General features: G+C 42.3%; 3 protein-coding genes across 3 annotated transcripts in view; 1 reads left to right on the top strand and 2 right to left on the bottom strand.

Annotated features, from left to right (window-relative positions):
- ano5a (anoctamin 5a) overlaps positions 1-1,009 on the bottom strand; it is an 80,617-nt gene extending 79,608 nt beyond the window's left edge. Inside the window, exon 1 of the mRNA XM_055922013.1 lies at positions 733-1,009. Coding sequence (XP_055777988.1) covers positions 733-811 — 79 coding nt within the window. The 5' untranslated portion in view covers positions 812-1,009. The remainder of the gene's footprint in view (positions 1-732) is intronic.
- A 16,850-nt stretch (positions 1,010-17,859) lies between these two features.
- LOC129854881 (anoctamin-9) lies at positions 17,860-51,787 on the top strand. The gene is made up of 24 exons (XM_055922011.1): positions 17,860-18,518; positions 22,388-22,480; positions 24,367-24,489; positions 25,177-25,313; positions 25,468-25,517; positions 26,109-26,167; positions 31,974-32,053; positions 34,171-34,305; positions 34,397-34,490; positions 39,113-39,173; positions 41,045-41,127; positions 41,293-41,397; positions 41,921-42,085; positions 42,328-42,364; positions 43,583-43,694; positions 45,839-45,896; positions 46,032-46,129; positions 46,401-46,597; positions 47,166-47,318; positions 47,620-47,767; positions 49,621-49,743; positions 50,055-50,148; positions 50,455-50,567; positions 51,574-51,787. The coding sequence occupies exons 1-24, from the start codon at positions 18,498-18,500 to the stop codon at positions 51,587-51,589; spliced, it is 2,355 nt and encodes a 784-aa protein (XP_055777986.1). The 5' UTR covers positions 17,860-18,497; the 3' UTR covers positions 51,590-51,787.
- Positions 51,788-75,837: 24,050 nt separating this feature from the next.
- LOC129854880 (plakophilin-3-like) lies at positions 75,838-143,239 on the bottom strand. Its single transcript, XM_055922010.1, has 17 exons — positions 142,723-143,239; positions 125,866-125,957; positions 121,712-121,894; positions 121,436-121,561; positions 120,643-120,837; positions 120,109-120,366; positions 119,370-119,530; positions 104,687-104,810; positions 101,598-101,802; positions 101,149-101,323; positions 95,111-95,228; positions 93,732-93,896; positions 93,391-93,573; positions 91,608-91,761; positions 91,142-91,337; positions 85,343-85,430; positions 75,838-77,900 (listed from the first exon to the last, which is right to left on the bottom strand). The coding sequence occupies exons 1-17, from the start codon at positions 142,949-142,951 to the stop codon at positions 77,859-77,861; spliced, it is 2,694 nt and encodes an 897-aa protein (XP_055777985.1). The 5' UTR covers positions 142,952-143,239; the 3' UTR covers positions 75,838-77,858.
- Positions 143,240-144,179: the final 940 nt, after the last annotated feature.

The following is a 144,179-nucleotide window of genomic DNA, read 5'->3' as shown; positions in this document are numbered from 1 at the left end:
GAGACTATTTCTTCCAGATCAGAGAGAGAGAGGGGGGTTCCCCATTAACAACATGACCAAGTTAAGCTTAAAAAGGAATGCTCGACAAATCCGGGTGCCGACCATGAGGCAGGCTCCGTAGTGTGTTAAAGGGGAGGTCAGAAATCCAACACTTTACTCTCCGGACAAAAACTGATTTAACAATGACTATGCTGATAATACACAGTAAAACGGCGACCAGTGGTAAAACATAAAGTCTTGGATAGATTGAATAGCACCATTATTATAATACTTTATCGATGTCCATGTTCCTGCATGGTAATGTAATTACTGTATTTTAAGAAATCTTTAAGAGGTTGCTGATATTTTAAACCGTATCAATCTGAGTAGTCTACAGATCTACTGTAAATCAACTTCTAAAATAATGGCTTTATTCAATAAAACGGTAAATTGTTGGGGTCTGGGACATTAATTTTGTACATGACAAAGTGTGTATTAGGCCTAGCTCATGTTTACGGTCCCTTCGGTTGAGTTGGTCTGCATAGAATACAATTAAATGCGTAACTGTTAGGCCTATAAGCAACAATATGATTGTATAAACTACAGATCAATCTACATCTCATACCTAAAGACAAATAACGTACTCATTTGATTATCAAAAAGCTGTAAACAAGCAAGAGCATGGAACATCAACCCGTTCAATGCGGCGCTGTCTGCCTAACTAGTCTGACACAAGTAAACCGAACAATTTACCATCACATAGGGAGTTCCGGCTCATCTCAATCAAAGTTTCATCTGCAATCTTTCCCGTTAGTCGACTCCTGTCACTCATCTTGCCAAGCCCTTGCGAAACGACCGTCGGCCCGGTAAAAACACAGAGGATCGGGTATCTTTTGAGTCAGGGCTCCAACGCCCACGCCTTACGCTCCGGACGCACTTTGAGCGGTAAATGTACTGCTGCTACCTTCTCAAGATGAATCTTGAAACAGCGCTCAAGAGACACTACCAAGCCCCAAAGTCCCCTGACAAAAAATATTGTCATTAAAGGGGAGGGGCCTGCCTCCAAAACTCTGTCGGCAATGAGCTGGTTACGTTCAACCGTTACAGACTGTGTAACACAAGATTGGCCTACTTTATAAAATCATCGTACAAAGTGATTCAAAGGACAAGATCATAAAATAATTCTTACTGCTTTAATGTGGCCAAAAAAAAGTGGCTTTATAGGACAGCTTTGTCATTTAATCTTAGTAGGAACTGAATTGGCGTTTAGTTATTCTATTCTAATCCCGTTGCACGGTATTCTGCAACAGGGTAAACAACTGAAATAGCGGAGCAACGATGGTGACAAAAAGGGCAAAAAGGCCGTTAAGTGCCTAACGGTTTATTAGGTGCCAGAGGGCAGGATGTCCAGAATGTAGGCATCAGTGAATACAAGGCAAAAACACAACAAATACATGGGAAAACCCCAACTAAATACATGCACACTAACCGAAAAGGATCAGTGATGTAAAGTACTTAAGTAAAAATACTTTAAAGTAGTATTTAAGTCGTTTATTTGGGTATCTGTACTTAACTTTACTACTTCTATATTTTTTACAACTTTTACTTTTACTTCACTACATTCCTAAATAAAATATATATATTTTTACTCCATATATTTTCCATGATACCCAAAAGTACTGAGTACAAAATGTCTCGTTACATTTTGAATAGTCAGCAGGACAGGAAAATGGTTCAATTCACGCACTTATCAAGAGAACATCCCTGGTCATCCCTACTGCCTCTGATCTGGCAGACTCACTAAACACACAAGCTTTGTTTGTAAATGATGTCTGAGTGTTGGAGTGTGCCCCTGGCAAACTCCAACAAGAAAATGGTGCTTAATGTAAGGATGTTTTGAAATGATTTATACTTTTACTTTTGATACTTAAGTATATTTTACAAATAACATTTACTTTTGATACTTAAGTGTATTTAAACCCAAATACTTTTAGACTTTTACTCAGGTAGTATTTTACTGGGTGACTTTTACTCACTTTTACTTGAGTAATTTTCTATTAAGGTATCTTTACTTTTACTAAAGAATGACAATTGAGTACTTTTTCCACCACTGAAAAGGCTTGACATATATATTTTTACCTTTATTTAACTAGGCAAGTCAGTTAAGAACAAATTATTATTTACAATGACAACCTACCCCAGCCAAACCTGGTCAACACTGGGACAACTGTGCCCACTATCACAGCTGGATGTGATACAGCCTGGATTCAAACCAGGGACTGTAGTGATACCTCTTGCACTGAGATGCAGTGCCTTAGACCACTGCGCCACTCGGGAGCCCAACAACTTTTAGCTGGATAAACTTTTACAACAAATGCCTAAATGCCTATGGAACAGCTCACAGCAATGTGTGCACAGAGCTCGCCAGCTTGTAGTCCAAAACCCCCAAAATGAGTTACCTCTGGTTCGTTCAGCCATGGGAACAAATGAATGGGGAAAGAATAGGGTTTTGGGATAAACGCCCAAAATAAGGTCTGAGTTTAACACAGGTTTAGGAGATCTTTTATGTTTGGGGCGGCAGGTAGCCTGGTGGTTAGAGCGTTGGACTAGTAAACAAAAGGTTGCAAGATCAAATCCCCGAGCTGACAAGGTAAACATCTGCTGTTCTGTCCCTGAACAAGGCAGTTAACCCACTGTTCCTAGACCATCATTGTAAATAAGAATTTGTTCCTAACTGACTTGCCTAGTTTAAATAAAGGTGAACATAATAAATTCTATGAGATAATATCAGTCAGTTAACATGACCTTTATGGATTATCAAACCTTTAATGTGCTTTTTTTAAAATTACATAATTTTTTTTAATCACTAAAAGTGACGTTAGCTGATGAAGATTATCTCATAGATTAAAACGTATTATATCTCCTTAACCTGTGTGGACCATGGACCTTATTTTCAGGCGTTTGTTTAAAAAAAACTTTAAAAACGCCATTCATTTCCCCATAGGCTTTGTCTAACAAAACCATGGCGCAGTTAGTGCCTACAACAAGAGACCATTACTATTTATATTTATTAGGTCTGTGTTCTCTGTTACAGAACAATTATGGGCACAGATAGAACAACGAGACAGATATTTCACCAGATGTATAAATGTGAAGCGTCTGCTTGGCGTTTCCGCTCACTACCAAATATGGTAATGAGAGGAAGCCCAGTGGCCGGCAGTGGGAGAAGATGGAAGGAGAGGAATTTTGTCTCACTGTTCTGCACATTTTCTCATTGATAAAACATTTGATCTCAATACAGTTTTCTTTTCTCAAAACTACAATCCGTTATGAACAGAGTTGACTAAGTTTTGTAGACTTTGCCATTTAAATAGAAAGTCGCGTAGTTTAGGAGCGCAAAGTCGAATTGAGTTATTGTACACGTGCACTTCAGAGTAGGCGTTCCCTAACTGCAATATGCAAATATATGCTAGAACACGCCAATAGGATCTCGCTAGCTTGTGCTTGTTCTGCCCACTATGATTCATTTTCACCCATTGGAAAGACAGGCTGTGGTCTATCTTGGGTTAGTTATAAAAAATCTTCAGTATGTGTAGCTGCAGCCCGTTATGAAGACCAGAATATGGGCGAGTGGTTGTCGAAAGACGTGGGTGTATGGAAAGCGAATCAGCTAATTGGGCAGATTTGTTGTCACTCAATACCGTTTTGCGTGGCTGATTGGGATGCACTACGAGTCGATACTACGCCACCAGTGCTCTGGTGAAGTGCTTTCTACCGTGAGGGTATCATGGTTGTGTCGCCGGAGGTAGCTACGTGGTCATGTTTTAAATGTACCATCGCTGGAGTGACTCTGTTAATAGGCGTGTCGAGACAAGTGGGAGGATAAGGAGCACATGGGAATTGAAGGAGCACTGATTGAAGATCAGGCGTTGTTGGATGGTTGCTCTGTGATTCGTTACGGTTTTGATTGAGCGGTGTTGCGGACCGTGTGTCAATTCCGGCCAGCCTGGGGACGAGTGTTATCGTGTGAAACAAGACTGGGATAGTCTAATCTTGATAGAATTATACTGTGTCAGTTGAATGTTAACGAAACACAAATAACAAACACCTATCTTATAAACTAAAATAAAATTTTATGTCACTTTTTTACCAATACATATTAACTCATTATGACGTCTGTTTGGCTATCATATAATTACAATAAAATAGTTTTTTTTGTTAAAAAGGCTTTTTATAATTACTGTTGTAGGTTATTATTAGGCACTAAACAGACTATACAGATTTTTCATTTACCAGTAAATCTATATTTCCTTATTACCATCATAGGATGACAATAAAATAGTTTTTTAGCTCAATAATCTACTCTTGTAGAAGTACTGGACAACTTCTCTGTATTGTATTGTAATGACCTGACTAGATCATAAAGGAACAATTGTCCAGACAGAGAGTAGAGTTTACGAATTGACGGTTTATTAACCCAACTTTACACTGGCTACTGTTTGGCCGTAGCCCACGCCAAATAAACGAAAGATAATCCACAAGCCAACCGTGACCTTCTCTTGTGAAGGCCAGACGTAAGAGAGAGAACAAAAGCTAAACCTGGTCTTAACTTCCAATGCTCCACCCCCCTGCCCAACCCCCCTCCACGCCACTCCACCAACCGCCAGGATGCCCGGGCATCAGAACATTCCAGGCATTCCCGTGATTGGCAGATAGCAGGTTGATTGGCATGTCGGACCCCGCGAACACTGGGTACTGGTAAGTACAACACAACCACCTCCTAGCCTAACACATAACACACAGCTGTCTGTGCGGGTCGCTACAGTATTGTCACTCTATTCAATGACCAGGTCAACAATAAAAATCCATCAATATTACTCCTACCAGAAATCCATTGTAAATCCACTGTAGGCAGCATAACATAATATAAAAAGACTAACCTAATGACTTCTGCGTTAAAGTGTGACTGAAACTGTGTTAACATGCTCAAAATCAAACTCTCAGTCGTCTCTGACAGTTTGACCATCTGGGAGAATAATTGGTCTTAATTGGCCATGTGTACTCTTAAATCTCAACCTGGCAGAGACAGAAGAGGAATGGCCACTCCTCTCTAGGTTTGATAAGGACATGTGCAGTATATTTCTATATGTATTATATAAAATCATGATTTGGTGGGCTATATATGTTAAGGACATATCTGGTGCAAAGCGTCACTTCTCAGTCTGATTTATTTTTTTCGATTGTCACTGTCAAATACACGAAATATCGCCTAACTAGTCAAGCTAAATAAAGTTAAACAATCTTGAACCACAGATTTTCCATAGGGTATAAGTCATGATAGAGGGAGTCAAAAATCACACATCAATGTTTAGCTTGGTCGTGTGCCTAATGGTTAGAGCTTTGGGCCAGTAATCAAAAGGTTGCTGGATCGAATCCCCGTAGCTGACAACGGGGGAAAAAATATATATCTGTTGTTCTGCCCCTGGACAAGACAGTTAACCCACTGTTCCCTGGTAGGCTGTCATTGTAAATAAGACTTTGTTCTTAACTGACTTGCCTAGTTAAATAAAGGTTAAATAAAAATGAATGTGGTGTACAGTATAACCAAGAGTCTCGAAGCAGTCGAAAATAGTCAGGTTTTATTCCCCATTCTTTACAATTCTAAACTTTGGTGAAGGGTGAAGTGGAACAACAATAAAAAATAAAAAACAATTTGCCTTTAGGTAAATCTGTGGCTAAGACTTAGCTGCTAACATTTCTAGCTAGCTTCTTTAACAGACTAACGTTAGGTTAGCTAGCTTCTTTAACAGACTAACGTTAGGTTAGCTAGCTTCTTTAACAGACTAACGTTAGGTTAGCTAGCTTCTTTAACAGACTAACGTTAGATTAGCTAGCTTGATATACAGTTAACACATTTATGTTACACATCATTAAAAACCAAGTAGCTAGCTACATCTATGAAGAACATAGATACTGGTAGCTAGCTAACGTTACACCAAATACAGAGCTCTAACTGAGTAGCAAAATGTTACGTTAGCTGAAATATCTACCGCCATCTCTACCGAACACGCACTGAAAGTTTGAAACACAACGGCCAAAGCAGCCCCCCAAAACGGTCTTCTTCTTCTATGAGGTTTAATGGCAGTTGGCATCCAATTTGTTGCATTACCGCCACCTACTAGTATGGATTACAACTCCCTTATACATGCCCTGAAAAATTTACTAAATAAATGCCCTACCATCTAACACTACACTCACTCATTTCAAAATTATATAAAATAAAATTAACACCACCCTACTCCACTAATTAAATGTATTTATTCCTACCTCATGCCATCATCCTGAAAGGATGGGACATCACCACTTAACACATCCTGTTACTCTTCTGATATCAAGTCTCACACACCCAAATACCTCTCTGCAGCTGCCACCACAACCTCAATTTTCTGCGACTTCCGTTCCATCCCTGCAGTTCAGTTGATAACCATTGTTATAAATGCTAAAAATCCAATCTTACTGAAACTTATTTCACTTTTTGTCCTATCCCTCTGTACTGGTATATCTCTACTACTCTCACCACTCTTCCCCCTTGAACCATCTTCCTCTACTTTCTTCACTGCCTCAGCATATGACAACTTCTGCTCTACTCTAACCCTGGAAACCTCAACCTGCATCTCTCGCACGGGACATGTCTGATCCCCAGCCCCATGGGCACCCCTACAATTAACACATTCCACTACTTTCCCCAATACTACACATTCCTTTGTCTCATGCCTTTCTGCACACTTCCACACACCTTGGACCCTCCCTCCTACACACTGCTGCCACATGCCCATAAGCTTGACACCTGTAACATCGTAATGTATTCGGCACGTACGCTCGTACAGGATAACTTATATATCCTAACTTCACTTTGTCGAGCAAAGACTCAACTTCAAAACTCAAAAGAACAGACAATGACTCTTCTGTTTACCCACTCTCGTCACCCTGTCTGCGTCGTATCAAATGACGAGCATCACATACACCGGGAATCTTTCCCCTTAACTGGTCAACTTTTATATTTACTGCTACCCTAGTTATCACTCCTTTCATTGGCGCTCTTTTCTTGAGAGTGAAACAATTCACTTTCCTTGCCCCCGTTCGTTTTACTCCGAGCACATTCTCCCTCTGACCAACAGAAACACAAACAATTATCACTAGACCACTTCTGGTTACCCCCACCGATTCCACAGTACTGTGAGGATTGAAAATATGTTTGGCCTATAATGGGGGTCTGTGTGTGTGCTGGAAGTAACATTTTGCCCCAGATAGTGTGCTGAGAAGCTGTGGTTAACCTTGAGCGGGAACAGTATGTTTTCTATGCAGGTGCAAATAGCTCAACAATGTTGCAGAACTGTCTGACCTCAGTTTCTAGGGTGTGGGAGCGTAATCTACACAGCAACAGCGCTGGACATCTGGAGCGCTTTGGGGCTGGGACCAGCCTGGGCGCCACCAATAGGCTAGTGAGTCTAGACCACGCTCAGCCTCTACTTTGACAGACCAACTCTGGAGTTGGAACTATTTCTGTCCTAGTATAAAAAAGAACTCTGTTGAATTCAAGTCAGTTCTCTGCTTTACCCTGCGTGGTGATACAGTGAACCCGTATATACGAAAATTGCATTTACCATTTATCGCTTGAGTTTAATAAAAATACTTAAAGTATATTCGGTGACTCTGAATCACATTTTATCCTGATACCAGATTTGATTGACGCAACCCTTGACGTTACCCAGCTATTTTTTCACCCACCTTGAAACCACAAATGGATCAGCCAAAAGGTGCACTTTTTCCATAAACTTCACTCCTACTGTCACAGACTCATCTTTTTCCTGATCCTCGGTGCATTACCTCGGTATCCAATAACTTCACCTCACCTACCACCTCTGATACTTCACCCTCATTCCCTTCCATTTCTCCTCCTGTCTTCAGCCCCCTCTGCTGACACTTTCTACCATTCTTCTTTAACAAACCATCTCCCTTTTTTCCACCATTTTTATCCGACTCAAGCTCACCCTCTTCTTCCCTCCCTCTCTCTCTTAGACCTCCTCCCCCTCTCTTTTTCCCTCCATTCCTCCTCCCCAAAACAGTCTTGAGTGACAACAAATCAGCCCAATTGGCACTGCTCTCCTACTTTTCTCGACACGCCCATTATAAGAGTCACTCAAGGGATGCAGCTACCTACGACTACCCCTTTCTCTAAAAGCCAACTTATGCTTGAACCGAAATTGTGGTCGGAGGCGCCGTATGGATAGTGTGACATAATTGCAGAGTCTCCGGAACAACGCAGAGGCCAAATTGAGCTCCGTACCACATCGCTGTGCGCCTCTCAAATAATTTTGTAACAATGCGGAGGGCTCGGTATAGCTCCTCATTGACATGATTGGTTGACGGCGGTTGAGGGCGGGAAGTCCTGTATAAACACAAACTCACTTCCTTGACAACTTCCTTCACGACAGCTCGAAGCTGCTCTGTGAAGCGCCAGAAGTATGAATGCTCTGACTTCTGCAGAGGCCGTATCTCCGTATCTCCGTATCTCCGTATCTCCGTATCTCCGTATCTCCGTATCTCCGTATCTCCGTATCTCCGTATCTCCGTATCACCGTATCTCCGTATCTCCGTATCTCCGTATCTCCGTATCACCGTATCACCGTATCTCCGTATCTCCGTATCTCCGTATCTCCGTATCTCCGTATCTCCGTATCACCGTATCACCGTATCTCCGTATCTCCGTATCACCGTATCTCCGTATCTCCGTATCTCCGTATCACCGTATCTCCGTATCTCCGTATCTCCGTATCACCGTATCTCCGTATCTCCGTATCACCGTATCTCCGTATCTCCGTATCTCCGTATCTCCGTATCTCCGTATCTCCGTATCACCGTATCACCGTATCACCGTATCTCCGTATCTCCGTATCTCCGTATCACCGTATCTCCGTATCACCGTATCTCCGTATCTCCGTATCTCCGTATCTCCGTATCACCGTATCTCCGTATCTCCGTATCACCGTATCTCCGTATCTCCGTATCTCCGTATCTCCGTATCTCCGTATCACCGTATCACCGTATCACCGTATCTCCGTATCACCGTATCACCGTATCACCGTATCACCGTATCACCGTATCTCCGTATCTCCGTATCACCGTATCTCCGTATCTCCGTATCTCCGTATCTCCGTATCTCCGTATCTCCGTATCTCCGTATCTCCGTATCTCCGTATCACCGTATCTCCGTATCTCCGTATCTCCGTATCTCCGTATCTCCGTATCTCCGTATCTCCGTATCACCGTATCTCCGTATCTCCGTATCTCCGTATCACCGTATCACCGTATCTCCGTATCTCCGTATCTCCGTATCTCCGTATCTCCGTATCACCGTATCTCCGTATCTCCGTATCTCCGTATCACCGTATCACCGTATCTCCGTAAATGCTGCACGGCCAATGCAGACGTCAGATTGACCATGCAGCGCCTTTTACAGAACCTATATCAGACTGTGCTATCCTTGGGACGTCCCAATTATGCACCTGTGACGTCACTCAATTTAAGATAAAAATGTTAAGCTGGGGGGGCAACCTTAACCAAATTCACATAGAAATACGAGTTTGTTTTAAAAACGAAAATGTACAATTATTTGTGTAAAATGTACAGTAAAATACGACTCAGACCCATCCTCTGGGTTTAAAACAGAGGGATAGACTACGACTGATTAGCACTTAGGTTAAAAGTATATTTTCTATTTGGAAACTGTTGTTGATGTTGACACACGCTAAACAATAAACGGACCATGGATTATCTATGCATAGAACTTGTTTTAACCTAAGCCTAAATACCGATGTTACACAGTATCAAGAACACGGACAGAATATAGCTGCAAGCAGCAATGTCGGGGTTCAGTTATGGGCCCATTGTGCCACTATCAGAACCAATTGGACACATTGCCCTGGTATGAGTAACTTTGCTACTGTTTCCTATGCATGTCATATATCAGAACACAAAATCAAACTGATCATGCAATATATTATGCTTTTGATGTATTTTGGACCATTTTCAATGATACTTTCAAACATAGTTTTCTGCAGAACCTCTGGACCGATCGGCACCAAATTTGGTACATAGCATCTAAATCAAATGTATTTATATAGCCCTTCTTACATCAGCTGATATATCAAAGTGCTGTACAGAAACCCAGCCTAAAACCCCAAACAGCAAGCAATGCAGGTGTAGAAGCACGGTGGCTAGGAAAAACTCCCTAGAAAGGCCAAAACCTAGGAAGAAACCTAGAGAGGAACCAGGCTATGAGGGGTGGCCAGTCCTCTTCTGGCTGTGCCGGGTGGAGATTATAACAGAACATGGCCAGGATGTTCAAATGTTCACCTATAGACGCACATCTTTTATTTTCCAAGACTTTTGCTCAAACAATATGGATGCTATGAGCCAATGAGCTTGCATGAATGTTTATTTCCCGTCCAATAGCTCCACCATGTGGCCAAACTGACGCATACTTCACAGCTTTGCTAAAACCCATATCCCTGAGCATGTGTGTCAAATCCCATCATTCTGAGTCAAACCAATCAAGAGATATGAACATGTGCCTGTTATAGCGCCACCGTGTGGTCGATCTGAATTGTTCTCGCATATGTTGAGTCTTGACAGTATTTTGAATATGTGTTAGCAGTTTTGTTACAATACGAATATCTGATATAAATGAATGACTGATTTATAGGCATTTATGTGCGAGACCGCGTCCATGTGAACGGTTATATACTGTTAGAATGTCAGGCTAAGGCCTAGTTCTCTGTGACATTTTAATGGCCGAAAGCATGGATAGGAAGACCCCCCCCCCCCCCCCCCCCCCCACACACACACACACACACACACACACACACACACACACACACACACACACACACACACACACACACACACACACACACACACACACACACACACACACAAGAATAAGTTACCCGTACACTCCTACATGGAGCACAAAGGAGAATGAACATTGAGAGAAAAACTGATATTGACTTTAGAAAATAAGAAAAATAAGAAAAAATGATTTGGAATTTATTAAAATAATAATTAAATGTTCAATGTTAAAGGTTGGAAACATTGGGGAATGTTAAAGGGTGACTTAAGTAATATAGAAAATAGTGAAGGATGAGATGTTTGTTTGCTTCAAGGTACAGTACATTTGGACTTTGTCTATCAGGTGTGGAGCATAAGGCTTTAGGGCCTGTAGGAGGTTGATAGTGAAATTTTACAATGTTGAAATAATACGACGATGATGGGATGTTGAAGGTGTTACTGTTGAAGAGGTAACTGTTGAAGAGGTAACTGTTGAAGAGGTAACTGTTGAAGAGATAACTGTTGAAGAGGTAACTGTTGAAGGTGTAACTGTTGAAGGTGTTACTGTTGAAGGTGGAACTGTTGAAGAGGTAACTGTTGAAGAGGTAACTGTTGAAGAGGTAACTGTTGAAGAGGTAACTGTTGAAGGTGTAACTGTTGAAGGTGTTACTGTTGAAGGTGTAACTGTTGAAGAGGTAACTGTTGAAGAGGTAACTGTTGAAGAGGTAACTGTTGAAGAGGTAACTGTTGAAGAGGTAACTGTTGAAATGTAACTGTTGAAGAGGAAACTGTTGAAGAGGTAACTGTTGAAGAGGTAACTGTTGAAGAGGTAACTGTTGAAGAGGAAACTGTTGAAGAGGTAACTGTTGAAGAGGTAACTGTTGAAGAGGTAACTGTTGAAATGTAACTGTTGAAGAGGAAACTGTTGAAGAGGTAACTGTTGAAGAGGTAACTGTTGAAGAGGAAACTGTTGAAGGTGTTACTGTTGAAGGTGTAACTGTTGAAGAGGTAACTGTTGAAATGTAACTGTTGAAGAGGTAACTTGAAGAGGTAACTGTTGAAGGTGTAACTGTTGAAGAGGTACCTGTTGAAGAGGAAACTGTTGAAGGTGTAACTGTTGAAGAGGTAACTGTTGAAGAGGAAACTGTTGAAGGTGTAACTGTTGAAGGTGTTACTGTTGAAGAGGTAACTGTTGAAATGTTACTGTTGAAGAGGTACCTGTTGAAATGTAACTGTTGAAGAGGTACCTGTTGAAATGTAACTGTTGAAGAGGAAACTGTTGAAGAGGAAACTGTTGAAGAGGTAACTGTTGAAGAGGTAACTGTTGAAGAGGTAACTGTTGAAATGTAACTGTTGAAGAGGAAACTGTTGAAGAGGTAACTGTTGAAGAGGTAACTGTTGAAGAGGAAACTGTTGAAGGTGTTACTGTTGAAGGTGTAACTGTTGAAGAGGAAACTGTTGAAATGTAACTGTTGAAGAGGTAACTTGAAGAGGTAACTGTTGAAGGTGTAACTGTTGAAGAGGTACCTGTTGAAGAGGAAACTGTTGAAGGTGTAACTGTTGAAGAGGTAACTGTTGAAGAGGAAACTGTTGAAGGTGTAACTGTTGAAGGTGTTACTGTTGAAGAGGTAACTGTTGAAATGTTACTGTTGAAGAGGTACCTGTTGAAATGTAACTGTTGAAGAGGTACCTGTTGAAATGTAACTGTTGAAGAGGAAACTGTTGAAATGTAACTTCCCATAGGATGGCACACAATTGGCCCAGCGTCGTCTGGGTTTGGTCCGGGGTAGGCCGTCATTGTAAATAAGAATTTGTTCTTAACTAACTTGCCTTAGTTAAATAAAGGTTAAATAAATCAAAATAAAAACCTAGTAGTGATGATGAGGATGTTTAGCTGGAGGTATATTAAGGGTGTTAGCTTGACCCTGAATAACCCCAGGTCAGACTAGTTAGGAGAGACCTAAAAGGAGGAGTCAGGTAACCATAGTGATACGTGGCTCGGATCCTTTTGAGATGAGGCTCGTATCATTTGGTATCGGAGCCCGCATCATTCATGGAGGGGTTAGGGGTTAGAGCCCGGGTGGGGCCTGTGGTTTTAGAAAGTCTAGGGTAAGGAAAAATGTGTGGTTCGTGGTTGGCTGGAAAAGCCCCTTTAATAGTCAGGAGAGGGTTTGCAGATCCAGGTGAAAGATTTTTGTAGAGGCGTCAGCAAAATCGCAAAACCGCAAGTGTTGGTACACGAGGAGTAGTGACCACAGGGGCAGTGCTGGGACCACAGATAGGTCATTTGGGCAGCAGGTGTTATTAGGACAAGAATTAGGATATAAAAAAGCCAGGAATTTTTGTGTGAAGAAGAGTGTCTTTGGACTTGTTAGAAGAGTCTGTTGAAGAAAAATGTGGCTGTAGCTTTTTAGCTCGGATTTGGATTATACTTGGTTTTGTTCTTAAAATGTTAAAGTAAAGTTCTAGAAGGAATCCTTAAGGTTACCTTGTTGATATACATTTTAAGTAGCTGTTAGTTTTGAAACACCAACTGAAGGACTGATCATCCTGAGGGGGGCGACAAAAGACTGTTTATAGTTGTAGAAGGTAAGAGACCGTTTGTCTCGTTTTTAAATGCTGTGCTTCTCATAGAATTGTAATAGGTCAAAAAAAGAAGAAGACTGCATTGGCTTTAGATAAGGGTGTTGAATGTATCTAATCCTTGTGTGATTATTGATTTGTGTTATTGATTGATTTATTGATTGATTGATTGAGCTGGGACTTTCTATGCATGTTTCTGGAATTTTGAATAAACTTGTTTTATTGTTCTGAAACCCTGTGTCATCAAAAAGTCATGCAAGTGCATGTCGTTTTACTCCAGGTTTCTGAAATAGATGGATTGAGGATTTTTTTAGCATCTGGTTAATGAGTGTATTGGAAACCTGAGTTGCTGGTATAAAATAACCTGAGACGGAACTATAGGTACTGAGTGCATTGGTCTGAGTCGTAAGAAGGGTGATTCTGAGCTAAGCCAACCCAGGAAATAGGGGCCTCTCATAGTGGGGCTATCGTGGAAACTCTGGCCTGGATGATCCTGAGAAGACACCAGGTGGAACGAGAGTAAGACAGTATAGACGCTAGGCTCTGAGGATAACCCACTTTACTGTAAAGGCCCTTTACTGTTGAGTTTGAGGAACAGTTCGTAGCTGTAAACTAGCTCAGTGGTCAAGCAAGGCGGCATCGATCAGATCTAGCGGATCAATGACAAGGAATAACTGATTGCTGTTGGGTAGGCAGGTTCGAGTTGAGTTGTTCATCTTGCAGAGGAGGTATTTTTACTTTGACAACACTGAACAAAAATATAAATGCAACATGTAAAGTGTTGGTCCCATGTTTCATGAGCTGAAATAAAAGATCCCAGAAATGTACAAAAAGCTTATTTCTGAAGAAAAAAAAGACATCCCTGTTAGTGAGTATTTCTCCTTTGTCAAAATAATCCATCCACCTGACAGGTGTGGCAAATCAAGTAGCTGATTAAACAGCATGATCTTTACACACGTGCACCTTGTGCTGGGGACAATAAAAGGCCACTGTAAAATGTGCATTTTTGTCACACAACACAATGCCACAGATGTCTCAAGTTTTGAGGGAGCGTGCAATTGGCATGCTGACTGCAGGAATGTCCACCAGAGCTGTTGCCAGAGAACTTAATGTTAATTTCTCAACCATAAGCCGCCTCCAACATCGTTTTAGAGAATTTGGTAGTATGTCCAACCGGCCTCACAACCGCAGATCACATGTAAGCACGCCTGCCCAGGACCCCCACATCTGGCTTCTTTACCTGAGGGATTGTCTGAGACCAGCCACCAGGACAGCTGATGAAACTGAGGAGTATTTCTGTCTGTAATAAAGCCCTTTTGTGTGGAAAAACTCAGTCTGATTGGCCTGTCTCCCCAGTGGGTGGGCCTGGCTCCCCAGTGTGTGGGTGTTTCTCCCAAGTGGGTGGGCCCAGGCCCACCCATGGCTGCGCCCCTGTCCAGTCATGTGAAATCCATAGATTAGAGCCTAATGAATTTATTTCAATTCACTGACTTCCTTATATATAACTGTAACTCAGTAAAATCGTAGAAATTGTTGTATGTTGCGTTTATATTTTTGTTCAGTATAGGTCCAAGTCTGGAAAATATTGTTGTAACGTCCTGACCAGAGTTATTATGTGTTTTGCTTGTTTAGTGTTGGTCAGGACGTGAGCTGGGTGGGAATTCTATGTTGTGTGTCTAGTTTGTCTGTTTCTATGTCCAGCCTAATATGGTTCTCAATCAGAGGCAGATGGTAGTCGTTGTCCCTGATTGAGAATCATATATAGGAGGCTTGTTTTGTGTTGGGATTTTGTGGGTGTTTGTTTCCTGTCTCTGTGTTTGTGTTCTGCACCAGATAGGACTGTCTCGGCTTTCACGTTTGTTATTTTGTTATTTTGTTAATGTTCATTGTTTATTGTTTAATTAAACATGTTGAACACTAACTGCTCTGCATTTTGGTCCTCTCCTTCATCCCAGGAAATAAGCCGTTACAATTGTTTTGAGAGATCTTGGTTGATAGATGCCATATATCAAGTTTTCGTGCAAATCGGTCAAAATTCAAAATGGTGGAAAGTCCATCATGACGGACCTTATGGTTCCCTGAGGTAAATGTTTTCCTTGACAGGAAAGGGACCTACAGAATGTACCGAATTTCATGGCTATAGGTCACATGGGGGTGAGGGGCTTGACCTTTTAAAGTTTGCATTTTCAATTGCCAGCCATGTGGGAAATTGGCATGGCATGGCATGAGAGGGTGTGGCATGGCATGAGAGGGTGTGGCATGGCATGAGAAGGTGTGGCCCACATGGCCCTTAACCATCATTTACTTTACATCCTCCTAAACCTTATTATTTATTTATTATTATTATTTTGTGGGAATTTGTAATTTCCCCCCCCCAAATTCACAGCATTGGTAGAGTAATAATAATGACTGAGAAGAAATATAATTTTCCTCCGAACGCCATAAAGAACGGCAGCAAATACAATAGAGTTTCACTAGCTGTTGAACGCCATAATGAAAAAGAAACAGACGGGTTTAAATTGAAAGCAGGGATGTTTTGGTCCCGTAAAGGGTTGGAATAAATGGAGGACAATGAGCCCATTTGGAAGCTAGATGTGTTGTCCTTGGCAACAGGGATAGGGCCTAGGCTATGCACTTATTGTATGGTACTATGTTGCTTAGCAACATGAAAGTAAGGACAAATTATACAGGTCATTTCAACAAATCTAAAATAGCCTGCTGTTGTTTTGCATGTGAAGTTACAGCAGTGTCTATATACAACTACAACAAGTCATCTCTGCTGATCTAGTGAGGTATTTAATATCCCCATTATAAACCATCCTTCTCTGCCTTGAGAGAGAGCTCCCCCTCATTCCAAACCCAACACACACACACACACACACACACACACACACACACACACACACACACACACACACACACACACACACACACACACACACACACACACACACACACACACACACACACACACTGGGTGACTGTGGGTGTGGGTGTGGCTGTGTGTGTTTGGACATGGGTGTGTGTGTGTGTGTGTGTGTGTGTGTGTGTGTGGGGGGGGGGGGGGGTCTTGGTTTGGCTGTGTATTGCTGTTACCTCTACCTCTACAGATACTGTATTTGGGAGGGCTTGGGAAGTCCAAATGAATGGTGAGGACTGTAGACAGGCGTCTTGTCCTCTGTAATAACAGGACATTGGTTGGTCCCACTCAGACCCAGTTTGGGATTAAAGAGGGTCAAAGAGAAGAGGACATACCACTTCATAGTGTATATATATATACATGTATGCCTTCTGATTAGGTAAACGTCTAGGTTCAAAGAAAATCTAATTGGGTCAATGTCTGAATTGTAACATACAGTGTATGTAGAAATCTAAATAGCTCCTGTAGTTTGGCATGATATTCAGATCTCTTAATATAACAGTATTGGGGCCGACAGTCACAGGGACCCTGGTTTGAGTCGTTTCCCCTAATACACCACATCGGTGTCAGGGCCAACGAAAGCGGCCCTAATTCGCCATGAGAAATTTGTCTTAGATCATTTTTTTTGGGGGGGGGGGTAAATATTTAAAGCAGTAATTATTGAATGAAATAATTGACCCAAATCATTGCTACGAAGTGCTGCAAAAAATATTTATACTGAATAAAAATTTGAACTCAATATGCAACAATTCCAAAAATTTTACTGAGTTCCAGTTCATATAAGGAAATCAGTCAATTGAAATTAATTAATTATGCCCTAATCTATGGATTTCACATGTGTACAGGGGTGCAGCAATGGGTGGGCCTTGGAGGGCACAGACCCACCCACTTGGGAGGAAGGCCCAGCCAATCAGAATGCGTTTTCCCCCACAAAATGGCTTTATTACAGACAGAAATAGTCCTCAACACCCCTCCCACCCCCCTCAGACAATTCCACAGGTGAAGAAGACGGATGTGGAGGTCCTGGGTTGGCGTGGTTACACGTGGTCTGCGGTTGTGAGGCCGGTTGGACGTACTGCCAAATTCTCTAAAATGACGTTGGAGGCAGCTTATGGTAGAGAAATTCACATTAAATTCTCTGGCAACAGCTCTGGTAGACATTCCTGCAGTCAGCATGCCAATTACACGCTCTGTCAAATTTGAGACATCTGTGGCATTGTGTTGTGTGACAAAACCGCACATTTTAGAGTGGCCTTTTATTGTCCCCAGCACAAGTTGGGTCTGGGTAATGATCATGCTGTTTAATCAGCTTATTGATATGCCACAGCTGTCAGGTGGATGGATTATCTTGGCAAATGAGAAATGCTCACTAACAGGGATGTTTTTTATTTTATTATTTATTTATTTCACTTTTATTTAACCAGGTAGGCTAGTTGAGAACAAGTTCTCATTTACAACTGCGACCTGGCCAAGATAAAGTAAAGCAGTGTGTAAACAAATTTGAGCACAACATTCAAGAGAATAGCTTTTTTTATTGAGATCATGAAACATGAGACCAACATTTTATATGTCGCGTTTATATTTTAGTTCCGTGTATTTCAGCGTCTTCTCTCCTGGCAATTGCGCTGCCTATATGCGGTCCATTAAAATGTGTACTCTGCCGCCACCTGTCAGATGTCAGTAGGTACTGTACACAATCATTCTGAGATTTCCAATTTCTTGATGCCCAGATTTAATAACTATTAAATTAATTATTTCCACATAATAACGCAAACTCCGCTTAACCAACCAAGTAGTATGCTAGCATATATTTCTGCTGTTATTCCCAACCACAACACATCCCGATTCCAAAGGTCGTCAGCAGAGAGAGTAGTAAAAAGCACCTAGTGACATCACTGTGCAACAGGTAAAGTCGCTTTTACATTCCTGAGCCTGAGAAACGAACGCGGTGTTTGATTTTCTTGGGAAAGTACGGAAGAAGTGGGTTGACAGGCGCACCGAATGCTATTTTTGTTACGTGCAAATGTTGAATTTAATAAAAAGAATCGTCCTTTGAGCGCGTGGTTTGGTCGTCGGACACCTAAAGAGGAGAGCTCTCTCTGTATTGAACACCTATTCAGCTGTCATGTCGCGGCACAGGAGACAGGTAGATGAAACTATTGTTATTATAATAGACGGCTGATTACACGGGGATCCACATGCATGTCAACAAGCTTTTTGAGTGTCCGTTTAGCCAACATACTCTAACTAACTAACTATACATTAACAAATTATCGTCATAGGCCTACGTTTTAATTCCTTACTGTTGAGTATATATTTGTGGTGGTCTTTCACATAGTGGGTAAATTGATTCATTTCATGGATAGGAAGAAATAGATGAATGGGCAGTGGAATATGATCATGTGATTGACCTTGATTGCATAGGCTACATGACCAAATATTGCATAATTCCACTTGTTTTATTTGCGTAGCATAGCTAGGTTTAGGCTACACATTGACATAAGTGGGCCCATGCGCTTTCTCTCAACATGTGCTACAATACACTGGTCATATACCCGTATTCTATGATAACTTGCGGCCCGATGAGCTGCTCTCTGCGGACTGTAGGAAATGTCTATTATAATTCTGTTCTATTCTAATGACAGAAACGTATCTGTTCTCCCCCGAACTTGAAGGCTGACAGACATAGTGAATCGTCGCTTTTTAAATTAGGTCACAAAAAGGTGTGCCTGGAATTTGTTGTTTTTTCAACATACAATTCACATCTTCTGGCGTCTTCAGGGGCTCAAGAGAAGTTGTGGTTCTATGGGTGTGTCTCAGGTTTATGAGGCAACGTGTAATATCTTTAATTAGATCAAACTATGAACTACAGTACCAGTCAAAAGTTTGGACACACCAACTCATTCAATGGTTTTTCTTGATTTTTTAAAACTATTTTCTACATTGTAGAATAATAGTGAAGACATCAAAAACTATGAAAACTTCACTAACTCTAATGAACTTATCCTCTGCAGCAGAGGTAACTCTGGGTCTTCCTTTCCTGTGGCGGTCCTCATGAGAGCCAGTTTCATCATAGCTCTTGATGGTTTGTGCGACTGCACTTGAAGACACTTTCAAAGTTCTTTACATTCTCCGTATTGACTGACCTTCATGTCTTAAAGTAATGATGGACTGTCGTTTCTCTTTGCTTATTTGAGCTGTTCTTGCCATAATATGGACGTGGTCTTTTACCAAGTAGGGCTATCTTCTGTATACCACCTCTAACTTGTCACAACACAACTGATTGGCACAAACGCATTATTAAAAAGGAAAAAAACTTTTAACAAGGCACCCATGTTAATTGAAATACATTCCAGGTGACAACCTCATGAAGCTGGTTGAGAGAATGCCAAGAGTGTGCAATGCTGCCATCAAGGCAAAGGGAGGCAACTTTAAAGAATCTCAAATATTAAATATATTTGGATTTGTTTAACACTGTTTTGGTTACTACATGATTCCATATGTGTTATTTCATAGTTTCAATGTCTTCACTATTATTCTATAATGTCGAAAATAGTTTAAAATAAAGAAAAACCTTGAATGAGTAGGTGTGTCCAATCTTTTGACTGGTACTGTATATATTTTTCTACAAACACATGATAAATAAAACACTGCGTTTAGGTTACTAGGTTACTCTCAACATCAACTAAGTACTAGGAAGACTGACTGGATCGTATCGTTGCACCACTGTTGCCGTAGAAACACTCTTCACCCCGGACATGTATAGCAAACAGAAGTCAATGCATGGGGCATCGCGGCCCTCACAGCTAACGTCCATTTGGAAAGCATAAACTGGGGGAGTTTTTGAGTCGTTCAGTCGGGGCAGTAAATTCTTCGTTTAATAACAGTGTTATCTGATAAAGGTATTGATGTGAGTTTCTGTTCCTCTGCCTCTCCACACATTATTTTAGGCACATCAATTTCCGCCGGTAATATAAAAGTCTCTGCAATAGCGTGCGGTTTCATAGCGTAACAGGCCTAGCTGTTCAACGTGTGAATGATTCAGGTGAAACGATCAAGCGGCCATTTTCCAGGATCTAAGGATGAATTTTATCTTTTAGATTTGAATAATTTTCAGTTAGATTTTTAAGGTGAAACACATCACAATGATTTTGAGATATAAAGACGACATTATAATATACAGTATATATGTATTTGTTATTATACAGACAGTTGAAATCGAACGTTTACGTACACCTTAGCCAAATACATTTAAACTCTGTTTTTTCACAAATTTTGACCTTTAATCCCAGTAAAAATTCCCTGTCTTAGGTCAGTTAGGATCACCACTTTATTTTAAGAATGTGAAATGTCAGAATAATAGTAGAAGGAATGATTTATTTCAGCTTTTATTTCTTTCATCACATTCCCAGTGGGTCAGAAGTTTACACACACTCAATTAGTATTTGGTGGCATTGCCTTTAAATTGTTTAACTTGGGTCAAATGTTTCGGGTAGCCTTCCACAAGCTTCCCACAATAAATTGGGTGAATTTTGGCCCATTCCTCCAGACAGAGCTGGTGTATCTGAGTCAGGTTTGTAGGCCTCCTTGCTCGCACACACTTTTTCAGTTCTGCCCACAAATTTTCTATAGGATTGAGGTCAGGGCTTTGTGATGGCCACTCCATTATCTTGACTTTCTTGTCCTTAAGACATTTTGCCACATTTTGCCAGAACTTTGGAAGTATGCTTTGGGTCATTGTCCATTTGGAAGACCCATTTGGGAGCAAGCTTTACCTTCCTGACTGATGTCTTGAGATGTTGCCTCAATATATTCAATATATCCACATAATTGTCCTCCCTCATGATGCCATCTATTTTGTGAAATGCACCAGTCCCTCCTGCAGCAAAGCACCCCCACAACATGATGATGCCACCCCCATGCTTCACGGTTGGGATGGTGTTCTTCGGCTTGCAAGCCTCCCCCTTTATCCTCCAAACATAACGATGGTCATTATGGCCAAACAGTTCTATTTTTGTTTCATCAGACCAGGGGACATTTCTCCAAAAAGTACGATCTTTGTCCCCATGTGCAGTTGCAAACCGTAGTCTGTCTTTTTTATGGCGGTTTTGGAGCAGTGTCTTCTTCCTTGCTGAGCGGCCTTTCAGGTTATGTCGATATTGGACTCGTTTTACTGTGGATATAGATACTTTTGTACCTGTTTCCTCTAGCATCTTCACATGGTCCTTTGCTGTTCTGGGATTGATTTGCACTTTTTTCCCCAAAGTACGTTCACCTCTAGGAGACAGAACGTGTCTCCTTCCTGAGCGGTATGACGGCTGGGTGGTCCCATGGTGTTTATACTTGCGTACTATTGTTTGTACAGATGAATGTGGTACCTTCAGGCGTTTGGAAATTGCTCCCAAGGATGAGCCAGACTTGTGGAGGTCTACAATTTTTTTTCTGAGGTCTTGGCTGATTTCTTTTGATTTTCCGATGATGTCAAGCAAAGAGGCACTGAGTTTGAAGGTAGGCCTTGAAATACATCTACAGGTACACTTCCAATTGACTCAAAGGATGTCAATTAGCCTATCAAGAAGTTTCTAAAGCCATGACATCCTTTTCTGGAATTTTCCAAGCTGTTTAAAGGCACCGTCAACTTAGTGTATGTAAACTTCTGACCCACTGGAATTGTAATACAGTGAATTATAAGTGAAATAATCTGTCTGTAAACAATTGTTGGAAAAATTACCTGTGTCACGCACAAAGTAGATGTCCTAACCGACTTGCCAAAACTATAGTTTGTTAACAAGAAATTTGTGAAGTGGTTGAAAAACGTGTTTTAATGTCTCCAACCTAAGTGTATGTAAACTTCCGACTTCTTCTGCGACCTCATTTTCAAATCAGGTTCGACCCCACAAGGGGCCGCGACCCCTAGTTTGAGAAACGCTCATCTGATTGCTGTCTCGGAGCCATCTGATTAAAGAAGATGTGAATACTCACCTTGCTGTGTCCTGCGTTCTTATCATGTTTTAGGCCAGCATCGAACTCCTGGAGATGATTGGCATGGTGAAGGAGAACGGGTACCATTTTGATAGTCCTGAGACATCACCACTACTTCCCTCAGTGGTAAGAGATGACTGATGAAACACAGGCCTGTTTCACTGTATTACTGTATGGAAAACAGCTTTACAGTGCATTGTTGGTTGTTGTTAATAGTCTATGGACAGTCATACAGTGCATTCGTAAAGTATTCAGACCACTTAACTTTTTTCACATTTTGTTACGTTACAGACTTATTCTAAAATGGATATAAAAAAAAAGATTCCTCATCAATCTACACACAATACCCCATAATGACATCACAATACCCCATAATGACATCACAATACCCCATAATGACAAAGCAAAAACTAGTTTTTCTGGAATTTTAGCAAATTTCTTAAGAATATTTTTTTTTTGAAATATTACATTTACATAAGTATTCAGACCCTTTACTCAGTACTTTGTTGAAGCACCTTTGTCAGTGATTATAGCCTCGAGACTTTTGGGTATGACTCCACAAGCTTGGCACACCTGTATTTGGTGAGTTACTCCCATTCTTCTCTGCAGATCCTCTCAATCTCTGTCAGTTTGGATGGAGAGCGTCACTGCACAGCTATTTTCAGGTCTCTCCATGTTCAATCGGGTTCAAGTCCGAGCTCTGGCTGCGCCACTCAAGGACATTCAGAGACTTGTCCCGAAGCCATCCCTACGTTGTCTTGGCTGTGTGCTTAGGGTCATTGTCCTGTTGGAAGGTGAACCGTCGCCTCAGTCTGAGGTCCTGAGTGCTCTGGAGCAGGTTTTTATCAAGGATCTCTCTGTACTTTGCTCCGTTCATCTTTCCCTCCATCCTGATTGGTCTCCCAGTCCCTGCCGCTGAAAAACATCCCCACAGCATGATGCTGCCACCGCCATGCTTCACTGTAGGGATGGTGCCAGGTTTCCTCCAGACGTGACACTTGGCATTCAGGCCAAAGAGTTCAATCTTGGTTTCATCAGATCAGAGAATATTGTTTCTCATGGTCTGAGAGTCCTTTAGGTGCCTTTTGGCAAACTCCAAGCGGGCTGTCATGCCTTTTACTGAGGAGTGGCTTCCGTCTTGCCACTCTATCATAAAGGCCTGATTGGTGGAGTGCTGCAGAGAAGGTTCTCCTTTTGTTAGGTTCTCCCATCTCCATCGAAGAACTCTGGAGCTCTATCAGAGTGACCATTTGGTCCTTGGTCACCCCCCTGTTCAATGCCCTTCTCCACCGATTGCTCAGTTTGGCCGGGCGGCCAGCTCTAGGAGGATTCTTGGTGGTTCCAAACTTCTTCCATTTAAGAATGATGGAGTCTACTGTGTTCTTGGGGACCTTCAATGATGCAGACATTTTTTGGTACCCTTCCCCAGATGTTTGCCTCGACACAATCATGTCTCGGAGCTCAACGGACAATTCCTTCAACTTCGTGGCTTGGGTTTTGCTCTAAAGTGCACTGTCAACTGTGGGACCTTATATACACAGGTGGGTGCCTTTCCAAGTCATGTCCAATCAATTGAATTTACCACAGGTGGAGTCCAATCAAGTTGTAGAAACATCTCAAGGACAATCAATGGAAACAGGATGCACCTGAGCTAAATTTCGAGTCTCATAGCAAAGGGTCTGAATACTTATGTAAATAAGATATTTCTGTTTTTAATTTATTTTTAATAGATTTGCTGGAAAAACTGTTTTTGCTTTGTCATCATTGGATATTGCGTGTAGATTGATGAGGGTTATTATTTTTTTTAAATCAATTTTTGAACAAGGCTGTAACGTAATAAAATTTGGAAAAAGGGGTCTGAATACTTTCCGAATGCTCTGGGATACATCAGTTACTCTATATAATCATCATGTCATAGATTCAGTTATTGCTTGATTTTCATCTTTATGTTCAGGATTGGATCCATCAAATCACTCAAGTCTACACTATCTTGTTCATTTTTCCACTTCAAGCATACTCCAGTGTCATACGACTATGTCCTGGTCGCTAAGACAGTGGATGATCCGGAGAAAGATACCTTCAAGATGCAAGAGGCCTTTATCGAGAAACTAAAGATGAAGAACTTGAAGATAACAGTGAGTTATATTACCAGTTTAACAAGCTGTAGAGTTATATTGTTATTAAGCCAAGGCTAGTTTACCGTCCTTTTGTTGTTCTTGTCAAATACATATTAGCTTTATAAGAGTTTTTAAAACCAAATGTAATTATAATCATGTCTGTGTGGCCTTACACTAAGATCAGTTTATCTGCTCATTATTTCCTAGTCAATTATCTTAGCTTTGTTATAAGACATTATAAAGGCTCAGGCCTCTTTTTTAACAAACCTAACACAATGATAATCTAAGACTCAGGCCTCTATTTTACCAAACCTAACACAATGATAATCTAAGACTCAGGCCTCTATTTTAACAAACCTAACACAATGATAATCTAAGCACAGGCGGTAGCACTATAGGTTCAGGGGTGTGTCAGAAAATGTTTCGCTATTTTCACTATCACAATTATCGGAGCACTTGCTGGCGTTCGAATTCCAAGAGTGTTCAAAGCTGTCATCAAGGCAAAGGGTGGCTACTTTGAAGAATCTCAAATATACATTTTGTTTAACCCTTTTTTGGTTACTACATGATTCCATGTGTGTTATTTCATAGTTTTGATGTCTTCGCTATTATTCTACAATGTAGAAAAATAGTCAAAATAAAGAAAAACCCTTGAATGAGTTGGTGTGTCCAAATCTTTTGACTGGTACTGTATTTCTGTGTTAGAAAATTATAGACGACACTGTTGTCTTCTACGGTATCCAAGCTCCAAATGAAGTGTTTGAGAAGTACAGGTATCTACTGAAGGTGTCTGATGCCTGCAACTGGAGTGAACAGCAGGGAAGTGTCCCTCTTTCCACCAGGTAAGTTATGCACACACGCATGCAGAGAGACACACATGCTCGCACGGTCTGATGACTCAACGTATTAGCATGACAAACATGTTAACTTCTTAAAATGAATCATAAACAGATACTCAGTCCTGTCAGCCATGTTAAAATGTCTTCTTTATTTCAGGATCCGCATTGTTCACTTTATCCTGAGTCATGTCTTCCTTAATACAGGAGGTGAGTAGTGCTGTGCCCTCAACCACGCCAGTCCTCCATCTCTGTCTCTCTCTGTCTCTCTCTCTTTCTCTTTCTCGCTCTCTCTCCCTCTCTCTCTCTCCCTCTCTCTCTCTCTCTCTCTCTCTCTCTCTCTCTCTCTCTCTCTCTCTCTCTCTCTCTCTCTCTCTCTCTCTCTCTCTCTCTCTCTCTCTCTCTCTCTCTCTCTCTCTCTCTCTCTCTCTCTCTCTCTCTCTCTCTCTCTCTCTCTCTCTCTCTCTCTCTCTCTCTCTCTCTCTCTCTCTCTCTCTCTCTCCCTGTCTCTCCCTCTCTCTCAATTCAATTCAATTCAATTCAAGGGGCTTTATTGGCATGGGAAACATGTGTTAACATTGCCAAAGTCTCTCTCTCCCTCTCTCTCCCTCTCTCTCTCTCTTTCTCTCTTCTTTCTTTCTCTCTCTCTGTCTCTCTTTCTCTGTCTCTCTCGCTGTCTCTCTGTCTCTCTGTCTCTCTCTCTCTCTCTCTCTGTCTTTATTTATCTTTCTCTCTCTTTCTCTCACACACACACACTGGACCTTTCCTAATGTTCCCTTCCTCATCTGTCCAATCTTACAGAGAACCTGTTTGAACTCTTGAAGAAGAAAGTGTTTGAAGCAAAGTTCTGCCTGCATGAGGTAAAGACAGTAGTCTGCTGCTACCCCCTAGACACCTAGACACCTACACACCTACACACCTACCACCTAGACACCTACCTAGACACCTACACACCTACACACCTACCACCTAGCACACCTAGACACCTACACACCTACCGCCTACACACCTACCACCTAGACACCTAGACACCTACACACCTACACACCTACCACCTAGACACCTAGACACCTACACACCTACACACCTACACCTAGACACCTACACACCTACACACCTACCACCTAGACACCTAGACACCTACACCTACACACCTACCACCTAGACACCTACCACCTACACACCTAGACACCTACACACCTACACACCTACCACCTAGACACCTACCACCTACAACTACCACTAGACACCTACACACTACACACCTACCACCTAGACACCTACACACCTACTACACCTAGACACCTACCACCTACACACCTACCACCCACACACCTACACACTACACACTACCACCTAGACACCTACACACTACACACCTACCACCTAGACACCTACACACTACACACCTACCACCTAGACACTACCCCTACACACCTACCACCTACACACTTACCACCTACACACCTACCACCCACACACCTACACACTACCACCTAGACACCTACACACTACACACCTACCACCTAGACACCTACCACCTAGACACTACCCCTACACACCTACCACCTAGACACACCCTACACACCTACCACCTACACACCTACCACCCACACACCTACACACCTACCACCCACACACCTACCACCTAGACACCTACCACCCACACACCTACACACCTACCACCTACCACCCACACACCTACACACCTACCACCCACACACCTACCACCCACACACCTACCACCCACACACACACCTACCACCTACACACCTACCACCCACACACCTACACACCTACACACCTACCACCCACACACCTACCACCTACACACCTAGACACCTACCACCTACACACTACCACCTAGACACCTACCACTAGACACCTACCACTACCACCTAGACACCTACCCACTACACACTACCACCTACCCACTAGACACCTACACACTACCACACTAGACACTACCCACTACACACTACCCACTAGACACTACCACCTACACACCTACCACTACCCACTAGACACCTACACACCTACCACCTAGACACCTACACACCTACACACTACACTACCCACTACACACCTACCCACTACACACTACCCCTAGACACTACCACTAGACACCTACCCACTACCACTACACACTACCCACTACACACTACCACTACACACCCCACTAGACACCTACCACCTAGACACCTACACACTACCACTAGACACCTACACACCTACCACCTAGACACCTACCCACTAGACACCTACCACCTAGACACCTACACACCTACACACTACCCACTACACACTACCACCTAGACACCTACACACTACACACCTAGACACCTACCACCTACACACCTACCCACTACACACTACCCCTAGACACCTACCACCTAGACACCTACCACTACACACCTACCCACTACACACTACCCACTACACACTACCACACTACACACCTACCACCTAGACACCTACCACCCACACACCTACCCACTACACACCTACCCACTAGACACCTACCCACTACACACTACCACCTAGACACCTACCACCTACACACTAGACACCTACCCACTACACACCTACCACCCACACACCTACCACCTACACACCTACCACCCACACACCTACCACCTACACACCTACCACCTACCCACTACACACTACACACCTACCCACTAGACACCTACCCACTACACACTACCACCTAGACACCTACCACTACACACTACCACTACCCACTAGACACCTACACACTACCACCTAGACACCTACACACCTACACACTAGACACTACCCACTACACTACTACCCACTACACACTACCACCTAGACACTACCACTAGACACTACCACTACCCACTACACACTACCCACTACACACTACCCACTACACACTCCACTAGACACCTACCACCTAGACACCTACACACTACCCACTACACACCTACACACCTACCACCTACACACCTACCACTACACACCTACCACCCACACACCTACACACCTACCACCTACACACCTACCACCCACACACCTACACACCTACACACTAGACACTACCCACACATACTACCCACACACACTACCACCTAGACACCTACCCACTACACACCTACCCACTACACACTACCACACTACACACCTACCACACTACACACTACCACACTACACACTACCACTACACACTACCCACTAGACACTACACACTACTCACTACCCACTACATACTACCCACTAGACACTACCCACTACCCACTAGACACTACCCACTAGACACTACCCACTACCCACTACATACTACCCACTAGACACTACCCACTACATACTACCCACTAGATAGTACCCACTACACACTACCCACTACACACTACCCACTACATACTACCCACTAGACACTACCCACTAGACACTACCCACTACATACTACCCACTACACACTACCCACTACACACTACCCACTACACACTGCCCACTAGACACTACCCACTAGACACTACACACTACTCACTACCCACTACATACTACCCACTAGACACTACCCACTACCCACTACATACTACCCACTAGACACTACCCACTACCCACTACATACTACCCACTAGACACTACCCACTAGATACTACCCACTAGACAGTACCCACTACACACTACCCACTAGACACTACCCACTACACTACTACCCACAGACACTACCCACTACACACTACCACTACACTACTACCCACTAGACACCTACCCACTACACACCTACCACACTAGACACTACCCACTAGACACTACCCACTACACACTACCCACTAGACACTGCCCACTAGACACTACCCACTACATACTACCCACTACACACTACCCACGCATACTACCCACTACACACTACCACACTACATACTACCCACTAGACACTACCCACTACATACTACCCACTAGACACTACCACTACCCACTACACTACTACCCACTAGACACTACCCACTACATACTACCCACTAGACACTACCCACTACACTACTACCCACTAGACACTACCCACTACCCACTAGACACTACCCACTAGACACTACCCACTACATACTACCCACTAGACACTACCCACTACCCACTAGACACTACCCACTACCCACTACATACTACCCACTAGACACTACCCACTAGACACTACCCACTACCCACTACATACTACCCACTAGACACTACCCACTAGACACTACCCACTACATACTACCCACTAGACACTACCCACTACCCACTACATACTACCCACTAGACACTACCCACTACACACTACCCACTAGACACTACCCACTACCCACTAGACACTACCCACTAGACACTACCCACTAGACACTACCCACTAGACACTACCCACTAGACACTACCCACTACCCACTAGACACTACCCACTAGACACTACCCACTAGACACTACCCACTAGACACTACCCACTACCCACTACACACTACCCACTAGACACTACCCACTACCCACTAGACACTACCCACTAGACACTACCCCCTACACACTACCCACTAGACACTACCCACTACCCACTACATACTACCTACTAGACACTACCCACTACATACTACCCACTAGACACTACCCACTACATACAACCCACTAGACACTACCCACTTCCCACTACATACTACCCACTAGACACTACCCACTACATACTACCCACTAGACACTACCCACTACATACTACCCACTAGACACTACCCACTACATACTACCCACTAGACACTTGCCACTAGACACTACCCACTACATACTACCCACTAGACACTACCCACTACATACTACCCACTAGACACTACCCACTACATACTACCCACTAGACACTACCCACTACCCACTACATACTACCCACTAGACACTACCCACTACATACTACCCACTAGACACTACCCACTACCCACTACCCACTACACACTACCCACTACCCACTAGACACTACCCACTACCCACTACCCACTACACACTACACACTACCCACTAGACACTACCCACTACATACTACCCACTAGACACTACCCACTACCCACTACACACTACCCACTACCCACTAGACACTACTCACTAGACACTACCCACTAGACACTACCACTAGACACTACCCACTACCCACTACACACTACCCACTACCCACTAGACACTACTCACTAGACACTACCCACTAGACACTACCACTAGACACTGCCCACTAGACACTACCCACTAGACACTACCCACTAGACACTACCCACTAGACACTGCCCACTAGACACTACCCACTAGACACTACCCACTAGACAGTACCCACTAGACACTGCCCACTACCCACTACCCACTAGACACTACCCACTAGACACTACCCACTAGACACTACCCACTAGACACTGCCCACTACCCACTACCCACTAGACACTACCCACTAGACACTACCCACTAGACACTACCCACTAGACACTACCCACTAGACACTACCCACTACATACTACCCACTAGACACTACCCACTACCCACTAGACACTACCCACTAGACACTACCCACTACCCACTACCCACTAGACACTACCCACTAGACACTACCCACTAGACACTGCCCACTACCCACTACCCACTACACACTACCCACTAGACACTACCCACTAGACACTACCCACTAGACACTACCCACTACATACTACCCACTACCCACTAGACACTACCCACTAGACACTACCCACTAGACACTAACCACTAGACACTAGACAATACCCACTACACACTACCCACTAGACAGTACCCACTACACACTACCCACTACACACTACCCACTACACACTACCCACTAGACACTACCCACTAGACACTACCCACTACACACTACCCACTAGACACTACCCACTACACACTACCCACTAGACACTACCCACTACATACTACCCACTAGACACTACACACTACCCACTAGACAGTACCCACTAGACACTACCCACTACACACTACCCACTAGACACTACCCACTACACACTACCCACTAGACACTACCCACTAGACACTACCCACTACATACTACCCACTAGACACTACACACTACCCACTACATACTACCCACTAGACACTACACACTACCCACTACATACTACCCACTAGACAGTACCCACTACACACTACCCACTACACACTACCCACTAGACACTTGCCACTAGACACTACCCACTAGACACTACCCACTAGACACTACCCACTACATACTACCCACTAGACACTACCCACTAGACACTACCCACTAGACACTACCCAAGTGTCTGGGTTTATCTGATGGAAAAGGAGCTTCTGTGTCAAAGGTATGAATGGCTGCCATAAAGACTCTAAAGGTCGAAGCGATATCGTTGTTTTCCTCTGTTTCTCTGCGTACTGAGAGACGACTGAGCCACTCTCAGAGTTAAACATAGTATTTATTTACTGTCTGAGGAGGACACCTCTGTTCTTGTTAACTGACATTTACACACACACGCACGCACGCACGCACGCACACACACACACACACACACACACACACACACTGAGTATCTGTTGGTCCATGTGATGATTCATTTTTGAAAATGTTAAAACATTTGTCGAGCTAATACATTGAGTCGTGTATGTGTGTGTGTGTGTGTGTGTATTTGAATGCTCCTGACTTTGTGCTTTCAGAGGAAAACTCAGAAGGAACTGAGGAAAAGTTGGGCCAGATGGACTGCCTGTCTCCGGGGACAACCAATCAATGATGTCAGGTTAGTTAGGCCTGTTTCCGGGGACAACCAATCAATGATGTCAGGTTAGTTAGGCTTGTCTCCGGGGACAACCAATCAATGATGTCAGGTTAGTTAGGCCTGTTTCCAGGCACAACCAATCAATGATGTCAGGTTAGTTAGGCCTGTCTCCGGGGACAACCAATCAATGATGTCAGGTTAGTTAGGCCTGTTTCCAGGCACAACCAATCAATGATGTCAGATTAGTTAGGCCTGTCTCCGGGGACAACCAATCAATGATGTTAGATTAGTTAGGTCTGTCTCCAGGGCCAACCCATCAGTGATGTTAGAGTAGTTAGGTCTGTCTCCAGGGCCAACCCATCAGTGATGTTAGATTAGTTAGGTCTGCCTCCAGGGCCAACCCATCAGTGATGTTAGATTAGTTAGGTCTGCCTCCAGGGCCAACCCATCAGTGATGTTAGATTAGTTAGGTCTGTCTCCAAGGCCAACCCATCAGTGATGTTAGATTAGTTAGGTCTGTCTCCAGGGCCAACCCATCAGTGATGTTAGATTAGTTAGGTTCTATTCAAGGCTCTATGACTTCAATCGTGTCACATGTGTCTCTCAGGAACAACAACTGTCTGTCTTTATCTTGTCACCTGTCTGTCTTCATCTCGACACCTGTCTGTCTTTATCTCGTCACCTGTCTGTCTTTATCTTGTCACCTGTCTGTCTTCATCTCGACACCTGTCTGTCTTTATCTCGTCACCTGTCTGTCTTTATCTCGACACCTGTCTGTCTTTATCTCGTCACCTGTCTGTCTTTATCTCGACACCTGTCTGTCTTTATCTCGTCACCTGTCTGTCTTTATCTCGTCACCTGTCTGTCTTTATCTCAACACCTGTCTGTCTTTATCTCGACACCTGTCTGTCTTTATCTCGTCACCTGTCTGTCTTTATCTCGTCACCTGTCTGTCTTTATCTCGTCACCTGTCTGTCTTTATCTCGTCACCTGTATGTCTTTATCTCAACACCTGTCTGTCTTTATCTCGTCACCTGTCTGTCTTTATCTCGACACCTGTCTGTCTTTATCTCGTCACCTGTCTGTCTTTATCTCGTCACCTGTCTGTCTTTATCTCGTCACCTGTCTGTCTTTATCTCGTCACCTGTCTGTCTTCATCTCGTCACCTGTCTGTCTTCATCTTGACACCTGTCTGTCTTTATCTCGACACCTGTCTGTCTTTATCTCGACACCTGTGTGTCTTTATCTTGTCCCTGTCTGTCTTTATCTCGTCACCTGTCTGTCTTTATCTCGACACCTGTCTGTCTTTATCTCGTCACCTGTCTGTCTTTATCTCGACACCTGTCTGTCTTTATCTCGACACCTGTCTGTCTTTATCTCGACACCTGTCTGTCTTTATCTCAACACCTGTCTGTCTTTATCTTGTCACCTGTCTGTCTTTATCTCGACACCTGTCTGTCTTTATCTCGACACCTGTCTGTCTTTATCTCGTCACCTGTCTGTCTTTATCTCGACACCTGTCTGCCTTTATCTCGACACCTGTCTGTCTTTATCTCGACACCTGTCTGTCTTTATCTCGACACCTTTCTGTCTTTATCTCGACACCTGTCTGTCTTTATCTCGTCACCTGTCTGTCTTTATCTCGACACCTGTCTGTCTTTATCTCGACACCTGTCTGTCTTTATCTCGACACCTGTCTGTCTTTATCTCGACACCTGTCTGTCTTTATCTCGTCACCTGTCTGTCTTTATCTCGACACCTGTCTGTCTTTATCTCGACACCTGTCTGTCTTTATCTCGACACCTGTCTGTCTTTATCTCGACACCTTTCTGTCTTTATCTCGACACCTGTCTGTCTTTATCTCGTCACCTGTCTGTCTTTATCTCGACACCTGTCTGTCTTTATCTCGACACCTGTCTGTCTTTATCTCGTCACCTGTCTGTCTTTATCTCGACACCTGTCTGTCTTTATCTCGACACCTGTCTGTCTTTATCTCGACACCTGTCTGTCTTTATCTCGTCACCTGTCTGTCTTTATTTCAACACCTGTCTGTCTTTATCTCAATGCCTGTGTGTCTTTATCTTGTCCCTGTCTGTCTTTATCTCAACACCTGTGTGTCTTTATCTTGTCCCTGTCAGGAACTACTTTGGAGAGAAGGTGGCTCTGTACTACCTGTGGCTGGGCTGGTACACCCTTCTGTTGCTCCCTGCAGCTCTGTTAGGGGTCGTTGTCTTCCTCTACGCGCTGGCTTTCTACAACACCTCGCCACTTATGTGAGTGTGTGTATGTGTTCTCTGTGTGTAATATTACCATGTAATAACCTATATGTAGGCATCCACCTGGTTAATAATGTTTTTCTTGTAGAAAGGAGGTGTGTGAGTCTAACACGATCATGTGTCCGCTGTGTGACAAGAGATGCAAAGTGTGGCTACTCAGCGATACCTGCCTCTACGCCAAGGTACTCGCTCACTCACTCTCTCACTCACTCGCGCACTCACTCGCTCAGTCACTCACGTACTCACTCACTCATTAGTAAAAAATATATATATTTTTTCTTTGAAAAACAATAAAACTCGACAAGTATCAATACAAAAGCATTTGCCTCCAGAACAGTCTGAATTGTTCAGCGCATGGATTATTTAATTTTTTGAGGGGTGGGGAGGGGTGCAATTTTGGGGTGGGGGGGTGGAATTCTTCCCGAATTTAGTGATATTCAATTGGTAGTTATGATCTTGTCTCAACGCTGCGAAGGTTGCGTCCTCCGAAACATGACCCGCCAGGCCGTGCTGCTTCTTAACACACTACTCTCTTAACGCCGAAGCCAGCAGCACCAATGTGTCGGAGGAAACACCATTCGACTGACAACAGATGTCAGCTTACAGGCGCCCAGCCCGCCACAAGGAGTCGCTAGAGCCAAGGAAGGCCCCCCGGCCAAACCCTCCCCTAATACGCTGGGCCAATTGTGCCCTGCCTCTGGGGCTCCCGGTCACATCCGTCTGTGACACAGCCTGGAATCAAACCCCAGGCTGTAGTGGATCCTCAGCACTGTAATGCAGTGCCTTAGACTGCTGAGCCACTCGGGAGCCTTTACAGCATGGATTCTACAAGGTTTCGGAAAACGTTCCACAGGGATGTTGGTTCATGCTGACGCGATGGCATCACACATTTGCTGCAGATTGGACGGTGGTAATTTCACGCTGGTGGAGCTGTTGACGTGGTCCTCCAGGGTCTTGAGAAGGTACTGTCATGGAGCTGGTGACGTGATCTTAAAGGGTCTTGAGAAGGTTCTGTCATGGAGCTGGTGACGTGATCTTAAAGGGTCTTGAGAAGGTACTGTCATGGAGCTGGTGACGTGATCTTAAAGGGTCTTGAGAAGGTTCTGTCATGGAGCTGGTGACGTGATCTTAAAGGGTCTTGAGAAGGTTCTGTCATGGAGCTGGTTCCTCATTGGGGTTCCAAATGAAGGACAGTGTTGAAGGCCACTTCTTCCACATGGAAGATGCCACTGAAGACCTTTTTGTAGGCGGTGATGTCAATGACCCTTTGCGTAACAGTCGGCTGCCGTGCTTGCCAGTAATTCCAGCACCTCAGCTGGATCTCTTAACTCTTGTCGTTCTCAAACACCGCCATGACCATTGTCTTGACTTGGTTTGAGGACAGGCATGCAGAGCTTGCCAGCCCCTGGAGGGAAATGGAGGAGAACTGGCCATTTCTTGAGGTAAAACATGAGCAGCTCAGATGACTTGTGCTGGGTGGCTTCAGGGGCTCCCAGATTTAACTGGTAATCATTCCTTTATTTCTCTGGAGGGGAGTTTGTGTAGGAGTAAAAGTACACTAGGCTGGGCTCCTCGACACAGGGATCGCTTTAGGGTAGAGTCTGCTCAGTGGTAGAGCCTCAGAAAGCCTGTCTCTGTGGAGCCGAAGATGTTGTTTTTTAGTATATATATTCTTTCAAATCTATTCTTTCAAATCTGGAAAGAAATTGAAGCAAGAATTCACAATTCTCAAAGTGCAATACATCTTTAAATATTTAATATGAAATATGTTTTATGTTATTGTATTTCTTTCAAATCAAATTTTATTTGTCACATGCTCCGAATACAACAAGTGTAGACCTTACAGTGAAATGCTTACTTACAAGCCCTTAACCAATAATTCTTTAAGAAGTTTATTTTAAAAAGTGTTAAGAAAGAAATTGAAAATAAAAGTAACAAATAATTTAACAGCAGCAGTAAAATAACAATAGCAAGGCTATATACAGGGGGTACCGCTATTTTATTTAACCTTTATTTAACTAGGCAAGTCAGTTAAGAACAAATTCTTATTTTCAATGACGGCCTAGGAACAGTGGGTTAACTGCCTTGTTCAGGGGCAGAATGACAGATTTTGTACCCTGTCAGCTCGGGGATTCAATCTTCCAACCTTTCGGTTATTAGTCCAACGCTCTAACCACTAGGGTAAGGCTTAAAACAAACAAAATAATTAAATACAATCTCACCATCAAATATCATTGAGTATTCTCATGGTTTGCTACTGCATTATAAACTGTGGTGGTGCAGTGCTCTAAGCAATGTTCTCCTGCTTCGAGCTTCATGAATTCACACCCAGTGCTGGCCAAACATTTAATTAATCTGATTCATTGAATTAATTTGATTCATTTTTACCTTGGCAGCACAGGGATTTGAACTTGCAACCTTTCGGTTACTAGCTCAACGCTCTAACCACTAAGCTACCCTGCCGTTATTGAGTCAATGTGTGGGGGCACCGGTTAGTCAAGGTAATTGAGGTAATATGTACATGTAAGTAGAGTTAAAGTGACTCTGCATAGATAATAAACAGAGAGTAGCAGCAGCGTAAAAGAGGTGTCTGGGTAGCCCTTTGATTAGCTGTTCTGGAGTCTTATGGCTTGGGGGTAGAAGCTGTTAAGAAGCCTTTTGGACCTAGATTTGGCGCTCTGGTACCGCTTGCTGTGTGGTAGCAGAGAGAACAGTCGATGACTTGTGTTGCCTTCCTCTGACACCGCCTGGTATATAGGTCCTGGATGGCAGGACGCTTGGCCCCCGTGATGTACTGGGCCGTACGCACTACCCTCTGTAGTGCCTTGCTGTCGGAGGCTGAACAGTTTCCATACCAGGCAGTGATGCAACCAGTCAGGATGCTCTCGATGGTGCAGCTGTAGAACCTTTTGAGGATCTGAGGACCCATGCCAAATCTTTTCAGTCTCCTGAGGGGGAATAGGCTTTGTCGTGCCCTCTTCATGACTGTCTTAGTGTGTTTGGACCATGATAGTTTGTTGGTGATGTGGACACCAAGGAACTTGAAACTGTCAACCTGCTCCACTGCAGTCCAGTCGATCAGAATGGGGGCGTGCTCGGTCCTCCTTTTCCTGTAGTCCACAATCATCTCCTTTGTCTTAATCACATTGAGAGGTTGTTATCCTGGCACCACACGGCCAGGTCTCTGACCTCCTCCCTATAGGCTGTCTTGTCGTTGTCAGTGATCAGGCCTACCACTGTTGTGTTGTCTGCAAACTTGATGATGGTGTTGGAGTCGTGCCTGGCCATGCAGTCATGAGTGAACAGGGAGTACAGGAGGGGACTGAGCACGCACCCCTGAGGGGCCCCCGTGTTGAGGATCAGCGTGGCAGATGTGTTGTTACCTACCCTTACCACCTGGGGGCGGCCCGTCAGGAAGTCCAGGATCCAGTTGCAGAGGGAGGTGTTTAGTCCCAGGGTCCTTAGCTTAGTGATGAGCATTGAGGGTACTATGGCGTTGAACACTGAGCTGTAGTCAATGAATAGCATTCTCACATAGGTGTTCCTTTTGTCCAGGTGGGAAAGGGCAGTGTTGAGTGCAATAGAGATTGCATCATCTGTGGATCTGTTGAAGCGGTATGCAAATTGGAGTGGGTCTATTTTCTTCTAAGCTTATGTGATTACAGAGGAAACTAAAGGATTAGCCCATTCAGCTGAAACCACAATATTTAAATACAGTAACCACCAAAGTTATTGGCACCCTTGCCAAAGATGAGCAAAAATGACTGTGTAAAATAAATACTACAAGTACTGAGCTATATTGTATGCTCCCAAAAATTTGAAGAGTATACTTTTTTGTGCTATATTGTATGCTCCAAAAATGTTCAAGATTATACTCTTTTGTACTAATACAATTGCTCAGGAAAATATATTTTGTTAAACAAGTAATAATAACATTTCTCAAAGGGATAGGTTTAACAAGTTATTGATACTCCTGTTTTCAATACCTGCAAGGATAACAACACTGAGCTTTTTTTGTAGAATTGTTTTTGAGATTGGAGACGTGACGACCCTCCCTCTCTGTCTGACGTATTTTTATGAGATTGGAGACGTGACGACCCTCCCTCTCTGTCTGACGTATTTTTATGAGATTGGAGACGTGACGACCCTCCCTCTCTGTCTGACGTATTTTTATGAGATTGGAGACGTGACGACCCTCCCTCTGTCTGATGTATTTTTATGAGATTGGAGACGTGACGACCCTCCCTCTGTCTGATGTATTTTTATGAGATTGGAGACGTGACGACCCTCCCTCTCTGTCTGATGTATTTTTTTGTTTCACATTGTGAGGGATCTTAGACATACATAATCTTTCCAGAGGCTGGATACCCTTCGGTTTGTGCTTATGGACTGACTGCCCTTTTCAATTCAAACCCCCATGTTTTCAATGGGGTTCAAGTCTGAAGACTGAGATGCCCATTGCTAAAAATGTTCTTTATAGATTTTGATGTGTGCTTGGGGGCTATTGTCTTGCTGGAAGATCCACTTGCAGCCAAAAGCTTCAGCCTACTGGAAGAGGAAAGCGGGTTTTTGGCTACAATGTCCTTGTGCTTGGTAGAGTTCATGATGACATTGACCAGTGGAAGCAACAACAAAAAAAGACCCATTAAATCAAATATCCACCACTATATTTTGACAGTAGGTATTATTTTCTGTCTATGCATCCTTCTTTCGACACCAAACCCACAACTGGTGCGCGTGTGAACACTACAAAAATATGTGTTGTGGAACTGGTTTCTAACAAGTGTCGTCTCTTTCTCTACAGGTCAGCATCCTATTTGACAACGAGGGGACGGTTATGTTTGCCATGTTCATGGCAGTATGGAGTGAGTCTATACATATGATATTACCTTAAATATATGTCTACTATGTTCATGGCAGTATGGGGTGAGTCCTATATACTCCAGTAGTTCCCTAAAGATATGTTATGTTTTCAGTGCTGAGAAAGCTACAGATGTAGGATCTCAATTTGACCTGTATTGTTGCAACTAAATAATCTTGCAGCAAAAGGATTTTAACGTTCAGTCGATAATGTTGCTTGATCTGTGGTTTGGTCAAAATGAAGTTACATTAAAAGTGGGATACTGTTAATTTAACCATGTGTTAGTGTGGGTTTTCATTGAATTTATGTCAATCACGAAGCTCATCTGCATTTCCCAGCAACAAATTAAGATCCTACACCTGTACTAATAAGAATCATTGGTTACCAGTTTGTTTCTGCTCTCTTGCTAACTCCTGGAATTGTCTTGACGTTTGGTGTGACAATGAGTGACAAGGTGTTGGCCAGATAGCAGACACAAATCTGGAACTTATGTTGTTGTTTTTATGTTATTATCAGGTAGTCTTAAAGATATGTTATTATGGGATAGTCTTAAAGATATGTTATTATGGGGTAGTAACTTAAAGATATGTTATTATGGGATAGTCTTGCATACTCTCCTTCCAGACTCACATCAAACATCTCCAATCCAAAGTTAAATCTAGAATTGGCTTCCTATTCCGCAACAAAGCATCCTTCACTCATGCTGCCAAACATACCCTCGTCAAACTGACCATCCTACCAATCCTCGACTTCGGTGATGTCATTTACAAAATAGCCTCCAAAACCCTACTCAATAAATTGGATGCAGTCTATCACAGTGCCATCCGTTTTGTCACCAAAGCCCCATATACTACCCACCACTGCGACCTGTACACTCTCGTTGGCTGGCCCTCGCTTCATACTCGTCGTCAAACCCACTGGCTCCAGGTCATCTACAAGACCCTGCTAGGTAAAGTCCCCCCTTATCTCAGCTCACTGGTCACCATAGCAGCACCTACCCGTAGCACGCGCTCCAGCAGGTATATCTCTCTGGTCACCCCCAAAACCAATTCTTCCTTTGGCCGCCTCTCCTTCCAGTTCTCTGCTGCCAATGACTGGAACGAACTACAAAAATCTCTGAAACTGGAAACACTTATCTCCCTCACTAGCTTTAAGCAACAGCTGTCAGAGCAGCTCATAGATTACTGCACCTGTACATAGCCCATCTATAATTTAGCCCAAACAACTACCTCTTTACCTACTGTATTTTTTTATTTTTTTATTTTGCTCCTCTGCACCCCATTATTTCTATCTCTACTTTTTTCTATCTCTACTTTTTTTTATTTATTATTATTATTATTTTTTTTTTTACTTGCTATATTGTATTTACTTCGCCACCATGGCCTTTTTATATTTTTATTTATTTATATATATATTTTGTTTGCCTTCACCTCCCTTATCTCACCTCACTTGCTCATATTGTATATAGACTTATCTTTCACTGTATTATTGACTGTATGCTTGTTTTACTCCATGTGTAACTATGTGTTGTTGTATGTGTCGAACTGCTTTGCTTTATCTTGGCCAGGTCGCAATTGTAAATGAGAACGTGTTCTCAATTTGCCTACCTGGTTAAATAAAGGTGAAATAAATAAAATAAATAAAATATGGTAGTAACTTAAAGATATGTTATTATGGGATAGTCTTAAAGATATGTTATTATGGGGTAGACTTGCATATGGTAGTAACTTAAAGATATGTTATTATGGGGAAGTCTTGCATATGGTAGTAACTTAAAGATATGTTATTATGGGGAAGTCTTGCATACGGCAGTACCTTACAGATATGTTGTGGTTTTAGCGCTGAGATACAGTACTGCTGTCGTTGTTTCTCCAGCCACCTTGTTCCTGGAGTTCTGGAAACGACACAGAGCCTCCTATACATGTGAATGGAAGGTGTTCGACTGGTGTGAGGAGGAGGTATGGTCTCGCTAAACACATTCTCTTTTTGGTCAATTTTTGTTTTCTGATTCTGATCTGTATATGTACATGTCCCGACTGAACCCCTTGGAATAGGGCCCTGTGAAAGTGGTGGGATTGTTGTCGACCGAGTGTTATAATAGCCCTATGTTCCTCTATCTGTAGGAGGAGCTGATCCTGGAAATAGTGAACAATGCAGAATGTGCGCCTAAGGAACACAAGCACTCCTACCTACGCAGCACCCTGGTCCTCATCCTGGTCACTCTTATAGTGAGTGCCTATTTTACAAACGGCTTGTTTGAAACCAGTTTGAAAGGCACATCTGGACCACAACTTATGGTCTAAAGATGAATCTGGCTTCATCTCAAGACAGCTCCATATAAGGACAGTTCTGAGCAGTATCAAGACAGCTCCATATAGGGATAGTTCTGAGCAGTATCAAGACAGCTCCATATAGGGACAGTTCTGAGCAGTATCAAGACAGCTCCATATAGGGACAGCTCCATATAGGGACAGCTCCATATAGGGACAGCTCCATATAGGGACAGCTCCATATAGGGACAGCTCCATATAGGGACAGCTCCATATAGGGACAGCTCCATATAGGGACAGCTCCATATAGGGACAGCTCCATATAGGGACAGCTCCATATAGGGACAGCTCCATATAGGGACAGCTCCATATAGGGACAGCTCCATATAGGGACAGCTCCATATAGGGACAGCTCCATATAGGGACAGCTCCATATAGGGACAGTTCTGAGCAGTATTTCCTAAAGAGAATGTTTTTATAGCTGCTGCTGATCATCGGCCTGGCCCATGCCCTGGTGGTGTTCCGGGTGGTTGCCACGGTGATGTTGGCTGAAGGATCATGGGAGTTCCTGAGTGACCACTCCAACACGGCCGCTGTGATACTAGGAGCAGTGCTACACTACTTCACCATCACCATCATGACACGGGTACACACTGTGTGTGTGTGTGTGTGTGTGTGTGTGTGTGTGTGTGTGTGTGTGTGTGTGTGTGTGTGTGTGTGTGTGTGTGTGTGTGTGTGTGTGTGTGTGTGTGTGTGTGTGTGTGTGTGTGTGTGTACAGATTGATGAGTTGGGTGTGGCCCATGGCTATTTCCCTGTCTGTAATCCTGCTAGTAATTGAACCATTTACCCTTTATCCTTTATCTGATTGTGTTCTTCTATTTTTGTAGGTCAACAGGATTGTGTCGCTGAAACTCTGTGATATAGGTTGGTGACATTTTACATGATTCAAAGTACTTTTCAGTTCGCGGGGAGTTTTTGTGATATTTGCGTGCAAAAAATGCTTGATTTGCTGCGGCAATTTGGATATTTTGCATGGCAATATGCAAGGCTTTGGTCCAATTCGGATATTTTGCATGGCAATATGCAAGGATTTGGTCCAATTTGGATATTTTGCATGGCAATATGCAAGGATTTGGTCCAATTTGGATATTTTGCATGGCAATATGCAAGGATTTGGTCCAATTTGGATATTTTGCATGGCAATATGCAAGGATTTGGTCCAATTCGGATATTTTGCATGGCAATATGCAAGGATTTGGTCCAATTTGGATATTTTGCATGGCAATATGCAAGGCTTTTGTACAATTTGGATATTTTGCATGGCAATATGCAAGGATTTGGTCCAATTCGGATATTTTGCATGGCAATATGCAAGGATTTGGTCCAATTTGGATATTTTGCATGGCAATATGCAAGGCTTTTGTACAATTTGGATATTTTGCATGGCAATATGCAAGGATTTGGTCCAATTCGGATATTTTGCATGGCAATATGCAAGGATTTGGTCCAATTTGGATATTTTGCATGGCAATATGCAAGGCTTTTGTACAATTTGGATATTTTGCATGGCAATATGCAAGGATTTGGTCCAATTCGGATATTTTGCATGGCAATATGCAAGGATTTGGTCCAATTTGGATATTTTGCATGGCAATATGCAAGGCTTTTGTACAATTTGGATATTTTGCATGGCAATATGCAAGGATTTGGTCCAATTCGGATATTTTGCATGGCAATATGCAAGGATTTGGTCCAATTTGGATATTTTGCATGGCAATATGCAAGGATTTGGTCCAATTCGGATATTTTGCATGGCAATATGCAAGGATTTGGTCCAATTTGGATATTTTGCATGGCAATATGCAAGGATTTTGTACAATTTGTTGCGAAAATGCGCTGACGGAGGGAAAAGGTTTGTTGACGTGTGGCTTGATTGAACCGCATTATGCAGAAATAGTTCCGTGATTTGTCAAATTTGCAAGCCTCCCATAATATGCGGGGAATTGTTGGTTTTGCAAAACATTTTGCGATCACAGAATCGCAAGAATCCTGGAGGGACTACATTTTGAAAGTTACTCTGTAGACTGTCATTTTGTGGTGTGGTTGCGATTTACAAGTGTTCACATTTGGTTTGTCTTTCAGAGGAGAATCAGTCGTTTGCTGCCTCTGAGAGAAGCTTCACCGTCAAGATGTTCACCTTCCAGTTCTTCACCCTCTTCTCCTCTCTCTTCTACGTTGCCTTCTTCCTGGGCAGGTGAGATCTCCTCAGTCTAATCATCTGGTATGATGAAGAGTGTTTGTGAACGTAGAGAAGAGAAAGAAACAGCCTGAGAGGTTTGAGTTCCGTTACATTGTTTGTGGAGCATCCTGTGCTGGAGTTTCTTCCTTTTTGTTGATGAGATTTCACTCCCGGAGCAGCTGAATAAACCATAGGTGTGCATATAACACTTTGTCAATGCAATTAAGAGTAGTGACATGCTGGATGAATTACAGTAGTGACATGTTGGATGAAGTTAAGAGTAGTGACATGTTGGATGAAGTTAAGAGTAGTGACATGTTGGGTGAATTACAGTAGTGACATGTTGGATGAAGTTAAGAATAGTGACATGTTGGATGAAGTTAAGAGTAGTGACATGTTGGGTGAATTACAGTAGTGACATGTTGTTTGAATTACAGTAGTGACATGATGGATGAAGTTAAGAGTAGTGACATGTTGGTTGAATTACAGTAGTGACATGTTGTTTGAATTACAGTAGTGACATGTTGGATGAAGTTAAGAGTAGTGACATGTTGGTTGAATTACAGTAGTGACATGTTGGTTGAATTACAGTAGTGACATGTTGGATGAAGTTAAGAGTAGTGACATGTTGGATGAATTACAGTAGTGACATGTTGGATGAAGTTAAGAGTAATGACATGTTGGATGAAGTTAAGAGTAGTGACATGATGGATGAAGTTAAGAGTAGTGACATGTTGGATGAAGTTAAGAGTAGTGACATGTTGGATGAAGTTAAGAGTAGTGACATGATGGATGAAGTTAAGAGTAGTGACATGTTGGTTAAATTACAGTAGTGACATGTTGGATGAAGTTAAGAGTAGTGACATGATGGATGAAGTTAAGAGTAGTGACATGTTGGATGAAGTTAAGAGTAGTGACATGTTGGATGAAGTTAAGAGTAGTGACATGTTGGATGAAGTTAAGAGTAGTGACATGTTGGATGAATTTCAGTAGTGACATGTTGGATGAATTACAGTAGTGACATGTTGGATGGAGTTAAGAGTAGTGACATGATGGATGAAGTTAAGAGTAGTGACATGTTGGATGAAGTTAAGAGTACTGACATGTTGGATGAATTACAGTAGTGACATGATGGATGAAGTTAAGAGTAGTGACATGTTTGATGAATTACAGTAATTACATGATGGATGAAGTTAAGAGTAGTGACATGTTGGATGAAGTTAAGAGTAGTAACATGTTGGATGAATTACAGTAGTGACATGTTGGATGAAGTTAAGAGTAGGGACATGTTGGATGAAGTTAAGAGTAGTGACATGATGGATGAAGTTAAGAGTAGTGACATGATGGATGAAGTTAAGAGTAGTGACATGTTGGTTAAATTACAGTAGTGACATGTTGGATGAAGTTAAGAGTAGTGACATGTTGGATGAAGTTAAGAGTAGTGACATGATGGATGAAGTTAAGAGTAGTGACATGTTGGATGAATTACAGTAGTGACATGTTGGATGAAGTTAAGAGTAGTGACATGTTGGATGAAGTTAAGAATAGTGACATGTTGGTTGAAGTTAAGAGTAGTGACATGTTGGATGAATTACAGTAGTGACATGTTGGATGAAGTTAAGAGTAGTGACATGATGGATGAAGTTAAGAGTAGTGACATGTTGGATGAAGTTAAGAGTAGTGACATGTTGGGTGAATTACAGTAGTGACATGTTGGATGGAGTTAAGAGTAGTGACATGATGGATGAAGTTAAGAGTAGTAACATGTTGGATGAATTACAGTAGTGACATGTTGGTTGAATTACAGTAGCAAAATGTTGGTTGAATTACAGTAGTAAAATGTTGGTTGAATTACAATAGTGACATGTTGGATGAATTACAGTAGTAAAATGTTGGTTGAATTACAATAGTGACATGTTGGATGAATTACAGTAGTGACATGTTGGTTGAATTACAGTAGTAAAATGTTGGTTGAATTACAGTAGTGACATGTTGGATGAATTACAGTAGTGACATGTTGGATGAATTACAGTAGTAAAATGTTGGTTGAATTACAATAGTGACATGTTGGATGAATTACAGTAGTGACATGTTGGATGAATTACAGTAGTGACATGTTGGATAAATTACAGTAGTGACATGTTGGCTGCTCTTCTCAGGATAAATGGACACCCCGGTGGCTACGTGCGGATAGCAGGGAAGTGGAGGCTGGAGGAGGTGAGGGATCCTGAAGGGATCCAGGAACATTTTTAACAATTTGATTATCCTTCACAAATACTGTTGAAATGGGAGTGGAAATTTACCTGATGCTAGCTAAATGCTGTATGTCGTCCCCGTGTCGTCCCCGTGCAGTGCCACCCCAGTGGCTGCCTCACAGACCTGTTCATCCAGATGGCCATCATTATGGTTCTGAAACAAACGATCAGCAACGTCTTTGAGTTCGGAGGCCCGTAAGTCTACAACAACACAAGTACATTGCTGCGGTGTATGTTGATGAGGGAAAGTTGATTTTACATATCTTATTGTTATGGACAGATTTGGGTTAGACATGAATGAAACAGGTGATACTTAAAGTTAGTGCTAGGACTGCCTCCGAGAGAAATGTGTGGTCAGGGGTTGGCAGAGCTCCCACTAAACCAGACCATGACCCTATATTGAATGGTCTGTCCATTTGAGTGCCCAGGTCCATCATTCAGAGCCGTTTCCTGTCTGTGTGTACAGCTGGTTCAACAGGTGGCTAAAGAGGCGGAGGACTAAGAAGCTACAGAGGAAGTGTTCCCACTGTTACAAGAAGGCAGACCAACAGACCAATCGGTGGGAAGAGCTGTGTGAGATCTGCAAGCTCAGTGATTGGCTAAGAAACTACCGTCTCAACGACGTGAACTCTTTCAGTCTCTTCAATGAGTTCCTGGAGATGGGTACGTCACAGATGACCAGGGCAAGGGGTCAGGGGTCAGCCTATTCAGAGGTTATGTTCTAATATCCACACTAGTATAACGTATTTAATATACCATTTAGCAGACCCTTTTTATCCAAAGAGTCTTACAGTCATACATTGTTCGTATGGGTGGTCCCTGGAATCGAACCCACCAACTTTGGCGTTGCCATGCTCTCTACCAAATGACCTTAACAGGACCGCTCAGAACGCAAACCGGTCAACACAACACACTCAAGTAGCACCATCAATACCACTGACGCAAAAAACCAAGCTATTTCACAGGAAACTGTGCTCCTCCTTGGTCTCAGGAAGTCAGTAGTGATGCCTTCTGCTACACATGCACAATACATGGCTTCATTGTAAGTGGTGCGTTAGTGTGAATATTGGACCAGAGGCCGTATGCTTTGTGGGTACAAGTCATTGTAAGTGGTGCGTTAGTGTGAATATTGGACCAGAGGCCATATGCTTTGTGGGTACAAGTCATTGTACAAGTCATTGAAGTCATAGTTAGTTTGAGACTAAATGTTATTGTTTTGTTCCCTGCCCAGTTCTCCAGTTCAGTTTCACCACCATCTTTGTGGCGGCGTTCCCCTTGGCTCCCCTGCTGGCCTTAATCAACAACATCATAGAGATACGCCTCGACGCCATCAAGATGGTCAGTTTGGAGCGCAGGATGGTACCCAAGAAGACCAACGACATCGGTGAGAAACAGGACGTTAATGAAAGAGGTCTTCGTCAGTGTACATCTGATAATCTGGTTAAATATAAACGAGGTCTTCACAGTGTAGAGTACATCTGACAATCTGGTTTAAAAAAATGTTTTTATGAGCATGTTATCAATTTCCTTGTTAGCTTGGAAATGGCATATTTTTCTGTAATATGGAACTATAGGTTATAGCTATATAATGTATAGGTATACTATATAATACCATGACATGTATAGGTATACTATATCATTTCACTTTGCAATGTATGTGTTGTCTTCTGTTTCTTACCCTTTAGGTGTATGGACAGATGTGTTGGAGGCCATCGGTGTGTTGGCAGTCATCGCCAACGGCCTGGTTATTGGGATATCTTCAGATTTCATCCCCCGCCTTGTATACCGCTACAATTATGGACCATGTGCCAATGGAACAGTCACGGATATGGAGTACGTCTGTCCATTCTGACTCGATGGTTGCAGCAGGTATCAGCAGGGTTAGGGCTCAATTCCATTTCAATTCAGGAAGTCATCTGAAATTCCAATTGACTGAATTCAAATGGAATTGATCCTAACCCTGGTGTGTAGATAATTTCCATTATTACCACATATGTCGTTAACCATTCCCTAGTGGCGCAACAGTCTAAGGCACTGCATCTCGGTGCTAGAGGTGTCACTACAGACACCCTGGTTCAAATCCAGGCAGAATCACAACCGGACGCGATTGGGAGTCCCATAAGGCGGCCCACAATTGGCCCAGCGTCGTCCGGTGTAGGCCGTCGTTGGAAATAAGAATTTGTTCTTAACTGAATTGCCTTATTTAAATTTAAATTGTAAATAAATGAATGTATAACGCTACATGTTCTAACCTACTGAGCTGTTGGTGGTTCCTGTTATGAATGGGAACGGGTTTGTGTCACTGGCTATGTATGTCCCAATTGGCACCCTATTCAATATATATATATAGTGCACTACTTTTGACCAGGGCCTGTAGGGCCCCATTTGGAACACAAGCATTCATTCAAACACTCAAACTGGACAGTTTTATCTCCATCTCTTCATTCAAAGACTCAATCATGGACACTCTTACTGACAGATGTGGCTGCTTTGTATGATGTATTGTTGTATCTACCTTCTTGCTCTTTGTGCTGTTGTCTGCCCAATAATGTTTGTACCATGTTGTGCTGCTACCATGTTGTGTTTCTACCATGTTGTTGTTATGTGGTGTTTCCACCATGTTGTTGTTATGTGGTGTTCCTACCATGTTGTTGTCATGTGGTGTTGCTACCATGTTGTTGTTATGTGGTGTTGCTACCATGTTGTTGTCATGTGGTGTTGCTACCATGTTGTTGTCATGTGGTGTTGCTACCATGTTGTTGTTATGTGGTGTTGGTTCCATGTTGTTGTTATGTGGTGTTTCCACCATGTTGTTGTTATGTGGTGTTGGTTCCATGTTGTTGTTATGTGGTGTTGCTACCCTTGTTGTTGTTATGTGGTGTTGCCACCATGTTGTTGTTATGTGGTGTTGCTACCATGTTGTTGTTATGTGGTGTTTCCACCATGTTGTTGTTATGTGGTGTTGGTTCCATGTTGTTGTTATGTTGTGTTGCTACCATGTTGTTGTTATGTGGTGTTGGTTCCATGTTGTTGTTATGTGGTGTTGCTTCCATGTTGTTATGTGGTGTTGCTACCATGTTGTTGTTATGTGGTGTTGCTACCATGTTGTTATGTGGTGTTGCTACCATGTTGTTGTTATGTGGTGTTGCTACCATGTTGTTATGTGGTGTTGCTACCATGTTGTTGTTATGTGGTGTTGCTACCATGTTGTTGTTATGTGGTGTTGCTACCATGTTGTTGTTATGTGGTGTTGCTTCCATGTTGCTTCCATGTTGTGTTGCTACCATGTTGTTGTTATGTGGTGTTGCTACCATGTTGTTGTTATGTGGTGTTGCTACCCTTGTTGTTGTTATGTGGTGTTGCTACCATGTTGTTGTTATGTGGTGTTGCTACCATGTTGTTGTTATGTGGTGTTGCCACCATGTTGTTGTTATGTGGTGTTGCTACCATGTTGTTGTTATGTGTGGGGTTTTTAATCCCATCCCACGTCCCCGCAGGAGGCCTTTTGCCTTTTGCCTTTTGGTAGGCCTTTTGGTAGGCCGTAATTTAAATAAGAATTTGTTCTTAACTGACTTGCCTAGTTAAATAAAAAATACGGTAAATGTTGCCAGTTGTGTGAGCCCTTCAGGCTACATGTTTGCTAATAGTGACAATATTTCTTCCTGTATGTTCTCTTTGTCCTATAGTTGCATGGCCGGCTACATCAACAACAGCCTGTCCACAGTGTACATGAACGACCAGAGAATCTATAATGAGTTCTCACCAGACCAGATGGTGACGCCTAGCGGACAGAACGTCTCCTACTGCAGGTTCACACCCCTCACCAGCCCTTAATCAGCCCGGAATGATGTCCATGTTGTCCATTTTTAAACAGGGATCGTCCAGAGGATGTATCAGTATTATTTATAGAATTGATTGAAACAAGGAAAGAAAAGAAACATGCATAAGTTGTGCCTTTACACTAGGAAATTAATGATAATTTAAAAAATTTTTTTTATTTTTATTCGTTTGCATATGTTTAGTACTTGTCCTTGGTTCATTCCATTGATCCCTCCAAGGATTCTCCGCTTCGTCATCGATTTGGTATTTGAATGTCTGTGTTTTCTCTCTCTGTCGCCAGTTATAAAGATTATAGAAGTAATGAAGACTACAGCTTGACTCCTCAGTTCTGGCTCATTTTAGCAGTGCGCTTTGCTTTTGTCATCCTATTTGAGGTAAGATAGAAATATTTAGCTCAACTAATTTGTAGACTATTTCTTGTCTTGACTCACAGTAAAAAATTGAGCGAAGTAACTTTGCCATTTATTTGATAGTTGATATGTAGACATTTGTAAAATGGCCACCGTGTAGTCTTGCTTTGTATGATTTTGTTTTGGCTTTCTCATTTACCTTTTCATCAAGGTCTATGTAATTAATTAAAAGGTAGACTAACTAAATGGATTCCAATTTCCAATTGCGTATTATTAACTGAATATGAATGTTTTCTTCCGACCCTGTCCTCATCATCTCTCTGTTCACAGCATGTGGTGGTCATATGTAAGTTCATCACAGCCTGGTTTGTTCCCAGCGTTCCCTTGGATGTCAAGAATCAAAGGCTCTTTGATAAACTCAACAGGTTGAAGCAAGAGCTCAGGTAAGGTTTCAAAGGGAGGGGGAATATTACAGGAAATGTTCAAAGTTTACCAGGAAACTACCATAATTATGGTATCGTTCCAAGGATTTTATGTAATCTATCACAAGACATTCTTTTAGAAGTACTTCAGATTAACACAGGTGTCTGTAATTGTCTCTGGCCCTCTGTGTGGCCTTATCACATGTACAATATATAAAATAATTTAATAAGATGATTTTAAAATAAAAAATAGAATGACAAAGCTGTAAAACATTAACCTAAATATAATACCATTTGGCGTTTTAATATTTTAATATCCTTTATATATTTTTTACACATTTATTTAACTGTCAATATGTATTTGTTGTCAATGCTTTGGCTTCAAAATGGTTGTGAAAAAAGTGAATAGTTGGAAGAGTTTCAGAGTTAGTTGAAAATAATGCCATTGTTGATTATATGTATATATTTTAAAAAATCATTAAATAGGCTATTTTCTCTTGAACCATATGGTCTATCTACTAGAAACTCATTGACAATATAAAAAATGAATAATATATGTTAATACATTTTCTAAAAGTGATTTAAATTACCAAAGTTACGATAGATTGACATATATTTTCTGTTAATTATCAAAATGACAGAAGATTCCGGTAACTTTGGTAAATTACCTGTAGCTTTGGAGCCCTAAACTCAGGTAATCTGATACTGTAGACATATAGCCATATGTGGAAACAAAAAATGACCTGCAAGGTACGTAAATAGAAGTTTTAATGTATTTAGAGTGTTAAATTGTTATACTAAGGAATTATATATCTATTAGTGCCTATATAGAGCATTTTAATACACTATGTATACCTTATGAGGCCTTATAAATGTGTTTATAATGCATTCTGAAGAGGATATATATATATATATAGGAAGTCTTACCCTATATAACCTTTTGTCAAATTCAGCATTTGCTATTGCTAAATGTCTCTTTCCCTCCTATGTTGTTCAGAATTAAAGAATGTACTTGTGGTCCTTACAGCTCATCGGAGGTATGACAACATCGCCACAGTGTTTGGAGCATTCTAATGTTGACATTGTGATGTCTGGAAAACACATGGACACAGTATCCGCTCAGATGTGATTACCAGCACTATGGAGGACATGTTTGTGTGTGGAGAGAGGGAGAGGGAGAGAGAGGGAGAGAGAGGGAGAGAGAGAGAGAGAGAGAGAGAGAGAGAGAGAGAGAGAGAGAGAGAGAGAGAGAGAGGAGAGAGAGAGAGAGAGAGAGAGAGAGAGAGAGAGAGAGAGAGAGAGAGAGAGAGAGAGAGAGAGAGAGAGAGAGAGAGAGAGAGAGGAGAGAGAGAGAGAGAGAGAGAGAGAGAGAGAGAGAGAGAGAGGAGAGAGAGAGAGAGAGAGAGAGAGAGAGGAGAGAGAGAGAGAGAGAGAGAGAGAGAGAGAGAGAGAGAGAGAGAGGGAGAGAGGAGAGGAGAGAGAGAGAGAGAGAGAGAGAGAGAGAGCTTATCGCCTGGGTTTTATTGGTTTGTATTTGTTGTTTTTGTGTCAGATGATGTCAGAGTGCTGGCCATGTGACTTCTGACCCTAGATGTAGTTATTGTTTCTTATAAGAGAGAAAAATATATATAAAATATTGTCTTAATGTAAACAGACAACACCTCTAGATGTTATTATTTTTTTATATATTTCATGAAGTTGCACAATGTTTTTGTTTGTTTTGTTGTTGCTGTTAAATCATCTTGTTTATCGTTCAGTACAGGCATGTTGTGGCATGGTATGCAACATAGTGGTATGTTATGTTATAGTGAGATACTTATGCTAATCAACTGTGGACAGGAAATGTAATATATTATTTTAAGCACTGAGATATGATTCATGTTATGAGACATAACACATTCACTTTAACTTAACGAAAGAGACACCGTTGTTTATTTATGTACTACCAATGACCTACAGGGTAGCCTAGTGGTTAGAGCGTTGGGCCTCTAACTGAAAGGTTACTAGATCAAATCGCTGAGCTGAAAAGTTAAAAAAAATCTGTAATTCTGCCTCTGAACAAGGCAGTTAACCCACTGTTCCTAGGCTGTCATTGTAAATATGAATTTGTTCTTAACTGACTTGCCTAGTTAAATAATGGATAAAATAAGTATGTTAAATAAAACATAGCTTTGTACCTGGATGGATGGGGGGCCGAGTCATGTTAAGGACTGTGAACTCAGTCACATTACTTATTTTTTTTATACAGTATATTCAATGTAACTTGATAATTGTTCTAATTAAAAACCCTGTTCAGACTCAGCGTTCATTACGAGGACTGCTGTAAAAGGTAAGCAGATAGCCTACAGTACTTCTGATAGTTTACTGTTGGCTATAGGCCGATCCTAAAAAATAAGGAGAAAATGTTGTTGCTTTTTGGTCTTAATTTAAGGTTAGGGCTAGTAATTAGGGTTAACATTGTGGTAAATGTTAGAGTTAAAGTTAGGTTTAAAATCAGCTTTTATGACTTTGTGGCTGTGCTAGCTAGTGACCACTCTGCAGAGCTGCCTCCAGAACAACATGCATGACAATAAATGCCAACATGCTGAAAGGTGAGACATCAGTGTGACAACACGTACAGGATACGCACGTAATTCTAGCAGCTGGACCGAAAGTCAAACGTTAGAGTTATTTGATTAAAATGTAATTATTAGTCCACTAGAGCTGGATGATATATGATTTCATCCTAGCGCGTGCCTTGTTATTGAAAGCACGGAATGAGAAGAAACGAGAATGCTGACTAAGTCAAGATCATTACAGTACCCAGACAGTACACATACAGTACACATACAGTACCCAGACAGCACATACAGACCATACAGACAGCACACATACAGTACATACAGTACCCAGACAGCACATACAGTACCCAGACAGTACACATACAGTACCCAGACAGTACACATACAGTACCCAGACAGCACACATACAGTACCCAGACAGCACATACAGTACCCAGACAGCACATACAGTACCCAGACAGTACACATACAGTACCCAGACAGTACACATACAGTACACATACAGCACATACAGTACCCAGACAGCACACATACAGTACCCAGACAGCACATACAGTACCCAGACAGCACACATACAGTACCCAGACAGTACACATACAGTACCCAGACAGCACATACAGTACCCAGACAGCACATACAGACCATACAGACAGCACACATACAGTACATACAGACAGCACACACAGTACCCAGACATAAGTTTGGCTGGTTGAGAGAATGCCAAGAGTGTCATCAAGGCAAAGGGTGGCTACTTTGAAGAATCTCGAATGTAAAATATATTTTGATTTGTTTAACACTTTTTTGGTTACTACATGATTCCATATGTGTTATTTCATAGTTGTGATGTCTTCACTATTATTCTACAATGTAGAAAATTGTAAAAATAAAGAAAAACCCTTGAATGAGTAGGTGTCCGAACTTTTGACTGGTACTGTAATCTCGCCGATGTAGTATGGAGAGCGTTTGTATATTGGCAGTGGTGGACAAAGTACCCAATTCTCTTACTTAAAGTATCAAAAGTAAATGTAATTTTCTTTAATATTCTTTGTCAAAAGTAAAAGTACAAATAATTTCTAATTTCTTATATTTAAGCAAATCAGATGGTGCAATTTTCATTTTTTTAAATTTACAGATAGCCAGGGGCATGCTCCAACACTCAGACATCATTTACAGACAGCCAGGGGCATGCTCCAACACTCAGACATCATTTACAGACAGCCAGGGGCATGCTCCAACACTCAGACATCATTTACAGATAGCCAGGGGCATGCTCCAACACTCAGACATCATTTACAGACAGCCAGGGGCATGCTCCAACACTCAGACATCATTTACAGACAGCCAGGGGCATGCTCCAACACTCAGACATCATTTACAGATAGCCAGGGGCATGCTCCAACACTCAGACATCATTTACAGATAGCCAGGGGCATGCTCCAACACTCAGACATCATTTACAGACAGCCAGGGGCATGCTCAAACACTCAGACATCATTTACAGATAGCCAGGGGCATGCTCCAACACTCAGACATCATTTACAGATAGCCAGGGGCATGCTCCAACACTCAGACATCATTTACAGATAGCCAGGGGCATGCTCCAACACTCAGACATCATTTACAGATAGCCAGGGGCATGCTCCAACACTCAGACATCATTTACAGATAGCCAGGGGCATGCTCCAACACTCAGACATCATTTACAGACAGCCAGGGGCATGCTCCAACACTCAGACATCATTTACAAACAGCCAGGGGCATGCTCCAACACTCAGACATCATTTACAGACAGCCAGGGGCATGCTCCAACACTCAGACATCATTTACAGATAGCCAGGGGCATGCTCCAACACTCAGACATCATTTACAAATGAAGCATGTGTGTTTAGTGAGTCCATCTGATCAGAGGTAGTAGGGATGACTAGGGATGTTCTCTTGATAAGTGTGTGAATTAGACAATGTTCCTGTCCTGCTAAACATTCAAAATGTAACGAGTACTTTTGGGGTGTCATGGAAAATGTACGGATTAAAAAGTACATTATTTTCTTTAGGAATGTAGTGAAGCAGAAGTAAAAGTTGTCAAAAATATAAATAGTAAAGTACAGATACCCCAAAAAACGACTTTCAAGTATTTTTACTTAAGTACTTTACACCACCGCACCTTGGCAAGATGTCTCCTAACGTCGGCATTAGATCACATTTGCCCTTCCGCCGCTGTTTGGAAGATGCATGTCAAAGCTGCTAAATACTGAAAATAATTTTTAAAACTACGTGGTTTCCATGTTAGTCATTTAGCAGACACAACTTACAGTAGTGAGTGCATACATTTTCATATATATATTTTTCATACTTGAGCCCCGTGTGAATTGACCTCACCACCCATGCATTCTAAGGGCCATGCTCTAGCAATTAAACTACACGGGATTATTCTAGACTACTAGTTATTTTGTTTGTGGTTAAAATGAAGAAATAAGATTCAAGTTAATGTCACGTTTATTCGGCTATTACGATAACATCAAGTGGTTATGGATTGACACTAGTCCCCGGTCACCACGCTCACTTTTGGTCAACGTATCAAACTGCGTAGGGAATATGTCGTTTGGAGAGCTTTTGTACATCGGCAAGACGACACCGAGACATCAGATTAGGATGTTGTTGCCTGGCCGACGTATAAACGATGTAGAAATGTAGAATGTAGACCCTCTCCATTCTTCTGCAAGATGTCTTGCCAATGTGCTTAACTCTCTCCATACTACATCTCCCAGATGTATCATGTATACATCGTGTGTACATCCTTCCAGCCAGGATCTCCTCCCATGTGTAGGAACCCTTGCTGTCCAGGATGTCCTCCCGTGTCCAGTCCTCTCTTCCACGCTGCTTGGTCCTTTGGTGGTGGGTAGTTCTGTCACGCTCATCGAATGGAACAAGGCGCAGCGTCGTGAGCGTACATTTTAGTTTATTAAATGTCGGCAAAAAAAAACAAGAAAATAACAAAGGAACGTAAAGCTACGTAGTGATCGTAGGCCACTACACATAGACAACTACCCACCAATACAGGTGGGAAAAGGCAACCTAAGTATGGTTCTCAATCAGAGACAACGATAGACAGCTTCCTCTGATTGAGAACCACACCCGGCCAAACACACAGAAATGCAAATCATAGAAAAAAGAACATAGAATGCCCACCAAAATCACACCCTGACCAAACCAAAATAGAGATATAAAAAGCTCTCTACGGTCAGGGCGTGACAATTAGCCAATCTTTATCTGCCATTTTCTCAAAATGACATGTTCCCAGTGCGCCAATTCATTTTTCTCAGTCTTCAAAGGATGTACATTCACATTATTCCACACACAGGTTCTTAGGTCTTACAGTCAGACTAATACAGAGGCTTTTTATGATGTCTTGTGTCGTTTCGATTTTTAAGTGTAATCTTATCTGTAAATATATGCAAAATGACAATATTTTGATAAACTGTTCTGTTAAAGTATGACCATTATCACAATAAAATACAACAAACAGTCTGCCTTGAAGCAATGTCTCGTTGTAAGGGTTGCGGAACTGGTGGCAGTGAAGTCAGACGCAGGAGAGCAGAAATAGGTAATAAACGGAGCAGTTTAATTCAAACCCACGGCAATACAAAAGAACCTACATGGGTACAAAACCCGACGCGCACCAGTAACATACAGTACAAGCACTTACAAACAAACAATTCCACACAAGGACATGGGGGGGAGCAGAGGGTTAAATACACAACAATTAATGAGGGAAATGGAAACCAGGTGTGTGTGTAAGAAAACAAGACAAAACAAATGGAAAATGAAAAGTGGATCGACGATGGCTAGAATACCGGTGACGCCGACCGCCGAACACCGCCCGAACAAGGAGAGGAAACGACTTCGGTGGAAGTCGTGACAGTTGTAAAAACGGATTCTCGTAAAATGCAAATTAGCGCATATTTAAAGAGAGTGTGCCTCATTTGCATATTTTAATTTGAAAATAAATACAACTTGTAAGACAAAAAATATTGTATTTATGTATACTTTTCAGGTGTTCAGTGTTACGCCAGAATAGTCTCTAGCAAAATTATAAATTTTTATTAAAAGGTCTATGCATTCAGAATGATAGTTTAGCCTACAGTGATCTGCACAGGTTGTTGATGACAAATATGAAACGAAAGTGTTTGGTTACTCAGCGATCAGAGGTTTAATTACTTGCCTCAGGGCATGTTTCACTATGAAAGGTTTATCTAGTTTCCCCAGGGCAGGTTTCACCCCAGCCTACTCATTACCAATAGTTAATATGTTGACAAACTGGTCATTAAAGAGAGAGAGAGAGATCTCTTAGAGCTCTGGGTGTGTTTGTACTGTATTTGTCCTGCTGTGTTTCCCATTAAAATCAAATTTTATTTGTACAAGTGCTGAATACAACAGCTGTAGACCTTACACTGAAATCCTTACTTAAATCCTTACCTTACTTCCTTACTCCCTTAACCTTAACCAACAATGCCGTTTTAAGACAAAAATAAGTGTTAAGTAAAAAAATGTAAGTAACAAATAATTAAAGATCAGCAGTAAAATAACAATAGCGAGACTATATACAGGGGGTACCGTTACAGAGTCAATGTGCGGGGGCACCGGTTAGTCGAGGTAATTGAGGTAATATGTACATATAGGTAGAGTTAAAGTGACTATGCATAGATAATAAACAGAGAGGATAGATTGATGCTGATACTAAATGGATCTGTTGTTGCCCTTTATGGCATGATATGCAGGACCAGTTAATATTAGCACTTTTAACAGGCTAGTTAACAATAAAATGTTATAGACCAACTCTTATGTTTTTATCGGTTAAACTTTTAGAATTGTTCAAAACAGGCAATAGAAAGACAAATCTTTCAGTGGAAAGACAAGGAACTTTACAGACCAAAATGTTCTGGTTTTCCCAGCCGTATGCAAATGACTGAACGGTTGACCACAGGAAATGCCCCCCCCCCCCCCCATTAAAAAAAACAAAAAACACTTTCTGTAATGGAACTCTTGAAAATTGTAATAGTAGAATGCACAGGGTACAATTTCTAAATTGGGTAGTGCATCATCAGTTTTCCTCGTCTTGTCATTGTAGACCTTAGACTCTTAGAAAGCTATAACTTATCAGAAATGTCCATATCAATTAGCCCATGTGAGCTAACGTGTTTTAGCTGGGTTTTCTTAGCCCATAGATTTTGTTGTAATGTTTGAGTCAATGGTTTTTATGATCTAAGCAATTTAATACATAATCTAGAACAGGGATGGGCAACTTTGATTGGGGTGGGGGCCACAAAAAGTCTGATCTCATCAGCGGCCACGTACCCACACATAGTCAGAGCCGGCCCTAGCCTTTTTGGGGGCCCTAAGCAACATTTTGTTTCTCCCACAAGGTGAGCAAAACATTTTAGAGGCCCCGTCTTAAGAGCGGAGAGAAAAATGTTAAGTTTTTGACTTAATATCCTGCAAATCTACACATTTTGCAATGGGGCGGAGAGAAGATTTAGCAATTTTACAACAAAATTTACTGCAATTCTACACATTTTGCCATAGAATGGAGAGAAATATTTGAAGTTTTTAATATGATATCTGAGTGAAAGTGACTAAGAAAATCTAAGGATATACACTGAGAGTCGGGAAGCAAGTTCAGGAAGTGAATACATTTAATAAATACACGAACACAAAAAGAAACACCAACACCGACATGACCGGTCGCCTCCACTGAGGCGCAGAAACCTGACGAACCGGTTGAGGAGTGAGAGCCTGACGAGCCGGCTGAGACCTCCCTGGTGCTTCCCTTTGTTGAGTCGTCATTCTCTAAGGATGTACGCTGAGAGTCGGGAAGCAAGTTCAGGGAGTGAATACATTTAATAAATAAACGAACACAACAAGAAACACCAGCGGCACATCGACATGACACAGATGCAGAAACAATGACGACTGGGGAAGAAACCAAAGGGAGTTACATATTAAAGGCAGGTAATCAAGGAGGTGATGGAGTCCAGGTAAGTGTCATTATGCGCAGATGCACGTAACGATGGTGACAGGTGTGCGCCGTAACGAGCAGCCTGGTGACCTAGAGGCTGGAGAGGGAATGCACGTGACAAAAAATCAACGGGGGCGACACGTTCGGTAATTCGACCAGGATTACTACAAGTTTAGATAGCTGGCCGCTTGACTAATTTATCAATCTAAAAAATGTTAGCTGACGTGCTAATTGCGTGACTGCCAGTGACTGAAATAACAAGAGAAAAACTGCTGATGCAAACTAATTTTGAAATTGCACCTTGTGTATTCTACTATTCTATTCTACAAAAGGGGGCCGCCAATTGCCCATCCCTAATCTAGAACAAACCAAATCACATTTTATTTCAAATAACATTTTATTTGTCACATGTGCTGAATACAACAGGTGTATGTAGACCTTGCCGTGAAATGCTTACAATAAGCCTTTAACCTCTCTAGGGGGTGTGGGACGCTACCGTCCCACCTGGCCAACATCCAGTGAAATTGCAGAGCGCCAAATTCAAAAACAGAAATACTCATTATAGAAATTCATAAAACATACAAGTGTTATACATCGATTTAAAGATTAACTTCTTGTTAATCCAACCACAGTGTCAGATTTCAAAAAGGCTTTACGGCAAAAGCATACCATGCGATTATCTGAGAACAGCGCCCAGCAGACAAATCATTACAAACAGTTACCAGCAAAGTAGAGGAGTTACACAAGTCAGAAATAGTGATAAAATTAATCACTTACCTTTGATGGACTTCATATGGTTGCACTCACAAGACTCCCATTTCCTCAATAAATGTTTGTTTTGTTCAATAAAGTCCCTCTTTATATCCAAAAACCTCTGTTATGTTCGCGCGTTTTGTTCAGTAATCCACAGGCTCAAAGGCAGTCACAACAGACAGACGAAAAATTCGAAAAGTATCAGTAAAGTTCGTAGAAACATGTCAAACGATGTTTATAATCAATCCTCAGGTTGGTTTTAGTCATAATAACCAATAACATTTCAACCGGACAAAAGCTTCATCAATATAAAAGGAAAACAAGAAAGGCGTATTCTCGGTATCGTGCATGAAAAACCTCTGGGACACTGCAGTGTCCACTCATTCAGACTGGTCTTACTATCTCATTTTTCAGAATACAAGCCTGAAACAAGTTCTAAAGACTGTTGACATCGAGTGGAAGCCATAGGAAGTGCAATTTGAGTCCTAAGTCAATGGATACTGTAATGGCATTCAATAGAAAATTACAAAAATAATAAAATCCCACTTCCTGGATGGATTTTTCTCTGGTTTTCGCCTGCCATATCAGTTCTGTTATACTCACAGACATTATTTTAACAGTTTTGGAAACTTTAGAGTGTCTTCTATCCATATACACCAATTATATGCATATCCTAGCTTCTGGGCCTGAGTAGCATGTAGTTTACTTTGGGCACGCTTTTCATCCGGAGGTGAAAATAGTGCCCCCTACCCTAATGAAGTTTCACCAACAATGCAGAGTTTTTAAAAAGTAAGTAAGAAAAGTGTGCTAAATAAACTAAAGGAAAAATAGTAACACAATAAAATTAAAATAACGAGACTATATACAGGGGGTACCGGTACCAAGTCAATGTTCGGGGGTACAGGTTAGTTGAGGTAATTGAGGTAATATGTACATGTAGGTAGGGGTAAAGTGACTATGCATAAATAATAAACAGAGGTTACCAGTAGTGTATATGAAGAGCGTGAAGGAATGTGAAGGTATGTACAGTTGGAAGTTGGAAGTTTACATACACTTAGTTTAGAGTCATTAAAACCCGTCTTTCAACCACTCCACAAATTTCTTGTTAACAAACTATAGTTTTGGCAAGTCGGTTAGGACATCTACTTTGTGCATGACACAAGTCATTTTCCCAACAATTGTTTACAGACAGATTATTTCACTTATAATTCACTGTATCACAATTCCAGTGGGTCAGAAGTTTACTTACACTAAGTTGACTGTAACTTTAAACAGCTTAGAAAATTCCAGAAAAGGATGTCATGGCTTTCGAAGCTTCTGATAGGCTAATTGATATAATTTGAGTCAATTGGAGATGTACCTGTATTTCAAGGCCTACCTTCAAACTCGGTGCCTCTTTGCTTGATATCATGGGAATATCAAAAGAAATCAGCCAAGACTTCAGAAAATAAATTGTAGACCTCCACAAGTCTGGTTCATCCTTGGGAGCAATTTCCAAACGCCTGAAGGTACCACGTTCATCTGTACAAACAATAGTACGGAAGTATAAACACCATGGGACCACGCAGCCATCATATCGCTCAGGAAGGAGACGCGTTCTGTCTCCTAGAGATGAACGTACTTTGGTGAGATGAACGTACTTTGGTGCGAAAAGTGCAAATCAATCCCAGAACAACAGCAAAGGACCTTGTGAAGATACTGGAGGAAACAGGTACAAAAGTATCTATATCCACAGTAAAACGAGTCCTATATCGACATAACCTGAAAGGCCGCCCAGCCACGAAGAAGCCACTGCTCCAAAACCGCCATAAAAAAGCCAGACTACGGTTTGCAACTGCACATGGGGACAAAGATCGTACTTTCTGGAGAAATGTCCTCTGGTCTGATGAAACAAAAATAGAACTGTTTGGCCATAATTACCATTGTTATGTTTGGAGGAGAAAGGAGGAGGCTTGCAAGCCGAAGAACACCATCCCAACCATGAAGCACGGGGGTGGCAGCATTATGTTGTGGGGGTGCTTTGCTGCAGGAGGGACTGGTGCACTTCACAAAATAGATGGCATCATGAGGGAGGAAAATTATGTGGATATATTGAAGCAACATCTCAAGACATCAGTCAGGAAGTTAAAGCTTGGTCGCATATGGGTCTTCCAAATGGACAATGACCTCAAGCATACTTCCAAAGTTGTGGCAAAATGGCTTAAGGACAACAAAGTCAAGGTATTGGAATGGCCATCACAAAGCCCTGACCTCAATCCTGTAGAAAATGTGTGGGCAGAACTGAAAAAACATGTGCGAGCAAGGAGGCCTACAAACCTGACTCAGTTACACCAGCTCTATCAGGAGGGATGGGCAAATATTCACCCAAATTATTGTGGGAAGCTTGTGGAAGGCTACCCAAAACATTTAACCCAAGTTAAACAATTTAAAGGCAATGCCACCAAATACTAATTGAGTGTATGTAAACTTCTGACCCACTGGGAATGTGATGAAAGAAATAAAAGCTTAAATAAATAATTATCTTTATGATTATTCTGACATTTCACATTCTTAAAATAAAGTGGTGATCCTAACTGACCTGAGACAGGGAATTTGTACTGGGATTAAATGTCAGGAATGGTGAAAAACTGAGTTTAAATGTATTTGGCTAAAGTGTATGTAAACGTCTGACTTCAACTGTATGTGTGTGTCGTCAATATGCCTGGGTGTGTGTGTGTCTGTGTGTTGGAGTGTCAGTGTAGTATGTGTGAGTGTGTGGTTAGAGTCCAGTGAGTTTACATTGAGCCTGTGCAAGAGAGGCAGTGCAAAACAATCACAATAAAATAAAAAAGGGATCAATGCAAACAAGTGTAGCTGCTTCTGTCCGGGTCTAAAAGCAGACTGGTGCACATTATTAACAATAGAATGAGAAGTTAGAAAAGTTCTTCGCTGAGAGTTGGCCAGAGATTCTAAAACTTTGGAAAGGCAAGATAACTTGGACGTTCAATCAATCAAATCAAATGTTTTGATAGAGCCCTTTTTTTTATACAGAAACCCCCTGAGAGCAAGCAATGCAGATGTAGAGACATGGTGGCTTGGGAAAAAATTCCCTAGAAAAAGCAGGAACCTAGGAAGAAACCTAGAGAGGAAGCAGGCTCTGAGGGGGGTGGCCAGTCCTCTTCTGGCTGTGCCGGGTGGAGATAAGAGTACAGATAAGAGTGTTCTTCAAGAGACAGTACATTGGACGGTAGTTATCTAAGTAAAAAGGATCTCTGTCGGGGGAGGACATGTGCCACTTTCCCAGACTTAGAGATAACACCAGAAACAAATGTCAAGGGAAAAAATCTAGGTTAATGATTCTGCGATAAGTCGGGCAGAGAGCTGCAGTAAGAAGAGATCAGGAGGATCAGGCCCTGTGTTTTTTTTAACATAGATTTTTAGCAAGGCACTTAGTACATCATATAAATATAAAATGGTTGAAATTAAAATAGAGAATGTGTATCTGGTAGTGCGTCGTTCCCTACAGTCTGTTTGGAGGTGAATAAAGCACTCCCTCTACTGGTATAACCAGAGATAGACATCTTAATTTCTCAAATGTCTGAAGGACTGCCAGTCAGACTAGTATCAGTCAATCTTAGCCCAAGCTAAATTTATTTTCTGTAATTTTCCAGTGTTTCATCTATCCTTTACTCTTAGTTTTTTATATGGAGCATGATTATCTGCAACAGTGTTAAATAGAGAAGTGAAACAAGTTAGAGCCTGATCCGAGTCAGCGATAGAGGACACACCCTCCAAGTCACACAACCCGCAGATCAGACATGAAAATGTTGCTCATTCAAATTCCTAAAATGTTTCTTTGTAATAATATGTGGGCGGGGTTTAGGTAGTTCAGCATTTCTTACGCAGGAAATGAGACAAGGTTCACTGAGCACAATAGCAAAGATTCCAGTGGCAGTATATTTAGATTGTTAAGCGTGTTTGAAGATTCAGATTTAGCATAGTAACTCAGATTTAGCATAGTAACTCAGATGTAATAATTCAGATTTAGCATAGTAACTCAGATTTAATCATTCAGATTTAGCATAGTAACTCAGATTTAATCATTCAGATTTAGCATAGTAACTCAGATTTAGCATAGTAACTCAGATTTAATCATTCAGATTTAGCATAGTAACTCAGATTTAGCATAGTAACTCAGATTTAATCCTTCAGATTTAGCATAGTAACTCAGATTTATTAATTCAGATTTAGGGCACAAGGTAGAGCCGAGGGAGGGCGATACATTTCCACTAGTGCCAGATCTATAACCATTATAACCAGTCAGATACACATCAGAAATCGGCATAGACTTCTTTAACCAAAATTCCATAATAATCAGAATGTCCGCGTTGGTTTGAGAAGACAGAGTTGCAATAAAATACATTTTTTCTAAATCAAACTTCTAGCATTTACATCAATCAGCTCAAAGTCGCAGTTGCAGGATTTCAGATCAGACGGAGTCTCTAAAATAACCATGCTATGTAATCAGGTAATCCTCTATTTCAAGATACCATAGGGCTGGCTTGAATTGGTAATGATACAAGATTTCCCAGGACTGTACCTTAAGCCCTGTGCCTCAAACGAGGACATGACTTAAAACAAGAGTCAATGAGGGTTACCTGTTGAGGGCCAGGACTGAAATCCCGGTACTAATTACTTTGTTACCATGTAGACTACGTAGTAGTTACTATGTAGACTATGTAGTAGTTATTATGTATACTATGTAGTAGTTATTATGTAGACTATGTAGTAGTTATTATGTAGACTATGTAGTAGTTACTATGTAGTAGTTACTATGTAGTAGTTACTATGTAGACTATGTAGTAGTTACTATGTAGACTATGTATAGTTATTATGTAGACTATGTAGTAGTTATTATGTAGACTATGTAGTAGTTATTATGTAGACTATGTAGTAGTTACTATGTAGTAGTTACTATGTAGTAGTTACTATGTAGTAGTTACTATGTAGACTATGTAGTAGTTACTATGTAGACTATGTAGTAGTTACTATGTAGACTATGTAGTAGTTATTATGTAGACTATGTAGTAGTTACTATGTAGTAGTTACTATGTAGACTATGTAGTAGTTATTATGTAGACTATGTAGTAGTTATTATGTAGACTATGTAGTAGTTATTATGTAGACTATGTAGTAGTTACTATGTAGTAGTTACTATGTAGACTATGTAGTAGTTATTATGTAGACTATGTAGTAGTTACTATGTAGTAGTTACTATGTAGTAGTTACTATGTAGACTATGTAGTAGTTACTATGTAGACTATGTAGTAGTTACTATGTAGTAGTTACTATGTAGTAGTTACTATGTAGTAGTTACTATGTAGACTATGTAATAGTTACTATGTAGTAGTTACTATGTAGTAGTTACTATGTAGTAGTTACTATGTAGACTATGTAGTAGTTACTATGTAGACTATGTAGTAGTTACTATGTAGTAGTTATTATGTAGACTATGTAGTAGTTACTATGTAGTAGTTACTATGTAGTAGTTACTATGTAGACTATGTAGTAGTTATTATGTAGACTATGTAGTAGTTATTATGTAGACTATGTAGTAGTTACTATGTAGTAGTTACTATGTAGGCTATGTAGTAGTTACTATGTAGACTATGTAGTAGTTACTATGTAGACTATGTAGTAGTTACTATGTAGACTATGTAGTAGTTACTATGTAGACTATGTAGTAGTTATTATGTAGACTATGTAGTAGTTATTATGTAGACTATGTAGTAGTTACTATGTAGTAGTTACTATGTAGTAGTTACTATGTAGTAGTTACTATGTAGACTATGTAGTAGTTACTATGTAGACTATGTAGTAGTTATTATGTAGACTATGTAGTAGTTACTATGTAGTAGTTACTATGTAGTAGTTACTATGTAGACTATGTAGTAGTTACTATGTAGTAGTTACTATGTAGACTATGTAGTAGTTATTATGTAGACTATGTAGTAGTTACTATGTAGTAGTTACTATGTAGACTATGTAGTAGTTATTATGTAGACTATGTAGTAGTTACTATGTAGTAGTTATTATGTAGACTATGTAGTAGTTATTATGTAGACTATGTAGTAGTTACTATGTAGTAGTTACTATGTAGACTATGTAGTAGTTATTATGTAGACTATGTAGTAGTTACTATGTAGTAGTTATTATGTAGACTATGTAGTAGTTACTATGTAGTAGTTACTATGTAGACTATGTAGTAGTTATTATGTAGACTATGTAGTAGTTACTATGTAGACTATGTAGTAGTTATTATGTAGGCTATGTAGTAGTTACTATGTAGTAGTTACTATGTAGACTATGTAGTAGTTACTATGTAGTAGTTACTATGTAGTAGTTACTATGTAGTAGTTACTATGTAGTAGTTACTATGTAGACTATGTAGTAGTTACTATGTAGACTATGTAGTAGTTACTATGTAGACTATGTAGTAGTTATTATGTAGACTATGTAGTAGTTACTATGTAGTAGTTACTATGTAGTAGTTATTATGTAGACTATGTAGTAGTTACTATGTAGACTATGTAGTAGTTACTATGTAGACTATGTAGTAGTTATTATGTAGACTATGTAGTAGTTACTATGTAGTAGTTACTATGTAGTAGTTACTATGTAGACTATGTAGTAACTATGTAGACTATGTAGTAGTTATTATGTAGACTATGTAGTAGTTACTATGTAGTAGTTATTATGTAGGCTATGTAGTAGTTACTATGTAGACTATGTAATAGTTATTATGTAGACTATGTAGTAGTTACTATGTAGGAGTTATTATGTAGGCTATGTAGTAGTTACTATGTAGACTATGTAGTAGTTATTATGTAGGCTATGTAGTAGTTACTATGTAGACTATGTAGTAGTTACTATGTAGTAGTTACTATGTAGACTATGTAGTAGTTATTATGTAGACTATGTAGTAGTTACTATGTAGTAGTTACTATGTAGGCTATGTAGTAGTTACTATGTAGACTATGTAGTAGTTATTATGTAGACTATGTAGTAGTTACTATGTAGTAGTTACTATGTAGTAGTTATTATGTAGGCTATGTAGTAGTTACTATGTAGACTATGTCGTAGTTACTATGTAGACTATGTAGTAGTTATTATGTAGACTATGTAGTAGTTATTATGTAGGCTATGTAGTAGTTATTATGTAGATTATGTAGTAGTTACTATGTAGTAGTTACTATGTAGACTATGTCGTAGTTACTATGTAGACTATGTAGTAGTTACAGTGTAGACTATGTAGCAGTTATTATGTAGATTATGTAGTAGTGCCTCTGTAGTAGTTAGTATATCGTAGTTAGTATGTAGTAGTTAGTATATAGTAGTTAGTAAATAGTAGTTACTATGTAGACTATGTAGTAGTTATTATGTAGACTATGTAGTAGTTACTATGTAGACTATGTAGTAGTGACTCTGTGGTAGTTCGTATATAGTAGTTAGTATGTAGTAGTTAATAAATAGTAGTTAAAATGTAGTAGTTAGTATGTAGTAGTTAGTATATAGTAGTTACTATGTAGTAGTTAGTATATAGTAGTTAGTATGTAGTAGTTAGTATATAGTAGTTACTATGTAGTAGTTAGTATATAGTAGTTAGTATGTAGTAGTTAGTATATAGTAGTTAGTATGTAGTAGTTAGTATGTAGTAGTTAGTATATAGTAGTTAGTATGTAGTAGTTAGTATATAGTAGTTAGTATGTAGTAGTTAGTATGTAGTAGTTAGTATATAGTAGTTAGTATGTAGTAGTTAGTATATAGTGGTTAGTATGTAGTAGTACTGTAGTATGAAGTAGTTAACATATAATAGTTAGTATATAGTAGTACTGTAATATGTAGTAGTTAGTATATAGTAGAACTGTAGTATGTAGTAGTTAGTATATAGTAGAACTCTAGTATGTAGTAGTTAGTATATAGTAGAACTGTAGTATGTAGTAGTTAGTATATAGTAGAACTGTAGTATGTAGTAGTTAGTTTGTAGCAGAACTGTAGTTTGTAGTAGTTAGTTTGTAGCAGAACTGTAGTATGTAGTAGTACTGTAGTATATAGTAGAACTGTAGTATGTAGTAGAACTGTAGTATATAGTAGAACTGTAGTATGTAATAGTGCTGTAATATATAGTAGAACTGTGGTATGTAGTAGTTTGTATGTAGTAGAGAACTGTAGTATGTAGTAGTACTGTAGTATATAGTAGAACTGTAGTATGTAGTAGTTTGTATATAGTAGAAATGTGGTATGTAGTAGTTAGTATGTAGTAGAACTGTAGTATGTAGTAGTTAGTATGCAGTAGAATTGTAGTATGTAGTAGTTAGTATGTAGTAGAACTGTAGTATGTAGTAGTTAGTATGTAGTAGAACTGTAGTATGTAGTAGTTAGTATGTAGTAGAACTGTAGTATGTAGTAGTTAGTATGCCGTAGAATTGTAGTATGTAGTAGTTAGTATATAGTAGAACTGTAGTATGTAATAGTACTGTAGTATATAGTATAACTGTAGTATGTAGTTGTTAGCATGTACTAGTTCGTATATAGTAGTTTGTATGTAGTAGTTAGTATATAGTAGTTACTACATAGTACTGTAGTATGTAGTAGTTAACATGTAATAGTTACTATGTTGTAGTACTGTAATATGTAGTGAAACTGTAGTATGTAGTAGTTAGTATATAGTAGAACTGTAGTATGTAGTAATTGGTATATAGTATAACTGTAGTATGTAGTAGTACTGTAGTATATAGTAGAAATGTAGTATGTAATAGTACTGTGGTATATAGTAGAGCTGTAGTATGTAGTAGTTAGTATGTAGTAGAACTGTAGTATGCAGTAGTTAGTATGTGGTAGAACTGTAGTATGTAGTAGCCCTGTAGTATGTAGTAGTTAGTATGTAGTAGAACTGTAGTATGTAGTAGTACTGTAGTATACATTTGAACTGTAATATGTAGTAGTTAGTTTATAGTAGAACTGTAGTATGTAGTAGTTAGTAGATCGCAGTACTGTAGTATGTAGTAATTAGTATATAATAGTTAATATATAATAGATAGTATGTAGTAGTACTGTAGTATGTAGTAGTTAGTATTTAGTAGTTAGTATGTAGTATGTAGTTAGTATATACTACCCCATGACTAGCCCTAACTGAGCCCTAACCCTTACCACCCAGAGCCTGTTCCAGGACGATAAGGACCCCATGCTCACCCTAAACCCAGACTACCTGGACTGTCGCCCTGACCCAGACCCTGCAGGAGACATGGGGTTTCCTGGCATTGTGTCCTTGGACCTAAAGCATATTGGATTGGGATAGATAGTGTAATGTAGTGGACAACAAAATTACAAAGTGAATAGTTCGTATTCATGCACAGTATCCACATGAATGATATTGGTAAGTGCTTGTCTAGCTAGAATAATCAGCTGTGACAGCGCGGTTGGTAAGATTGAGGGTTCATTTGGACTTTAACCTTCTCCCTTCTTCTCGCCTGCGGTCCAGAGCTGCCTCTCCCTGTCTACAAGGCCTTGACGTCCAGAGCTGCTGTGGTCCAGGGCTGCCTCTCCCTGTCTACAAGGCCTTGACGTCCAGAGCTGCTGTGGCCCAGGGCTGCCTCTCCCTGTCTACAAGGCCTTGACGTCCAGACCTGCTGTGGTCCAGGGCTGCCTCTCCCTGTCAACAAGGCCTTGACGTCCAGACCTGCTGTGGTCCAGGGCTTCCTCTCCCTGTCTACAAGGCCTTGACGTCCAGGGCTGCCTCTCCCTGTCAACAAGGCCTTGACGTCCAGAGCTGCTGTGGTCCAGGGCTGCCTCTCCCTGTCTACAAGGCCTTGACGTCCAGAGCTGCTGTGGTCCAGATCTGCCTCTCCCTGTCAACAAGGCCTTGACGTCCAGAGCTGCTGTGGTCCAGGGCTGCCTCTCCCTGTCTACAAGGCCTTGACGTCCAGAGCTGCTGTGGTCCAGGGCTGCCTCTCCCTGTCTACAAGGCCTTGACGTCCAGGGCTGCCTCTCCCTGTCTACAAGGCCTTGACGTCCAGAGATGCTGTGGTCCAGGGCTGCCTCTCCCTGTCTACAAGGCTTTGACATCCAGAGCTGCTGTGGCCCAGGGCTGCCTCTCCCTGTCTACAAGGCCTTGATGTCCAGACCTGCTGTGGCCCAGGGCTGCCTCTCCCTGTCTACAAGGCCTTGATGTCCAGAGCTGCTGTGGCCCAGGGCTGCCTCTCCCTGTCAACAAGGCCTTGACGTCCAGACCTGCTGTGGTCCAGGGCTGCCTCTCCCTGTCTACAAGGCCTTGACGTCCAGAGCTGCTGTGGTCCAGATCTGCCTCTCCCTGTCTACAAGGCCTTGACGTCCAGAGCTGCTGTGGTCCAGGGCTGCCTCTCCCTGTCTACAAGGCCTTGACGTCCAGGGCTGCTGTGGTCCAGGGCTGCTGTGGTCCAGAGCTGCTGTGGTCCAGGGCTGCCTCTCCCTGTCAACAAGGCCTTGACCTTCAGACCTGCTGTGGTCCAGGGCTGCCTCTCCCTGTCAACAAGGCCTTGACGTCCAGACCTGCTGTGGTCCAGGGCTGCCTCTCCCTGTCTACAAGGCCTTGACGTCCAGAGCTGCTGTGGTCCAGGGCTGCCTCTCCCTGTCAACAAGGCCTTGATGTCCAGACCTGCTGTGGCCCAGGGCTGCCTCTCCCTGTCTACAAGGCCTTGATGTCCAGACCTGCTGTGGCCCAGGGCTGCCTCTCCCTGTCAACAAGGCCTTGACGTCCAGAGCTGCTGTGGTCCAGGGCTGCCTCTCCCTGTCTACAAGGCCCTGACGTCCAGAGCTCCTGTGTTACCTATCTTCAACCTCTACCCCTGCACCCCATGACTGAGCCAAACACCGTCAGATATAGATGTCTCGGACCTGGGATTACGCAACTATGGGGCTCGCGATGACTTCTACTGCCTGGCCACAGAGGACGACATCTGAAGAAGAAGAAGAAGCGCTACTCTTCAGAAGGAAACACTTTAATTCATCATGTTGTTTTTTATTCAGTCTATGAAATGCAGTTATATTCTCTCTCCAACAGTATCTGTTACTTCATAGTGTATATTTCCACATTTAAGGAAGTGTTACATTTGTAAAATAAGAGTAATCTTGTTCTTTGGATAATTACATTTTTTTATTCAATTTGTGCATATTTTTAATTTTATATTTGCATATTATTTATAGATTTACTTTTCTATCTAAAGTTTGATTTAAATTATTATTTCAGCTAAAAACATTAAAGACAGTATTGTCCGATCTGACATCAGCCAAAGCGCAAACAAGACCACAGTAGCCTATTATTTCAGCTGAAAACATTAAAGACAGTATTGTCCGATCTGACATCAGCCAAAGCACAAACAAGACCACAGTAGCCTGCTCCCCCCCCCCCCCAACACTCCTACATTCCTTTCACATTTCCACAATCTTCAAAACTTTCAAATGGTATCAAGAATATGCATATCCTTGCTTCAGGTCCTGAGCTACACGCAGTTAGATTTGGGTATGTCATTTTAGGTGAAAATTGGAAAAAGAAGTGGCGGATCCTTAAGAGGTTTTAATCTAGAGAAGAGATGCTTTTGTGAAGGGCCTCATCCCTTTGTTGGTTCAGTGACCACACCCCTATTTGCACTTCGTGTTTACACATGGAGGGAGATTACTAGGCCATTGTAAATAAGAATTTGTTCTTAACTGAAGTGCCTAGTTTAAATAAAGTTTTCATCAAGCTCACTAAGTCTTTGTCCAAACCAGTTGTTAGACCTCTTTGCCTAAGCTTTTAATGTTTTTTGTTGTTATCCCTAGTTTTGCTTAGACCTGTTGTATATTTTTCAAAACCTAACATATTTAACATGTATTACATACTGTTTTAGTAGTTGTATATCAATCCCACGTACGGCAGTTGAAAAAAGCTTTGTCAAGTTGTCCAATTGTTGTTTATTGGATTCGGTCCTGTATTTCAACACCAGGTGGAGACATTGATCACACCACACCCTGAGCACCAACCTGTATAGGCTACCATTACTGTCTCTCGTTAGCACCACCAGCTAAAGAGAGTTTGGTCCCTAATTGTCTTCCCAATGACCTATATGAACTTGTCCATTCTCTGTGCGATTATTTTAATAAAAAAGGCCATTGAAGGCCCGAAACGTCAATCTTTTAAACTTGTCTAATAAAACAATGTATGTTTAACGGTGAGTGAGCGTTGTGCCATTTTTCTTGTCCAATTATCATTTAAATTAAATGTTTTGAAGGACCTTATGTATACAACTGCACATGCTATTATATGCCATTTCTAAGATCACTATACAGTACTGTATGTGTATAGTACTGTATGTGAAACAGATGTTTGAAGATTTTGAGAAATTCACTTAGTGTATTCTGTGATTTATGGTTTAAATTCGATGTGTAAATACTTTCAATGTGATTTCATATTTGTGTTAAAAACTATTTAAAAAATCGATTGAAATATTAAAGTCAAAACCTAATCCATCCTGTAGGGGTATTTATTTACTGGTGTTTACATTACATACAACATATTCTCCAGCCCACTTTATATTTTGCTATTGATAATCCTCTGATCTTCTTTCTCCAGAAATTACTTTTCTCTCACCTGCAGAGGGCAGGTGAACTGCAGACCTGAATCGATGTCTCAATGTCCTCTTCTCTCCTAGTGTTCTATAATCTCAATGTCCTCTTCTCTCCTAGTGTTCTATAATCTCAATGTCCTCTTCTCTCCTAGTGTTCTATAATCTCAATGTCCTCTTCTCTCCCAGTGTTCTATAATCTCAATGTCCTCTTCTCTCCTAGTGTTCTATAATCTCAATGTCCTCTTCTCTCCTAGTGTTCTATAATCTCAATGTCCTCTTCTCTCCTAGTGTTCTATAATCTCAATGTCCTCTTCTCTCCTAGTGTTCTATAATCTCAATGTCCTCTTCTCTCCCAGTGTTCTATAATCTCAATGTCCTCTTCTCTCCTAGTGTTCTATAATCTCAATGTCCTCTTCTCTCCTAGTGTTCTATAATCTCAACGTCCTCTTCTCTCCTAGTGTTCTATAATCTCAATGTCCTCTTCTCTCCTAGTGTTCTATAATCTCAATGTCCTCTTCTCTCCCAGTGTTCTATAATCTCAATGTCCTCTTCTCTCCTAGTGTTCTATAATCTCAATGTCCTCTTCTCTCCTAGTGTTCTATAATCTCAACGTCCTCTTCTCTCCTAGTGTTCTATAATCTCAATGTCCTCTTCTCTCCTAGTGTTCTATAATGATCCTTAAAAAGGAAGGAGGGCCAGATATACATTTCTGCATAGGAAGGTAGGTTGGGCCTGTATTGGTGGGTGGAGGAAGTGATAGGAGTGATAATGGGGTTGTGGTACTGTAGGTAGTGCCAGATATAAGGAGGTAGGGTACAAGGGAGAGGGTGTAAGGAGGTAGCGTACAAGGGAGAGGCTGTAGGGAGGGAGGGTACAGGTGAGAAGGTGTGGTTGGGCCAGATATAAGGGTTAGTCCAGTAGGTTGGGCCAGATATAAGGGTTGGCAGTAGGTTGGGCCATATAAGGGTTAGTCTAGTAGGTTGGGCCAGTTATAAGGGTTAGTCCAGTGGGTTGGGCCAGATATAAGGGTTAGTCCAGTAGGTTGGGCCAGATATAAGGGTTGGCAGTAGGTTGGGCCAGATATAAGGGTTAGTCCAGTAGGTTGGGCCAGATATAAGGGTTAGTCCAGTAGGTTGGGCCAGATATAAGGGTTAGTCCAGTAGGTTGGGCCAGATATAAGGGTTAGTCCAGTAGGTAGGGACATATATAAGGGTTAGTCTAGTAGGTTGGGCCAGTTATAAGGGTTAGTCCAGTAGGTTGGGCCAGATATAAGGATTAGTCCAGTAGGTTGGTTCAGATATAAGGGTTAGGAGTTAGTCCAGTTGGTTGGGCCAGATATAAGGATTAGTCCAGTAGGTTGGTTCAGATATAAGGGTTAGGAGTTAGTCCAGTTGGTTGGGCCAGATATAAGGGTAAGTCCGGTAGGTTGGGCCAGATTTAAGGGTTAGCCCAGTAGATTGAATGAAATATGAAACATGAAATATTGAAAGGTAAGGAAAGTGTACGATAGGAGTTGAACAGTAGTCTATATAGTAGTCTGTACATTTACCAGTGGCGTCCGGTGACGTTTAAGATGGAGTACTACTATTTTTTTAATGAGCATGGCCTTATTTCTATTACAGCACATTGGATGACTGTCATTCATATTCCATTCACCCAGTTCAATGTAACAGCGATAGGTTTAGACTACTACATGATACTCTAATGTTCCCTATACTCATCATGAGGTTGCTACAACCTAGACTACGAATGAAAGTTTACAACGTAGGTGCACAGGTCGAAATAAATTTTAGTAATCAAGGTGGCAGACAGTGACACATTCAATATCGCCTTGCACACTCCTCTTGCCTGCATCTAGCTGATCTAGGGTGTAATCATTAGTTCAACAGTTGCAAACAAGAGTTTCTATTGGACAAATCCAGGTATGTTTATTCTCGTTTCGTTCCATTTGCTTCCATTTAAGAAATGTTTTTCAACAGAATCAGCGGAATGAATAAACCCCTGATCACACGCAAACACAGTTCACTTTTATAGTGTACAGTCAGTAGGCAGTTTAGCAGTTACACCGACAGGCCCCTTGGCAATAAATTAATAAAACCAAAAGCTTACCTTGACTTGGAAGAGTTCCGGTGTTGGATAGCCATAGCCAGCTAGGTAACATTGCATCCCTCTCTGTTTGAGTAGGCTAAACTAGCTAGCTGAATTCGCTAACTAAATCATATTATTTGTAGCTAGGTCTCACTCTCTCTTGCTTCGCCTTCATTAAAAAAAAATGTATTTGTTCAAAACTGTTTATCTATTGTCTTTCTCTCTCTTTGAGACAACTACTCACCACATTTTATACTGCAGTGCTAGCTAGCTGTAGCTTATGCTTTCAGTACTAGAATCGTTCTCTGATCCTTTGATTGGGTAGACAACATGTCAGTTCATCCTGCAAGAGCTCTGATAGGTTGAAGGACGTCCTCCGGAAGTTTTCATAATTACAGTGTAAGTCTATGGAAGGGGGTGAGAACCATGAGCCTCCAAGGTTTTCTATTGAAGTCAGAGGAGGACGGCAGCTAGCTGACCTCCGGCTACACCATGGTGTTACCCTACAGAGTGCTGCTGAGGCTACTGTAGACCTTCATTGCAAAACAGTGTGTTTTAATCAATTATTTGGTGACGTGAATACATTTAGTATAGTTTTATCTAAAAATATAATTTGTTTTGTTTCACAAAAAAAAACACATCTGCAAATCACTGATGAGGATGGACCTATTCTGATGAGCCTCCACTGAAATCTACCCTAATACTCCTCACTAATCATAACTACAGAAGCCTCTAGTTTGGGTCTCCACATTTCATATCTGCAAGTTATAAATACCAGCATTTCATAAACTTCACTGTGGAAAAGGTGATATGTTGATATGTTTCAGTTAGCTGCCATGTGACTAGTTTCACATTTGTCTCCAGCGATCAGAAGGTAAACTAGAACAACTAAAACAATTGTATTTTATATTTACAATCCACTTTTCCAAACAGCTTACTCATTTACCTCTTATCAATTGCTCTTATCCATAGAGCAGTTATTTAGGAAGCAAGTTGATTTGTAGATCAGTCAGTCTGTCAGAATTGATGCTCTCAAAACACGGTCTTCTGCATGGAGCACAAATGCTGTTACGAAAGAGCAGAAGTTTTTCCTGAACACATGACCTGACCAGGTAAAGCTAAGGCCCAGAGTTTTTCATATAGTATTTAATGCATGTCCAATGTATTGTTTGTTCACTAAAACATTCTGACCCTGGTTGATGTGAAACCTCAAAACAACATCTATTTTCTATTCTCATACTCAATAACAAAACTCCTTCATTGACGTCAGCTTTATTAGTTACAAACGATGCAGATTTTATTCGACCTGCAGTTAACAGTTAAAAAGCACATTGTAAAAATAGTTGATTATTTTTTCATATCGTAAATGGAAATGAGAAGGGTCTCATAGTCTAATGATGGACACAAAGCAGTTCTCTGTCTTCTCTATGAAGTAAATAAATGTGTAAGCCACTGTGTAAAGCTTTAAAAGCAATCGCATGATTCCCTTTCTGAGTCATAATTGTAGGTCATTCATGCAGGTGTCAGTAGTTCAGTTTTTCCACACATCCATAAAAACATACATTCAGTTCTAATTTACAACTCATTATAACGCTCAGCGACACTCTGGTTTACAACTCATTATAACGCTCAGTGATACACTGGTTTATAACTCATTATAACTCTCAGTGATACTCTGGTTTATAACTCATAACTCAGTGATACTCTGGTTTATAACTCATTATAACGCTCAGCGATACTCTAGTTTATAACTCATAACTCAGTGATACTCTGGTTTATAACTTATAACTCAGTGATACTCTGGTGTATAACTCATAACTCAGTGATACTCTGGTTTATAACTCAGTGATAGTGTGGTTTATAACTCATTATAACGCTCAGTGATACTCTGGTTTATAACTCATAACTCAGTGATACTCTGGTTTATAACTCATTATAACTCTCAGCGATACTCTGGTTTATAACTCATAACTCAGTGATACTCTGGTTTATAACTCAGTGATACTCTGGTTTATAACTCAGTGATACTGTGGTTTATAACTCATAACTCAGCGATACTCTGGTTTATAACTCATTATAACTCAGTGATACTGCGGTTTATAACTCATTATAACTCAGATAACTCAGTGATACTCTGGTTTATAACTCATTATGACTCAGTGATACTGTGGTTCATAACTCAGTGATACTGTGGTTTATAACTCATTATAACTCAGTGATACTGTGGTTTATAACTCATTATAACTCAGTGATACTGTGGTTTATAACTCATTATAACTCAGTGATACTCTGGTTTATAACTCATTATAACTCAGTGATACTCTGGTTTATAACTCATTATAACTCAGTGATACTCTGGTTTATAACTCATTATAACTCAGTGATACTCTGGTTTATAACTCATTATAACTCAGTAATACTCTGGTTTATAACTCATTATAACTCAGTGATACTCTGGTTTATAACTCATTATAACTCAGTGATACTCTGGTTTATAACTCATTATAACTCAGTGATACTCTGGTTTATAACTCATTATAACTCAGTGATACTCTGGTTTATAACTCATTATAACTCAGTGATACTCTAGTTTCTGTCTGAGAAATAACTAACACCAAACTAATACAAAACACAATGAACAACATCAATATTTCAACCCTTCAGCAAAAGTAAAAGCACCATTGATTGCAAACCATCCCTTTTACTAGCAGTTTTGTGTTGTTTTGTGACAATGGCCATACGTGTAGGCTATACAGCACAAACTGATCAGGGACCAGGGTTAACAAAATGGGGGCCTGAAGACTTTGGGATTGTGTCAAACCAACGCTTGCTAAGGCAGGAGAAACGAGTCATAGCATTATTGGTTACAGCAGAGTGACTGGTTGCATTGAGAAAAAAGTCCCTGATTCCACCATATAGAACATACAGCACTCAAGCTACAGCATTGAATACATATCATATTACATTCAACTTATAGCATTGAATATATATATTAAATTCAACATATAGCATTGAATACATATGGTATTCAAGCGCACAAGGAAAAGGGTGTCCGTTATCATCATAGTCCACCATGAAGGTCGTCCCTAAACAGGTTCCATCTTTGTTGTCGCTTGCACTGTAGTATAGTTCATCCAACTCCATGTGTGCGTAAGTAGGAAGTAGCCCAAGGAGCAATGTTTCCAGTTGTACAGACCAGTCTTTGACCACTGAAGTGTTCAGATACGTTTCCAGCCGCTTGGCAGAAGGAGAGAGACATTGTATCTGTTCCTGTTTTTTAGATTGTCATGTCTGCAAAGTCTGGTCGTGTGAACCCTTTCTGTAAAACACAAACATGAGAGACATTTTGTCAGGGCATATAATCAAAGTATGTATTAAACTGTTAGCTTTGTCCCAGATCTGTTAGTCCAGAATGACAATGACAACTGTGTATAACCCCTTGAATTAAGAAAAATTTAATTTTTGTCAACTCCGTAAAACATTAACTCCATCAGTGCTGAAAGATCTGATCTAATTTTTATGTTTTCATTTTTAATATTTTACAAATGTTTGTAATTGAACAAAAAAATTTAGAGGCAAACATTTGAGGTCTGTGTTGAGTATTTGTTGTTAATTCAAATCACTGACTAACCGCCAGTGATAGAGGAAAACAAAGACCTAAAAACTCTCTTTTGGTATTTGTTTCATTAGTCCATTGTTGCAAAACGCAGCAAAATGTATTATACAGTATGGGGACGATTTCTGTATTTTGAAAACGTGATTGCTGACAAACAAAACATTTTGGGACTATGCCAACAAAGGACTAATGAAACAAATACCAAATTATAGTTTTTGGGTGGACTTTTCCTTTAAGATCGATTACTTTGTCACATCAAACAATGGAAGTATATTCTATGCTAGGCCTAAGGGATAATGTTTGCTTTATAAATGTTGTTTTGTGTTCAAAATCTAGAAAAACATGCCAAAATGTTTTTAATAGTGCTATAAAACATTGTATTACATATTTGAATAATCTCATGTTAGAATAAACAAATCAAGGCCTTTAAACACTTGTTGGTGTCTGACAGAGTTGACATACACTACCGGTCAAACGTTTTAGAACACCTACTCATTCAAGGGTTTTTCTTTACTTTTACTATTTTCTACATTGTAGAATAATAGTGAAGACATCAAAACAATGAAATAACAAATATGGAATAATGTAGGACCCAAAAAAGGGTTAAATAAATCAAAATATATTTTAGGTTTCAGATTCTTCAAATTGCCACCCTTTGCCTTGATGACAGCTTTGCACACTCTTGGCATTCTCTCAACCAGCTTCATGAGGTAGTCCCCTGGAATGCATTTCAATTAACAGGTGTGCCATGTTAAAAGTTCATTTGTGGACGTCCTTTCCTTCTTAATGCGTTTGAGCCAATCAGTTGTGTTGTGACAAGGTAGGGGGGGGGGGGGGGGGGGTATACAGAAGATAGCCCTATTTAGTAAAAGACCCAAGTCCATATCATGGCAAGAACAGCTCAAATAAAGAAAGAGAAATTACAGTCCATCATTACTTTAAGACATGAAGGTCAGTCAATAGGGAACATTTCAAGAACTTTGTGCAGTCGCAAAAACCATCAAGCACTATGATGAAACTGGCTCTCATGAGGACCGCCACAGGAAAGGAAGACCCAGCGTTACCTCTGCTGCAGACAATAAGTTCATTAGAGTTACCAGCCTCAGAAATTGCCGCCCAAATAAATGCTTCACAGAGTTCAAGTAACAGACACATCTCAACATCAACTGTTCAGAGGAGACTGTGTGCTTCTACACCTGCATTGCTTGCTGTTTGGGGTTTTAGGCTGTGTTTCTGTATAGCACTTTGAGATATCAGCTGATGTACGAAGGGCTATATAAATACATTTGATTTGATTTGTGTGAATCAGGCCTTCATAGTCGAATTGATGCAAAGAAACCACTACTAAAGGACACCAATAAGAAGAAGAGACTTGCTTGGGCCAAGAAACATGAGCAATGAACAGTAGACCGGTGGAAATCTGTCCTTTGGTCTGATGAGTCCAAATTGGAGATTTTTGGTTCAAAACGTTGTGTCTTTGTGAGACTCAGTGTGGGTGAACGGATGATCTCCGCATGTGTATTTCCCACCGTAAAGCATGGAGGAGGAGGTGTTATGGTGTGGGGATGCTTTGCTGGTGACACTGTCACTGATATATTGAGAATTCAAGGCACACTCAACCAGCATAGCTACCACAGCATTCTGTAGTGATATCCCATCCCATCTGGTTTGGGCTTAGTGGGACTATCAATTGTTTTTCAGTAGGACAATGACCCAACACACCTCCAAGCTGTGTAAGGGTTATTTTACCAAGAAGGAGAGTGAAGTGCTGCATCAGATGACCTGGCCTCCACAGTCCCCTGACCTCAACCAAATTGAGATGGTTTCGGATGAGTCGGACCGCACAGTGAAGGAAAAGCAGCCAACAAGTGCTCAGCATATGTGGGAACTCCTTCAAGACTGTTGGAAATATAAAATATATATACATATTTTTTTTTAAACACTTTTTTTGGTTACTACTTGATTCCATATGTGTTATTTCATAAGTTTTGATGTCTTCACTATTATTCTACTGTCACGTTCCTGACCTGTTTTCTGTTGTTTTTGTATTTGTTTAGTATGGTCAGGGCGTGAGTTGGGGTGGGCAGTCTATGTTATTTGTTTCTTGTTTAGGTTCATGGTTAATTAGCCTTATATGGTTCTCAATCAGGGGCAGGTGTTTGACGTTTCCTCTGATTGAGAACCATATTAAGGTAAGCTGTTCTCACTGTTTGTTTGTGGGTGATTGTCTTCCGTGACAGTGTTTGTACCACACGGGACTGTTTCGTTTGTCTAGTCTGTTCCTGTTCGTGCGTTCTTCGTTTTATGTAAGTTCTCATGTTCAGGTCGGTCTACGTCGTTTTTGTTACTTTGTAATTTATTCAAGTGTACTTCGTGTTTCGTCTTGTCTAAATAAATTCATCATGTATTCATCACCCGCTGCATTTTGGTCCGATCCTTGCTCCTCCTCGTCAGAGGAGGAGAACGACCCGTTACGTTACATCTACAATGTAGAAAATAGTTAAAAATGAAAAAAAGTAAAATTATTAAAACTTTTGATCAGTAGTTGCACTGAAGAAAAAAAATAGTTTGTACCTTTACATATTTTAGCAGACGCTGTTATCCAGTGCAGCTTACAACAGCAATTAGGGTTAAGTGCCTTGCTCAGGGGCACATTGACAGACTTTTCACCTAGTCGCCTTAGGGATACAAAGCAGCAACCTTAAAGTTACTGGCTCAACGCAATTAACTACTGGTCTATCAAAAATAAATATTTCAAATTTTGTTAATATAGTATTAAGACAAATAAATGGGAGAAAAACATACTGATCTGGGACCAGGCTAATGTACTAACATACTGATCTGGGACCAGGCTAATATACTAACATACTGATCTGGGACCAGACTAATATACTAACATACTGATCTGGTACTAGGCTAATATACTAACATACTGATCTGGGACCAGGCTAATATACTGATCTGGGACCAGGCTAACATACTAATCTGGGACCAGGCTAACATGCTGATCTGGGACCAGGCTAACATGCTGATCTGGGACCAGGCTAACATGCTGATCTGGGACCAGGCTAACATACTAATCTGGGACCAGGCTAACATACTAATCTGGGACCAGGCTAACATACTGATCTGAGACCAGGCTAACATACTAATCTGGGACCAGGCTAACATACTAATCTGGGACCAGGCTAACATACTGATCTGGGACCAGGCTAACATACTAATCTGGGACCAGGCTAACATACTAATCTGGGACCAGGCTAACATACTAATCTGGGACCAGGCTAACATACTAATCTGGGACCAGGCTAACATACTAATCTGGGACCAGGCTAACATACTAATCTGGGACCAGGCTAACATACTAATCTGGGACCAGGCTAACATACTGATCTGGGACCAGGCTAACATACTGATCTGGGACCAGGCTAACATACTAATCTGGGACCAGGCTAACATACTAATCTGGGACCAGGCTAACATACTAATCTGGGACCAGGCTAACATACTAATCTGGGACCAGGCTAACATACTGATCTGGGACCAGGCTAACATACTAATCTGGGACCAGGCTAACATACTAATCTGGGACCAGGCTAACATACTAATCTGGGACCAGGCTAACATACTAATCTGGGACCAGGCTAACATACTAATCTGGGACCAGGCTAACATACTAATCTGGGACCAGGCTAACATACTAATCTGGGACCAGGCTAACATACTAATCTGGGACCAGGCTAACATACTAATCTGGGACCAGGCTAACATTGAACCTCAGAAAAGGAGAGTAACTGTGTCAAGTAAAAAATTCAGTGCGTGTGACCTTTGAGCTTGACACACACTGCCTGTACAGTAATTCATGTTGCTGTCTAATGTCCAGAAGGTGTAACAACCTACCAGAGACGTTCTAACAGAACTCAGTCCCAAGGAGTTTATAACACGTGGAAATGTGGAACATGTTTGGAATTGTTTCTTTTGTGACAAACTGTTCAAATAGTTCTACTGAAAAAACATTCCGTGGAGAAGAAGCACGCAGGTACTGTAGAGGGAGGCAGATATTTTGGGTGTGTTGGGACTTGTTCACCAGGAAATTATGATAGATAGAGAGCTGCACCCTTTAGGTAGGGCTAACCACAATCTAAAACAGCAATCATTCTAGCAAGCCTCTCCCTAAGTGTGTGTGTGTGTGTGTGTGTGTGTGTGTGTGTGTGTGTGTGTGTGTGTGTGTGTGTGTGTGTGTATCAATCGGTAGTGCGTGGCGCTTACAAAAGCATATATCGTGGGTTTGATTCCCGCTGGGGCCACCCATACGTAAAATCTAAGCATGTATGCCGCTTTGGATAAAAGAGTCTGCTAAATGGCAGATATTTCTATATTACTGTGTGTGAGCATAAGGATTATATTAAGTAGGAACAAAAACAACTAGGTTCAGTGAAATGTGTTTGTTTTACAGGGTCAGTCATAGCAGTACAGCGCCCCTGGAGCAAATTAGGGTGAAGTGCCTTGCTCAAGGGCACAAGGACACATGTTCACCTGGTGGGGCTCAGGTGTTCGGACCTCTCGGTGACTGTCCCAACGCTCTAACCACTAGTTTAGCTGCTGCCTAACCGTTAGGGGTCTATCTTTTCTTGTTTCAACCCTCCCTATCCTCAAGGCTGGTTAACGGAATGCAAAACAACGTCACACGCACACACAAACATGTGTGCTCCTATGCACACACAACACACACACACACACACACACACACACACACACACACACACACACACACACACACACACACACACACACACACACACACACATACACAGGAATGAGGGCTGGATTCTACAGTCATCCACTCACTTCGAGGTGAACGACTAGGTGAGAGTTCCCCAGCTGTATATCTAAGCACTGATCATTTACTTTACAACGTGTGTGTGTGTGTGTGTGTGTGTGTGTGTGTGTGTGTGTGTGTGTTTGGGTACATGCATGCATGTGAATGACAGATAAAAAGTTCTGATTCTCCACCAGACAAGAGGAGACAGCAGACAGCTCTACTGTAGTTGAAAGCTCTGATTCTCCACCAGACAAGAGGAGACAGCAGACAGCTCTACTGTAGTTGAAAGCTCTGATTCTCCACCAGACAAGAGGAGACAACAGACAGCTCTACTGTAGTTGAAAGCTCTGATTCTCCACCAGACAAGAGGAGACAACAGACAGCTCCACTGTAGTTGAACGTAGAGCAACAGGAAAAGGAGATGCATTTTTCAGGGCATCCCCTCCCTACTCATTATTAACCAATGTCCACAGGAATCTGGGTTCCTCATATTGTATTCAGACAGTTGTTTTATAAAGTCTATGATACACACCATCTAGACTTTGAGAGATGTTACATGTAGTTGCTTACTGAAAAATAAGCTCCTCTGAAAGTACCCGAACATTATACCATGTGATGTATCAGTACTTCCTATAGAAAGCTCCTCTCTACCATTCTCCAGTAGTCTATGAACCTCCTCTCTACCATTCTCCAGTAGTCTATGATCCTCCTCTCTACCATTCTCCAGTAGTCTATGATCCTCCTCTCTACCATTCTCCAGTAGTCTATGATCCTCCGCTCTACCATTCTCCAGTAGTCTATGATCCTCCGCTCTACCATTCTCCAGTAGTCTATGATCCTCCTCTCTACCATTCTCCAGTAGTCTATGATCCTCCGCTCTACCATTCTCTAGTAGTCTATGATCCTCCTCTCTACCATTCTCCAGTAGTCTATGATCCTCCTCTCTACCATTCTCCAGTAGTCTATGATCCTCCTCTCTACCATTCTCCAGTAGTCTATGATCCTCCTCTCTACCATTCTCTAGTAGTCTATGAACCTCCTCTCTACCATTCTCCAGTAGTCTATGATCCTCCTCTCTACCATTCTCCAGTAGTCTATGAACCTCCTCTCTACCATTCTCCAGTAGTCTATGATCCTCCTCTCTACCATTCTCCAGTAGTCTATGATCCTCCTCTCTACCATTCTCCAGTAGTCTATGATCCTCCTCTCTACCATTCTCTAGTAGTCTATGAACCTCCTCTCTACCATTCTCCAGTAGTCTATGATCCTCCTCTCTACCATTCTCCAGTAGTCTATGATCCTCCTCTCTACCATTCTCCAGTAGTCTATGAACCTCCTCTCTACCATTCTCTAGTAGTCTATGATCCTCCTCTCTACCATTCTCCAGTAGTCTATGAACCTCCTCTCTACCATTCTCTAGTAGTCTATGAACCTCCTCTCTACCATTCTCCAGTAGTCTATGATCCTCCTCTCTACCATTCTCCAGTAGTCTATGATCCTCCTCTCTACCATTCTCCAGTAGTCTATGATCCTCCTCTCTACCATTCTCCAGTAGTCTATGAACCTCCTCTCTACCATTCTCCAGTAGTCTATGATCCTCCTCTCTACCATTCTCTAGTAGTCTATGATCCTCCTCTCTACCATTCTCCAGTAGTCTATGATCCTCCTGTCTACCATTCTCTAGTAGTCTATGATCCTCCTCTCTACCATTCTCCAGTAGTCTATGATCCTCCTCTCTACCATTCTCTAGTAGTCTATGATCCTCCTCTCTACCATTCTCCAGTAGTCTATGAACCTCCTCTCTACCATTCTCCAGTAGTCTATGATCCTCCTCTCTACCATTCTCTAGTAGTCTATGAACCTCCTCTCTACCATTCTCTAGTAGTCTATGATCCTCCTCTCTACCATTCTCTAGTAGTCTATGGTCCTCCTCTCTACCATTCTCCAGTAGTCTATGATCCTCCTCTCTACCATTCTCCAGTAGTCTATGAACCTCCTCTCTACCATTCTCCAGTAGTCTATGAACCTCCTCTCTACCATTCTCCAGTAGTCTATGATCCTCCTCTCTACCATTCTCCAGTAGTCTATGATCCTCCTCTCTACCATTCTCCAGTAGTCTATGATCCTCCTCTCTACCATTCTCCAGTAGTCTATGATCCTCCTCTATACCATTCTCCAGTAGTCTATGATCTCCTCTCTACCATTCTCCAGTAGTCTATGATCCTCCTCTCTACCATTCTCCAGTAGTCTATGAACCTCCTCTCTACCATTCTCCAGTAGTCTATGGTCCTCCGCTCCACCATTTTCCAGGGGTATTTCTCACCTGTTTGTAGTCCTTGTGCAGCTTCTTGTATTGGAACATGTTGCAGAGGACTGTGGCAGCGGCTTTGGCTGCTTTCAGCTTCCCAGGACTACAAGAGAGACAACATAAAGACTAGATTATGAACTAGCAGGGCTACAAGAGAGACAACATAAAGACCAGGTTATGAACTAGCAGTTGGACTGAGATTCGCTCTAATTGCTGGAAAATGTGGGGTGGGTGCAACCTAAGACAGAAAAAATGACAAGGTGCCGTTGAGGACCTAGAGCAAGCACACTTGTCATTGTTTTGTTTTGTAAAGCAAACCTGCATCCCCGACATCACACAATTATCCCCGACATCACACAACAACAAACGGTCCGTTATAGATCTCAATCTGGGTCAGGTGAGCATCATTTGAAAGGCTGTTCTATTGCTAAGGTAACTAGCTAAGTTCTATGTTCTAAAGTTCTACGTTCTAAAGTTCTACGTTCTAAAGTTCTACGTTCTAAAATACAATCCTACAGTGTTATGCTTCACAAGGCAATTTAGAGAAACACATAATCATTTTGGTGCACACAGAAAGGACAAGACTTTGGGACAACATGATTCTCCATGACATTTTTGTCAAAAAAATTTGTTTGTCACATATAATTGACCTTTAGATGGTTTTATGTCTGTGGAGTTAGATTTTATTTTGTAAAGTACATTTTATGTGAAAAAAATTATTAAAAACTACAAAGATCTATCTGCATGAAACCATTTGGAACTTGGGCACTATAAGGTTATATCTGCAATCCAATCACAAGCCTGAACAAATACAGACGGACCAATCAGAACACGTCTTTGCCATCTGCCTCTAAATATGGTCTAGGCTAGTCTAGCCAGCAGTAATGGCACACAAGCAAAAAAACTAAACATCGTCAGAAATCTTAAAGTAAATGATTGTCGTCACATCGTTGTCAGTGATGACAGTAATTATTCTGATGATCATAATACAATTCTTAAAGTATTTGATGATGTGTTCTGACTCTTTCTTGGTAAAATACTGTTATTCTATCATGTTTTGTATTCAAATAGCTACAGTTTTCTTAAACTAAACATGTCTAATTCAGGATTGTCAGCCTTACAGCTGAACCCAGATGAAAATTTCAGAGACATGCGGTTTAAGCTGCGACCGTATTCCTCCTTAAAAACCACACATTTACAAATGACTCAGGATTTTAATACTCTGCAGTCATTACCTACCTTTAAGGTTAAGACTATAATGGGTTATAAAGAAGAATTCACTACAAAACAGGTGTGAGATCTGAGATGTGAAAACTTTGCTGCTCAATAGCTCAGAACTACGCTTTGCAGAGATAGAACCTTAGAATCTCATGACTTCCTAGTCCCAAGGTCACGAGGAGTCATGAGTGCACTCAGGCGTGTGTTATGGCGGCAAAATGTCTTCACAATAGACAAACACATTCTGTTCAGCACAACCCAGGGGTTATGACCCCATGTGATCTTGGAGCTGTACATCAGACACGGTGATCATAAACGTTGGCACTGTACTGTATAGGACATCAGTTTTATGATTTGGAAATGTGAAGTGCACATTTGGGACTCAGGTGTTTGGCTTGTATGACGTCAAAGCGGTATTTATTATTAATCCTCAACGTCTCATCTTTCAAAATACATAGAGTCGTCTTAATTTACAGCATTTTCCCCCTCACTCAGACGACAACAAACGTGCACAAATGGCCTAATTAGCAGGAGGGACGGGGGACAGCTTGTTGTTGCGAGGTGCTCAAGTTCAGAACGGCTGTCAGTCAAAACCCCATACAGCACCGTGAAGCACAGAGCCAGAGCTGTGATGTCAGTCAAAACCCCATACAGCACCGTGAAGCACAGAGCCAGAGCTGTGATGTCAGTCAAAACCCCATACAGCACCGTGAAGCACAGAGCCAGAGCTGTGATGTCAGTCAAAACCCCATACAGCACCGTGAAGAACAGAGCCAGAGCTGTGATGTCAGTCAAAACCCCATACAGCACCGTGAAGCACAGAGCCAGAGCTGTGATGTCAGTCAAAACCCCATACAGCACCGTGAAGCACAGAGCCAGAGCTGTGATGTCAGACAAAACCCCATACAGCACCGTGAAGCACAGAGCCAGAGCTGTGATGTCAGTCAAAACCCCATACAGCACCGTGAAGAACAGAGCCAGAGCTGTGATGTCAGTCAAAACCCCATACAGCACCGTGAAGCACAGAGCCAGAGCTGTGATGTCAGTCAAAACCCCATACAGCACCGTGAAGAACAGAGCCAGAGCTGTGATGTCAGTCAAAACCCCATACAGCACCGTGAAGCACAGAGCCAGAGCTGTGATGTCAGTCAAAACCCCATACAGCACCGTGAAGCACAGAGCCAGAGCTGTGATGTCAGTCAAAACCCCATACAGCACCGTGAAGCACAGAGCCAGAGCTGTGATGTCAGTCAAAACCCCATACAGCACCGTGAAGAACAGAGCCAGAGCTGTGATGTCAGTCAAAACCCCATACAGCACCGTGAAGCACAGAGCCAGAGCTGTGATGTCAGTCAAAACTCCATACAGCACCGTGAAGCACAGAGCCAGAGCTGTGATGTCAGTCAAAACCCCATACAGCACCGTGAAGGACAGAGCCAGAGCTGTGATGTCAGTCAAAACCCCATACAGCACCGTGAAGCACAGAGCCAGAGCTGTGATGTCAGTCAAAACCCCATACAGCACCGTGAAGAACAGAGCCAGAGCTGTGATGTCAGTCAAAACCCCATACAGCACCGTGAAGCACAGAGCCAGAGCTGTGATGTCAGTCAAAACCCCATACAGCACCGTGAAGCACAGAGCCAGAGCTGTGATGTCAGTCAAAACCCCATACAGCACCGTGAAGCACAGAGCCAGAGCTGTGATGTCAGTCAAAACCCCATACAGCACCGTGAAGAACAGAGCCAGAGCTGTGATGTCAGTCAAAACCCCATACAGCACCGTGAAGCACAGAGCCAGAGCTGTGATGTCAGTCAAAACCCCATACAGCACCGTGAAGAACAGAGCCAGAGCTGTGATGTCAGTCAAAACCCCATACAGCACCGTGAAGCACAGAGCCAGAGCTGTGATGTCAGTCAAAACCCCATACAGCACCGTGAAGCACAGAGCCAGAGCTGTGATGTCAGTCAAAACCCCATACAGCACCGTGAAGCACAGAGCCAGAGCTGTGATGTCAGTCAAAACCCCATACAGCACCGTGAAGAACAGAGCCAGAGCTGTGATGTCAGTCAAAACCCCATACAGCACCGTGAAGCACAGAGCCAGAGCTGTGATGTCAGTCAAAACTCCATACAGCACCGTGAAGCACAGAGCCAGAGCTGTGATGTCAGTCAAAACCCCATACAGCACCGTGAAGGACAGAGCCAGAGCTGTGATGTCAGTCAAAACTCCATACAGCACCGTGAAGCACAGAGCCAGAGCTGTGATGTCAGTCAAAACTCCATACAGCACCGTGAAGCACAGAGCCAGAGCTGTGATGTCAGTCAAAACCCCATACAGCACCGTGAAGGACAGAGCCAGAGCTGTGATGTCAGTCAAAACCCCATACAGCACCGTGAAGCACAGAGCCAGAGCTGTGATGTCAGTCAAAACCCCATACAGCACCGTGAAGCACAGAGCCAGAGCTGTGATGTCAGTCAAAACCCCAAACAGCACCGTGAAGAACAGAGCCAGAGCTGTGATGTCAGTCAAAACCCCATACAGCACCGTGAAGCACAGAGCCAGAGCTGTGATGTCAGTCAAAACCCCATACAGCACCGTGAAGGACAGAGCCAGAGCTGTGATGTCAGTCAAAACCCCATACAGCACCGTGAAGCACAGAGCCAGAGCTGTGATGTCAGTCAAAACCCCATACAGCACCGTGAAGCACAGAGCCAGAGCTGTGATGTCAGTCAAAACCCCATACAGCACCGTGAAGCACAGAGCCAGAGCTGTGATGTCAGTCAAAACCCCATACAGCACCGTGAAGCACAGAGCCAGAGCTGTGATGTCAGTCAAAACCCCATACAGCACCGTGAAGAACAGAGCCAGAGCTGTGATGTCAGTCAAAACCCCATACAGCACCGTGAAGCACAGAGCCAGAGCTGTGATGTCAGTCAAAACTCCATACAGCACCGTGAAGCACAGAGCCAGAGCTGTGATGTCAGGAATAGCATCAAATGAAATCAAATGTTATGTCACATGCAACAGGTGTAGACTTAACAGTGAAATGCTGACTTAGGAGCCCTTTCCAACGATGCAGAGTTAAAACAATGATCATACAAATAATAGTGTGTGTGAATGTGTGTGGGTTTTGTGTGAGAGTGTCATTGTAGTGTATGTGTATGTGTATGTGTGTGTGTGTGTGTGTGTGTGTGTGTGTGTGTGTGTGTGTGTGTGTGTGTGTGTGTGTGTGTGTACAGAGCCTTCAGAAAGTATTCACACCTTTGACTTTTTCCAAATCTAGTTGTGTTACAGCCTGAATTTAAAATGGATTAAATTGAGATTTTGTGTCACTGGCCTACACACTTTACCCCCAAAGTGGAATTTTTACAGATGAATTAAAAATGAAAAGCTGAAATGTCTTGAGTCAATAAGTATTCAACCCCTTTGTTATGGTAAGCCTGAATAAGTTCAGGGGTCAACATTTGCATAACAAGTCACATAAGTTGAATTGATTCATCTGCGTGAAATAATAGTGTTTAACATGACTTTTGAACGACTACCTCATCTCTGTACCCCACACATACAATTATCTCTAATGTCCCTCAGTCCAGCAGTGCATTTCAAACACATATTCACTCACAAACACCAGGGAGGTTTTCCAATGTCTCGCAAAGAAGGGAACTTATCGGTAGATGGGTCAAAAAAAGCGGAGTTGCTTACCAAGACGACATTGAATGTTTCTGAGAGGCAATAGTTACAGTTTTGGACTTAAAATCGGCTTGAAAATCTATGACAAGACTTGAAAATGGCTGACTAGCAATGATCAACAACCAACTTGATTAAGAATAATGTGCAAATATTGCACAATCCAGGTGTGCAAAGCTCTTAGAGACTTACCCAGAAAGACCCGCAGCTGTAACCGATGTCAAAGGTGATTTTAACATGTATTGACTCAGGGGTGTGAATACTACTCATTATGGGGTATTGTGTGTAGATGGGTGAGATAAAAAATGTGTTCAATCCGTTTTGAATTCAGGCTGTAACACAACAAAATGTGGAATAAGTCAAGGGGGTATGAATACTTTCTGAAGGCCACAGTATATATAGTCTTGTGAGTGTGCATAGAGACAGTGCAGAAGTCTGGGTAACCATTAAATGAACTATTTAGCAGTTGTATGGCTTGGAGGTAGAAGCTGTCTCGGAGCCTGTTGGTCCGAGAACCAATGCTCCGGTACTTGAGTAACCCAATAGATAGACAGGCTAGAAATGTTTAAGCGATGACAATTGTTTTTGTCAATTCAATTGCTACTCCCTGTTGCACACAACAAGCTACCATTGCCCCCTGTCACAAGGGTATTTATGGCTGATTTAAGAAGAAATCTTTAACCCTGTTACGGTCAACCCTGTTACTTTATTTGGCACTTAACAGGCTCTTACTATAGTCATTTTTTTAAATGTATCTTCTTGAGATGGGAAAATGTGTTTTTTATGAAGTGAAACATGTCCTCTTTATGACAGAATGTCAACATGAGGTGAAGTCAAACATTACACGGAATCGGTGGAACGACTCAGCAGCAAGAAACACTGCTACCAATATTTCTCCTTATCCCGTACCTGCTGTCGTTGGAGTTCTTGATGGCCACCAGTTTTTGCAGCCCGTCAAAGAAAGTGATGTCCCGGGCTGCGACGGCGCTGCAGGTCACCAGGTTGTTCAACGCTCCACAGATGTTGACCACCACGTCGCTGGACGGCTCTTTCTGCTGACCGTCAGCAGGCAGCTTGTCCACCAGGTTGTTCACTGTCTTGGTTGCTAGAGGGAGGAAAAAGGGTTGATCTAATTTAATTCATCCCACACGGCAGTCAAATCCAGCCCTGAAATAGATGGCTTTGTTAGTCTTCTTCTGATTGGTCCTTGCTCTAGCATGAAATCAAATGGGTTTTCCTCCGTTTGTTAATAACACAAATCTTCCCACACATCTCACATTGACATCCTTGAATTGTTCACCTTCCTCTCAAAGCTTATTGGAGGATGAGGTTCTGAGGCAATCAAGGATTTGATAAAAGGGTCATGGTGACTGACCCATGGCGTTCTTGTCCTTGGCATGGCGTGACAGGTTTCTGAGGAAGCCGGTGAGGGATCTCAGCTCCAGGTCATTATTGGTCCTCAGTTTGTCCAACATCACAGGAAGCATCCTCTCTTGCTCGAGAGCCACACGACTCAGCACCCCCGCCCACTGAGGAGGAAAAGAGAGAAAGGTCATTCTGCGTTAGTATTTATCAAACTAATTACAGTACCCCCCCCCCAATCCCGTTTTGCTCTGTCTGAAGTAAACCCTTATGATCATTAGGCCTATTTTCTTATGAGTCAATTACACCCTGTAGAAAGGCCAGGTACCCACAGGGGCTCTAGTACCCCAGCTAGAGAGACACTGTCGTCGTTCTATGAATGCTGAGTGAGCTATAGAGTTCACTGATGTGAGTGATGTGAGTTGCAGTTCTCATTGTCAGGTGTCCAAGTCCCTTAAAAAAACCTGACCCTAGAGCACATATCAGTGGCCTGGTCACAGAGGCTTCATGGATAGTTTGAAGAGCCTGTTTATGATCCCCTAGTTTATCTGGCACCGCCAGGGGACGGGTGGTGAGGTGAGATCACCACATAGTTAGTCTATCTGGCACCGCCAGGAGACGGGTGGTGAGGTGACTCCATAGTCTATCTGACACCGCCAGGGGACTGGCCGTGAGGTTAAATAACTCCATAGTCTATCTGTCCCCACAAGGGGACGGGTCGTGATGTTAAATAACTCCATAGTCTATCTGACACCGCCAGGGGACGGGTCGTGATGTTAAATAACTCCATAGTCTATCTGACACCGCCAGGGGACGGGTCGTGAGGTTAAATAACTCCATAGTCTATCTGACACCGCCAGGGGACGGGTCGTGAGGTGAAATAACTCCATAGTCTATCTGACACCGCCAGGGGACGGGTCGTGAGGTGAAATAACTCCATAGTCTATCTGACACCGCCAGGGGACGGGTCGTGAGGTTAAATAACTCCATAGTCTATCTGACACCGCCAGGGGACGGGTCGTGAGGTTAAATAACTCCATAGTCTATCTGACACCGCCAGGGGACGGGTCGTGAGGTTAAATAACTCCATAGTCTATCTGACACCGCCAGGGGACGGGTCGTGAGGTGAAATAACTCCATAGTCTATCTGACACCGCCAGGGGACGGGTCGTGATGTTAAATAACTCCATAGTCTATCTGACACCGCCAGGGGACGGGTCGTGATGTTAAATAACTCCATAGTCTATCTGACACCGCCAGGGGACGGGTCGTGATGTTAAATAACTCCATAGTCTATCTGACACCGCCAGGGGACGGGTCGTGAGGTTAAATAACTCCATAGTCTATCTGACACCGCCAGGGGACGGGTCGTGAGGTGAAATAACTCCATAGTCTATCTGACACCGCCAGGGGACGGGTCGTGAGGTTAAATAACTCCATAGTCTATCTGACACCGCCAGGGGACGGGTCGTGTGTTAAATAACTCCATAGTCTATCTGACACCGCCAGGGGACGGGTCGTGATGTTAAATAACTCCATAGTCTATCTGTCCCCACTAGGGGACGGGTCGTGAGGTGAAATAACTCCATAGTCTATCTGTCCGCACAAGGGGACGGGTCGTTGTGTTAAATAACTCCATAGTCTATCTGTCCGCACAAGGGGACGGGTCGTGATGTTAAATAACTCCATAGTCTATCTGACACCGCCAGGGGACGGGTCGTGAGGTGAGATGACTCCATAGGTGTGAGATGGTGACGAGAGATGGACCATTGGCAGTGGGAATTATCAACACTCACTCTCTTGTCTCCAGCTGTGATGTTCTGCAGCGCCCCGGCTGCAGCCTCGCGGGTGGTGAAGTTGAACTCACAGCCCTGCAGCACGCGGTTATACAGCCCCACCACCTGGGGGTGCCACAGCCACTCCAGACCCTTGGGCACGCGGGCCACCTCCGTGAATGTAACCAGGTCCTGGTTCATCTTCTGTAAAAGGAGAAGGTCAGGGGTCAATGTGATGTAGGCGATGTGATAAAGGACTTCCGTTTAGACACAGACAGGGTCATTCTGAAGACATTCAAGACGACAGTCCAACTGCTAAACTGACAGAAGAAGAAGAAGAAGATTGACACTGTGATACATACATTTTTTACTTTCTTGCTCTGAGGGGTGAAGCAACCAATGGCTTCACTCCTGCTGGTGTCCTGGCCTCTGGTTGGTCCTTCCAGACGTAGCATGGCCGAGGGCGGGATCTCACTGTACAGCTGATAGGAGAGGTTCCTCATAACACACACTGCGTTCTCCACTCCCTGGACACAAGCACACAAGTTGAATAGGTTTTAATATCAAAGTCCAAAATGTAAGGCTATCACAAGAAACAAATGTACCATAGAATGTTGAGTTTTTATTTAATTTCCATCACGACACGTTTGACACTTGATCGAAGAAAAACACTGAAGGTACAGTTACGCATTGTGACAATTGTTCTACAAATACCACACGGCTAAGTAACTTTCCTATCTGTACTCCAGTCCGCTATCTGTACTCCAGTCCACTATCTGCACTCCAGTCCGCTATCTGCACTCCAATCCGCTATTTGCACTCCAGTCCGCTATTTGCACTCCAGTCCGCTATTTGCACTCCAGTCCGCTATCTGCACTCCAGTCCGCTATCTGCACTCCGGTCCAGTATCTGCACTCCGGTCCACTATCTGCACTCCGGTCCACTATCTGCACTCCGGTCCACTATCTGCACTCCGGTCCAGTATCTGCACTCCGGTCCAGTATCTGCACTCCGGTCCAGTATCTGCACTCCGGTCCAGTATCTGCACTCCGGTCCACTATCTGCACTCCGGTCCAGTATCTGCACTCCGGTCCAGTATCTGCACTCCGGTCCACTATCTGCACTCCGGTCCAGTATCTGCACTCCGGTCCGCTATCTGCACTCCGGTCCAGTATCTGCACTCCGGTCCACTATCTGCACTCCGGTCCACTATCTGCACTCCGGTCCACTATCTGCACTCCGGTCCAGTATCTGCACTCCGGTCCAGTATCTGCACTCCGGTCCAGTATCTGCACTCCGGTCCAGTATCTGCACTCCGGTCCAGTATCTGCACTCCGGTCCAGTATCTGCACTCCGGTCCAGTATCTGCACTCCGGTCCAGTATCTGCACTCCGGTCCAGTATCTGCACTCCGGTCCAGTATCTGCACTCCGGTCCAGTATCTGCACTCCGGTCCAGTATCTGCACTCCGGTCCAGTATCTGCACTCCGGTCCAGTATCTGCACTCCGGTCCAGTATCTGCACTCCGGTCCAGTATCTGCACTCCGGTCCAGTATCTGCACTCCGGTCCAGTATCTGCACTCCAGTCCAGTATCTGCACTCCAGTCCAGTATCTGCACTCCAGTCCAGTATCTGTACTCCAGTCCAGTATCTGCACTCCAGTCCAGTATCTGCACTCCAGTCCAGTATCTGCACTCCAGTCCAGTATCTGTACTCCAGTCCACTACGCAGCTAGTTCTCACCTTTTCCTCCACCTTGCCGTCCTCTAGCGAGGCCTGGATGTATCCTACCAGGGAATCCACCAGACCGTTGGTCTCCCGCATCTGCCGTCTGGTCTTCTCATTCACTGAGCTCAGGTTCCTGGGGACAGCAGGGTGAGAGGTTAGAGACGGGATAGGCAAACATAAATCATAGAACAAAGAACTGACATTTATCAAAGAGCTGACATATCAATGAACTGAAATGGGTCAATGAACTGACATATCAATGAACTGAAATGTCAATGAACTGACATATCAATGAACTGAAATGGGTCAATGAACTGACATATCAATGAACTGAAATGTCAATGAACTGAAATGGGTCAATGAACTGGCATGGGTCAATGAACTGACATATCAATGAACTGAAATGGGTCATAGAACTGACATATCAATGAACTGAAATATCAATGAACTGAAATGTGTCAATGAACTGGCATATCAATGAACTGAAATGGGTCATAGAACTGACATATCAATGAACTGAAATATCAATGAACTGAAATATCAATGAACTGAAATATCAATGAACTGAAATGTGTCAATGAACTGGCATATCAATGAACTGAAATGGGTCATAGAACTGACATATCAATGAACTGAAATATCAATGAACTGAAATGTGTCAATGAACTGACATATCAATGAACTGAAATGTCAATGAACTGACATATCAATGAACTGAACTGTCAATGAACTGACATATCAATGAACTGAAATGGGTCAATGAACTGACATATCAATGAACTGAAATGTCAATGAACTGAAATGGGTCAATGAACTGGCATGGGTCAATGAACTGACATATCAATGAACTGAAATGGGTCATAGAACTGACATATCAATGAACTGAAATATCAATGAACTGAAATGTGTCAATGAACTGGCATATCAATGAACTGACATATCAATGAAGTGAAATGGGTCAATGCACTGACATATCAATGAACTGAAATGAGTCAATGAACTGAAATGGGTCAATGAACTGAAATGGGTCAATGAACTGACATATCAATGAAATGACATATCAATGAACTGACATGTCAATGAACTGAAATGGGTCAATGAAGTGACATATCAATATTCCAAGAACACAGGATGAGATGTTACTATCCTTTGTGCAAGCACTTCCTAGAGTTCATGAACAGTGAGACTGGTGAAATTTGGGGAGCGCATCGTCAGTAGTGTACCTTTAGTTCCTAGGGTGTTTCGGCCTTTCACACTATACACCCTCCCCAAAGGCGGCCAGCGACAGGGTGATCAATCCTACGCTTGCGTCCCATTCCCAATTAGTCATAGGAGTTGCCTTGTTGTTGATAGCCAACATCCCATGGGACTATGCATGGCAGGGGCGTCTTCCTCCCTGAGTCAAGCATTGTTGACCGCATACCTCCTGGCTCTCTCACTTCGGGGCCCAGCTGGGGTCTTTCCTCTTCATCCAGAGCCATTGACTGCTGCCTTCTGCCGCCTCTGATACAGCTTTGATTGCCGAACGCTGGCTCTGGCCCTTAATTCCCAGGTCTCTAAGCAGTCTGGTTGTAGATGTTGCCACAAAACCTCTGCAGCCCACCTCCACTGGTCGGACTTCTGTGTTCCAGCCATGATGCCGTGCTTCGGCAGCTAGATCGGCATAGCGCAGATGTTTTCACTCATAAGCCTCATCTACTGAGTCCTCCCAGGGTACTGTGAGCTCAATGATGAAGACCTTCTTGAGCGAATGGGACCAGAGCACCATGTCAGGTCTTAGGGTGGTGGTTGCGATCTCCGGAGGAAACACAAGTTGCCGGCCAATGTCAGCTAGCATTTTCCAGTCGCGGGCCAAGCGCAGCTGGTCTCGCTCTAATGGTGTAGAGCCGCTCTTCAGTGGTTTAGCCTCCAGGGCGGACGCAAGGTTTTTAGGACTTGGTTGGGACGCCAAGTGTAGCGTCCTTGGGTGAGGCTTGTTTTACACCCTGTGAGAATGTGCCCGAGGTTGGCTGGCATGGAACAGAGGGCACAGTCCGGATCTTCACCATACCATTGGTGAAGATTAACTGGTGTTGGAAGGACGTCATATGTTGCTCTGATGGAAAAGCTCAACCGCCTCGCTTCCATGGCCCACAGATCCTTCCAGCTGATCTTCCTCTTCTCCACACTGTCCCATCGAGTCCACTGTCCCTGTTTGGCAAGAGAGACTGCCTTGGCCCACCTTGCAGCCTCCTCCTGATGGCGTACTTCCTGCACTACCATCTTCCCCCGCTCTGGTGCAGTGGCCTTACTCCAAGCAGCACGGCTAGTTAGCCCAAGGCCTCCTCTCCCTTGCTGAACATGACCCACAATGTCAGCATGTCTGAGGGCTGCTGTTGCCTCCTGGACTGCTTTTCCTGGCCTCCATTTGCGCCCAGTTGCCAAGGTCGGCGCGTTGTTGCTCACCACTGGGTCTCGAGATTCATTCAGTGTCATCTGGAGCCTGGTTTTTGCACACTTGAATTCCTCTGTTAGACTGGTCAGGGGCAGCTTGAGGACACCATCTCCATAGAGGCCTATGGTGGTAAGGCATCGTGGAACTCCGAGCCACTTCTTTAAGTAGCCTGTGACTCCTCTTTCCATCTTCTCCACTGTTGAGATTGGAACCTCATACACTGCTAGGGGCCACAACACCCGGGGTAGGAGACCAAACTGCAGACACCAGGCCTTTAACTTTCCAGGTAGCTGGGTGTTGTCGATGGACTGTAGGCTACTACTGATGTCTTTGCGCAGCTGTTGCACCTGGTCTTTGTCCTTCAGGCTTGCATCATACCACCTTCCAAGGCTTTTTACCGGCTGCTCAGACACTGTTGGGATTTGGTCATCTCCGATGAAGAATTTCAGGTCAGAGAGTACTCCCTTCACAATCGAGATGCTGCGTGACTTGGATGGTTTAATCTTCGTACGGGCCCAGCTGATGAACTCCTCAAGTTTTCTGAGCAGTCTCCTGGTGCATGGGACAGTGGTGGTCAATGTTGTAATGTCGTCCATGTAGGCTCTGAGTGGAGGGAGGCGGAAACCAGATTCGACTCGCTGTCCACCAGCAACCCATTTTGAGAATCTGATGATAACTTCCATTGCCATTATGAATGCCAACGGAGAAATGGTACATCCCGCCATTATACCTACATTCAGGCACTGCCATGAGGTGGTGAACTCTGAGGTGGTGAAGCAGAACTGCAGATCCTTGAAGTACGACTTCACCAGCGTTGTGATGGTGTCCGGTATGTGGAAAAATCTGAAGGCAGACCACAGGAGTTCATGGGGCACAGAGCCAAATGCATTGGCGAGGTCGAGGAAGACTACGTGGAGGTCCCTTTTCTCCACCTTGGCCATTTGGATCTGGTGCCAGATCATGCTGGAGTGTTCCAAGCAGCCAGAGAACCCTGATATTCCTGTCTTCTGTACAGATGTATCGACGTACGCATTCCTTTGCAGGTACTCGGACATCCTCTGGGCAATGACCCTAAAGAAGATTTTACCCTCGACATTCAGTAAGGAGATTGGGCGGAATTGGCTGATGTTCACTGCATCCTTCTCCTTAGGGATCAGGACCCCACCTGCCCTACGCCACACTTTGGGTATTATCTTCTTCTGCCAAGCTGTTCTCATAAGCCTCCAGAGGACCCTCAGGACGTCTGGTGCGTTCTTATACACTTTGTACGGGACTCCATTTGGCCCCGGGGCTGATGCTGTTCTTGCCCGTCGAACTGTGTTTTCCACCTATTTCCATGTCGGAGGGCTGGTCTCAATATGATGTTCCGGGGGTTCAATGGGTGGGATATCTGATGGGATGGCCAGATGTTCATGTCGCTTTGAGTCAAAGTTTGTTGTTATCAGGTGCTCCTCTAGGTCTTTCTTTGTTGTTTTTAGAGCTCCACTTTTTTCCTTCGTGAAGAGACTTTTAAGGAACTTGAAGGGATCTTTATAGAATCGAGTTCTAGTTTGTTCTTTCTTCCTTCTGCGTTTCCGTAGGTTCTCTGCTCTACGGAGGTAACCCAACCGGGTTTTAATGTCAGCCTGAAGTGCCTCTATGCCCTCCTTTTCCACTTCCGAGGCCTTCTTCCACTGTTTCTTAAGCTGTCTCCTTTCTTGAACGAGGCGCTTGATTTCTTGTTGCCTCCTGGAAACTGGTGGGGTTGGAAACTTTCTCCCGCCTTTTGCCTCTTGCACTCCAAAGCTTTCTGCCCCGTACTCATAGATGATGTCCCCCATCCTCTAATAAACTGAAATGGGTCAATGCACTGACATATCAATGAACTGAAATGGGTCAATGAACTGAAATGGGTCAATGAACTGATATATCAATGAACTGAAATGGGTCAATGAACTGACATATTAATGAACTGAAATGGGCCAATGAACTGACATATTAATGAACTGAAATGGAAATGAACTGAATGAACCAATGAACTGACATATCAATGAACTGACATATCAATGAACTGACATATCAATTAACTGAAATGGGTCAATGAACTGACGTGGGTCAAAGAGCTGACATGGGAAGCTAGTGTGACAACAGTGTCCTTAGACGGAGGAGGACAACAGTGCATGTGACAACAGTGTCCTTAGACAGAGGAGGAGCTGGAAGGAAAAGAAGAAGGCTGTACTATAGTGTGAAATACTGTACAATAGTGTTGATATATTGTACTATACTACTATACTATACTGTGTGAAATACTATACAATAGTGTTGATATTGTACTATACTACTATAAGATACTATAGTGTGAAATACTGTACAATAGTGTTGATATTGTACTATACTACTATACTATACTATAGTGTGAAATACTGTACAATAGTGTTGATATTGTACTATACTACTATACTATACTGTACTATAGTGTGAAATACTGTACAATAGTGTTGATATTGTACTATACTACTGTACTATAGTGTGAAATACTGCACAATAGTGTTGATATTGTACTATACTAATATACTATACTGTACTATGGTGTGAAATACTGTACACTAGTGTTATATATTGTACTATACTACTACACTATACTGTACTATAGTGTGAAATACTATACTGTACAATACTATCCTATACTGTACTTTAGTGTACTGTACTATACTGTACTATACCATCCTATACTGTCATTTAGTGTACTGTACTATACTTTACTATCCTGTACTATAGTGTACTATACAATACTGGACTATAGTGTAATATACTGTACTATACTGTAATATGCGGTACTATAGTGTACTGTATGCTACTGCACAATACTGCACTGTACTATACTGTACTATGCTATACTGTAATATACTGTCCTATACTGTACTTTAGTGTACTGTACTATACATTTACATTTACGTCATTTAGCAGACGCTCTTATCCAGAGCGACTTACAGTAGTAGTGAGTGCATACATTTTTATACTAGTCCCCCGTGGGAATCGAACCCACAACCGTGGCGCTGCAAGTGCCATGCTCTACCAACTGAGCTACACGGGACTATAGTGTAATATACTGTACTATACTATGCTTTACTATACTGTACTATAGTGTACTATACTGAACTGTACTCTCCTATTGTGTACTATATTGTACTATACTATCCTATAGTGTACTATACTGTACTAGTGTACTATAGTGTACTGTACTATCCTATAGTGTACTATACTATCCTATAGTGTACTATACTATCCTATAGTGTACTATACTGTACTAGTGTACTATAGTGTACTGTACTATCCTATAGTGTACTATATTGTAATAGTGTACTGTACTATCCTATAGTGTACTATAGTGTACTATATTGGTATATAGTGTACTGTACTATCCTGTAGTGTACTATAGTGTACTGTACTATCCTATAGTGTACTATATTCTACTATAGTGTACTATAATGTACTAGTGTATTATATTGTACTATAGTGTACTGTACTATACTGTACTATACAATACTGTACTAGTGTACTGTACTATCCTATAGTGTACTATACTATAGTGTACTATTGTGTACTGTACTATCCTATAGTGTACTATAGTGTACTGTACCTTAGACATCCGGTGGTGTTGTAGAAGATGTCAACCTCAGAGGGGCTCTGGTGGATGACCTCAGTGTCTCCACTTCCTGAGAGCGGGATCAGGATCCTCTCTGTGAGCTCAGCGAGCGTCTCCTTGGCGAGTTTCTCCTTTAGGTTGTCTTTGGATGACAGGTTCCACAGAATACCTGACAGAAAACCCAATGACCAAACCTTGTATCATTACCTCTACTATTGTTCATTGTGCTCCTAAATTTCTTTCTGTGCTCCCCCCAAAAAAGGTATACTTTAGGAGCACATGTCAGCGTAGAGCCCTACATTGTACAGAGTACTTTGTCTCTCGAGAAAGTTTTACTTACTAAGACTGTGATATGTGGTTGTCTTACCTAGCGACCTTCAGATGAATGTAAGTAGCCCTGGATAAGAGTCTCTGCTAAAGGACTAAAATGTAAAACGTCATACCTGTGATGTTCTTGCGTAGCTCGTCGTCATTCACCTTCAGAGCCTCTATGAGTTGTGGGATCCCTCCCCCCTCGATAAGGGCCACCTTGTTGTCCATGTTCTCGTAGATGAGGTTCCTCGTGGCGCCCGTGGCGTAGCGAGCCACCTCCTGGTTCTCACTGTTGAACAGCCTCACCAGCTCTGGGATGCCCTTATAGCGGTGCACCTAGTGATTGGAGGGAAGAACATCTCTGTAAGGTTTAGACTCATTCTGAATCCCAGTGACTCCTAGCCTAGCCCCTATTCCCTAGGCAATCCTGTATATCTGAAATGACTAGACAGCGTAGCCTAGTGGTTAGAGCGTTGGACTAGTAACTATAAAGGTTGCAAGATCAAATCCCCGAGCTGACAAGGTACAAAATCAATACACCTGGAGCACGTCAATGTGTTGATATACCTGGAGCACGTCAGTCAATGTGTTGATACACCTGGAGCACGTCAATGTGTTGATATACCTGGAGCACGTCAGCCAATGTGTTGATATACCTGGAGCACGTCAGTGTGTTGATATACCTGGAGCACGTCAGTGTGTTGATATACCTGGAGCACGTCAATGTGTTGATACACCTGGAGCACGTCAATGTGTTGATATACCTGGAGCACGTCAGTCAATGTGTTGATATACCTGGAGCACGTCAATGTGTTGATATACCTGGAGCACGTCAGTCAATGTGTTGATACACCTGGAGCACGTTAGTCAGTGTGTTGATATACCTGGAGCACGTCAATGTGTTGATATACCTGGAGCACGTCAGTCAATGTGTTGATATACCTGGAGCACGTCAATGTGTTGATACACCTGGAGCACGTCAGTCAATGTGTTGATATACCTGGAGCACGTCAATGTGTTGATATACCTGGAGCACGTTAGTCAATGTGTTGATACACCTGGAGCACGTCAGTCAATGTGTTGATATACCTGGAGCACGTCAATGTGTTGATACACCTGGAGCACGTCAATGTGTTGATATACCTGGAGCACGTTAGTCAATGTGTTGATATACCTGGAGCACGTTAGTCAATGTGTTGATACACCTGGAGCACGTTAGTCAATGTGTTGATACACCTGGAGCACGTCAGTCAATGTGTTGATATACCTGGAGCACGTCAATGTGTTGATATACCTGGAGCACGTTAGTCAATGTGTTGATACACCTGGAGCACGTCAATGTGTTGATACACCTGGAGCACGTCAGTCAATGTGTTGATATACCTGGAGCACGTCAGTCAATGTGTTGATATACCTGGAGCACGTTAGTCAATGTGTTGATATACCTGGAGCACGTCAATGTGTTGATACACCTGGAGCACGTCAATGTGTTGATACACCTGGAGCACGTCAGTGTGTTGACACACCTGGAGCACGTCAGTGTGTTGATACACCTGGAGCACGTCAATGTGTTGATACACCTGGAGCACGTCAGTCAATGTGTTGATACACCTGGAGCATGTCAGTCAGTGTGTTGATATACCTGGAGCACGTTAGTCAATGTGTTGATACACCTGGAGCACGTCAATGTGTTGATATACCTGGAGCACGTCAATGTGTTGATACACCTGGAGCACGTCAGTGTGTTGATACACCTGGAGCACGTCAGTGTGTTGATACACCTGGAGCACGTCAGTGTGTTGATACAGCTGGAGCACGTCAGTGTGTTGATACACCTGGAGCACGTCAGTGTGTTGATATACCTGGAGCACGTTAGTCAATGTGTTGATACACCTGGAGCACGTCAATGTGTTGATATACCTGGAGCACGTCAATGTGTTGATACACCTGGAGCACGTCAGTCAATGTGTTTATACACCTGGAGCACGGTAGTCAATGTGTTGATACACCTGGAGCACGTCAGTCAATGTGTTGATACACCTGGAGCACGTCAATGTGTTGATACACCTGGAGCACGTCAATGTGTTGATACACCTGGAGCACGTCAGTGTGTTGATATACCTGGAGCACGTCAATGTGTTGATACACCTGGAGCACGTCAATGTGTTGATACACCTGGAGCACGTCAATGTGTTGATACACCTGGAGCACGTTAGTCAATGTGTTGATATACCTGGAGCACGTCAGTCAGTGTGTTGATATACCTGGAGCACGTCAGTCAATGTGTTGATATACCTGGAGCACGTCAATGTGTTGATATACCTGGAGCACGTCAATGTGTTGATACACCTGAGCACGTCAGTCAATGTGTTGATATACCTGGAGCACGTCAATGTGTTGATACACCTGGAGCACGTTAGTCAGTGTGTTGATATACCTGGAGCACGTCAATGTGTTGATACACCTGGAGCACGTCAATGTGTTGATACACCTGGAGCACGTCAATGTGTTGATACACCTGGAGCACGTCAATGTGTTGATACACCTGGAGCACGTCAGTGTGTTGATACACCTGGAGCACGTTAGTCAATGTGTTGATATACCTGGAGCACGTCAGTCAGTGTGTTGATATACCTGGAGCACGTCAGTCAATGTGTTGATATACCTGGAGCACGTCAATGTGTTGATACACCTGGAGCACGTTAGTCAGTGTGTTGATATACCTGGAGCACGTCAATGTGTTGATACACCTGGAGCACGTCAATGTGTTGATACACCTGGAGCACGTCAGTGTGTTGATACACCTGGAGCACGTTAGTCAATGTGTTGATATACCTGGAGCACGTTAGTCAATGTGTTGATATACCTGGAGCACGTCAGTCAGTGTGTTGATATACCTGGAGCACGTTAGTCAATATGTTGATATACCTGGAGCACGTCAGTCAATGTGTTGATATACCTGGAGCACGTCAGTGTGTTGATATACCTGGAGCACGTCAATGTGTTGATATACCTGGAGCACGTCAATGTGTTGATACACCTGGAGCACGTCAGTCAATGTGTTGATACACAATAGTTCTTATGCAACTAGCAACTTCACTTCTATTGTTCCTTGTATTATGTTAATGAACATACGCACACCAAATGGGACGCGTATCATAAGGAAGTACTAGAGAAACAGAGATGTGACTGCAGAATGAAGAGGAAATCCCTTTACTACCTCTTTCTTGGCCTCGGGGTCGTTGTAACACTCATGTTGGATAAAAGCTGCTCCCAGAACCTGCAGCTCAGCATCCCCCTCTGCTAGGTACCTCACCGCCGTAGCCATGTCCAGGTTATTGATCCTGTACAATCAGAAAGATCAATCAATCAACCAACCAACCAATCAAATGTACCTGTATTTGTAAAGCCCCGTTGACACAAAGCGCTTTACAGTAAGCCAGCCCCTGGACAGGTTAGAGAGACTGAGACAAATAATAGATTATGAATGATGGGGGATTTCGTGGTGAAAACACTCTATAGCAGCAGTGTCAAAGTAATTTTTCCCAGCATGCCGCAATTGGTCTTCACTGTTTCCTCGCAGTAAAAATTGGAATTTCTTTTCCCTCTATCCATTGCTTTTTGTAATTTTCTATGCTTCCTGACTGTCTAGTTTTCGTTTCGATAACAGATAAAGCTAAGCCTAGTCCCGGAATGAAAAGCAAAAGCTACTCAACTGAGAATCACCATTGAAATAGCTTTTTAGTCTCCGGGAAACTGTCCCCTCGAAGTGGGTTGTGGTCAGTTCCCTTTCAATTCCAGTCATTTCAAGAACTACACTGACAGTCTAATTCTAATTCATCTTCAAAGCTTTTCAACGAGGAACATTTGGAATTGGAATTTGATTGACTTTTTCCTCAAATTAGCTGGAATTTAAATGGAGTTGACCCTCAACCCCTGGTGCACGATTAGGCAGAAATGAGATAATACATTGCCAGTCCTAGCTGACCAATCGGGCCAACATGACTCACAGCTTTCACTCCCATGATATAATATGTGCCTGTGTGAATGGTTAACTAAGCTAAAGGTAACAGTCTGTGGTTTTTCCATCTGCTGTGCTATCAGCTAGGCGCCGGCTGTTTGTGTTTGAAATGTGAAACCTGATGAAAGTCCTCTGGTGCCACACCCAAACCAGTCCTGCCACTACGGGGGCCATGTAGCAGCCAGCTCAGAATCTACAGCTCTTGGGAAAGAGACATTTGTAATCATCACAGAGACGCCGCTTTGAAAGTGCTCTATCACGAGCCAGAATAGCAAAACAGACAAAAAAAGTTGGTCACACACCCCTGCACCACACAATGTGCACACTCAATGGGTGCCAGACCTGCCCACGCACCTGAGACAACAGGTCCCTGTGCAATGGGAGTTGCCATGGGTCCTCGACTAACCGAGGTTGTTTGGGACAACAGGGAACCACAAGAATCTACAACAAGCCCTCCAGCCACACCCTCTCCAGCGTGGGATGAATCAGGTCCACAGGGGAAACGTGTAAAGGAGGGTCAGAGGTCACTGGTGCGTGAGAGCATCCATTCCCAACGGAGCAGTCAAGTCCCTTATCGAGAAAAACAGCCGACAATGAGCCTTTTCTCTCGCAAAGATCTATGATGGCCCTGTCCCCGCTGTCAGTCCTCACTAGCACTGTTCCACTGTCAGTCCTCACTAGCACTGTCCCGCTGTCAGTCCTCACTAGCACTGTCCCGCTGTCAGTCCTCACTAGCACTGTCCCGCTGTCAGTCCTCACTAGCACTGTCCCGCTGTCAGTCCTCACTAGCACTGTCCCGCTGTCAGTCCTCACCACCAGTGTCAGTCCTCACCACCACTGTCAGTCCTCACCACCACTGTCCCCGCTGTCAGTCCTCACTAGCACTGTCCCGCTGTAAGTCCTCACCAGCACTGTCCCGCTGTCAGTCCTCACCACCACTGTCGGTCCTCATCACCACTGTCCCACTGTCAGTCCTCACCACCACTGTCCCCGCTGTCAGTCCTCACTAGCATTGTCCCGCTGTCAGTCCTCACCACCACTGTCCCGCTGTCAGTCCTCACCACCACTGTCAGTCCTCACCACCACTGTCAGTCCTAACCACCACTGTCCCCGCTGTCAGTCCTCACTAGCACTGTCCCGCTGTAAGTCCTCACCAGCACTGTCCCGCTGTCAGTCTTCACCAACACTGTCGGTCCTCACTAGCACTGTCCCACTGCCAGTCCTCACCACCGTCAGTCCTCACCAGCACTGTCCCACTGCCAGTCCTTACCACCACTGTCATTCCTCACCACCACTGTCAGTCCTCATCACCACTGTCAGTCCTCACCACCACTGTCAGTCCTCACCACCGCTGTCAGTCCTCACCAGCACTGTCAGTCCTCACCACCACTGTCCCACTGCCAGTCCTTACCACCACTGTCATTCCTCACCACCACTGTCAGTCCTCATCACCACTGTCAGTCCTCATCACCACTGTCAGTCCTCATCACCACTGTCAGTCCTCACCACCACTGTCCCCGCTGCCAGTCCACACCACCACTGTCCCACTGTCAGTCTTCACCACCACTGTCGGTCCTCACCACCACTGTCAGTCCACACCACCACTGTCCCACTGTCGGTCCTCACCACCACTGTCAGTCCTCACCACCACTGTCCCACTGTCAGTCCTCACCACCACTGTCCCACTGTCGGTCCTCACCACCACTGTCAGTCCTCACCACCACTGTCCCACTGTCAGTCCTCACCACCACTGTCGGTCCTCATCACCACTGTCCCACTGTCAGTCCTCACCACCACTGTCGGTCCTCATCACCACTGTCGGTCCTCACCACCACTGTCGGTCCTCACCACCACTGTCGGTCCTCACCACCACTGTCGGTCCTCACCACCACTGTCAGTCCTCACCACCACTGTCAGTCCTCACCACCATTGTCGGTCCTCACCACCACTGTCAGTCCTCACCACCACTGTCCCACTATCAGTCCTCACCAGCACTGTCCCACTATCAGTCCTCACCAGCACTGTCCCACTGTCGGTCCTCACCACCACTTTTAGTCCTCACCACCACTGTCCCACTGTCGGTCCTCACCACCACTGTCGGTCCTCACCACCACTTTTAGTCCTCACCACCACTGTCCCACTGTCGGTCCTCACCACCACTGTCGGTCCTCACCACCACTTTTAGTCCTCACCACCACTGTCCCACTGTCGGTCCTCACCACCACTGTCGGTCCTCACCACCACTTTTAGTCCTCACCACCACTGTCCCACTGCCAGTCCTTACCACCACTGTCATTCCTCACCACCACTGTCAGTCCTCATCACCACTGTCAGTCCTCACCACCACTGTCAGTCCTCATCACCACTGTCAGTCCTCATCACCACTGTCCCCGCTGCCAGTCCACACCACCACTGTCCCACTGTCAGTCTTCACCACCATTGTCGGTCCTCACCACCACTGTCAGTCCTCACCACCACTGTCCCACTGTCAGTCCTCACCACCACTGTCAGTCCTCATCACCACTGTCCCACTGTCAGTCCTCACCACCACTGTCGGTCCTCATCACATGAAAGTACGTGTCCTTCAGGTCGATGGAGGTGAACCAATAGTGAGTAATTCTGAATTTGTAGCCCCTGAAGTGCTTGTTTAATGCACTAAAATGGGATGCAAAGTCCCAGCACTTCTGGGAACCAGGAAATACCAGCTGTACCATCCGTCCTGGACCTCTGACATAGGACCCACACTGACAGAAACACAACGAATGGTAGCTTGTACCCCGACGTCACCGTTAGCATAATCAAGGGCGACACTGCACATGTGCACCATTTGTCGACACAGACAGCGAGTGTCCCGTAAAGTGTCATCTGGAGGGGTGGAACGCCACCTTGTGTACTGGGAGAATTTTGTAATATTTTATTAGCTCTAAAACAGCGATACTGCGGTACCGCCACTGTGAAAAGGTAACAACCTCTCTGGACTTAAAGTGATGCTTCACTGTCCCCTATGTGCACCACGTCATTGTTCTCTCTCTCTGCTGTGTCCACTGAGCCGTTGGGCCCACCCTGCAACCTCATTGGATAACGCTGGGCAGGCCTCTTGCTAGCTGTCACTCAAATGCGAGGGGCCGAAGCTCATTGGCTAGAACTCATATTGCTAGGGGGCTGAAGCTCATTGGCTAGAACTCATATTGCTAGGGGGCTGAAGCTCATTGGCTAGAACTCATATTGCTAGGGGGCTGAAGCTCATTGGCTAGAACTCATATTGCTAGGGGGCTGAAGCTCATTGGCTAGAACTCATTTTGCTAGGGGGCTGAAGCTCATTGGCTAGAACTCATATTGCTAGGGGGCTGAAGCTCATTGGCTAGAACTCATATTGCTAGGGGGCTGAAGCTCATTGGCTAGAACTCATATTGCTAGGGGGCTGGCCCACGCGGGGGGAAATGTAGGGAAATGGCGAGGCACAGCTTCAAGAAAACACTCTCTTTCAAACTAGGGATTTCGTGGCTAATTGAGGAAAAGAAGTAATTATGCTCATAGATTATGCATTTATGACACATCAAGCCCAAACGGGGAGGTTTAAAAAATACCGGAGCATGTTTTAACATACTGCTGTAAAGAAATGCCCACAACAAATACAGTAGTAGACCTATATGTAACTATAGTGTTCCTATCTCTTACGACAGTCTCTACCTGCTCTTTTGGACGTACGGAGCAGGTTCACTCTGTGGTTTTCTATAGTCATTATAATAACATGTTCAGCCATGCTTCAAGACAAATACCAACCCAAATGTCACACATTCTAATGCACACATTCTAATGCACGCATTTGAATGCACACATTCTAATGCACACATTTTAATTCAAACATTCTAATGCACACATTCTAATGCACACATTTTAATTCAAACATTCTAACACACACATTCTAATGCACACATTCTAATGCACACATTCTAATGCACACCAAAAAAGACCAAAAAAAGCCCAAATGATTGTGCCGTTATCCAATACATATATGATATAAGCTACTGCACATTACACACGACAGAAACACATAAAAGCCTGTAAGTCTAGCTAGCTATATGCTCTCTTGGGTAAATACATTAAACTAGCTCCAGTAGGCTAATATTTTTGAGTGTGAACTGTATTACTGTACTGTATTGTATTATACTGTGTTATATGGACTGGAATTACTCACATCATTCAAACCATGATGAAGCAGAAGACAACATGAGATTCTGGTGCAACACATGCATGCGGCCTACAAAGTTACAAGTATAGGCTAGCAAATGTGATTTTAATTTTGAAATATAATACGACCTATTTGAATAATTAGTAGGCTGACGCATATATACCTTTCATAATATTTCCCATAAAGTTATTAGCCTACCTCCTCTCTCTCTCTATTGTTGCTTATTTCCTTCCTCGCTTTCAACAGTTAAATGAAATAAGTTTAATTTTCCTCATCTTCCTCATTCTAATGACATCCTTGAATAATATAGAACTAAAATTAGATGCAAAAGGCTTTCACTTCTCTTCACAAGGATTGAATGGTTATGGGTCTGAATGAATAACTGCTATAGCCTACCACCATCTGAATGGTTATGGGTCTGAATTAATAACTGCTATTGTCTACCACCATTTGATTGGTTATGGGTCTGAATTAATAACTGCTATAGTCTACCACCATCTGAATGGGTCTGAATTAATACTCTGCTATAGTCTACCACCATCTGAATGGGTCTGAATTAATAACTGTTATAGTCTACCACCATCTGAATTAATAACTGCTATAGTCTACCACCATCTGATTAGTTATGGGTCTGTATTAATAACTGCTATAGTCTACCACCATCTGAATTAATAACTGCTATAGTCTACCACCATTTGATTAGTTATGGGTCTGTATTAATAACTGCTATAGTTTACCACCATCTGATTGGTTATGGGTCTGAATTAATAACTGCTATAGTCTACCACCATCTGAATGGTTATGGGTGTGAATTAATAACTGCTATAGTATACCACCATCTGATTGGTTATGGGTCTGAATTAATAACTGCTATAGTATACCACCATCTGAATGGTTATGGGTCTGAATTAATAACTGCTATAGTCTACCACCATCTGATTGGTTATGGGTCTGAATTAATAACTGCTATAGTATACCACCATCTGAATGGTTATGGGTCTGAATTAATAACTGCTATAGTCTACCACCATCTGAATGGGTCTGAATTAATAACTGCTATAGTCTACCACCATCTGAATGGTTATGGGTCTGAATTAATAACCTATAGTCTACCACCATCTGATTGGTTATGGGTCTGAATTAATAACCTATAGTCTACCACCATCTGAATGGTTATGGGTCTGAATTAATAACTGCTATAGTCTACCACCATCTGAATGGTTATGGGTCTGAATTAATAACTGCAATAGTCTACCACCATCTGAATGGGTCTGAATTAATACTCTGCTATAGTCTACCACCATCTGAATGGGTCTGAATTAATAACTGCTATAGTCTACCACCATCTGAATGGTTATGGGTCTGAATTAATAACTGCTATAGTCTACCACCATCTGAATGGTTATGGGTCTGAATTAATAACTGCTATAGTCTACCACCATCTGAATGGGTCTGAATTAATACTCTGCTATAGTCTACCACCATCTGAATGGGTCTGAATTAATAACTGCTATAGTCTACCACTATCTGAATGGGTCTGAATTAATAACTGCTATAGTCTACCACCATCTGAATGGTTATGGGTCTGAATTAATAACTGCTATAGTCTACCACCATCTGAATGGGTCTGAATTAATAACTGCTATAGTCTACCACCATCTGAATGGTTATGGGTCTGAATTAATAACTGCTATAGTCTACCACTATCTGAATGGGTCTGAATTAATAACTGCTATAGTCTACCACCATCTGATTGGTTATGGGTCTGAATTAATAACCTATAGTCTACCACCATCTGAATGGTTATGGGTCTGAATTTATAACTGCTATAGTCTACCACCATCTGAATGGTTATGGGTCTGAATTAATAACTGCTATAGTCTACCACTATCTGAATGGGTCTGAATTAATAACTGCTATAGTCTACCACCATCTGAATGGTTATGGGTCTGAATTAATAACTGCTATAGTCTACCTCTATCTGAATGGTTATAGGTCTGAATTAATAACTGCTATAGTCTACCACCATCTGAATGGTTACGGGTCTGAATTAATAACTGTTATAGTATCTGAATGGGTCTGAATTAATAACTGCTATAGTCTACCACCATCTGAATGGTTACGGGTCTGAATTAATAACTGTTATAGTCTACCACCATCTGAATGGTTATGGGTCTGAATTAATAACTGCTATAGTCTACCACCATCTGAATGGTTATGGGTCTGAATTAATAACTGCTATAGTCTACCACCATCTGAATGGGTCTGAATTAATACTCTGCTATAGTCTACCACCATCTGAATGGGTCTGAATTAATAACTGCTATAGTCTACCACTATCTGAATGGGTCTGAATTAATAACTGCTATAGTCTACCACCATCTGAATGGTTATGGGTCTGAATTAATAACTGCTATAGTCTACCACCATCTGAATGGGTCTGAATTAATAACTGCTATAGTCTACCACCATCTGAATGGTTATGGGTCTGAATTAATAACTGCTATAGTCTACCACTATCTGAATGGGTCTGAATTAATAACTGCTATAGTCTACCACCATCTGATTGGTTATGGGTCTGAATTAATAACCTATAGTCTACCACCATCTGAATGGTTATGGGTCTGAATTTATAACTGCTATAGTCTACCACCATCTGAATGGTTATGGGTCTGAATTAATAACTGCTATAGTCTACCACTATCTGAATGGGTCTGAATTAATAACTGCTATAGTCTACCACCATCTGAATGGTTATGGGTCTGAATTAATAACTGCTATAGTCTACCTCTATCTGAATGGTTATAGGTCTGAATTAATAACTGCTATAGTCTACCACCATCTGAATGGTTACGGGTCTGAATTAATAACTGTTACAGTATCTGAATGGGTCTGAATTAATAACTGCTATAGTCTACCACCATCTGAATGGTTACGGGTCTGAATTAATAACTGTTATAGTATCTGAATGGGTCTGAATTAATAACTGCTATAGTCTACCACCATCTGAATGGTTACGGGTCTGAATTAATAACTGTTATAGTATCTGAATGGGTCTGAATTAATAACTGCTATAGTCTACCACCATCTGATTGGTTATAGGTCTGAATTAATAACTGTTATAGTCTCTGAATGGGTCTGAATTAATTACTGCTATAGTCTACCACCATCTGAATGGTTACGGGTCTGAATTAATAACTGCTATAGTCTACCACTATCTGAATGGGTCTGAATTAATAACTGCTATAGTCTACCACCATCTGATTGGTTATAGGTCTGAATTAATAACTGCTATAGTCTACCACCATCTGATTGGTTATGGGTCTGAATTAATAACTGCTATAGTCTACCACCATCTGATTGGTTATAGGTCTGAATTAATAACTGCTATAGTCTACCACCATCTGAATGGTTATGGGTCTGAAATAATAACTGCTATAGTCTACCACCATCTGAATGGTTATGGGTCTGAATTAATAACTGCTATAGTCTACCACCATCTGATTGGTTATAGGTCTGAATTAATAACTGTTATAGTCTCTGAATGGGTCTGAATTAATAACTGCTATAGTCTACCACCATCTGAATGGTTATGGGTCTGAATTAATAACTGCTATAGTCTACCACCATCTGAATGGGTCTGAATTAATAACTGCTATAGTCTACCACCATCTGAATGGTTATAGGTCTGAATTAATAACTGCTATAGTCTACCACCATCTGAATGGGTCTGAATTAATAACTGCTATAGTCTACCACCATCTGATTGGTTATAGGTCTGAATTAATAACTGCTATAGTCTACCACTATCTGAATGGTTATAGGTCTGAATTAATAACTGCTATAGTCTAACACCATCTGAATGGGTCTGAATTAATAACTGTTATAGCCTAACACCATCTGAATGGGTCTGAATTAATAACTGTTATAGTCTAAACCATCTGAATGGTTATGGGCCTGAATTAATAACTGCTATAGTCTACCACCATCTGAATGGTTATGGGTCTGAATTAATAACTGTTATAGCCTAACACCATCTGAATGGGTCTGAATTAATAACTGCTATAGTCTACCACCATCTGAATGGGTCTGAATTAATACTCTGCTATAGTCTACCACCATCTGAATGGGTCTGAATTAATAACTGCTATAGTCTACCACTATCTGAATGGGTCTGAATTAATAACTGCTATAGTCTACCACCATCTGAATGGTTATGGGTCTGAATTAATAACTGCTATAGTCTACCACCATCTGAATGGGTCTGAATTAATAACTGCTATAGTCTACCACCATCTGAATGGTTATGGGTCTGAATTAATAACTGCTATAGTCTACCACTATCTGAATGGGTCTGAATTAATAACTGCTATAGTCTACCACCATCTGATTGGTTATGGGTCTGAATTAATAACCTATAGTCTACCACCATCTGAATGGTTATGGGTCTGAATTTATAACTGCTATAGTCTACCACTATCTGAATGGGTCTGAATTAATAACTGCTATAGTCTACCACCATCTGATTGGTTATGGGTCTGAATTAATAACCTATAGTCTACCACCATCTGAATGGTTATGGGTCTGAATTTATAACTGCTATAGTCTACCACTATCTGAATGGGTCTGAATTAATAACTGCTATAGTCTACCACCATCTGAATGGTTATGGGTCTGAATTAATAACTGCTATAGTCTACCACCATCTGAATGGTTATGGGTCTGAATTAATAACTGCTATAGTCTACCACCATCTGAATGGTTACGGGTCTGAATTAATAACTGTTATAGTATCTGAATGGGTCTGAATTAATAACTGCTATAGTCTACCACCATCTGAATGGTTACGGGTCTGAATTAATAACTGTTATAGTATCTGAATGGGTCTGAATTAATAACTGCTATAGTCTACCACCATCTGAATGGTTACGGGTCTGAATTAATAACTGTTATAGTATCTGAATGGGTCTGAATTAATAACTGCTATAGTCTACCACCATCTGATTGGTTATAGGTCTGAATTAATAACTGTTATAGTCTCTGAATGGGTCTGAATTAATTACTGCTATAGTCTACCACCATCTGAATGGTTACGGGTCTGAATTAATAACTGCTATAGTCTACCACTATCTGAATGGGTCTGAATTAATAACTGCTATAGTCTACCACCATCTGATTGGTTATAGGTCTGAATTAATAACTGCTATAGTCTACCACCATCTGATTGGTTATGGGTCTGAATTAATAACTGCTATAGTCTACCACCATCTGATTGGTTATAGGTCTGAATTAATAACTGCTATAGTCTACCACCATCTGAATGGTTATGGGTCTGAAATAATAACTGCTATAGTCTACCACCATCTGAATGGTTATGGGTCTGAATTAATAACTGCTATAGTCTACCACCATCTGATTGGTTATAGGTCTGAATTAATAACTGTTATAGTCTCTGAATGGGTCTGAATTAATAACTGCTATAGTCTACCACCATCTGAATGGTTATGGGTCTGAATTAATAACTGCTATAGTCTACCACCATCTGAATGGGTCTGAATTAATAACTGCTATAGTCTACCACCATCTGAATGGTTATAGGTCTGAATTAATAACTGCTATAGTCTACCACCATCTGAATGGGTCTGAATTAATAACTGCTATAGTCTACCACTATCTGATTGGTTATAGGTCTGAATTAATAACTGCTATAGTCTACCACTATCTGAATGGTTATAGGTCTGAATTAATAACTGCTATAGTCTAACACCATCTGAATGGGTCTGAATTAATAACTGTTATAGCCTAACACCATCTGAATGGGTCTGAATTAATAACTGTTATAGTCTAAACCATCTGAATGGTTATGGGCCTGAATTAATAACTGCTATAGTCTACCACCATCTGAATGGTTATGGGTCTGAATTAATAACTGTTATAGCCTAACACCATCTGAATGGGTCTGAATTAATAACTGTTATAGCCTAACACCATCTGAATGGGTCTGAATTAATAACTGCTATAGTCTACCACCATCTGATTGGTTATGGGTCTGAATTAATAACTGCTATAGCCAATCATCATCACGCATTCGCTCTTTTTTCAAAGTACCCGTGAGTCCTATTGGCTGCTGTATTTGAACATTCAGCAAACAAGAGTGTGCGTCCCTCTTCAAATAGTCTATTGGTATAACAAATGCAACAAAAAAAAAACGATGTCCAGCAAGCTATTCTAGTCTATCTTTTCCTGCATGGGACTCCAAGATCTAAGGAGCGTTGTTTAACCTGTCTAGGAGAAGGGTGCCGCTAGCGGCACTCCCCCCCCACCCCCACTGAAAAGGCAGAGCCGCGAAATTCAAAAAAAATATTTTTTTAAAATATTTAACTTTCACACATTAAAGTCCAATACAGCTAATGAAAGACACAGATCTTGTGAATCCAGCCAACATGTCCGATTTTTTAAATGTTTTACAGGGAAGACACAATATGTAAAGATGTAAATCTATTACCTAAAGACACATTAGCATAATCCACCATCTTTTATTTGTCCACCAACACCAGTAGCTATCACCAATTCGGCTAAACTAAGATATTTATAGCCCCTAACCAAGAAAAAAACTCATCAGATGACAGTCTGATAACATATTTATGGTATGGGATAGGTTTTGTTAGAAAAATGTGCATATTTCAGGTAGATGGCATAGGTTACAATTGCACCCACCGTCACAAATGGACTAGAATAACTACATAGAGCAACGTGTTTACCTACTTACTAATCATCAAACATTTCGTAAAAATACACAGCATACACTAATCGAAAGACACAGATCCTGTGAATACAGACAATATTTCAGATTTTCTAAGTGTCTTACAGCGAAAACACAATAAATCGTTATATTAGCATAGCACATAGCACATAGCAGCCCAGCATTGATTCTAGCCAAAGTGAGCGATAACGTCAACATCGCCAAAATATATATTTTTTTTCACTAACCTACTCAGAATTCTTCAGATGACACCCCTGTAACATCACATTACAACATACATATACAGTTTGTTCGAAAATGTGCATATTTAGACACCAAAATCATGGTTAGACAATGTGAAATGTAGCCCAGCTGGTGAGAAAATGTCCGTGCGCCATATTAGACAGTGATCTACTCTTATACATAAATACTCATAAACGTGACTAAAAAATATAGGGTGGACAGGGATTGATAGACAATTTAATTCTTAATACAATCGCGGAATTACATTTTTTAAATTATCCTTACTTTTCAATACAGTTTGCGCCAAGCGAAGCTACGTCAAAAAACATGGCGTCCTAAGCCACTAACATTTTTCGACAGAAACACGATTTATCATAATAAAAATGTCTTACTTTGAGCTGTTCTTCCATCAGTATCTTGGGCAAAGGATCCTTTCTTGGGTCTAATCGTCTTTTGGTGGAAAGCTGTCCTCTTGCCATGTGGAAATGCCAACTGCGTTCGGGATGAACTGGAAGCGTGCCCAGCCATTCACAGCGTTTCAGAAATAAATGTCCCAAAATCGCACTAAACGGATATAAATTGCTATAAAACGCTTTAAATTAACTACCTTATGATGTTTTTAACTCCTATAACGAGTAGAAACATGACCAGAGTAATATTACTCCCTCCACTAATGCTTGGAACAGGTGCGGGTCGGTGTCCTCCACGCGCATAACGCAGCTCCAAAAGACTTACTAGCTACAGGGTTTTTTAATTTATAGTGCCTGTGAACGCGCAATCGACCCCATTGAAATCGTCATCACGTAAAGGCATCCAGGGGAAGACGTAAGCAGTGTCCGTATACTCATAGCAATAACTGTGGCCTTTTAACTGACTCCAGATCAGGGGCCAAAATTTCTGAAATCTGACTCCATGTCAGGGAAATTGCTGTAGAATGGGTTCTGTTCCACTTAGAGACAAAATTTCAACTCCTATAGAAACTATAGACTGTTTTCTATCCAATAATAATAATAATATGCATATTGTACGATCAAGAATTTTGTGGGAAGCCGTTTCAAAAATTACACGATTAGCATAAATAGTGACAACAGCGCCCCCAGCCTCAACAGGTTAAGGAGAGAGGCCAGCAGGTGCTTGTGTATTGCGCAAGAGACAGAGGATATAAATTAGGAGCTTATTATACATAACCCATCATTAATTAGCTACATATAAGGCTAATACTGCATTGAATGTATGACCTGAAAGAGGTAGGCTGAGACATATATTTATAGGCCTATATATGTCAATCTAGAACAGCATTATCTATTTTGAATGATATTTGAGTTGATGGAGAGAGAGAAAGACGGAGAGGGAGAGAGAGTGCTCGCTCGTGCACGGACTTAAAGCAACGATATAGAAGTGTTCTAAAACTCTGCAGCTGCAATGAAATAAATAGAAAATCTTCGCAATTAAACGAATATAAAGGTGACACCTGAAAGCCAGAAGGAGATGGGTAAATTAGACGTGTATTCTGTCTTTTAATTACTGTAGCATGGGCTATGCTGCAGCAAATTCAGGCCTACCTGTCACAAGAAAAAAAGTTACCATGAGATGATAGGTCTACATGCATTGTGTACTGCCCTCCACCCTGAGATGGGCTGTCTGTCCCCACCCGGAGATGGGCCGTCTGTCCGCACCCTGAGATGGGCCGCCTGTCCGCACCCTGAGATGGGCCGCCTGTCCGCACCCTGAGATGGGCTGTCTGTCCCCACCCGGAGATGGGCCGCCTGTCCGCACCCTGAGATGGGCCGCCTGTCCGCACCCTGAGATGGGCCGCCTGTCCGCACCCTGAGATGGGCTGTCTGTCCCCACCCGGAGATGGGCCGCCTGTCCGCACCCTGAGATGGGCCGCCTGTCCGCACCCTGAGATGGGCCGCCTGTCCGCACCCTGAGATGGGCCGCCTGTCCCCACCCGGAGATGGGCCGTCTGTCCCCACCCGGAGATGGGCTGTCTGTCCCCACCCGGAGATGGGCTGTCTGTCCCCACCCGGAGATGGGCTGTCTGTCCCCACCCGGAGATGGGCTGCCTGTCCCCACCATGAGATGGGCTGCCTGTCCCCACCCTGAGATGGGCTGCCTGTCCCCACCCTGAGATGGGCTGCCTGTCCACACCCTGAGATGGGCTGCCTGTCCACACCCTGAGATGGGCTGCCTGTCCCCAACCACCCTGAGATGGGCTGCCTGTCCCCACCCTGAGATGGGCTGCCTGTCCCCACCCTGAGATGGGCTGCCTGTCCCCACCCTGAGATGGGCTGCCTGTCCCCACCCTGAGATGGGCTGCCTGTCCCCACCCTGAGATAGGCTGCCTGTCCCCACCCTGAGATAGGCTGCCTGTCCCCACCCTGAGATGGGCTGCCTGTCCCCACCCTGAGATGGGCTGCCTGTCCCCACCCTGAGATGGGCTGCCTGTCCCCACCCTGAGATGGGCTGCCTGTCCCCACCCGGAGCGTTGAGGATTCATCATACAGAGGCCGTAGAGCAGCCAGATTTAGACATCTCATATCATTTAACAGTTCCGTTTCACGCCATGCTGTTCATACAAATCGTTTATTATAATTTACCGGTTTTCTCACAGTTATTTATCCCGGGAAAAGGAAGTGTTTTTTTGGGGCGTTAAATCTCAGTAACCAGGTTCCCAATATTTAACCCTAGTATCCACTCCTTACCTGCTGAGGTTGCCCATGCTGTCTGTCATGTCCATCTGCCTGTCGTAGATGTCCATGCCCTTCCCAACACTGTGCATGCTCTTGATAGACATGGTCCTGGGCAGAGTGGTCTGTCTGTGTTGCTGCATCATCATCAGATTCCCCTGAGACGCAGATGACATCTAATAACAATGCATAATATTCAATTATAATAATACATTTTCAATTGTATAGCGCTTTTCATTATACCAAAGCTCTACTTAGGCAAAAAAATTAAAATAAAAGAACAATTAAAACTACCACGACATAAAAAAAAACATACATTTAGAATCAAGGCAGGTAAAATAGCAATATAGGACTAGATGCTGAGAATCCTCTCAGATTAGCCCTGGTCCATCATGGGGCTATGTGAATATGTGAACCCTTCCGAGTGGCGCAGAGGTCTAAGGCACTGCATCTCAGTGCTACAGGCGTCACTACAGACCCTGGTTCGATTCCAGGCTGTATCAAAACCGGCCATGATTGGGAGTCACATTGGGCGGCGCACAATTGGCCCAGCGTCGTACGGTGTAGGCCATCATTGTAAAATAAGAACTTGTTCTTAACTGACTTGCCTGGCTAAATAAAACAAAAACAAATGTGTGTCCCCTCACTTCTCAGAGTTGTTGTATTAATTTTGTGTATTCCGTTTTGCTTTCTGACCTCACATAACAAATGTCCATGCAAATGGGCAATAAACGTATCGCATCGCAATCCTCACCTGGCCCATCATGAATCCTCCTCCACCGCCGCCTCCACCGCCGTAGCTACTTCCCCCAGAGGGGAGGGTGGAAGCCCCAGACATGACGAAGCCTCCCCCTCCACCGCCGTAGCTACTTCCCCCAGGGGGGAGGGTGGAAGCCCCAGACATGGAGCCCATGGACATTCTGTTGTTCCTGTTGTTGATCCTGCTGATGGTGCGGTACGCTGGCCCTTTAAAGGAATGCTGCTGCTGGACCATCATCATCTCCTCTCCTCCCTACCAGAAATATAAATGTTCATTCAAAAAAAATAAAATAAAAATAAAATAAAAACGGGCTGTAAATATAATAATATTTATATTGTAATGCAAATTAAATTAACATATTTGCTTTCACAAACACCTGAAAAGCTAGTTTGGACGGAGTGCATTATTTGTCCCTAAATACATTTAAAATGTATTTGAAATAGATAACTCATTTTCACATGCCACGGAACATATAAGAATTGTAATGTGTTAATCTCATGTGAAACTTTCGGTAGGGTTTCCACCAACCATCCTCATGGGGGCTTGGTAGGTCATGGACCCTCCTCCTCCTCCTGCCTGTCTCATCTGGGTCCCAGAGCTGTAGGCTCCTCCATTGACGGTGCTGTAGACAGACTGCTGGCGGTTGAATGTGGCATCGTGGTCCGAGACGAGGCTGACCCCATCGCTGCCATCCGCATCCACCCAGGCTGCCACTGGGGACGGCTGAAAAAAGATTCAGAACGAGTCAGAATCAGAAAACTACCACATCAATACAGACAGACAACATCAACATCAATACAGACAGACAGACAACATCAACATCAATACCACATCAATACAGACAGACAACATCAACATCAATACCACATCAATACAGACAGACAACATCAACATCAATACCACATCAATACAGACAGACAACATCAACATCAATACCACATCAATACAGACAGACAACATCAACATCAATACCACATCAATACAGACAGACAACATCAACATCAATACCACATCAATACAGACAGACAACATCAACATCAATACCACATCAATACAGACAGACAACATCAATACAGACAATATCAACATCAATACAGACAACATCAACATCAATACAGATTGAACATCAACATCAATACCACATCAATACAGACAGACAACATCAACATCAATACAGACAACATCAACATCAATACCACATCAATACAGACGGAGGACATCAACATCAGTACAGACAGACAACACTTGAAAGAAAAACCTTACGTTGACATTGACACAATACACACAGAACACATAATGTAGTGTATCTAAAGTCAGATACCTGAGCGGGCATGTTCTGGAGCCTAACGGAGCGCAGGGACATGGTCTCTAGGTCTGGGCCGGGAGCACGGCTCATCGCCCGGTTCACGGTGGACATCTGTTGCCTCATGGCCCCTCCTCCTCCAACCTGGGAGAACAGAGTTAATCAGCACACTGGTACACATACAGTATTAACATATGCCCCCCCCCCAAATAAAAAAATAACTGTGCCTTGCTTCAGATGTCCAAAAGGATTTGTATGGTAGTCGAAGAATAAAGTAACTCATTAATGTGGTACCTGGTAACCCCCTCCCCCCTGGTAGCCCCCGCTCAGGCTCATGTTATCGTGGTACTGGTACCCTCCTCCTCCTCCTCCTCCTCCTCCTCCTCCTCCACCCCCCATGCTGAGCCTCTGACCACCACTCAGGTCCATCGCCGACCGGGAGGAGAAACCACCAGAGTAGTGAGACATCCTGGGTGCCTGGGACAGAGGAGGAAGAGGAGGAGGAGGGGGGGGGGGGGATAGGAGGAGAAGTTGAAAAAATATTGTATTGTACATTTTCATTAACGTCCATGGAAATGAGTCTTTATTGCTTTTAACCAGCCGCCAAGACACAGACTGTAAACCCCCCCTTGGTCAAGGGCACTACGGCAGGATGAAAGGCATGGTGAATCGTTATTACTACTCAATAATGAAGGCCTGGGGGGTGATCAATAATGAAGGCCTGAGGGGGTGATCAATAATGAAGGCCTGAGGGGGTGATCAATAATGAAGGCCTGGTGGGTGATCAATAATGAAGGCCTGGGGGGTGATCAATAATGAAGGCCCGGGGGGTGATCAATAATGAAGGCCCGGGGGGTGATCAATAATGAAGGCCCGGGGGGTGATCAATAATGAAGGCCCGGGGGGGGTGATCAATAATGAAGGCCTGGGGGGGTGATCAATAATAAAGGCCTGGGGGGGTGATCAATAATAAAGGCCTGGGGGGGGGGTCAATAATAAAGGCCTGGGGGGTGATCAATAATGAAGGCCTGGGGGGGTCAATAATAAAGGCCTGGGGGTGATCAACAATGAAGGCCTGGGGGGGTCAATAATAAAGGCCTGGGGGTGATCAATAAAGAAGGCCTGGGGGGGTCAATAATGAAGTCCTGGTGGGTGATCAATAATGAAGGCCTGGGGGTGATCAATAATGAAGGCCTGGGGGAGGTGATCAATAATGAAGGCCTGGGGGAGGTGATCAATAATGAAGGCCTGGGGGAGGTGATCAATAATGAAGGCCTGGGGGGGTGATCAATAATGAAGGCCTGGGGGGGTGATCAATAATGAAGGCCTGGGGGGTGATCAATAATGAAGGCCCGGGGGGTGATCAATAATGAAGGCCTGGGGGGGTGATCAATAATAAAGGCCTGGGGGGGGGGTCAATAATAAAGGCCTGGTGGGTGATCAATAATGAAGGCCTGGGTGATCAATAATGAAGGCCTGGGTGATCAATAATGAAAGCCTGGGTGATCAATAATGAAGGCCTGGGTGATCAATAATGAAGGCCTGGGTGATCAATAATGAAGGCCTGGGGGTGATCAATAATGACGAGAGATCAGGATGACATGTTTAACTGACAAAGACAAGCGGAGACATGCCAGGAGCCTGGGAGAAAACTCCAGGACATATCTCAGTAAACTGGTAGACCATATTTGGCTCAGCTTCCAGATGGCGAACTTCACCATTCCATCAGTGTTGTTGACATGATCTTGTTAGCGGTCGGAGTGAACAACAGGGCCTTCTCTCTCGACCTTGGGAGGAAACCCTCCCTAACTCAGACTCAATGGATTCTTAGAATAAGCTTATTGTTTTTCAGAAACCACATACAGCATGTTATCTGACTGTTATCAGAAAAAAACGTATTTTTGGTTTTTCGAAGGCCAGAGGCATATTTCTGTCCTGTATGTTGAGAATGACAAATGATTGTGGTTCTATCGCTAAACGTCTACTGCTAATGCTAATCACTATGACTCCGCCTCTATGACCCCGCCTCTATGACCCCGCCTCTATGACTCCGCCTCTATGACCCCGCCTCTATGACTCCGCCTCTATGACTCCGCCTCTATGACCCCGCCTCTATGACCCCGCCTCTATGACCCCGCCTCTATGACTCCGCCTCTATGACTCCGCCTCTATGACTCCGCCTCTATGACTCCGCCTCTATGACTCCGCCTCTATGACTCCGCCTCTATGAGCGGGGACAACAAACTCTGACCTTTCCAGATCTACCTTCAGTAGATCCTGTAAACCCTGTGACTGTCATAAAAAGGGAGTGGTTCATGTCTATGTACTAGTGTTGACACAAGTAAAAACTCTGTGTACCTACATTCTGCAAAGCTAATTGTAAAAGTCATGGGGAAATTGTTGAGTTGAGATTTCATTTTTTTTGCAGTCAACAAGGCCACTATAATGGAGTTCTTTCCGTCGTTACCATTACCGTGTACATGTGGATCATTTACTTACTGTATATATTCTACTGTATGTACCACAGGAGGTTGGTGGGACCTTAGTTAGGGAGGACGGGCTTGTGGTAATGGCTGGAGCGGAATCAGTGGAATGGTTTTGAATACATCAAACGCATCCAGGTGTTTGATACCATTTCACTGATTCGTTCCAGACATTATTATGAGCCGTCCTCCCCTTAACAGCCTCCACTGGTGTGTCATGTATATCTGCTGAATCTAAAACACAATATACATCTGGTAAAATATGAAATTAATTAAATGAATGAATGTATGAATGGCAAGTTCATTCAACAATGTCATTGTGTAATGGTGTCATAGTCTAATGATATCTGCTATGCTAACGTGAGGTGGACACATTCTGACTGTGAGACGTGGAGGAATCTGAAGGGTGGACTTTAGGTCCTGGAGAGATTGGTGGAGAGCTGCTGTGAAATACCACACTTCCAGAGCGCCCAGAGAAGACCGAGCTCAATGGCTCTGGCAACACTGCACTGTGAAACCATCCCACTGCGTTGATAGCTGACTGTATTTACAGGAAGCTGCAGAGAGCGGTCACAGAGTTTAAGCTGCATATTTTCACGTAGGCAGATACGGTCTATAATATCTCTTTATTGGCAACAACACGTAAGTCTGCAGGGCTCGTTTAACCATCTGCTGAACATATCATGTGGTACTCAGAAACCATTGGATGTGTAATGAAGGCAATATTTTCCTAAGAAAATACTGAATGTAGGCCGATATTGTTTATAATACATTTATAATATATTTATAATACCTGGTCCCTAAAACTGAGTAGAACTCACCATGACAGGTGTGGAGGCTGTGGGGACATAGGACTACCACTCACCATGACAGGTGTGGAGGCTGTGGGGACATAGGACTACCACTCACCATGACAGGTGTGGAGGCTGTGGGGACATAGGACTACCACTCACCATGACAGGTGTGGAGGCTGTGGGGACATAGGACTACCACTCATCATGACAGGTGTGGAGGCTGTGGGGACATAGGACTACCACTCACCATGACAGGTGTGGAGGCTGTGGGGACATAGGACTACCACTCACCATGACAGGTGTGGAGGCTGTGGGGACGTAGGACTACCACTCACCATGACAGGTGTGGAGGCTGTGGGGACATAGGACTACCACTCACCATGACAGGTGTGGAGGCTGTGGGGACGTAGGACTACCACTCACCATGACAGGTGTGGAGGCTGTGGGGACGTAGGACTACCACTCACCATGACAGGTGTGGAGGCTGTGGGGACATAGGACTACCACTCACCATGACAGGTGTGGAGGCTGTGGGGACATAGGACTACCACTCACCATGACAGGTGTGGAGGCTGTGGGGACATAGGACTACCACTCACCATGACAGGTGTGGAGGCTGTGGGGACATAGGACTACCACTCACCATGACAGGTGTGGAGGCTGTGGGGACATAGGACTACCACTCACCATGACAGGTGTGGAGGCTGTGGGGACATAGGACTACCACTCACCATGACAGGTCTGGAGGCTGTGGGGACATAGGACTACCACTCACCATGACAGGTGTGGAGGCTGTGGGGACATAGGACTACCACTCACCATGACAGGTGTGGAGGCTGTGGGGACATAGGACTACCACTCACCATGACAGGTGTGGAGGCTGTGGGGACATAGGACTACCACTCACCATGACAGGTGTGGAGGCTGTGGGGACATAGGACTACCACTCACCATGACAGGTGTGGAGGCTGTGGGGACATAGGACTACCACTCACCATGACAGGTCTGGAGGCTGTGGAGACGTAGGACTACCACTCACCATGACAGGTCTGGAGGCTGTGGAGACGTAGGACTACCACTCACCATGACAGGTGTGGAGGCTGTGGAGACGTAGGACTACCACTCACCATGACAGGTGTGGAGGCTGTGGGGACGTAGGACTACCACTCACCATGACAGGTCTGGAGGCTGTATAGACGTAGGACTTAGAGCTGAACCCTGGGTTGAAGGTCTGGTACTTCATTGTTGAAGAACCGCCGTGTTCTACAAAACAAAAAGAGAGAGGGGAAATCAGAAAAAATGTCATGAATCCGCCCACCAAAAACTGATCCCATTTAAAGACAACACTAAGGAAGGACCTGAATCAGCCCACCAAAAACTGATCCCATTTAAAGACAACACTAAGGAAGGACCTGAAACATCAAACCAAAAATGGATCCCATTTAAAGACAACACTAAGGAAGGACCTGAATCAGCCCACCAAAAACTGATCCCATTTAAAGACAACACTAAGGAAGGACCTGAATCAGCCCACCAAAAACTGATCCCATTTAAAGACAACACTAAGGAAGGACCTGAATCAGCCCACCAAAAACTGATCCCATTTAAAGACAACACTAAGGAAGGACCTGAATCAGCCCACCAAAAACTGATCCCATTTAAAGACAACACTAAGGAAGGACCTGAATCAGCCCACCAAAAACTGATCCCATTTAAAGACAACACTAAGGAAGGACCTGAATCAGCCCACCAAAAACTGATCCCATTTAAAGACAACACTAAGGAAGGACCTGAAACATCAAACCAAAAACTGATCCCATTTAAAGACAACACTAAGGAAGGACCTGAATCAGCCCACCAAAAACTGATCCCATTTAAAGACAACACTAAGGAAGGACCTGAAACATCAAACCAAAAACTGATCCCATTTAAAGACAACACTAAGGAAGGACCTGAAACATCAAACCAAAACTATGAGGCCTTGTGTTTTTCACCGCCACACCTAAATTAAACATCGATACGATATTGACATAACTTGTTTAATGATATGGGACATGACATTGATATAACTAGTTTAATGATATGGGACATGCCATTGGTATAACTAGTTTAATGATATGGGACATGCCATTGGTATAACTAGTTTAATGATATGGGACATGACACAACATAGAGCAGAGATAGTACAGAGTAGGGATAGTACAGAGTAGAGATAGTATATGTATGTTATAGAACAATAACAATATGTATGTTATAGAACAATAACAATATGTATGTTATAGAACAATAACAATAACAATATGTATGTTATAGAACAATAACAATAACAATATGTATGTTATGGAACAATAACAATAACAATATGTATGTTATAGAACAATAACAATATGTATGTTATAGAACAATAACAATGTGTATGTTATAGAACAATAACAACAACAATATACTTTATTGAGCATTAACAATAGTAATATTCTGTATTCATTGAGCATTAACAATAGTAATATTCTGTATTTATTAAATATTAACAATAGTAATATTCTGTATTTATTGAATATTAACAATAGTAATATTCTGTATATATTGAATATTAACAATAGTAGTATTCTGTATTTATTGAACACTTCTATATAGCAGTGTAGTTTTACATACAGTATTTGTAATATGCATATTGCACAACCTGTTGAGACAGAAACCTTCATTTGGCCTTGTTAACTAGTTTCAGTGAAGCCAGATAACCGGTCAACCACCTGTGGCGTGTCTATGTGTGTGTCTCTGTGTGTGTGTCTCTGTGTGTGTGTGTGTGTGTGTGTCTCTGTGTGTGTGTGTGTGTGTGTGTGTGTGTGTGTGTGTGTGTGTGTGTGTGTGTCCAGCCTCGTCCAGCTAGTAAAGCCAGATAACCGTGTCAACCACCTGTGGCGTGTCTGTGTGTGTGTTTGTGTCTCTGTGTGTGTGTGTGTCTGTGTTTGTGTCTCTGTGTGTGTGTGTGTGTGTGTGTGTGTGTGTGTGTGTGTGTGTGTGTGTGTGTGTGTGTGTGTGTGTGTGTGTGTGTGTCTGTGTTTGTGTCTGTGTTTGTGTCTGTGTTTGTGTCTGTGTTTGTGTCTGTGTGTCTGTGTTCGTGTCTCTCTGTGTGTGTGTCTTTGTTTGTGTCTCTGTGTGTGTGTCTTTGTTTGTGTCTCTGTGTGTGTGTGTGTCTGTGTTTGTGTCTCTGTGTGTGTGTGTGTCTGTGTTTGTGTCTCTGTGTGTGTGTGTGTGTGTGTGTGTGTGTGTGTGTGTGTGTGTGTGTGTGTGTGTGTCCAGCCTCGTCCAGCTAGTAAAGCCAGATAACCGTGTCAACCACCTGTGGCGTGTCTCTGTGTGTGTGTGCCTGTGTGTCTCTGTGTGTGTGTGTGTGTGTCTGTGTTTGTGTGTGTGTGCGTGTGTGTGTGTGTGTGTCCAGCCTCGTCCAGCTAGTAAAGCTAGATAACCGTGTCAACCACCTGTGGCGTGTCTGTGTGTGTGTGTGTGTGTGTGTGTGTGTGTGTGTGTGTGTGTGTGTGTGTGTGTCCAGCCTCGTCCAACTAGTAAAGCCAGATAACTGTGTCAACCACCTGTGGCGTGTCTGTGTGTGTCTCTGTGTGTGTGTGTCTGTGTGTGTGTGTCCAGCCTCGTCCAGCTAGTAAAGCCAGATAACTGTGTCTATGTGTGTGTGTGTCCAGCCTCGTCCAGCTAGTAAAGCCAGATAACTGTGTCTATGTGTTTGTGTGTCCAGCTAGTAAAGCCAGATAACTGTGTCTATGTGTGTGTGTGTGTGTCCAGCCTCGTCCAGCTAGTAAAGCCAGATAACTGTGTCTATGTGTGTGTGTGTCCAGCTAGTAAAGCCAGATAACTGTGTCAGTGAACTGCAGAGGTCAGTCAGTCTGTTCTGCGACTCCTTCTGACTTAGTCTGTCACTAACACATGACTCTGTAATTACACACACAGACACACACCACCCTAAGATCACTGCTCTTTATGCCTCTCAGTGCTTTACTTATGCAGAAACATTTAATTAGTCACTGTTTCTCTTCCCCGAGGACGCTGTGTTGGGTCCAAATAGTATTTATTTTGTTTGAAATATTTTATCTGTGCTTTATTTGATGTTGTCTGGAGTAACACAACCAGTGGAGTAGCCCCGTTGCAGATCCTGCCCCTCCGGCACTACAAGCTTGCTCAATCACACACTCAAGGTGTTAGAAAGAAAACAAATACTAATTGCTCCCAGGTCAGGTTGGTGCCTGTAAACTACTACGTTATACAGCAATAACACGGATACACGTGAAAACAGGAAATGACCCAGAGGATTGATAGAACAGCAACTCTGAGATGCACAAAAAAAAACAATATAAGATTCAAAAATGGGTGAATATTTATTATTTTAACCATTCGGAATGAATGCTGAAAATTAACCGTCAAAAACACGTGGACACTGATGGTGGATAGGCGTAAACTCTGCGATCCGGCTCTGAGGCTCACGAGTTCAATCCCAGTTTTTGGCACTAGTTTGGATTCAGAAGTCAATTTCACCATTTTCTGTGAGATCTTTGTGAATATTTGTTCCCCACCAGGTAAATGAAGGATCTGTTACGACCAGCCTATGGCTATGACTCCCCCTTTAATCTAAGCAGTCATGTCACAACATGTGAAAAAATGTACATGTTATCACATAGTTCTTTTCTGCAGAGCTCCCTCCCTGGTTCTCACAAACATATTTCCTCAGGACAGGATATAATACCAGTCTATATATGAAGTGTTTATTTTTCTTCCCCGAGGACGCTGGGTTGGGTCCAAATAGTATTTATTTTGTTTGAAATATTTTATCTGTGCTTTATTTGATGTTGTCTGGAGTAACACAACCAGTGGAGTAGCCCCGTTGCAGATCCTGCCCCTCCGGCACTACAAGCTTGCTCAATCACACACTCAAGGTGTTAGAAAGAAAACAAATACTAATTGCTCCCAGGTCAGGTTGGTGCCTGTAAACTACTATATACATTGTAAACAATTGTTGTCCTTCTGCCTGTAGTAGAGGTCAAAATAGCAGATCATAGGTTTTGGTGAGGGGTGGTGTGTGTGTGTGTGTGTGTGTGTGTGTGTGTGTGTGTGTGTGTGTGTGTGTGTGTGTGTGTGTGTGTGTGTGTGTGTGTGTGTGTGTGTGTGTGTGTGTGTGTGTGTGTGTGTGTGTGTTAACAGGAACATGAGTTGTTGGTCTTGTATAATGTATGAATAAGGCCTAGTTAGTTAGTTTACAACACAAGGTAACTCTGGATGAGTGTCACCTTCGTAGCTCCCAGTGTTAGAGAGATTCCCTTATCTCTGCTCTCTGTATTATCTCTGCTCTCTGTACTATCTCTACTCTGTACTATCTCTGTCCTCTACTAGTTTTCAAAGACTCCAGCCACCCTTGTCATAGACTGTTCTCTCTGCTACTGCACGGCAAGTGGTACCGCAGTGCCAAGTCTAGGTCCAAGAGGCTTCTAAACAGCTTCTACCCCCAAGCTATAAGACTCCTGAACATCTAGTCAAATGGCTACCCTGACTATTTGCATTGCCCCCCCCCCCCCCCCACACCACTGCCACTCTCTGTTGTCATCTATGCATAGTCACTTTATTTAACTCTACCTACATGTACACACTACCTCAACTAACCGGTGCCCCCGCACATTGACTCTGTACCGGCACTACCCTGTATATAGCCTCCACATTGACTCTGTACCATATTGGTATTGTTCTATAACATACATATTGTTATTGTTCTATAAGATACATATTGTTATTGTTCTATAACATACATATTGTTATTGTTCTATAACATACATATTGTTATTGTTCTATAAGATACATATTGGTAGTGTTATTGTTCCATAACATACATATTGTTATTGTTCTATAAGATACATATTGGTAGTGTTATTGTTCCATAACATACATATTGTTATTGTTCTATAACATACATATTGTTATTGTTCCATAACATACATATTGTTATTGTTCTATAACATACATATTGTTATTGTTCTATAAGATACATATTGTTATTGTTCTATAACATACATATTGTTATTGTTCCATAACATACATATTGTTATTGTTCTATAACATACATATTGTTATTGTTCTATAAGATACATATTGTTATTGTTCTATAACATACATATTGTTATTGTTCTATAACATACATATTGTTATTGTTCTATAAGATACATATTGTTATTGTTCTATAACATACATATTGTTATTGTTCTATAACATACATGTTGTTATTGTTCTATAACATACATATTGTTATTGTTCTATAAGATACATATTGTTATTGTTCTATAAGATACATATTGTTATTGTTCTATAACATACATATTGTTATTGTTCTATAAGATACATATTGGTAGTGTTATTGTTCCATAACATACATATTGTTATTGTTCTATAAGATACATATTGGTAGTGTTATTGTTCCATAACATACATATTGTTATTGTTCTATAACATACATATTGTTATTGTTCTATAACATACATATTGTTATTGTTCCATAACATACATATTGTTATTGTTCTATAACATACATATTGTTATTGTTCTATAAGATACATATTGTTATTGTTCTATAACATACATATTGTTATTGTTCTATAACATACATATTGTTATTGTTCTATAAGATACATATTGTTATTGTTCTATAACATACATATTGTTATTGTTCTATAACATACATGTTGTTATTGTTCTATAACATACATATTGTTGTTGTTATTGTTCTATAACATCCAATTGTTATTGTTAATGTTTTGTTTTTTAAATCTGTCACTTGATGGTTTCATTTCAGAAAGACAAATAATATTTTTTTTGTTGTAAAATGATGTATATCGGCCTCAGTGTCAGATAAATAAGTAGTACTGCTAGGTTTTACAGTCAAATGTAAAAAAAAAAAAAATAATAATAAAGAACTATACAAATGATACATTTGTGACATCAAAATTATTATAAAAACATCTAAGAATAATAATTAAATACATTAATATGAGATCTGTATGTAAAACATTTACATTTGACATTGCTAATTTAGCAGATGCTCTTACCCAGAGTGCTTTACAGTTAGTGCATTGATCTTAAGATATCTAGGTGAGACAACCACATATCACAGTCAAATATACCGGATACAAACATTCCATTCCAGCTAAACAATGGATATATAGCATTTTTGCAACAACAAAAAACATTTTCATAACACATAAAATCTATGAATTAAAAAATCTGAGAACAGTAAAATTTTACACACACATGAAGGTCCCCATACTGTCTTGCCTAGTTAAATAAAGTTTAAATAAATAAATAAAAATAAGCAATAGTTTCTAATGGGAAAAAAAGAAGGGGAAAAAATGGTGGATATAGAGTTTAGGAAACAAACGCTTCATATATAGACTGGTATTATATCCTGTCCTGAGGAAATATGTTTGTGAGAACCAGGGAGGGAGCTCTGCAGAAAAGAACTATGTGATTACATGTACATTTTTTCACATGCTGTGACATGACTGCTTAGATTAAAGGGGGAGTCATGACCATAGGCTGGTCGTAACAGATCCTTCATTTACCTGGTGGGAACAAATATTCACAAAGTGAATGGCTTGTGGACTGTGAGGTGATTGGTGAATTCACCCTTCTTTCCCCGTGTATAAAAACCCCTAATAAACTTCCCATTTGCATTCTAATTGTGCGACTGGTGCCTGTTTTGTTTTTGAACTTGGTGACATGGAAACCCCACATCCTTGAGCCTGCTACAATACGTAATGTAACGATTCCAAAGCTATATGATACTAAAGATATCAAGTTAATTATCTCACATCTCGGAAAAGATTTGTAATGAACCAAGATTGAATCGTACTAGAACAGCGCCGACGCTCGTCGGATGTGGCAGGGCTTGCAAACCATTACAGACTACAAAGGGAAGCACAGCCGAGAGCTGCCCAGTGACACGAGCCTACTAGACGAGCTAAACTACTTCTATGCTCGCTTCGAGGCAAATAACACTGAAAAATGTATGAGAGCACCAGCTGTTCTGGACGACTGTGTGATCACACTCTCCGCAGCCGATGTGAGTAAGATCTTAAAACAGGTCAACATACACAAGGCCGCAGGGCCAGATGGATTACCAGGACGTAAATTGTTACTGTTAGTCTTCACTGACATTGTCAACCTCTCCCTGTCAGAGTCTGTAATACCAACATGTTTTAAGCAGACCACAATAGTCCCTGTACCCAAACACTGAGGTAACTTGCCTAAATGACTACCGACCCATAGCACTCACATCCGTAGTCATGAAATGCTTTGAAAGGCTGGTCAAGCTTCCTGCCATCCAGGACCTCTATACAAGGCGGTGTCAGAGAAAGCCCTAAAAATTGCTAATGCACGGCAAGCGATATCAGAGTGCCAAGTCTAGGTCCAAGAGGATTCTAAACAGCTTCTACCCACAAGCCGTAAGACTCCTGAACATCTAATTAAATGGCTACCCAGACTATTTGCATTGCCCCCCCCCCCTTTTACGCCGCTGCTACTCTCTGTTGTTATCTATGCATAGTCACTTTAATAACTCTGCCTACACGTACATATTACCTCAACTAACCGGTGCCCCGACACATTGACTCTGTACCGGTACACCCTGTATATAGTCCTGCTATTGCTATTTTACTGCCGCTCTTTAATTATTCGTTCCTTTAATTTCTTATTCTTATTCATATTTTTTAAACTGCATTGTTGGTTAGGGGCTTGTAAGTAAGCATTTCACTGTAAGGTCCACACCTCTTGTATTCGGCGCATGTGACTAATACAATTTGATTTGATTTGATTTTACAGTACAAAGTTAAAGACTACAAGACTGCACTTGTGGGTGTGTGTGTGTGCATGCGTGTGTGTGTGTTCCCAGGCAGGTAGGCTGGAGGGAGGGGTGTGTGAGCTTCATACAGAGCCTCAGGGAACAGGCAACAAACTGGTTGGTGGAGAATGAGGCCAGAAAGCGAGAGGGAAAGAGTGAGAGGCGTGAAATTGAGAGAGAAAGACAAAGAGACAGCACCACAAGGTCTCGGGCCTAACCCTGCTGATAACACGCAAACACTAGCTGTCACTCAACAGGCCCCTTATACCTGGTCTGTCTACAAGATCTCAGTTTCCCTTCGAAATTCAACATATTATGGACGAACGTCAATTTTTTTTTACGCATTAATTCCGAGTGGTTACAAGGTAAACTTAAAGATTAACAGTTTAGGCATTAATTCCGAGTTGTTACAAGGTAAATTGAAAGATTAACAGTTTAGGCATTAATTCCAAGTGGTTAAGCTTAGGGCTTTGTTTTTTGTTGTTGTTTATTTCATCTTTATTTAACTAGGCAAGTCAGTTAAGAACACATTCATATTTTCAATGACGGCCTAGGAACAGTGGGCTAACTGCCTTGTTCAGGGGCAGAATGACAGATTTTTACCTTGTCAGCTCGGGGATTTGATCATGCAACCTTTCGGTTATTAGTCCAACGCTCTAACCACTAGGGTACCTGCCACCTCTACACTCTGACCACTAGGGTAAGGCTTGATACTGCATTATAAACTGTGGTGGTTTAGTGATCTAAGCAATGTGCTCCCACTCCGAGAATCATGCATTCACACCCAGTGCTGGCCAAACATTTAATACATTTGATTAATTAAATTAAATTGATTCATTGAATTAATTTGATTCATTGAATTAATTTGATTCATTGGATGAAGATATATATCCACGTCCTAAGGACCTTTTCAAACATCCAAAATTGGGAGATTTCCAGAGATCAGGCTGCTGTCTAGAGCTACAGGCTTACAAACGTGAATTGAAGTATCAATTTTCATTGTGTCCTTATCCAAATCAATGATACGTTAATCATCTTCTTAATAACGTTATCAATACATCACAATATTTCGTATTATTGATCAAATGTTATGAATGTGTTACAAATAAGTATGTATTATGGTATGTTTATTTGTATCCTCTATTTGCAGCCATTACATTTCTCCCTGCAGAGTAATAGTTAGTCACTCATGTAAAGCGGAATTGGAAATAAAGGTGCAATCCCCTCAGGAAGATTTCATCTGTGGATGTTTTATCCATGCTCTAGTATTGTCTGTGTGTTTTTCTACTTGCACATACATAACTGCATTCATAATAGTGTGAAAAGTTTACACTGTATTTGGTCTGAATTCCCTGCCGGTGACTCTTAGCACCATCTCACAGCAACATTGTATTGTAATGAGAAACGGCACTTCCCATACACTGTGTTGTTCAATAGATTACTTCAGGTGACTATTACTGACTAAGTGATTGGATATCTCCATCAAGGCAGCAGGGCCCTGAGCTGTCACTGGAATAGAATATTACTTCATTTAGGCTACTGGGCTACTAAGCTACTGGGCTACTAGGATACTTAGCTACTGGGCTACTAGGATACTTAGCTATTGGGCTACTAGGATACTTAGCTACTGGGCTAATAGGATACTTAGCTACTGGGCTACTAGGATACTGGGCTACTAGGATACTGGGCTACTAGGATACTGGGCTACTAGAATACTGGGCTACTAGGCTACTGGGCTACTAGGATACTGGGCTACTGGGCTACTAGGCTACTGGGATACTAGGCTACTGGGATACTGGGCTACTAGGATACTGGGCTACTAGGATACTGGGCTACTAGGATACTGGGCTACTAGGCTACTGGGATACTAGGATACTGGACTACTAGGATACTGGGCTACTAGGCTACTGGGATACTGGGCTACTGGGATACTGGGCTACTAGGATACTGGACTACTAGGATACTGGACTACTAGGCTACTAGGATACTGGGCTACTAGGATACTGGGCTACTAGAATACTGGACTACTATGATACTGGGCTACTAGGATACTGGACTACTAGGATACTGGGCTACTAGGCTACTGGGATACTGGGCTACTAGGATACTGGGATACTAGGCTACTGGGCTACTGGGATACTGGGCTACTGGGCTACTGGGATACTGCGATACTAGGATACTGGGCTACTAGGATACTTGGCTACTTGGCTACTGGGATACTGGGCTACTAGGATACTGGGCTACTTGGCTACTGGGATACTGGGATACTGGGCTACTGGGATACTGGGATACTGGGCTACTAGGATACTGGGCTACTAGGATACTGGGCTACTTGGCTACTGGGATACTTGGCTACTGGGATACTTGGCTACTGGGATACTTGGCTACTAGGATACTGGGCTACTGGGATACTGGGATACTGGGATACTGGTATACTGGGATACTGGTATACTGGGCTACTAGGATACTGGGATACTGGGCTACTAGGATACTGGGCTACTAGGATTCTGGGCTACTGGGCTACTCAGCATTTAATTTAGCTTCCCACTCATACAGAGGCTGTGGGGTTAGGAGACTACTTGCATTAAGATATTATCCTAAACTGGGATAGCTATTCAGCCTCTATGATACAATACCTTACAACAGTAAAACAGGCTTCAAAGCATCCGGAAGGCTTCATTAATCCTTCAAAGTTGTAGTTAGTCGGTGGTGGAAGGGAAGGACCATCCTCCTCAGTGATTTTCACCAAAATGAAAATGCTGAAATATTTTAAAAAGTTATCCTTTTTAGATAAAACTACACTTAATACATTCACGTCACCAAATAATTGATTAAAAAACACCTGTTTGCCTTGAAGGTCTACAGTAACCTCAGCAGCACTCTGTAGGGTAGCACCATGGTGTAGCCGGAGGACAGCTAGCTTCCGTCCTCCTCTAGGTACATTGACCTCAATACAAAACCTAGGAGGCTCATGGTTCTCACCCCCTTTCATAGACTTACACTGTAATTATGACAACTTCCGGAGAATGTCCTCCAACCTATCAGAGCTCTTGCAGCATGAACTGACATGTTGTCCACCCAATCAAAGGATCAGAGAATTTATCCAGTACTGAAAGCATAAGCTACAGCTAGCTAGCACTGCAGTGCATAAAATGTGTTGAGTAGTTCACTCAAAGAGAGAAAGACAATAGTTGAACAGTTAAGAACAAATACATTTTTTCAAAAATGAAGGAGGAGCAACACAAAGAGAGAGGGAGATAAATTGTTTTAAACTTTCACTTACTTAGCTAGGGAATGCAGCTAGTTAGTAGATGCGGGAAGGAATTATACAACTATCTGGCTGCTATGAAAGTGAACTGTGTTTACGTGTGATCATGGGTGTATTCATTCCGCTGATTCTGTTGAAAAACATTTCTTAAAACGGAAGCAAACGGAACGAAACGAGGATAAACATACCTGGATTTGTCCAATAGAAACTCTTGTTTGCAACTGTTGGACTAATGATTACACCCTAGATCAGCTAGATGCAGGCAAGAGGAGTGTGCAAGTTGGTATTGAATGTGTCACTGTCTGCCACCTTGATTACTCAAATTTCTCTTGAACTGTGCATTTACGTTGTAGAACTTTTATTCGTAGTCTAGGTTGTAGCAACCTCATGATGAGTATAGGGAACATTAGAGTATCATGTAGTAGCCTAAACCTGTCGCTGTTACATTGAACTGGGTGAATGGAATATGAATGACAGTCACCCAATATGCTGTAATAGAAACAAGGCCACGCTCATAAACAACTTTATCGTTCTCCCTCCTCCTAAACGGCACCGGCCTACCACTGTAGTTAGTGTAGTTAGCAATTTGTCTAAGTGCAACCCCTGCTTTAAACATGAATTGGGAGAGCTACTCTGTATGTTCAGTTTGCACTCAGTTGACCTAGATAGAAGAAGACATGTTGTACTGTTCCTCTCAGGTATGTGTCTCTGGCTGCCTAGAGGATACACCCCCTTTGACTTATTCAACATTTGTTGTGTTACAGCCTGAATTCAACATTTATTAAATATATTTTTTTTCCTCACACATCTACACACACAATACACCATAATGACCAAATGAAAACATGTTTTTAGAAATGTTTTGCAAATGTATTGAAAATGAAACACAGAAATATCTCATTTATATAAGTATTCACACCCCTCAATACATGTTAGAATCACCTTTGGCAGTGATTACAGCTGTGAGTCTTTCTGGGTAAGTCTCTAAGAGCTTTGCACACCTGGATTGTGCAATATTTGCACATTATTCTTTATTAAATTCTTCAAATGTTGCCATAGATTTTCAAGACAATTTAAGTCAAAACTGTAACTAGGCCACTCATGAACATTCAATGTCGTCTTGGTAAGTAACTCCAGTGTATATTTGGTCTTGTGCTTTAGGTTATTGTCCTGCTGAAAGGTGAATTTGTCTCCCAGTGTCTGTTGGAAAGCAGACTGAACCAGGTTTTCCTCTAGGATTTTTGCCTGTGCTTAGGTCTATTTCATTTTCTTATCCTAAAAACCCCCAATGACAAGCATACCCATAACATGATGCAGCCACCACCATGCTTAAAAATATGTAGAGTGGTACTCAGTGATGTGCTGTGTTGGATTTGCCCCAAACATAATGCCTTGTATTCAGGACAAAAAGTTAATTTAGACATTTTTTTTTGCAGTATTACTTTAGTGTCTTATTGCAAACAGGATGCATGTTTTGGAATATTTTTATTCTGTAAAGGCTTCCTCCTTTTCACTCTGTCATTCATATTAGTATTGTAGAGAAAGTACAATGTTGTTGATCCGTCCTCAGTTTGCTCCTATCACAGCCATTAAACTGTAAATGTTTTAAAATCACCATTGGCCTCATGGTGAAATCCCTGAGCGGTTTCCTTCCTCTCTGGCAACTGAGTTAGGAAGGATGCCTGTATCTTTGTAGTGATTGGGTGTATTGATACACCATCCAAAGTGTAATTAATAACTTCAGATCAAACGGACATTTCAATGTCTGCTTTAAAAAATCTTTACCCATCAATCAATAACTGTCCTTCTTGGCGAGGCATTGGAAAACCTCCCTGGTCTTTGTGGTTGAAATTCACTGCTGGGGTACAGAGATGAGGTAGTCATTTAAAAATAATGTTAAACAGTATTATTATTGCACACAGAGTGAGTCCATGCAACTTATAATGTGACTTGTTAAGCACATTGTTACTCCTGAACGTATTCAGGGTTGATATAACAAACGGGTTGAATACTTATTGACTCAAGATATTTCAGCTTTTCATTTGTAATACATTTCTAAACATTTCTAAAAACATAATTCCACTTTGACATTATGGGGTATTGTGTGTAGATCAGTGACACACAATCTAAATTAAATCCATTTTAAATTCAGGCTGTAACACCACAAAATGTGTGTGTGGGGGGGGGGGGGTTGAATACTTTCTGATGGCAATGTACTGTAAACCTCATGAAGTGAGAGTTGAATAATCGAGTACTCACATATATTTTAGTTGAATAATCGAGTACTCAAATGGATAAAAAAAAAATATATATAACATAAGGCCTGCATTGGAAAAATATATACGTGCACATCTATCTAACGGCCTATGTCAAAAGTGCACAATAATGTATAATTTCTCATAACCATTACAGACAAAAAAAATCATAGTTGCTAAATTGCCACATATATATTTAAGTCAATAGAAAAGCAGGTGGAATTTATTGAAACCGTAATATCAACGGGTTGCATTATATCGTGGAACACAATCCTGAAAAAGAGCTGTAACCTCAGCAGTGGTACCAACTTTATTCTGCTTGTTCTCTGGAATTTTCTAAATGGATGAACAAAGTCCACATTTCTTAAAACAAATGTATTTAACCTTTATTTAACTAAGCAAGTAAGTTAAGAACAAATTCTTATTTACAATGACGGCCTACCCCGGCCAACGCTGGGCCAATTGTGCACCGCCCTATGGGACTCCTAATCACAGCCGGATGTGATACAGCCTGGATTCAAACCAGGGATTGTAGTGACATCTCTAGCACTAAGATGCAGTGCCTTAGACCGCTGCGCCACTCGGGAGCCTATGCTTAATGATTCTGATGAAAATATGCTGTTTGTCTTTATCAAAATAATGTTCAGTCTCTCCTGGTAGCAGCCTGGGGCTAACCCTGTCGCCGACTACTGAACACTGCAGTTTAACACCTGGGATAACTCTGAAGACTTTAGGAAACGTTTAATTTAACATCCAGGGAGTAGCACAGTTTAGCTAATCCTTGACAGTCCCAGAGAGCTTACATAACAAGAGCACTGAGACACCCAGCCTGCTTTGTGTTGACAGACAGAGAGAAAGACCATTGATATGTCATTTCCCTGACAAGACTAGATAGACAAGAATCACAGAAACCTGGTCTCTCCGCCTCTCATTAACCACATATACATTAAACCCTCTCCTCTCTAAAGCGGACTAAGACAGACCTGTCACTCAATCTCACTGAACCAAGTCTCACTGAACCAAGTCTGACTAAACCAAGTCTCACTGAACCAAGTCTCACTGAACCAAGTCTCACTGAACCAAGTCTCACTGAACCAAGTCTCACTGAACCAAGTCTCACTGAACCAATTCTGACTAAACCAAGTCTCACTGAACCAATTCTGACTAAACCATATCTCACTGAACCAAGTCTCACTGAACCAAGTCTCACTGAACCAAGTCTCACTGAACCAAGTCTCACTGAACCAAGTCTGACTGAACCAAGTCTGACTGAACCAAGTCTGACTGAACCAAGTCTGACTGAACCAAGTCTGACTGAACCAAGTCTGACTGAAGAGCTTTATTTTCCCCCTAGTCCTCATTGTGTCGGGGTAGCTGTGAGTTCATAGGTCATCTTAGAGCAGACTTAGCCTGAGTAACACCTGTAACCCAATCTTCTGGATCTCAATCTCACTCAAGGCCTTGTTAGACTGAAGCTATTTCTTTCACCCTAGTCCTTGGCGACAGTTCTCTCCCTTTCTCTCTCTCCCTCAGTGAGTACATTTTATAGACGGGTTGTTTGTTTAGCAACAAAACCGACTTGTGCGCAAGTGTGGGAAAGAAACGACGGGGTTGGCTTAGCTTGGTGACAACATGTCAACTATATTTAGTCTCCAATGTTGATTGAAAACATAAATACATTTGGACAATGAGCACTTGTTGTCTCTCAAATACATTGCTACAGTTGATGGTTAGCCAGCTATTTTATTGTCGCCATATTAGCAAAGACGTGAGAACAGTCAAAACGTGAAAACAAGACATGGTATAAAGAACAAGATGAAACTAGATGAAACGAGCCACTTACTACTCCCCACGTGGCATGTTCTTGTCATTGTTGCTAGCTATCTGGCCATCCAGAATCACAACAGCAACAACACACAAAACGTCTGCCCCGTTGAAGCGCGAGCATCACTTTCATGACATTGTCAACTAACCCATCTATGAAAACCATGCTTGTTTGAGCCTGTCAGCTAAATATGAAACTGTGTCAAAACTTCAAGGTGAAGCACTGCAATAACCCAAAACACAAAAGGGAAAAATAAAGTTTATTTTATTCTATTGGTTCTACAGAGACTGAGGTAGCTGGTGGAGTGAGGGGAGAGAGAGAAAGGGAAAGGGAGGGGAGAGAGAAAGGGAGGGGAGAGAGATGGAGAGAGGGGAGAGAAGGAGGGGGAAAGGGAGGGGGTAGGGGAGTGAGAGAGGGGGAGGGGGAGAGAGGGGGAAAGGGAGGGGAGAGAGTAGAGGGGAGAAGAGAGGGGGAAAGGGAGGGGAGAGAGGGAGGGGGGTAGGGGAGTGAGAGTGGGGGAGGGGGAGAGAGAGAGAAAGGGAGGGGAGAGATGGAGAGAGGGGAGAGAGAGAGGGGGAAAGGGAGGGGAGAGAGGGAGGGGGGTAGGGGAGTGAGAAAGGGGGAGGGGGAGAGAGAGAGGGGGAGAGAGAAAGGGAGAGAGGGGGAGAGAGAAAGGGAGAGGGGGAGAAAGGGAGAGAGGGGGAGAGAAGAGAGGGAGAGGGGGAGAGAAGAGAGGGTGAGGGGGAGAGAAGAGAGGGGGAAAGGGAGGGGGGAGAGGGAGGGGAAGCGAGAGAGGGGGAGCGAGAGAGAGGGGAGAGAGAAAGGGAGGTGGAGAAAGGGAGAGAGAAGAGAGGGGGAGAGAAGAGAAAGAGAGGGGATGAGAAGAGAGGGGGAGGGGAGAGAAGAGAAAGAGAGGGGGAGAGGAGAGAGGGAGGGGGAGAGAAGAGAGGGAGAGAGGGAGAGAGAGAGGGAGAGGGGAGAGAAGAGAAAGAGAGGGGGAGAGAAGAGAGGGAGGGGGAGAGAAGAGAGGGAGAGAGAGAGGGAGAGGGGGAGAGAGGAAGAGAGATGAGGGGCAGAACTGGATCAGGTCGTTTTTATACACTGTATACAACACTAAACAATTAATCTAGGGTGGTCCCGTGTGGCTCAGTTGGTAGAGCATTGTGCTAGTAGCACTGGAGTTGTGGGTTCGATTCCCATGGGGGAAATAAGTAAGAAAATGTAAGCATTCCACTACTCTAAGTTGCTCTGGATAACAACATCTGTTAAATGACTAAAATTAATTGAATGTAAAAAATATATATATAATTCATGCAAGTTGTTTATATGATTTGTTCATTTAATTTAACCAAAAAAGTTAAGAATAAATCCAACTCCTCTATGTTGCTCAAAATCTAAGTATTTTAAATAGTAATTTTAATTTTAAATAATATTTTAAGTTTGTCTTTTATTTTATTTTAAGTCTTGCAGCATAACTTGCAGCATGACTGTTTTTAAAGGATTGTGGGTAATTCAACATTTGTAGACTTTGATAATTTTACACAATGTTGTATACATGTTTGAAGAAAGAAACGTATATTTATATAACAGTATTAAGCAGTTTGTTGTGCCATGAGGCAAATGCATCACATTGCAATGCAGTTCTACCGACAGTTGCTACAGGTGGATTGAGCAGTGTCAATAGTTTGCTTATGTATCAAATCAAATCAGTAAATTCTCTCTGAGCGCGGCAATGTAGTAGGTAGCCTACCGTACATTTCAGTACCGTGTCGCCATAGGAGGCTAGGTCCTACCTGAGGAGGTATATTGTGTGGCTGAGCCGTTCTGTCGTGAAAGCGTCGAGGTTTTCTCGGCGAGCCGCATAGCAACCTGCTGCTGGACCCGCTTGGCCCGGGTCATCTCATCCGACAGGTTGCCTCCTTTTCCCTCGAGTTGGATCTCGGACGGGACCGCGTAAGTACTGACGGCGGTATTGGCCTGCAAAGCAGACCGAAAGACATGATCTTGAGCCCCGAAACTCATTGTCGAAACTCGGAAGGCAATATAAAAGTTCCAAGGATTCCAAACGAGAGCCCAATGTGTGTGTTTCTCGTCTAAACAAATTCTGATCTGGAAATAATTAATTTGGTCATCAGTATAGTCGGTATTCGGTGTTGAGTTGCTCGCTCATATGTGAGATACTTTTCTAACGACCGCTCCCTCGGTAATGAACTATACAGTATACGCTGAAATAACAACGGGGTGGAGTCTGTGAGGGAGAATAGGCTACCTGGCACAGGAAAATAAACTCTCTCATTGAGTACGGTTACATGCACACAATAATGCGATTATTGTGGATAGTTAGATTCATATAGTAGTTATTGCTTTGCTAGAAGAACGATTCCCCTAATCATCCTGTTTACATGGACACATCTGAAAAAAGGCTACCTGATGGCACTCTGATAAATGCAGAAAAATCGCCAATCAAGAGAAGCTTTCTAGCACAGTGATCCTGTGCTTCATTTGTAAATCGGGAGGTACCGGAACTAACAGTGAGCGGGTGAGGGGGGTGACCTGGGAAGCTCTGAGGTACGGGGAATCATGAGAAAAAACAGCAACATAGCTAGCAAAGCATTGCATGCATATCATCGCATTTGCGCAGTGGCATAAAGCAAGAGAGTAGAGGCATTTATACACGGGGAACATTTTAGTAGCCTAGGGTCCGGAAAAAATTGGTAAAGGAAAAATTGTTTCTTTTAGAAACACATTTCATGCAATTTTACATAATTTTACATGACTGCAGACATTTATTTTTATGCAGCACAAATGATCGACTACTTGACACTGACAAACTGAGAATCTGAGATCAATAAAAACGACCTTGAATCCATAACCTAGGACTAGGTGTGTGAAGACACATATTGAAGGCTACAATATGAAGAGGAAATTATACTCCTTTATGGTCATGCTTTCCAGTTTCACTGACTCACCCCAATGATGCGCATCTCACTCGCTTCTTTGCGGGTGTTGGCCGATTCGATGTAAAAACAAAATTTGGAAGTTGATTAAATATTTTTTGGTAGCAGACAGATTAGCATAATTTTTTTTCTCCAGCATTAGCCATTTGGTTTCCAACCTGTGTTTTCTCGCGATTATATTTGACATATTGCGAAAGTTTTGACTGTATGCTGTTCACTGACAGATTTGCCGCGCGTTCCCGACTGTAGGCCATGCTTTGTGATTAGGTTACACACAATCCACAGCAATTAAA

Source organism: Salvelinus fontinalis, chromosome 5, assembly GCF_029448725.1.
Source record: "Salvelinus fontinalis isolate EN_2023a chromosome 5, ASM2944872v1, whole genome shotgun sequence".
Lineage (NCBI taxonomy): Eukaryota > Metazoa > Chordata > Actinopteri > Salmoniformes > Salmonidae > Salvelinus > Salvelinus fontinalis.
Note: the sequence above shows the minus strand (reverse complement) of the source record. Positions and strands in the feature narration are given on the sequence as shown.

Excerpts from the sequence above, each read along its gene's own strand:
- LOC129854881 (XM_055922011.1), top strand. The coding sequence starts at position 18,498 with ATGTCGCGGCACAGGAGACAG. Across the intron at positions 39,174-41,044 it reads CATGTTCATGGCAGTATGGA|CCACCTTGTTCCTGGAGTTC; the intron begins GTGAGTCTATAC and ends TTGTTTCTCCAG. Across the intron at positions 43,695-45,838 it reads GTTGCCTTCTTCCTGGGCAG|GATAAATGGACACCCCGGTG; the intron begins GTGAGATCTCCT and ends TGCTCTTCTCAG.
- LOC129854880 (XM_055922010.1), bottom strand. The coding sequence starts at position 142,951 with ATGAGTTTCGGGGCTCAAGATCATGTCTTTCGGTCTGCTTTGCAGGCC. Across the intron at positions 120,367-120,642 it reads ACCAAGCCCCCATGAGGATG|GGAGGAGAGGAGATGATGAT; the intron begins GTTGGTGGAAAC and ends TATTTCTGGTAG. Across the intron at positions 104,811-119,369 it reads AGCATGGGCAACCTCAGCAG|GATCAATAACCTGGACATGG; the intron begins GTAAGGAGTGGA and ends CTGATTGTACAG.